Here is a 144179-nt window from a genome sequence, read left to right as displayed (position 1 = left end):
TGTGATATTGGGCACTTGAGGTGCGATTTATGATACGTTGTGAAATTGATACGCATGCAGTGGTATAAGGTTTTGGGGTTGAAATGCATGCGGTGAGATAAGGCGAACTTGATACGCGTGGCTAGTAGCGGAACTACTAGAAGTCATGCGGTGTGATAAGGTGGGCTAAAACGCGGGATGCTATTGCGGAAAAATAATTTTTAAAACTAAATGCAAGGCTCATGCAGTGATATAAGTAAAGATTCTGAATTATCCTTGTGATTTGAGACTACGAGGCAGTACCTCGGTAGTGACTCTTGTTGATATTTCTCTATTGCCGCACTTGTCTTTGGTTGTTTTGTTTCCTTAGCATATCATTCCTTTTTTCTATGTGTTGCATTATTTGATTTAGTTCCGTGTAGCTAACCTTGATATGTATTTGTTGTTTGAATTTCATTGCTATCATTACTACACTCTCATACATTTGTACAATTTTTCTTATTTAATCCAATAGGGCCTTGACTTGATTTCGTCACTACTCTACCGAGGTTAGGCTTGGCACTTACTAGGTACCGTTGTGGTGTACTCATGCTACGCTTCTGCACATCTTTTTGTGCAGATCCAGGTACCTCCTACCAGTCCAGGCATCAGTGAGTTGAGTTCGTACTCGGAGACTTCAATGTACACCTGCCAGTGTCCGCAGGCCTCAGAGTCACCCTCTATCTACTTCTATATATCCTTCTTTTATTAGATACAGTTGTATAGGGATGACTATGATACTGTTGTAGAGCTTGTGACTCGATATCACCAGGTTTTTGGGAAATTGTATATGTTGAGCAACGAAGTTTATTCTATATAGATGTTGAGTATTGAGAGATTATTTGTTATTTTAGTTGTATTCCGCATGTTTGCTAGGCTTACCTAGTCTCAGGTGCCATCACGACATCCTACGGAGGGAAATTGGGGTCGTGACATCTGGGCACGTGACCCGGGGGTTGACTTAATTGACTTTTCGAGCGAAGTTGTAAATTATTATAAATTATTAAATTATGAGTTTTTGAGTCTTTTTTTTGATTGGTTTGCACGTTGTTTGACTAGTTTCGGATCGTTTGGCATTGAGTGGAGGAGTTAGAGTGGCGTTGGAACCGGTTATCGCATTTCGAAGCGAGGTAAGTCTCTTGTCTAACCTTGTGAGGGAGAATTTACCCCGTAAGTATTATATATGATATGTGCTACATGTTGTGAGGGGTACGCACATATGAGGTGATGAGTGTCCGTGCGTATGCTAGAATTTCTTATTAGGTCCAGGTAGGCTTAGAATCACTCCATGCTTTAATTGTACTATTTGAGTTATCCTTCCCTATTTAAATTCTTTAATTTACATTATAGCCGGAGACTAGACTCGCGTAGAGTAGTAGACTTACTATTTTAGATACTTGACGAGCTACTTGATTAGCCGTGGAAATTGTACTTCCTTTATAGAGTTCTCCCGTATGGTGCATATTCATCGAAAAGTTTTCTTAAATTTCATAACTCACACGTATATTCGTGAGTGGGATCAAGGACCCGTTAAAGTTTCATATTCTAGTGGGATCGGGCTGAACGCCTCAGCAATACTCTTATGTGATCGGGTTGTTCGCCTCGGCAGTACGATTTAATACACTCTTATGGGATCGAGTCGTTTGCCTCAGTAGGATATTATAATATAATCCTACGGGATCAGGTCGTTTGCCTCGACAGGATATTGTGTCACTCTTATGGGATGTAGCTGCTCGCCTCAGTAGAATCTTGTGTAATACTTGATATAAAGTTAGTGTACCCTTGAGTTTCCTGGATTGAGATGTGACAGTTTATTTGATATTGACCATTATATATTCCATTTGAGGAAGTACCCGGTTTTTGAGGACTTCGCGTTTACTCTTCAGTTGAGGATTGCATTATGTACTTATATATGTTCCCACTATTTTACATGCCATGCCTCACACATGTTTATTTTTATTATACTTGATTTATTGGACCACTAATAACTGTCTATGTCGACCCCTCGTCACAACTTCTTTGGGGTTAGGCTAGATATTTACTGGGTACGTATTGATTTACGTACTTATGCTATACTTCTGCACTGATTGTGCAGGTACTGAGATATGCACATTTGTGGTTATCTTGGCGCATAGGCGCGACTGCTGAGGGGATGTTACGGTGAGTTGCATTCTATGTTATGTCCACAGCACCTGGAGTCTCCATCATATTTATTTGTTTTATCATGTCTATTTTATTATTATCCAGACAGATGCTATAGTAGTAGTATTGTTCTAGTAGATACTCATGCACTTATGACACTAGATTTTGGGGGTTTCTAGTGGATGTTCATAGTTGTATTTAATATTATTATTATTACTTCACTTTATGATTTAATTATACTAGAAACTTTGGTAAATAAAAGCACATATTTATATGAGTTCATGATTTAATTCTATTTATTTAATAAATATTCTGCTTTTTAAGAATTCAAATGGATAACTAAGTGGAGGTTCACGCGTTAGCTTGGCTAGCAGTATCGTTAGGCGTCATCACGACTTATTATGGATTTTGGGTCGTGACATGATCGGAACCTGCGACTCGGAAAGACAATTGCTCTGCGGCTCCTTGGTTGGTACCTAGAGCTTTATACGTGTTGCAAATATATATCTTTATATATTATGGATATAAGTTATGTTTAATTGGCGTATTTGGTTCATGTTGGCAATTCTGAAATGAAAGCATCCGATAGTTGGTCCCACTGAGCTAAAAAATATGTGGCTAACCTTGGATTGTTTGGTAAAGTGTGATGATCTAATGATTGGACATGAAGTTGCGTAGATAATAACAAAGTCAAGATAAATTAAGGGATATTCCACACATATATTGGAGTATTATTATAATTTGTATTTATTTCGGGTAGAGCAAGAGCCAAGGGTCCATGAAAAGAAAAAAGAGCCAATTAAAGATGAAGGTGTTACTCCAAGAGAGACACACAAGATAGAAATTATAAATTATACATATTATTTAAAGCTCCAGGTATACTTTGTCACCCAAATTAAAAAACACTCCAGATGGTTACATATTTGTGTACTATAGGGGGCAAAATGACGCATGGGATGGACATGGTGGTGTTTTACGTTATACAAGAAGTACATTTCTGTTCGAAAATATTTCAATTTTGATAAATTTAAAGGTATTCATGTGTAAATACATATCGTAAAATTTTGCGACTCATTAATTCATGAGTAATATCTTACATAGTTAATTGTATTAGACTCTAGCTAAATAGAGCATAAATGGGTAAAAATCAACATATTAACTCGTATGAAGCCAAGGATGATAGATTAGTGGACGAGAAGTCTACGTTGTAAGATTTCTTATGCATTTAATCCTTCAAGTTCTATGGGTTTATTATTTGTAAAATCAATAAATTTTATTAAAGGTTTCAGATTTCTCTTTTAATTTTCCGGTACTACTTTTTGTTTCTTCTTTTTGCCACCGCTAGCTCACTGCTTGACCAACAAACCTTTTGAAGTATTAAAGAATAGCAACAAATATCTTTGACAAGTTTATGTTGTTAGTTTCTAGACAGAAAATAGAAGGCTGATTGTTGCAACTTTGTTAGTTAAGGGATATTTTTTGTCTACTATAATAATAAAAGGATGTACCTCAGGTTTGGGTCATAGTTTAAGGGTATTTTTAGCCGAAAACTCTTCCCTTCCATGTCCAACTGAATAAAATAATCTTTTTACTGTGCTACTACTAGTTTTTGAGAGACTAACATCAGTAACTTGCCTCTGTTATTGTATAATCTCTTGAACTGTTAAGTAAAATTGTCCTTCGCTGAATCCATTGAAATGATTTTCTTATAAGCTGATTTGCAAATTCATCATCTTTCTTCCTTATGTTAATGCACTCATTTCCCGTACTTGGAACATGAAACTTTACAAATTATATAAAAAAAAATGAGATTAGCAATACTCATACTATTCACTTCAAAAGTATATAATCAACATAACATGTATACTTATGTCAGACGAGTATTGTTTATATGAAATGGTAGCATCTTGAATTCTTGTCAGATGTTTGCCTTTTATTTTATTCCACAATGTTACATCTAAGTTGTATTCTAATACTACAAGTTTCATTTGACATATTAGCTAACTCTTTTGTCTTCCTTAGACAAAATATTTTGGTTGTATTCCAATACTGTAACTTGATGTAGGGAGCTTCAACTTAAGAACGATTTGTCTTATTAGAAACTACACTTCAATATCGTCAACCATGATGAATTCGGTACACTAGTCCGCATGCAGTCTCATTTTTTACATTGCTTTAAGAAATCATAATATATTTAGATGTGTAGACTCACGATTCATTTGTTCAAAAATTTCGCATGTGAAAGATTTCAATTGATGAAGAGTAGCTGAAACTATTTGAAGATATTAGTTGATAGGATTAGTTATATCAGTTCAATCAATATAAGTATATTTTTAAAGTTGTGACATTAATATTTTGGATTAGTACATCCTTTGGATTGTTTAGATTCAATGAGCTATATTTTGTTTTATGAATTAATAGTAATATTTTTTCTAGCATTTGCCTACTTTCGTTGCTACCAAGAGGCCCTCTTTTACTATGAGCGACATTCAGTTGAATTTACTTGCCATTAAAATAGACTCTAAAAGGTCAAAATAAGATTTTACAGGAAGGATATAGTAGTCATTCTAATTGCCACAAAAAAATACCGTTAAAACTACTGATTTTTAGCGACAATTTAATTAAATTTATCGGCTATAAAAATGGATGCTAAAAGAGCATAGTTAGTTTGTTATGGGTTGGATTTATCGGCAAAATAATTGCCGCAAATAATTGCCGGTAAAACTAATGATCTTTAGCGACAATAAATTATACCCTTTACCAACTTTTGTGAGAATGGCTGCCAAAGGTTTTGCCGACCGCCACATTGCCGGCTAAATACCATTGGCCGATTAAGGATATAGCGGCTATTGTTATTGCTTCTAAAGGCATTTTTAGTGTCGTTGAGGCCGCTTTTTGTAGTAGTGAATATCCCTTCTCGACCGTACCATGGGCCTTCAAAAATAAAATCACCTTACTTGTGGAATGGCCAAGGGTCCCTCTCTACTCTAGTATAGGCAACCCCGGCATAGCAAAGGTCACAGTCTTGGTGTGACAATCCAAGATAGCAAGATACGGGGACAACCAATCCATACCAAGAATAATCTCAAAATTCATAATATCCAACAACAAGAGATCAACTATAATATCTAGTAACAACACAAACCTGGTACACCCGAACAATTCCTATAGGATCTCCAACCGGTATAGACAATAAAACAGGAATATCAACAGAATCAAAAGGCATACCAAGTGCGTTGCATAATATGAAGACACATAAGAATATGTAGAACTCTGATCAAACAGTACCGAAACATCTCTATAACAGACTAAGATAATACCTATAATGACTGAATTAGATGACTCTATCTCAGGTTCACCAGGAAATACATAACAATGGGGTTGAGCCCCACCAACATGTCCCCCACCTCTACGACGACCTCTCAATGACTGGCCTTCACCCCTAGCTGGCTGACCCCTACCTCTAGCTGGCTGACCTGGTGTAGAAACTAGTGCAAGAATCATAGCACGAGTATCCTGCTGTGGCATACTGCTTTGCAACCAAGGACAAAACTTCCTAATACGACCTGCATGTCCATACTCTAAGAAACTCTTCGGCTAGCAGAGTTGCTGAATTTGAAGTTGTCCTTGATGACTCGAATGACCACCATAGTAACTCTGAATCGGAGGTGCACTAATAGGACCCTAAGATAAAGGTGCATCGTATGATGTCTGCCTCAGGTGAGAAGCATAAGCACCATGTCCACCTGGAGCATTGACTGCACTGGTCGAACAACATGACCTCTACCAAAAGAATTCCTACCTTCGGACGAGGCACCACTAAAACCACAAAAATGATGGGTCCTCTTGTTATAATTTGCCTTTCTCACCTGACCACGAATCTGCTTAATATTCCTAGCAATATCAACCACCTAAGTGAAAGAAGTCTCAATCTTGGCCTTTCTGGCCATCTGAAGTCTGATACTATACGTAAGACCCTCTATGAACCTCTGCACCTTCTCCTTCTTAGTGGGGATACAGATAGCTGCATGATGAGATAAATCAACAAACCTCATTTTATATAGGGTAATTTGCATGTTACCCTACTGAAGACGCTCAAAGTGGCTACGTAGCTCATTTCTCTAAGCGAGTGGAATGAACCTCTCCAAGAACAAATATGAAACCTAGGCCCAATTAAGAGGAGGTGATCTTGCTGGTCTGACCAACTCATAAACCTGCCGCCACCACTTGGCGAAACCATGCATCTAGAAAACCGAGAAGTCAACTCCATTGGATTCAACTAGTCCTAAATTGCGTAAGATCTCATAGTAATAGTTCGAGAACTTCTAGGCATCCTCTAAAGGCATACGGCTGAAGTGAGGAGGAGACAACTTCATGAACCTATCCAGCCTCTTCAACTCATCAGCTGACATTGGGGGCCTTAACCTTAGGATGCGCGACAATAACTGGCTTAACTACCCCAACCAGTATCACTCTTTGGGTCTGATATCCCTACTCTATTTGCTCTGGGGTACCAGTGGCGGGAGTATGATCTCCTCCCCTGGCCCGAGAAGCCATGAGTACCATAGGAAACACACCTACTTGAGCCACAGTTTCCATAAATCCCAGCATGCGGACCAAGGCGTTCTAAAGTACCAGAGTAGCGATAACGCCCTCTAGGACTTGTGTTGGTCTTACTGGATCAACCTAAACTGGAATCTCATCCTTTAGATCTATATGATGCTCAACTGACGTTTCTCTAGCACGAGCATGAGTGGCTGCGGGTGCTGCTACAAGTGCCTTTTGCTGGGCTCTAGATCCTCCCCTACCCTGGCCTCTACCCATCGTAGCAGCTACGACCTAGGGCTTCAGCTCCTTATCAGTTGAAGGATGTGTTCTCACTATCTATGAGAGAATAAGAGAAAAAAGATTCAAACTTTAGGACAAAACAAAGTTTCACGATAGAGAAATAAAGAAAGTAAAGTTTTCTAAATCCTTATAGACTCTAGAAGATAAGTATAGACGTGTACGTATCGATCCTCAAGACTCTACCAAGCCTGCTCATGACTCATGAGACCTATGCAAACTAGAGCTCTAATACCAACTTGTCACGATTCAAAATCTCAACTATGAGGTGGTGATGACGCCTAACACCGCTTGCTAGGTAAGTAAATGTTTAGCAATAATATGCAAAGCAAGTTTAACAGTTAATAACATTATAATAAAGATAAAATGTCACGACCCAAAATCCCACTAGATCGTGATGGCACCTAATCCTAATGCTAGATTAGCCAAATATAGAACAAGATAACCAAAATGACAGATCATTCATAACAAAATATGATTGAATTCTATACAACCTCCTAAGGACTAGTAGTACAAGTCACGAGCGGCTACGAATAAGATTACTAACTCGGTTTCAGAAAAGATACATCATCTGTTTGAAATTTACATGAGCATAAATATAAATCCTAAACTACCGCGAACAAATGGTTGTCTGTATCTGGAGTGCTGATACGCCTTCAATGCCATGCTCCGTCCTCCACTGCTACACAACTCCAAGATCTGCACACAAGGTGCAGAAGTGTAGTATGTGTACAACCAACCCCATGTACTCAATAAGTATCTTGACTAACCTTAGTGAAGTAGTGTAACGGCCCGATCGGTCGTTTGAGCATTTACACTTCGCTCGGTTGTTTGAGGGCATGAGTAGCTCTGTATGATGTATTATGACTTATGTGAATCATCGGTGTCGGTTTTCAGGTCATTCATAATAGATTTGGAAGAATGAATTTCATGTTTGAAGCTTTAAGTTAGAAGAGTTGACCAAGTTTGACTTTTGTGTATTTAACCACGGAATAGAGTTTTAATGGTTTTGTTAGGTCCGAATGGTGATTTTGGACTCGGGCGTATGTCCAGATTGACATTTGTATATTTCTAGAAGGATTCGGTACTAATTGACGAAAGTTAGAAATTTAAATATTTGGAAGTTCATAAGTGTGACCGAGAGTTAAATTTGATGATATCAGATTCGGATTGTGGTTCCGAGAATTGAAATAGCTTCATTATGTCATTTGGGACTTGTGTACAAAATTTGAGCACATTCCGGGTTGATTTGATATGTTTCAGCACGAGTTTTGGAAGTTGAAAGATCCAAAGTTCATTATGTTTGATTTGAGGTGCGATTCATCGTTTCGATGTTGTTATACGTAATTTAAAGCCTCGAGTAGGTCCGCGTTATGTTATAGGGATCATTGGTATATTCGGACGGGGTCCCGGGTGGCTTGGGTGTGTTTCGGACGAGGTTCAGACCATTTCTCAATTTGTGTTTGGTTGCTGGTAGCTGCTGGTACTGGTGTTCCGCACCTGCGGTTAAAATTGCACAAGTGCGATGGTTGTAGAAGCAGCAAAGGGATCACAGGAGCGGGTATGGAGTTGGAGCAGGGCTCCGCAGATGCGTTTGATGGGCCGCACCTGTGGAAGCGCAGAAGTGGTGCCTTGGGCCGGAGGGGTGAGGTATGGCGCATGTGCGATGGCAGAGCCGCACCTCTGGGCGCGCAGGTGCGAAGTGAGGTTCTGTAGGAGCGATGACTTCTGGGTTTGGTTTGATCACAGAAGCGAGATATTTACCACAGAAGCGGTGGTCGCAGATGCGCCGAATTGACAGCATATGCGGAAATGCGGGGCAGAAGCTATATATCGAGGTTTTGGGTTCTTTTATCATATTTTGAGATATGAGACTAGGATTGAGGCGATTTTGGAGACAAATTTTATCACAAGGATTGGGGTAAGTGTTCTTCACTCGGTGTTGATTATATTTCATGATTTTATCTTTATTTTTGGTAATTGGATTATGAGTTTTAAAGAGAAAATTGGGGATTTTAGCCTAAAGCTTAATAGAGTGAGTTTTTGAGTTTTGAATGTCGATTTGGAATCGAATTTGCGTGAAACTAGTATGGTTGGACTCGTAATTGAACGGGTTGTCGGATTTTGTAAGTTTCATCGAGTTTTGAGGTGTGGGCCCGGGTTGGACTTTTTGGTTAATTTTGGGCTTTTGAGTAAATATTCGAACTTTATCAATTGGAATTGTTTCCTTAGGCTTTATTTGACGTATTTGAGTTGCTTTTGGCTATTTTTGATCCGTTCGGAGGTTAGTACGTACGGTATGGTATTCTGGGAGCATCGTTTGGCTTGCTCGGTATTGGATTTGGCTTGTTCGAGGTAAGTAACACTTCTAAATTTAGTGCTGAGGGTATGAAACCCTGAATTACCTATTATGTGTTTGGTGTTGAGGTGACGCACATGCTAGGTGACGTACGTGTGGGTGTGCACCGTGTGAATTGTGACTCCGTTACTTCTGTGGTACTGTGTAGTTACATGATATTATCTATAGCCATGAAATCTCTGTGTACTAGATCTATTGAGTAGTGATCCCGATTAGAAACCATGTTTAGGCTACATGCTTATTCTGTTGGGACCCACTGAGGTCATTTCTGATGTTGAGTTGTTTGCTTACATTGCAATTTCATACTCAGTTATGTTAATTCATTTCATATCATATCTCAGTCTCTGTTGCTATATATTGACACATCATATCATCATTTTTGGGCTAGTTTCATGGCATTGTGAGCCCGAGAGACTGGAGAGATTGATGACTAAGTAAGGCCGAGAGCCTGATTGTGAGTGATATTATGGGATCGGGCTGCACGCTGCAGCATGTCATATTGATTTATGCCTGGATCTGGCTTATTATGGCACTTGGGGTGAAGGATCTCCTTCGGAGTCTGTACACAACCCTAGTGAGCACAATTGATTATATTGAGGGATGGATCTTCCTTGGGCATGGATCTTGCCCGAAGAAATTATATTTGGGGATGGATCTTTCCCGGGCTGGATTGACCTTATACAGTACTGAGTGACTGGCTGTCAGTTGATATATATATATATATATATATATATATATATATATATATATATATATATATATATATATATATATATATATATATATATTTGGGATGGATCTTCCCTGGGACGAATTGGCCATATACAGTACTGAGTGACTGAGCGTGTCGAGTGATTGCGCATGATGAGCGAAAAGTGTGAGGCAATGAGATTGAGCACTCTGAGAGTGTGAGTACATGAGTTCATCACTGAGATACATTGCATTTGACATGCATACTTGAGATACATGCATAGAGATGCATTTCTTTCTGCCACTCCGGTTTGGTGTCATTTATGATTTCACCTGCATATTGACATGTAGGCATAAAGATGTATTCTCCTCATGCCATTTGATAAAGAAGCATCTTATCTATTGTTGGAAAGTTTTTGGGAAAAATCAAAGTTTTCAAACTTACTCATATATTTGGTGATTTTGGTAAAAGATTTGGGTTTTCACTGATATACTTGAAAAGCAGGCCTATTTTTCTGGAACTGTGAACAAGCTGAGTATTTTATCTCTAAGCTACTTCTTTTATTACTTCCATTATATTGTTATGAGCTGTTGTTGGCTATTGGTATTGGACCCCGACCTTTGTCCAAACTCGTCACTGCTTTCAACCTAAGGTTAGGTTTGTTACTTATTGAGTACATGGGGTCGGTTGTACTCATACTACACTTCTGCACCTTGCGTGAAAATTTGGATGCTAATGTTGCTTTGTATGGCAGGAGCTGGCATAGAATATGTACATGCGTTCCGGTCATAGCTGCCTCTTGTTCTTGGTAGCTTTAGAATTATTAATCTGTTCATATATATATTTCAAACAGATGATGTATTTATTTCATTCTAGTATTGTAAACTCTAAATCTTAGAAGCTCATGATTTGTACTACCTGTCCTTGGAAAAATTTTGTATAGAAGCGGTGTATTATCATTTCTTATCTTAATAAATCTCATTAAATTGGATAGTTGTTAATTGGCTTACCTGATGGGTTGTGTTAGGTGCCATCACGGCTAGGTGGATTTTGGGTCGTGACAAGTAGTGGCGAGGTTTTTAAATCAAAAGATACTCACTAATATAACATGTAAAGATTGATATGCAATAAAAGAAATACTAGAAGGATCAGAGAAGAGGACAAGAACAAATATACGAAGTTGTAAATGACTACTAAAAGAAATCACGGTCAGTTTTCTTATATCACAACCAAACCTTTTCTTAAAGCGATGACCATCAAACAACATAGTAAATCTACGATTCTCCATAGTGTAAGAAATATGTTCAAGATATCAAATCAAATGTCACGGCAATACCCTTCGTGTATTTATCTCATCCTCACCAAATATTTGAATGTATGTCAAATCAAATGGCACGATAACACTCTTCGTGCATTTATCTCATCCTCACCAAGTATATATGTAAAAGTACCAACCAAGTAAAAGAAATGCTAATAACAGTGACAATGAATTGGAAAATACACAAGTAGAGCATACAGACAACAATAACAGACAGGGTGGGAAGCACAGAAATAATGATAGCAATTAAGGTAGGAGAACATAAATTACACTATCTAGCAAAGTAGAAAGTTTAGATGAGAGCACAACAAACGAGGAAGGCATGCATGTAATTATAACAAATAAGAAGGTAGACATGATCGTAACAATAATTAACAAATAGGAGGCACAGATAGAATAATAGCAATAAGGAAAAAGGAAAAGTCATGACAACCACAAACGTGATAGAAGTCATAGTTGCAATAGTAAAGACACAGGATAAAGACATAAATGTATACGCAAGGAAAATATATCATAATATAATGCATGTTTCACTTTCTCTCCTGCACGGAAATACCCTTCGTGTCATTAACACATGATACTATAAAAATAATGGCATGGTATCATCCTTCATGCTTTTACTCTCGTCCTCACATGATAATGTAAATACAATAACACGACATCACCCTTCGTGCTTTTACTCTCTTCCTCACATGATAATGTAAATTAAATGGCACAATATTATCCTTCATGCATGATAATGTATATGAAATGGTACGACATCACCCTTCGTGCTTTATACTCTCTCACATAATAATATAAATGTAATGGCACGGCATCACCCTTCGTGCTTTACACTCTTCCTCACCAAGCGCATGTATAACAATGACAAGCAAGATAGGAAGCATGGATAACATCATGAAGAGTAGTTCAACAAATACACCATGTGAACATCAATCACAACTCTCGAGCCAATAACAATTTAATAAACCTCAAGAACCTCATTGTTCAAGTATCTCGACAAAACTCAAACATTCTTTTCAACACAAGTATGGAACCCAAGTACCTCAGAACTATAGTCATAGTTATACATGTGTTCATGATTAGGTATAGTGATGATCGAATTGAGCATATCAAAAGTTTCACAAAAAGGCCGTCAAATTAATTCTAGTTATGACAAGCTAAATCATGGTTTGTAGTATTGAAATTCAAATTCACAAAAAGGTTGTCAAAACCCGAATCGAAGGGTAGGTCTTGACTACCCATAACTCCAGCCCCCATGAGTTCAAATATGTGTTTAGGTTTTAAATCCGAATCTAATTCGACTCTCAAATCTCAAATTTTTATTTTTCAAAAATTAGTCAAAATCCCCAAAATCTCTCTTCAAATTTCATGATATAGATATTATAACTCATAAATAATCATGTTATATAATTAAAGTTGAATTAAAATCACTTACCCAATGATTGTGCATGAAAATCTCTCCTCAAAATCGCCTCCCACCGAGTCTAGGACTCCAAATGTGATAAAATGAGACTATGTCCCGAAATGCCCAGCTATAAACAATTTACAGATATCACGTTTGCGATAGGAGGTTTGAAAATGAGACCTCCACAAATGTGACCAGAAGATCGCAAAAGCGAACTCTGCCCAGCCCCATCAAATGTCGCAAATACGAAGATAGGTCGTATCACAAAAGCTGCAAATAAAACGCAAATGCGAAAGGGCCACAACCCAGCGAAAGTCACAAATGCGAGGCTTTTATCGCAAATACGAACTTAACCAAAGTTCTCAGACCTCACAAATGTGGATCCCTCTTCACAAATATGAGGTCCGCAAATGCGAACAAAATCTCGCATTTGCGAGACTTGAAGCACCAACTAATAACCAACAAAACTAAAACAAAACAAAATGCTCTGGAATGTATCCGAAACTCACCCGAGCCCCCAAGGCTCAACACTAAACATCCACACAAGTCTAAAAAATCATACGAACTTGCTCGTGCGATCAAAGCACCAAGATAACATTCGGAACCACAAATCGGATACCAAAACCGTCACGACCCAAAATTCACTATAGGCCACGATGGCGTCCAATGCTGTCGTTAGGCAAGCCAACACTTAATTATTCATTTTATATTTTTTTAAATCACGAATATTATTTAGATAGAGAGGTCAGTGCATTAAAATAAATCGTAGTTACGTATAGTTTGATTAAAATAATAAGTAAAAGTGTATCAATGTAGGACAATTCATAAACAAATTCTAGAACACCCCTAAAACCTGGTGTCACAAGTGCATGAGTAACTACTAGAAGGAACCATAACAATACAACATCTATCTGGAATACAAGTTAGACATGAAAATGTAAATAATTCTGATGGAGACTCTGTAGGCTGTGGATCGTAACATAGGATGCAGCTTACCGTAAAGTCCTTGCAATAACCGCGCCTTTGCACCCAAAAGACCATCAGAAATATATACATGCACAATAAGTGCAATAGTGTAGCATGAGTATGTAAATCAATGCGTACCCAGTAAGTATCTAGCCTAACCCCGAAGAAGTAGCGACGAGGGGTCGCCATCAACACTTATTAGTGGTCCAATAAATCAAATACAGTAGAAAGCAAGCAAGTATAAGGCATAGTAAATAAATAGTGTAAACAAATATATATACGTGGTACGATCCTCCGTTGGACAGTAAACACAAACTCTCAAGTATCGACTACCTCCTCAACCGGAGTATATATAAAATGGTCCCCACTAGATAGGTTGTCACAACTCAAATCAGGAAAACTCACGGATATACTAGCTTCTTGTCAAATATTACGCACGATTCTGCCGAGGCGAACGACCCGATCCCATAAGAGTGTTTCATGAAGTTGCTGAGGCGAACGACCCAATCCCATAAGAGTATTTTTTAGAAATGCCAAGCGAACGGCCCGATCCCATAAGGGTATATGATACATGATACTACCAAGGCGAACGACCCGATCCCATAAGAATATGATATTGTCGAGGCGAATGGCCCGATCCCATAAGAATATGACACTGCCGAGGCGAATGATCCAATCCCATAAGAATAAGAAGCTTTAACGGGTCCTTGACCCCACTCACGAATATACGTGTGAGTTATGAAATTTAAGGAAGCTTTTCGATAAAAATGTACAACGCGGGAGAAATTCATAAGGGAAGCACAATTATTCCACGACTAATCAAGTAGCTCATCAAATCTCTACAATAGTGAGTCTATCACTCTACGCAAGCCTAGTCTCAGGTTGTAACGCAAAATAAAGGAATTAAACTGGCAAGGATAACTCAGATAGTACAATTAAAACATGGCGTGAACCTAATTCTACCCGGACATAATAAGGAATCTTAGCATACGCACGGACATTCGTCACCTCATACGTGCGCAGCTCCCACAACATGTAGAATATAACAAAAATAATACCTACGAGGTAAATTCCCCCTCACAGGGTTAAACATGAGACTTACCTCACTCCGAAGTTTCATAACAGTCTCCAACGCCTTTCTAACACCTCAAATCGATGCTCATCGATCTAAAACTAGTCAAACAATGTGGAAACCAATAAATGTTTTCTCTAATACTCATAATTAATCAATTTATAGCAATTCCCAACTTCGCTCGAAAAGTCAACAAAGTCAACTCTCAGGCCCACGTGCTCGGATTCCGAATATTTTTGAAGATAAACTTTACCATAACAGCACGAGCTCAAATGCATAATTTATTCCTAATTCTATTTCCAAAATCGTGGCCAAAATCCAAGTTACCAATTCTAGTTTTTTCTCTAACAATCCCAAAATTTTCCATAATTGTTTATGTTAAATCCTTACGAAATTCATGAAATTAACTTGTAATGAGTGGGAATCACTTACCTCGTGATGGGTGATGAAAATGGCACTCCAAAATCGCCCCAAATCCGAGATCCAAGCTCAAAATCATGAATGAAATACTCAAACCTCGAATAAATAAAGTCTGCCCAGCATTCCTCGCACATGCGAACCAAAATGCCGCACCTGCGGCGTCGCCTTTGCGACCACACTTCCGCTTCTGTAGAAAATCACCCAAGCACAATACCTCACACCTGCGGAAATATTCTCCGCTTCTACGATATCGCATGTGCGAGCCTCTTCCGCTCTTGCACCTTCTCCCGCTGCTGCGCACAACGTTCCGCTTCTGCCCTTGCGCAGATGCGACCAAAAATTCCGCATCCGCGATTCCCTGCTCCTAGCTCCTGTGCTTCTACTACCGCTTCAGCTGCTCCGCATCTACATCCAAATTTCCGTAGGAACGGTCGCAGCAGAACTTGGCCAAAATCAGCATTTCCTCAAATCCAAATTTCAATCCGTTTTCAATTTGTTTCAAACCCGAGGCCCTTGGGAACCCATCCAAACGTACCAACACATCCCAAAACATGATACGGACCTAGTCGATGCGTCGAATCATATCAAACAACATCTAAATTATGAATCGACGATCGAAACCTTTTTTTAAACTTTCAAACTTTGCCGAATGCGTCCGAATTACACTTAAACATCCTAGAATGATGCCAAATTTTGCGTGAAAGTCACAATTCATGAAACGAACCTATTCCAAGGCTCGGAATCTCAAACGGACATCGATAACACAAAATTTCACTTCAAATCAAACTTAAGAAATTCTTAAACTTTCAAAATGCCAACCTTCCATAATAAGCGTCGAAATACTTCTAGGCGACCAAATACTCAACTCGAACCTACGGCCAAGTCCGAAATTATCATACGAACCTATTGGAACCTTCAAATCCCGATTCTGAGATCGTTTACTCAAAAGTCAAACCTCGGTCAACTCTTCCAACTTAAAGCTTCCGAATCGAGAATTTCCCATCTGAATCAACTCCGAACTTTCCGAAATTCAATTCCGACCACACGTACAAGTCATAATACATGAAGTGAAGCTACTCTAGGCCTCAAATCGTCGAACGACACGCTAGAGCTTAAAACGACCGGTCGGGTCGTTACAAAAACACATGAAAATTACAATAAAACTCAAGAATTGCTAGAAACACAACCATGCGTCCGATTCCTATCAAACCAATTCAGAATGATACCAAATTTTTTAGACAAGGTCCAAATGACAAAATGGACATATTCCAAGTCCTGAAACTAAAATCCGAACCCGATAGCCATAAAGTCATACCAAGGTCAAATTTAAGAAATTCCTAAACCTTCAAATTGCCCACTTTCGCCAATTAGAGCCAAAATCTTCTAGAAATGCCAAAATGCAAATCCGGGTATACGTCCAAGTCCAAAATCACCATCTAGACCTAACATAACCATCAAAACTCTGATCCGAGACCAAATACATAAAAGCCAAACTTAGTTAATCCTTCCAACTTAAAGCTTTTAATATGTGAATCATTCTTCCAAATCAATTCCGAATTGCTCGAAAATCGAATTCGATCATACACGCGAGTCATAATACAACATATGAAACTACTCGTGACCTCAAACTACTGAACTGACTGCAAATTCTCAAAATGACCGATCAGATCATCATCCTCGAACGTGCCAAGAGTCGTTCCAAAGCCATCAAATCACTAGATAAACTCACCATGCTCATATCCATGGGTAATCCTACATCACCCTAATCCATATAATACTGAAAACACAACCTAATTGAAAATCCGTACTTCATCCTTAGTCCATAAACCTTACAACCCACTCTCCAACACCCGGAATCCATCATAAGATCCGATCCTTGTGCATATGCACTGTGTCCACCCCAACAAGCTGCATCAAGCCGTCAATACTCTACCAAGATCAAACCACACGATGTGCCACATAACTCATGCACTCACAACAATAACTTCAGACCACAATACTTATTACCAAACTCGGTACTGGTAGTATACTTCATATCGAATGAAACCTCATTCTGGACCTTCACAATGCTGCAAATGATAAAAGAAGCATGTAGAAACTCGTAATCACCCATAAAATCAACAAGTCAAGAAGCTCTCTCATTCGACAAGGACCACTGACAAATTCTGAGCGAAAATATGGTATCATTCTTTTAAACATTCCTTATTCCAATACGATAGCGCAAATCCCAGAGCCAGAAACCTTGTTTCACCCAATACAAGTAGCCCAACCGACAAGTTGCACCAAAACCCATATGGAGCCCACACAACGCGGTCCATATACCAAGTAAGTAATAACTTAGATATGACAGATAATAGTAATAGGGTCGAATAAGAAGTCTACCAAATAAGTTAAATAGGCAGGGCAATATTGAACATCTTCCTATGGACTATTTCCCCAAAGTAAAAGCAAACACACAAAATAAGGTATCGTTTTAATTCTATGTTTTCTTTGATTTGATAAAGTCACAAGAATCAAATATTCTAGTGAAAAGATTTGCAAAAAATTATATTTAGAAGAGTACACTATATGTCGTAGAATGCCATATGGTTTATGTTTTCTGAACTATAATTTTTTTTATTTTTAAATATTTTATGATTCGTGAAAATAGAGTATAATATTTAAACATTTATGAGAGGATGTCCTGACTGAGAAAAAATCAAAAAAAAAGAAAAAAAGAAAAGAAAGAATACTAATCGAAAACTTGGTCAAAATGCATCAAAGATCCAACCTTTAAATATTATTTACGGAAAAGGGCTAGATGTGTCCCTGTACTATCGAAAATTAGTTATTAGTACCCTCCGTTATACTATCATTTACTATCTACCCCTTCCGTTATCCATTTTAATATTTCTGCCCCCACATCTACCTGACTCTTATTTTAAGACACGTAGCACGATCTTAAACAATCTAACCATCTACCCTTTTACCCCAGTCATTTGACCCCGACTCGATATCCAAACCCACCCAAAGAAAACGATTTTAACCCATAGATATGGTTCTTCTCCTTCGTTTATATGGAGGAACTGTTTCAGCCCATTTGAGGCTGCTAGATTCAAAAATAAAAATTAAAAAAAATACTTTAACTTCACTATTTGGATTTGAGATTTATAGTAGAAATTTCAAGTTTGAGTTCTAAGAGTTTTTGTATTTTAAATCAGGAGCTGAAAACTTAAACTCACATCGTGGCTCATTGTTTGGACGATTTGGTATTCGAACACTTGAATAACTTTCAAGTTCTTTGTGATGCTGGTAGTTTGAGTTTGTGCGAAATATTTTGAGATCCACCATTGATGAACAACCTTTAAACTTTAGAAGTGAGTTTGAAGTTTGAACTCGAAGAAGACGAACTGAGTATCTTAATTTCGTTGAAATTTGCTTGAATTGGTGCTTTATATTGTAATTAGTATTATTTATCAAGCTTCAATTGTTAGTACACTGTTGAAGCTTTGATTGAAGAAGAAGAAGAAAAATCTCATTGCTAAAATTTCGAGATCTTGGTTCACAAAAATTAAGAAAACAAAAATGCCATTGTTGAACCTTGAAGGTCTTGGGATTGAACTATATTGGGAAGTTATTTGGGACAACTTTGGACTAGATTTGGTCGACATTTGTAAGATGAAAATGGAACAATTGTTATCTTTGTTTACTCTTAACTAGATTAGCTTAACATTAATACGTATTAAGTAATATCTAGTCTTTTATGTTGCTTGGACCTGTGAAAAATATTAGTTTTTAAGGAGAGAGAATTTTGTGAAAAGAAAGAACTAATGCAAAGAAAGAAAAGAGATGGATTTAAGGAAAAGTTATAAATTTCTCTAATGATGAAGTTAAGGAGAGTGAAAAAGATAACATAAATGGGTCTGGAGTATGGGTATGGATACAAGGTTAAAAAGGAAAAATGGTACTGGACACTTAAAAGCTGCCACATATAAGCAGGGCACGACTTCATTAGATGTAGGGACAAAATTTTTAAAAGGGGTAATGGTAGGGGTAGATAGTGAAGGATAGTATAACAGAGGGTACTGATAACTAATTTTCGATAGTACAGGGACACATATAGCCCTTTTTCGTATTATTTACGTATGTGGAAAACATTAAGACATCTATTGTGCATTTTTGGCGAACAAAATTTAATTGATTTTAAAGTTCTGAAAAATAATATTTGAGATTATTCTTGGTTTGAATTGAACAATTGATCAAAATTACCTCTCTATCTCTCCTTGACCTTATTATCTTATGTCAGCACTCGTTGAAAATTGTCTTTAATATACTTCACATGGTTTGAATTCTTACCAATCATCTATAATTTCTTAGACATCTAAACACCTAATTCTTCATTGACTAATTTTTTTAATATGAGATCCAAGATCCCTTCTTCAATCATTTTTCTTGCAATTTTAAGTGATTAACGCCTTTTAATGCCTATCATACCTAATTAGGCATTGTTCACAAATTGTGTGTAACGACCCAGCCAGTTATTTTGAGCATTTGTATTTCATTCAACTGTTTGAAATTTTGAGTAGCTTCATATGATGTATTATGACTTGTGTGAATCGTCAATTTTGGTTTTCAGGTGATTCGGGATTGGTTCGGAAGAATGATTCTCAACTATGAAGCTTTAATTTGAAATAGTTGACCAAGTTTAATTTTTGAGTATTTGATCTCATATTGGAGTTTTGAGGGTTCCATTAGATCCGGATGGTTATTTTGGACTTGGGGGTATGCTCGAATTTGTATTTGGATATTTCTAGATTGTTTCAGCACTATTTGGTAAAAGTTGGCAATTTTAAGGTTTGGAATGTTCATAAGTTTGATCGGGAATTGACTTTGATGCTATCGGGTTTGGATTGTGGTTCCAGAAATTGAAATAGATTTGTTATGTCTTTTGGAACTTGGTGCAAAATTTGAGGTCATTCCAAGTTGATTTGATATGGTTCGACCCGAGTTTTGGAACTTGAAATTTCAAAAGTTTATTATGTTTGATTTGAGGTGCGGGTTTTGATGTTGTTATACGTGATTTGAGGCTTCGAGTAAGTCCGTGTTATGTTATAGGACTTGTTGGTATGTTTAGACGGGGTCCCGAGGGGCTCGGGTGTGTTTCAGATTGATTTCGGATAATTTTTAGGCCACTTTCAACTGCTGAATTTTGGCTACAAGGGTGTACATCGCGATCACAGAGAACTGGTCGCGATCGCGAAGAGTAAAATGGAAAAAATGGACTTGTGAATGGCGCTCACGGAGGAAGTTACGTGTTCGCAAAGAAGAAATTTTGTTGTCACTGGGCTGAATTCGAAAGCTTATGTCTTGCAATCTATAAGGATTTAGGAGATGGTCTAGCTCTTTGCTTCTAGTTTTCAGAAAGTCAAACCGTTTGTCATTTGGAGTTATGTACAAAAGATTATGGCAGATAGAGTGCATGCTGTCTGAGAAGAGTTTGGGAAGGGTTAATGGTAATTTGTTCATCGTGATCGCGGAGAAATTGCCACGATTGCAAAGGGTAAAATATGTGTTGGAAAACTTTGGAATCATAATCACGAGGTTGGTGACTGTGATCGCGAAGGGTACCTCTGGACCACGGTATAAAGTACTCTATTTCGAAGGTCTTGATCATTTTATCATATTTTGAGCTATGGAGCTCGGATTTGGCCGATTTTAGAGGTGATTTTCACCATATGGATTGGGGTAAGTATTTTCTACTTAATTTTAATTATATTTCATGAATCTAACTTTGATTTTGGCATTTGGATTATGAATTTCAAAGAAACATTGGGGGGGGGGGGGGTGTCTAAACTTTCCTAAAGTGATTATTTGAATTTTGAAAATTGATTCAGAGTCGAATTTGAGTGAATTTGGTATGGTTGGACTCGTAATTGAATGATTTATCGGAATTTGGAGTTTGGTCGGGTTCCAAGGCAAGGGCTAGAGTTTGACTTTTGGTTGACTTTGAGTAATCGATTAAAGATTCGACCTTTATTGCTTGGGTTTATTTTCTAAGGCATTATTTTATGATTTAAGTTGCTTTTGGCTAGTTTCGAGTCGTTTGGAGGTTGATATGACGGGATGGAATTTCTAGAGTGTTGTTTGGCTTGCTCAATATTTGTTTTGGCTCGTTTGAGGTAAGTATCTTAACTAAACTTGGTTGAGGCACTATTTGCCTAAATTATTTGGGATAACTACATGCTATGGGTGCACATATGTGTGGGGTTGAGCCCATGTGCGAGTATCAGGATATTTTTCCATGCTCAGGGTACTGCTTAGGCTATGATATGCCTAGAGTTGACTGTTTAGCTTTAAGATATAATGTTTCTCATATTTGTATCATTGTTGTGAACTAGTTGAGCCATGTTTGAGATTATGAAGAGGCTAATTCCCCGAATAAACTTGGTAATTACTATTTCTGTGATAAAATTGCCGATTCGAGCTATGATAGTATACTTTGCACATGCCTACACTTTAGCATGTTATTATACCAGTTTCAGAAGCATGAAATCTGATAATTATTCATCATATATATGTGTTCTTGTATACTTGCTTCTGTGTGATATGATTTGGACGGGATGCATGTGACCACGCCAGACGGATCGTGTTATTATGCTTGTGAACACACCGGGCGAATTATTTTATTATGCATGTGACCACGCCGGGCAGATTGTGTTGTTATGCCTGTGACCATGCTAGGTGGATTGTATTGTTATTCCTGTGACCATGCCAGGCGGATTGTGTTGATATGCCTGTGTCCATGCCATACAAATTGTGATATAGCCCGTGACCATGCCTGGCGAATTGTGATATAGCCCGTGACCACGCCGGGCGGATCCATCACATTGAGCCTGTGACCACGCGGGGTGAATTATGATATTGAGCATGTGTCCACGTCGGGCTGGTATAATGTTGAATTGGTCGTGCTTGCGTGTGGATACGGATCGATCCCATGAGGGTCACCCTATCATAAATCTCTCTTGATGGCGTACACGTGAATTGTGATAAACCGACGGATTTGTGGTTGATGTGCGCTCTGGGAGAGCTGGTTACTATTATTGGATCGGGTTGCATGCCCCAACATGCCTTATTGGCTTATGGTTGTTGGATCGGGTTGGGCGCTGCAATAGATTGATATTTGATTATTGTATTTCATATTTACTTGCAATTTCTTTGATCGTTTACCTGATTTATTTGCAGATCTTCTTTAAAACTGGATTGTTGACAGAGTAGAACACTTTAAAACAAAATATTGTGAGCATCAAAGTGGTTTACCTGAGATTTACTGATTTTATCATATATCCGTTCTGTACTAGTTGAAATTATGAACTGTAAATGTGTTAGTGAGTATCACTTATAGTTCTTGCTTATTTTACCTCGCCGAGGTTAGTTAGTATATTTATTGAGTACATGAGGTCGGTTTTACTCATACTATATTTCTGCACCTTGCGTGCAAATCTTGGAGTTGATGCTGTTATTTATGGCAGGAGCTGGCATTGAAGATGCATCCGCATTCCAGTTTTTGCTACCACTAGTTCTTGGTAGTTCTAGATTTGAGATTCTGTTCATGTACATTTCAAACAGATGTTGTATCGATTTTTATTTTATTTTGTAAATCAAAATCTTAGTGACTCATGACTTATACTACAGACTTTGGGAAGTAGTATAAAGATTTAGTTATTTTGCTTTTGATTCTTAATTTTATTATTAAATTGTGTTTACTATTATTTGGCTTATCTAGCGGGTTAGGTTAGGTGCCATCACGACTAGTTAAAGTTTGGGTAGTGACAAATTGGTATCAGAGGTCTAGGTTCATAGGTTCTATGAGTCATGGGTAATTGTCTAGTAGAGTCTTACGGATCGGTATGATGACATCCATACCTATCTTCGAGAGGCTACGGGGCATCTAGGAAAAACTTCTCATCTTTCTTTCCTTATCGTGCAATATTGATTCAGCTTGAAGTGTATCTATTTGAATTCCTTCCACTCACTCGTATGCTACGTGAGCGCTCGCTATTGGCTGTGCATCGACGACGTGTAATTTTATGGATGAGGCACGAGATGTATTTTTTATGTCTTGGTGATGGGCCAGTCTAGAGAACTTGAGGCCAGGTTTGACCACAGCTTGGTCATGATGGTTTCAATTGTGCGAGTATGCACTTGTTGGACTCATATGTTCGGTGGTGTCCCAAAAGTGGGATTTATGGCTCGGTGAGTGGTTGGGTAGATATATAATGTGCATGATGTGATTGCAAAATGTGTTCAGATGGTTTTGATATAGTGGGAAGATTTTGCTTGGGATGTGAAAGGACTATAAATGCTCGATTTCTGTAGATGTGTTATACAGTCTTGAGTTATGAGTGTTTTGAGGGAATCTTTCATGTTGTTCATTTCTTGTTGACGATTTCAGACTTGGGAAGATTAAGTGATTGCATAGTAGTTGTGGCCGTGAAGGATATAAAGAGATGTCAATTTGAGGCTAAGAAGGTAGGTTATCACATGCGGGGTAATCTACGGATGTGTGATCCTTATGATATGTGGAGAGTTCCTTTCTACTAGTAGGTTATATGTGTTGCGATTTGAGTTTGGATCTATTGAGAAAGTTGACTTGATTGTCACGAGGTTGAGTGCGAGCTTAGCAGATGATTTGAGGTATTTTATGGTTTATGTTGCATGAGCTTATGAAGGATTTAGTTGAATTTCAATGCGGAATTATGGCAGTAATAGAGTATGGTTATTGTGGGTTATCAGATTTTTTGTTCTATGGCTTCGAGCTATGCGGGGGAGTCTGCTATTGATGATTGGATTGCATGGTTATGTATTATATTAGTTCTAGTTTGGGCACACTTGTGGATCGATTATGACTTGAAGAGGTAAATTTCGAGGATGATTCGAGTAAGAAAATTTATGGATACATGATATATTACACTTTATGGGTAAGTGAAAATGATAAGATGAATTGGGTTTGTTATTCTTGATGGATGTAATGCGCATGGAGTAAGGATTTATTCGATTGCATTAAAGTGGAGGTTACTTCTTTGGGTGTTGGTATGCGAATGGGGCACATGTTGTTCGACTCGTTTTGGTGGTGCATTGAGATTTGAATAGGGTAGATGACTCTCGAGAAGGTTCTAATGAGTTCAAGATTCATATGTGGTATTTGAGGAATTTTCAGAGTTGTAAAAGGCTAAGATTTGAGATTGCATTGGATGGTGTTGGGACTCGCGGTATTTATATATCATTATGGGTTCTACATTTCAGTATCAGAGTGGTTAAGGAAACAACGTTTGATTCACATAAGGTCTCTCTAAAGTGGGCATTTTGGTTACGGTACTAGTGGATGCTGAAGAGGGAATACAATGGCTTATGGGCTTAGGACGACGTGGTTCCATGCTAGGATCTCTTGTGGAGAGATTTGGTTGAGGATCGTGATGTTTTGGCAAGGAGGAGTGTTAACTTGAAGCAACTCAGAAGGAACTCATAGAAAATAGGATAGATTAATAGTAGATTGGATCAGTATGGTAGTGATATGATCATTTCTTTTGGTTTTTATGATTTGGTGAGGCTTTACCGATGTTTTGTGGCAATATTCTTGAGTTTTGGCGACCTGCGTGGCTTGGTTGAGTTAGAGGAATTCATTTCTGATGGCTTGGTTATGTGGAAATGAGTTTCGTAGAGTTCTTGATAATTTCTACCACGATTTGAGATGGATATGTTCTACCAGCATGAGAAGTATATTGTGTATTGTGATTTTTTCCTGGATGGGATCAAGTGGAAGGTTTCTGACTGATCGAGTATGCATTCTACTTATGACTCATGGTTGACAATGTGTTCTTGTGTTTTCATATGATGGCATGATAGATGCGATGCGTCGTGTGAGATTGAGATTTGCATGTACAACGTCGTGGTTCAGTTTTGAAGGAAAGGTCACAAATTAGACAGCATGGACGGTTCCAAATGTTTAGATGAATGCTAGTACTACTTGGTATTACCTGAGAAGGATGCGCATTTTAGAAGGCGTATTGTGTTTTGACTTACGGATGCTTCATTGGTATTGCGGTACTCGCCTGGTTGATTGACTGCTAGTGTTTAGATTTTGCTTTGTGGCCTGAAAGAATTATGAAAGTATTCTCGTGGAATGATTGTGTATGAATGATATGTCAGTCACTTGAGTGGTCGAGTTGGGATCAGATATGGTGATTATAGTATTCTAGGGATTTGGAGATGGGGAGTTCTCAGAGGCAGATTGTTCTTTGGTTGCGGACTGTGAAGGTATAGCCAAAGTTAGACAGCTAATAGTATGTGTTATGTATAGATATTGTGAACTTTGGGGGGTTATTTATCTAATTATGGGTGACTGTAGTTGATTTGGGGGGCCCATTGGTAGGGCCAAGGAGGATATGTATTCTACACCAGGTCGGATTTATTGACTCAACATTGTTATTTTTGAGGGGTGTATCAGTCAGTTGAGCATGTTCGCGTTCCGATATGTTCTATGTGTTACTCTTCTATGCTACAAAGAGTTGTGATCTATTGGTTATTTGCACACTATATGTGTTTTCTATTTGGGCCTTGCAGCGAAATTCGAGTGAGATTATTATTAGGTTGTTGAATGGGTTATTGCGCCTTGGTTATAGTCTTTTCGGGTTGTGGTATAATGTGTTATCCGCTTCTCCATGGTTATGGTCATGCATTTCGTTTACTTGATGTCAAATTCCATGTGTTTGTTGATTTTGAGCATTGTGGCTTGAGGTATTTCGTATGGACTTGTCACGACCCAAAATTTTCCACCGACGGGACCGTGATGGCGCATAACATTTCACTTGCCAGGCAAGCCAACGTTAGAGAATCATTAAACCATTTCCTTATTTCGATTAAGTAAATATCAATAATTAACTCAAATAAAATATAATAAGAGCGGAATATCATAAAAAGGTATTAATTAATACCACCCGGATCTGGAATCACAATTCACGAGTATTCTATAATTTACTACAAGTAATAGTCTGAAAGAAATACAGTTGTTTGAATGAAAGAAAACAGTAGGACATAAAAAGATAGACGGAGACTTCAAGGTCTGTGAACGCCGACAGATCTACCTTGAGTCTCCGGACAGCGGACCAATAGCAAATCTCAATCAACCTGAGCCAGTATCAAAATTTGCACAGAAAGTGCAGAGTGCAGCATCAGTACAACCGACCCCATGTACTGGTAAGTGTCGAGCCTAACCTCGACGAAGTAGTGACGAGGCTAAGGCAAGGCACCTACAATCAACATGTACAATTTAACATTGTATACGCAAATAACAGGAATGAAGAACTAAACAGGAAATATCGGGAGGGGAGACATACTGAGGGGAATACAAGATAAAGAACTACAACAGAATGATCACCGGAGCAGTCAATATACCATGAATCAACAGGAATAGTGAATACAGTAAAGAAAAATACACGGCATCACCCTTCGTGCTTTTACTCTCAATCTCACCATAAAATTAATAGAAATGACACGGCATCACCCTTCATGCTTTTACTCTCATATCATGGCACGTCATCACCCTTCGTGCATTAACACTCACAATATGGCACGACATCACTCTTCGTGCATTAACACTCACAATATGGCACGGCATCACCCTTCGTGCATTAATACTCACAATATGGCACGGCATCACACTTCGTGCATTAACGCTCACAATATGGCACAACATCACCCTTCGTGCATTAATACTCACAATATGGCACGGCATCACCCTTCTTGCATTAACACTCTCCCTTACCATAATGCAATGCATAAATAGCAACATGGAGATAGAATAGCAAGTACAAACCTTACTTTAACATTTGGTTCCATAATATCAATCTCAACTTTGAAGTAAAAACTCAATTATCACCAGAAAATTCCGTAAACATGATAAGAACGATAATTTAAACAACACTAGTATAACACGTAGCAATTTTGCATAGGAATGAGACAATATAAGAAAAATAGAGAAACATGAAAAAATAGGTAAATTTGGCGGCGCATAAGTACTCGTCACCTCACATATATGCCGCTCACATGGATTTCACTTAGCAAGTAATCTAAGATTCCTAATTCCCTCAAGTCAGGGTTAGATACAACACTTACCTCGCTCCGAAGGCCACTTAATTCTCAATCACATCTTTTCCTTTGGAATTCACCTCCAAACCACTCGTATCTATTCAAAAATGACTCAATAATATCAAATATTGCTAAAGGAATCAATTATATTGCATAAATTAAATTTTCCAATTTTTTCTCCAAAAAGTCGAAAAATCGACCCCGGACCCGCTTGGTCAAAACTCGAGGTTCGGACCAAAATCTTTTTACCCATTTACCCCCGAGCCCGAATATGTAATTAGTTTTGGAATCTGACCTCAAATTGAGGTCTAAATCCCACAAATTCCCAAAATTCCTATTTTCTACCCTAACCCCTAATTCTACCATGGAAACTCTAGATTTTAGGTTGAAAATTCAAGAAATGTAATGGGTAATTGAAAGAAAATGGTTTAGAATCACTTACCAATAATTTGGGGAAGGAATGACTCTTGAAAAATCGCCCCTCACCATTTGGTTTTTGAGAAAAATGAGTTTTTTGGCAAAAATCCCATTTTGGATTCTGTTAAGTGCTGGGCGACAGTGTTCATCGCGTTCGCGAGAGCACTGTCGCGTTCGCGAAGTGTATGGGCTGCCAAGCCTTCACGTTCACGAGGTAGTGCTCGCGTTCGCGTAGGCTTCCCTTCCCTGGTCTTCGCGTTCGCGAGACATTGCTCGCGTTCGCGATGAAGAAAAGGCTGTTTCCCCCTCCCCAGTGCCTAACACTACGCATTCGCGATGGGCTTGTCGCGTTCGCGAAGGGTAACGCCCCCATCACTTCGTGTTTGCGACCAAGCCTTTGCGTTCGCGAAGAAAAAATCCTCAGCTGCCCAGTTTACTCTTCGAGTTCGCGAGAGTACCTTCGCGAACGCGAAGAAGGACATGCCAGAACACAGACTCTGCAGAAAAATCAGATTTTCAAAGTCCAAAACACCCCGTGGCCTATCCGAAACTCACCCGAGCACTCGGGGCTCCAAACCAAACATGCACACAAGTCTAAAAATATCATACGAACTTGCTCGCGCGATCAAATCGCCAAAATAACACCTAGAACTCTAAATTTAGCACCAAATCAAATGAAATTCTCAAGAACACTTTAAAACTTCTAATTTCTCAACTGGACGTCCGAATCACGTCAAATCAACTCCATCTCTCACCACATTTCACAGACATGTCTTAAATATCATAATGAACCTGTACCGGGCTCCGAAACTAAAATACGGACACAATACTAATAATGCCAAATATCAATCAATTCTTAAAAACAAATAATTTCCAAACTTTTAAATTTCATCAAAAATTCATAACTCAAGCTAGGGACCTCCAAATTCGATTCCGGACATACGCCCAGGTCCCATAATTCGATACGGACCTACCGGGACCTTCAAAGTACGGATCCGGGCCCGTTTATCAAAAATGTTGACCGAAGTCAACTAAAATCACTTTTAAGGTAAAAATTCTTATTTTTATTAGTTTTCAACATAAAAGCTTTCCGGAAACCTACCCGGACTACGCACGCAAATTGAGGAGGGTAAAAATGAGATTTTTAAGGCTTAAGAGTGCAGATTCGAGTTCTAAAACATAAGATGACCTTTTGGGTCATCATAGGACTGATGTTTGGATGGGTCACGCATTGTAGCGGGGTTATGTTGGGATATGATCCTTTGCGATAGATTCATGTGTATTAATTCTACTATGTGTGATGGGTTCATAGCACTGAGTTTGTGGTGGTACTTGTTGAGTGTCACGACCCGAAATTTCTCACCAACGGGACCGTGATGGCGCCTAACATTTCACTTGCTAGGCAAGCCAACGTTAGAGAATCATTAAACCTATTTCCTTATTCTCATTCAGTAATTAACAATAATCAACTAAGATGAAATATAATAAGTACGGAATATCATAAAACTGTATTAATTACTACCACCTGGATCTGGAGTCATAATTCACGAGCATTCTAGAATTTACTACAAGTAATAGTCTAAAAGAAATACAACTGTCTGAATGAAAGAAACAGTAGTACAAAAAAGATAGACGGGAATTTCAAGGTCTGTGAACGCCGACAGATCTACCTTGAGTCTCCGGATAGCAGACCAATAGCAAAATCTCGATCAACCCAAGCCGGTATCAAAATCTACACAGAAAGTGCAGAGTGCAGTATCAGTACAACCGACCCCATGTACTGGTAAGTTTGAGGCTAACCTCGACGAAGTAGTGACGAGGCTAAGGCAAGGCACCTACAAATAAACCTGTACAATTTAACAGTGTATATACAAATAACAGAAGTGAAGAACTAAGCAGAAAATGTCGAGAGGGGAATACAAGATAAAGAACTACAACAGAATGATCACCGGAGCAGTCAATATACCATGAATCAACAAGAATAGTGAATACAGTAAGGAAAAATGCACGACATCACCCTTTGTGCTTTTACTCTCAATCTCACCATAAAATTAATAGAAACGGCACATCATCACCCTTCGTGTATTAACACTCATATCATGGCACGGCATCACCCTTCGTGCATTAACACTCACAATATGGCACGACATCACCCTTCGTGCATTAACACTCATATCATGGCACGACATCACCCTTCATGCATTAACACTCACAATATGGCACGGCATGACCCTTCGTGTATTAACACTCTCTCTTACCATAATGCAATGCATAAATAACAACAGGGAGATAGAATAACAAGTACAAACCTTACTTCAACATTTGGTTCCATAATATCAATCTCAACTTTGAAATAAAAACTCAATTATGACCAGAAGATCCGAAAATATGATAAGAACGATAAATTGAACAACACTAGTATAACACATAGCAATTAGGCATAGGAATGAGACAATATAAGAAAACCAAAGAAACATGGAATACAGATAAATTGGCGGCGCATAAGTACTCGTTTCCTAACATATACGCCGCTCACATGAATTTCACTTAGCAAATAATCTAAGTTTCCTAATTCCTTCAAGTTAAGATTAGACACAACACTTACCTTGCTCCGAAGGCCACTTATTCTCAATACAGCTTTTCCTTTGGAATTCCCCTCAAACAACTCGTATCTATTAAAAAATGACTCAATAATATCAAATATTGCTAAAAAAATTAATATATTGCATAAATTAAATTTTTCAAATTTTCCTCCAAAAATTCAAACAATCAACCCCGGGCCCGCTTGGTCAAAACCCGATGTTCGGACTAAAATCCATTTATCCATTCACCCCCGAGCCCGAATATATAATTAGTTTTGGAATCCGACCTCAAATTGAGGTCTAAATCTCAAAATTCCCAAAATCCCTAGTTTCTACTATAACTCCTAATTCTACCATGAAAACTCTAGATTTTTGGTTGAATTCTTGTAAAATGAAGTAAAAGATTGAAAGAATGAGTTAAGGAACACTTACCTATGATTTGGAGAAGAAAATGTCTTTGAAAAATCGCCCTAGGCCTCATATCCTTTTGAAACGAGAAGAAAAAATGGCTGGAGTCCGAATTAAATAAACTCACTGCCCAGCGACCTTCGCACCTGCGGTGCTTTGGTCGCACCTGCGCATCCGCACGTGCGCTTCTGCGGAAAAGGACTGGGCCAACTGGGGCCACACCTGCGGATAGGGTTCCGCTTTTGTGGTCCCGCTCCTGCGGAGAGAAGTCCGCATCTGAGGAAAAATGAAGTCCAGGCCTGGGTCGCACCTGCGGGGCTATCGCTCGCACCTGCGACCAAAGGCTTGCAGGTGCAGGCACACTAGATTTGGTGCACCAGCAACCTTGTTGAGGTTTGAACTCAGCTCGCGCATCGCCCGAATGGCACCCGAGCGCTCGGGGCTCCAAACCAAACATGCACGCAAGTCTAAAAATATCATACGGACTTGCTTGTGCGATTAAATCGCCAAAATAACACCTAGAACTACGAATTTAGCACCAATTCAAATGAAATTCTTAAGAACACTTTAAAATTTCTATTTTCTCAACTGGACGTCCGAATCACGTCAAATCAACTCCGTTTCTCACCAAATTTCACAGACAAGTCTTAAATATTATAATGAACATGTACCGGGCTCCGGAACCAGAATACGGACCCGACACTAACAATGCCAAACACCAATCAATTCTTAAAAATAATTAAATTTTTAGACTTTTAATTTTTATCAAAAGTTCATAACTTGAGCTAGGGACCTCCGAATTCGATTCCGGGCATGCGTCCAGGTCCCATAATTCGACACAGACCCACCGAAACCGTCAAAATACCGATCCGGGCCCGTTTACCAAAAATATTAATCGAAGTCAACTAAAATCATCTTTTAAGGTAAAAATTCTTGTTTTCATTAGTTTTCAACATAAAAGCTTTCCGAAAATATGCTCGGACTGTGCACGTAAATCGATGAGGGTAAAAATGAGATTTTTAAGATTTAAGAATACAGATTCGAGTTCTAAAATATAAGATGACCTTTTGGGTCATCACATTGAACTTGCAAGGCGGTTCTCTCATGTGAGTCATTTTCCATGTTTGGGTGCATTTGACTTGTTGCTTATTGGTGCACGGATTGCATGGTATGTCGCTCTAGGTGTTATTGGTATGGCATATCGGTCGAGCACCTTGTACGTAGTGAGATGAGGTTATTGAACCTGGAATGAGCACTATCAGGATTGAGTAAGGTATGTTTGTAGATATGATGATGTCATTAGTCATCGTAGAATTTGGGATAAGGTTCTTGTTTGGCGAGAGAGCTCCGCGACTTGTTGATTCGATGGATGGTTATGAGTCGCTGTGTGTTTCTTCATCATAGGCAGTGTGTGAAGACTTTGAACGAGGTTTTATTTGATATAAGATTCATTACTAGTACCGGGTTTGTTTTCGAGCAACTACGGTGATCGAGAATTATTGCTACGAGTATGCGAGTTATGTGGTATATCATTTGATTACATCTTGGGTTATGTTTATGGCTTGATACAGCTTGTTCAGAATTATATAGTGTGTAGATGTGAGATTCCGGTCTTGTAAGGAATTTCAAATATTGAAAATTAGGTTACAAGGTTTTTGGGCTAAGGTTGAAGGAAGAATCTTTGGTTATGTTGAGTTGACATGCTTATATGGATTAGGGTGACGTGAGATCACCCTCGAGTATGTGCATGGTAAGGCTATACAGTGATTTGACGGCTTCAGAACGACTCTTGATACGTTCGAGGACGAACGTGTGTTTAAGTGGGGGAGAATGTAATGACCTAGCCAGTCTTTTCTTACTCTAACTCCTTTGCATTTAAACCATGTGAAACATATTAAAGACAATTTTTAACAAGTTAGACATGAGATATAACTTCAAATGCTACTTTTTTATTGTGAGGCACCAAGATCCCTTCTACCATAATTTTTCTTGAAATGCTAAGTGATTAGAGCCTTTTAATGCCCAGCATACCTAATTAAGTGTTGTTCGCAAATTGTATCCTTTCTTATTTTAACTCCTTTACGTAAAAATAATTTTCAAAAAATGTTGATAGGAGATAATACTTCAGTTGTGAGGTCCCAAGATCCACTCTCCCATATTTTTTCTTGAAAAGCTAAGTGATTGGCGCCTTTTAATGCCCACCACATCTAATTAGGTGCCGTGTTTTAAAAGGCGTGGGTGTAAGACGGAGTATTTTACATATGTCTGAGCGGGGCGTAAGCCCCATAAGTATTTAATTTTTAATATTTTATAAAATAATATAATGACAGTTAATATTTATAAACAGGTAAAGTTGCATAAAAATTGAAGAAAACTATATATATGTGTGCTCCATCCCCATAAAAAACTAATCAAAACAATCTATTATACGTTATTTACAAGCACAAGTAATTTGAGTCTAAAAGATAAAGTTTTCTATATGCAGGAACAAAAAGGATGATTAACCTGCAATTTGAACTTTGAATTTGCTGCTATGAAGAAAAATGTAGTTCTCTTTGTATTTGTAAAAAATATTAAATATTCGTTGCGTTTGGGAGATATTAGCAGACTAGCGGACAAAATAAAAAATTGAAAAAATCATAAATTAGGGCTTAAATCAATAAAAAAGGTCTTTACTTTTAAATTTAATACTTTTGAGTTCCTTTTTAAACCTTTGAGTAATTACCAAACTAACTTTTGAGAATTTGGGTATTATATGAAGTACTAATTCAACAAATTTTATTTTAATTAAAAAAAGTCTATGGGGCTTACTCCTTACTAAAAAAACGCGCCCGAACGCCCGGGCGTACGCCCCAAATTACGGGGTGTACACCTCTTGAGACTTTCGCCCCACACCATCGCCCCAGAGCGTTTTTGGTATGCCTCGCCCTGGGGCTCGCCCCAGAAATGCCTTTTAAAATAGAGATTAGGTGTTGTTCGTAAATCGTGTCCTTTCTTATTCTAATTCTAACTCCTCCACATTAAAACCATAAATTTTCAATAAGTATTAATATGAGATAATACTTATGTTACTACTGTTTTAATATGAGGTTCCAAGATCCCTTCTCCCATAAATTTTACAGTGGCGACTCTAAAGGCCCAGGCTGAGACCGTTGCCTTAGGCCCCAAAAATTTGAAAGCCCCAAATTTATTTTAAATTATTATTATTATTATTATTATTATTATTATTATTATTATTATTATTATTATTATTACTACTACTACTCTATATTATATAATTTATATAAATAATTACTATAAAGAAAAATATTATAGTATATTTTTTGTTATTTGATTGAGGTTATTTTATACCAATAAGTTTATAAATTATGATAATTTTCTTCACCGATTAATTAGTTTATTTGTTTCACTCTTCAATTTTAATTTTATCCTGTTTATATAAGAATTAAGTTATATATATCGACAATATAATGAATTTCTTTTATAATATTTTCTGAAACTGTATGAATACAAAGTATTCATGGACTGATTTTCTTTTAGTGTAATTCAACATACTATATTAGGTTATTTACAATTTATTTTAGATATGGACCAATACGTGTTACATAATAGAATGAACTATAATTATCGCATAAATTAATCAGAAGGAGTAAATATTTTTGACACCGTTAATGTTCAAAACTTAAGCTATTACGTTATGCACGTTTATTTCTTTTTTTTGTTTGTGATGATAGCTAAATCAAAATTTGTGGACCTCAACATCCGATAGCCCACCACTTTATTTTTTGTGCTCTTTTTCCTATTTTGTTGTATAGAAAGCAAATTTTATTGTTAGTGTAAATATTTTATAAAATAAATTTAAGAGCCTCTCAATATGGTTTCGCCATAGGCCATGGGATCTGTTGAGCAACACATGTGTCCTTTCTTATTCTAACTCCTTTACATTTAAACCTTGTAAAAGCATATTAAAGACAATTTTCAGCAAGTATTGGCATGAGATAATACTTCAGCTGCTACTTTTTCTAATGTGAGGTTCCAAGATCCTTTCTCCCATAATTTGTTTTTTGAAATGCAAAGTGATTAGCACTTTTTAATGCCCGGCACACCTAATTAGGTGGTGTTCACAAATTGTGTCCTTTTTTATTCTAACTCCTTTAAATTTAAGACATTAACCTATATTAAAATTTGATTGTCTTCCTTTTGTAATATTTATTACCATAAACTACTAAATCATAAGCTAAATAAGCTTTTAAAACAAATCTATGATAGTCAAAGTGATTAGCACTTTTTAATGCCCGGCACACCTAATTAGGTGTTGTTCACAAATTGTGTCCTTTTTTATTCTAACTCCTTTAAATTTAAGACATTTGTTATAAATTCAATGTATGTGGATGTCACTTTCAATGTATGTAGATGTTCTCTTCGTAACTGTCTTTGGCAAATTCAATATCAAACGAATGAGTTCATTAATACATGTAACTTGAGAATGAGATTTGTAACCTATAAATAGGATGTTATTCTCCTATGGAATATATATAAGAATCATATTTGAAATAAGAAAAAGTTCCCTCCTCCTCTCTACATCTTTTATCTATTCTTGTCTTCTTCTCTTTTGGTGCTTTAGTTTATAATTATAATATTTATTTTATAACACGTTATCAGCATGAAGTTCTAACCAACTGAGGTTATCTGCTTCATCTGAATTTTATCTTCTTTCTAAAAGAGGTAGTCAATTTCTTTTCCGATTCAGGTATACATTCCTATGTTTATAACGTTTCTATTAGGATCTTCTTTAACCTGCAATTTAATTACCATATGCATAATTTATTTTGAATATGATTATAATAATTGCATTGGTATGAAAACAATAAGTTTCGGTTAAATTATTATTTCATTATATAAACTACGAAGAAGTTTAATCCTACACATAAATAAATAAGTATTAAAATTGAATTACAATAATTAGACTAATTAAGCCCACATCCAAATATTCTAACAGAATATGCATTTAGAAGGAATTCTTGCAAAATTTTCAAAAGGTTTAAATGTGTCTTCAATAAATTTATCACCTAAGTGTACAAACTAATTAATGACTTTAAAATTAACGACTGAACTATTAGATGAATCGTATTGAATGTTGAAACTTGTCAGAATTGATATCATCTAGTTTTATGCCTACTTAGCTTATTGAAACGTATTCTAAGTAGAACAAAATTATACTAGTACATATTAATTCAACTTATTTATTCTATAAAAATATACTTACATGTCTAAAGTTTTTGTGGGTAATATTAAATATTAATTTATCATCGCACTGCACATAATTGTTTGTTTGATAATTTTACATATAGAATATTAATACACGATTATATACTGCACTGAATTGATAATAATTCTTGTCATTCTAATTCACTTATTTCTATGATAGTTTTCACTATGTCGAATTTGTTAAAGCTTGAATTTATGGCACTTGACATCTCTGGGAATAATTATTTGCCATGGGTACTTGATGCTGAAATTCACCTTGACGCTAAAGGTCTTGGTGACACTATTAAAGAAGGAAATGAAGCATCAAATCAGGATAAGGCGAAAGCCATGATTTTCCTTCGCCATCATCTCGATGAAGGGTTAAAAAGTGAATATTTAACCTTGAAAGATCTATTTCAATTATGGACTAGTTTGAAGGAACGATATGACCACCTAAAGGCCACGATATTGCCAAGAGCTCGTCGTGAGTGGATGCACTTATGGCTACAAGATTATAAGACCATAAGTGAATATAATTCTGCTGTATAAAGAATAATTTCCCAACTAAAATTATGCGGGGAACCTATGAATGATGATGACATGCTAGAAAAGACTCTTTCCACTTTTCATGCCTCAAATATGGTGTTACAACAGCAATACCGTGAAAATGGCTTTAAAAAATATTCTAAGTTAATTTCATGCCTTTTGGTGGCTGAACAACATAATGCCCTTTTAATGAAAAATCATGATGCCCGCCCCACTGGATCAACTCCATTTCCAGAAACGAATCTAGAAACGATTGATCCAAAGTCTGAAAAAAGATAAAATAATTATCGTGGCCGTATAAATATACATGGGCGTGGCAAAAGGCGAATATAATCGCCATGGTGGTGGTCGTTATAAACAAAAGAACAATAAGGGTTCTCAGAATAATCCTTCAAAAGGCAAAGGTAATGTTTGCCACCGATGTGGTATGAAAAATCATTGGGCACGAATTTGTCGTACACCCGAATATTTTGTCAAACTTTATCAATCATCTATAAAAGGAAAACAAAATAAAGTCGAGACTCACTTGACTTTTCAAAATGATGTTGAGGCGGGCCCTATGAATAATCATAATAAAGTTGAAGTAAACCTTGCCTATAAAGATGATATTTTTGAAGGCCGTGCAGATATTACTCATTTAGAAGTTGGAGACTTTTTTGAGCATCCTAACTGAAGACTTATTATTGGAATTTTTTTAAGAATAAATGTATTTCTTTTTATGAAGTTCATATTTTGAATAAAACTTTTTATGTTGTCAGTATTTAATTTCATAAATGTAGTTTCTTTTGTTCTTAAATTTTTCAATATTACTTATGATGTATTTTATTTTCTTCTTGAAGAATATGAAAACTTCCTAGTCTTCAGTTGTCCGTATGAATAATAAAGAAGAAATATGTCTTCTGGATAGTGCTACGATGCACACCATATTAAAAGATAAGAGATATTTCGCTTATTTAATTATGAAAGAAGCCAATATCATAATAATATCTGGTAGTACAAAATTAATTGAGGGCTCTGGAAGAGCGACTGTATTACTACTAGGAGGAACTATATTGGCTGTTAATGATGCATTATATTGTAGTAGGTCTCAAAGAAACTTGTTGAGTTTCAAAGATATTCGCCAAAATAGCTATCATATTGAGACCACCAATGAAGGAAAGGTTGAATACCTTTATATTACTACAATAAAATCGGAAAAGAAGTATGTGCTTGAAAAGCTTCCCGCATTTTTCTCCGGATTATACCACACTAATATTAGTGTAGTTGAATCACATGCCATAGTAAACAAGGAGTTTACCAATGATTTTATTATTTGGCATGACCGGTTGGGCCATCCCGGTTATAATATGATGCGCAAAGTAATTGAGAATTCACATGGTTATTCATTGAAGAACCAGAAGATTCTTCAAACTAAAGAATTCTCTTGTGCTGCATATTCTCAAGAAAAATTGATTATTAGACCATCGGTAATTAAAGTTGGAGTTGAATCTCCTGCATTTTTGGAACGTATACAAGGTGATATATGTGGGCCCATACACCCTCCATGTGGACCATTCAAATATTATATAATTTTGATAGATGCATCTACAAGATGGTCACATGTGTTCTTGTTATCAACTCGTAATTTGGCCTTTGCGAGGTTACTAGCTCAATTAATAAGATTATGAGCACAGTTTCCAGATTATGCAATTAAAACACTTCGTCTTGATAATGCTGGTGAATTTACGTCCCAGGCCTTTAATGATTATTGCATATCAACTGGGATAACAATTGAGCATCCAGTTGCTCATGTTCATACTCAAAATGGTCTAGCGGAATCATTGAACAAACACCTCCAATTAATTGCTAGACCAATGCTTATGAGAACAAAACTTTCCATTTTGGCATGGGGCCATGCTATTTTGCATGCAGCAACTCTTATGCGGATCAGACCCATAAGTTATCATAAAGTCTCCCCAATACAATTGGCTTTTGGTCAGGAGCCAAATATTTTCCATCTTAGAATATTTGAATGTGCAGTATATGTTCCAATTGCTCCACCACAACGCACAATGATGGGACCCCAAAGAAGATTAGGGATATATGTTGGGTATGAATCTCCTTCTATTAGAAAATATTTGGAACCTATAACTAGAGATTTATTTACGGCAAAATTTGCTGATTGTCATTTTGATGAATCAATATACCCAATATTAGGGAGAGAAAATAAGCAGCTGCAAAAGGAGATAGATTGGAATGCATTATTAGAGTAAATGATCTAGGAGATCATAATATGGAGGTAATTGCTCAAAAAGAGCCCTTTGACATAACAAATGATAAAACCTCAGAGGACGTCCAGGTATTTGAAAATAATAAGAATGAAGAGATCTCAATAAGTTATGTTTCTACGGCAAAAAGGTGGAACCGAAATAATATTGCTGTCGATAATATTTTTGCTTATAATGTTGTTGTTGAAATAATGCAACAAGATGAGGATCTTGAATCAAGATCTGTCGATGAATGTAGACAGAGAAATAATTGGCAAAAATGGAAAGACGCTATCCAGGCAGAATTAGCGTCACTTGAAAAATGTGAAGTATTCAGACGTATAGTCCGAACACCTGAAGGAATAAAGCCAGTGGGATATAAATGGGTTTTTATGCGAAAACGAAATGATAAAAATAAAGTCGTTAGATATAAAGCACGACTTGTGGCACAAGGATTTTCGCAAAGACCTGGCATTGATTATATGGAGACATATTCTCCTGCGGTGGATGCAATCACTTTCAGGTATCTTATAAATTTGGCAGTCCATGAAAAACTCGATATGCATCTAATGGATGTTATCACAGCCTATTTGTATGGCACATTAGACAATGAAATTTATATGAAAATCCCTGAAGGGCTCAAAGTTCCTGAAAATAATAAAAGTTTTTGGGAAACTTGTTCAATAAAGCTTCAAACATCCTTATATGGATTGAAACAATCAGGGCGAATGTGGTATAATCGCCTGAGTGAGTATTTGCTGAAAGAAGGGTATAAGAATGATCCAATTTGTCCTTGTGTATTTATAAGAAGGTCTGGATCTGAATTTGTTATAATCGCTGTGTATGTTGATGATGTAAATATCATTGGAACTCCTGGGGAACTTCCAAAAGCAGTAGACTGTTTGAAGAAAGAGTTTGAAATGAAAGATCTTGGAAAGACAAAATTTTGTCTTGGTCTACAAATTGAGCATATGAAAGATGGAATTTTTGTCAATCAATCAACTTATACCGAAAAGATCCTAAAGCATTTTTATATGGATAAAGCATATCAATTGAGTACCCCGATGGTTGTGAGATCACTTGATATAAATAAAGATCCATTTCGACCTCATGAAAATGATGGAGAGCTTCTTGGTGATGAAACTCCATATCTTAGTGCAATTGGGGCACTAATGTATCTTGCAAATAATACTCGACCAGATATAACTTTTGCAGTAAGTTTATTAGCAAGATTTAGTTCCTTTCCAACAACAAGACACTGGAATGGTGTTAAGCATATTTTTAGATACCTCTAAGGGACTATTAATATGAGATTATTTTATTCTTATGAATCAGATTCACAGTTGATTGGTTATGCGGATGCATGTTATTTGTCTGACCCACATAAAGCCCGATCTCAAACAGGCTATCTATTTACTTGTGTGGGTAAAACTATTTCATGGCGTTCAACAAAACAAACTTTAGCTGCTACATCTTCCAATCATGTAGAGATAATAACTATTCATGAAGCTAGTTGAGAATGTGTATGGTTGAGATCAGTGACTTAACATATTCAACAATTGTGTGGTCTTTCTTTAAAAACGAAGATTCCAACGATATTGTATGAAGACAATTCTGCTTGCATAGCTCAACTTAAAGGAGGATATATCAAAGGAGATAGAACAAAGTACATTTCACCAAAGTTCTTTTTCACACACGATCTTTAGCAAAATGGTGAGATAGATGTTCAACAAATCTGTTCAAGTGATAATCTAGTAGATTTATTCACTAAGGCATTGCCAACATTAATATTTGAGAAGCTGAGACATAAGATTGGAATGCGTCGTCTCCGAGATATCAAATAAAGCTTTCATTAGGGGGAGTATAATACGCGCTGTACTCTTTTTCCCTTAACTAAGGTTTTGTCTCAATTGGGTTTTCTTGGTAAGGTTTTTAATGAGGCAGCACTCAATGCATATTACAAGATATGTGTACTCTTTTTTCTTCACTAGGATTTTCCCCACTGGGTTTTCCTAGTAAGGTTTTAACGAGGCACATTATCCATGGACATCCAAGGGGGAAAGTTATAAATCCAATGTATGTGGATGTCACTTTCAATGTATGTAGATGTTCTCTTCGTAACTGTCTTTGAAAAATTCAATACCAAACAAATGAGTTCATTAATACATGTAACTTGAGAAGAGATTTGTAACCTATAAATAGGATGTTATTCTCCTATGGAATATACATAAGAAGCATACTTGAAATAAGGAAAAGTTCCCTCCTCCTCTCTACATCTCTTATCTATTCTTGTCCTCTTCTCTTTTGGTGCTTTAGTTTATAATTATAATATTTATTTTTAACAACATTAACCTATATTAAAATTTCATTCTCTTCCCTTTTTAAATTTTATTACCATAACCTACTAAATCATAAGCTAAATAAGCTTTTAAAACAAATCTATGATAGTCTTCCTTTCGTAATTTCTAATACTATAACTATAACTCCCATGTACTTGCTAAAAATTTATAAAAACATAAAAGAACTATTAATTTCTAATACTATAACTATAACTCCCATGTACTTGCTAAAAATTTATAAAAATATAAAAGAACAATACACGCCCAGTGGGGCTCGAACCCACAATCGCTTGATTAGAAGTCAAGCTATCACGGGACCGTTTTTCTGAAAGGTTCGGTGAGGATAGCGAAGTTAGCTTGACTGCTACTTAGCTTCAGTCTTAAACAATGAACAATACAATCGTGATGAAGCGATAACAATCACATGAAACAAGCAAGAAAGCTATGAAAGAAAGAGACCAAGATCTGGGAGGCAAGTGCCCTTTTCTGTTGTATTATCAAATATCTGCTGATTACAAAGAATGAGCCTAATGACTATTTATAGAAATCAAAATGTCTATACAAAGGGGGTGGTTGACAGGGTTGGCAAGGCTGTCCAGCAGCCTGGTGCATTCCAGCATGGCAAAGCTGGAAAGGCAGCCTAGAGGGATCCTACTGTCAACCATGGCCCAGAATGTCAAAGATGCTCTCTCACTTTTGGCTGTTTGTCCCTTGGTCTGCTGACTTTCTGCAAAAAGTGCCTTTTGATGGCATCTCATGATTTCTATGAGGCCCCAAGTGTTTTTCCACTGATGGCTGTCCGAGATTTGAGCTCGGGTAAGCCTCGTCGTCGCTGGAATTGCGGAAATTTAATAGGTGTGATAGCGGGGCGGTGCACTCTCCCCCACTTGAAATGGAGATGACCCCGACACCGCACAACTGAAGATAATTGTGGACTTGTTCTCTGAACTACCACAAATCTTTGAATTTCTCCCATGATGCCTCCTCTGGCGAAGTTCCTTTCCAGTGAACAAGGAATTGTGCGCTCGAATTGCCCCATCCTTTCCTACGGACCAACTGATGATCTATCCACTTGCTTGTCTGTTGTTGGTGGAGTTATAAAAACCTGACTTCGACTGGACTATGCCCGATCCTTGTCTTCCATGTCTTCGAAATATGGTTTCAGTTGGCTAGCATGGAAGACAGGGTAGATTTTCAGATGACGCAGCATATCTAGTCGGTAAGAGATTATACCCACCTTAGCAATGATCTCGAACGGGCCTTCATATCAGCGAATCAGGCTATGACTGATGCCTCACAGTGATTTGAACTGCCGTGGAATTAATTTCACCATGACCTTGTCTCCAATCCTATAGTTGACTGGACGACGTTTCTGATTCGCAAATTTCTTCATTTTGTGGGCGGCTTTGTTAAGATACGACCTTGCTAGGTGGGCTTGTTCCTCCCAAGTTTTGGCCATGTGATAAGCACCCGAATTCTTCAATCCGACATTAGCGGGAAATGATTGAGGAGTGTTGGGCTGTTGCCCAGTTGCAAGCTTAAAGGGACTCTTCCCGGTCGCTTCGCTGCGTTGCAAATTGTAAGAGAATTGGGCTATATCAAGTAGCTTAGCCTAGTCTCTTTGATTGGCACTGACATAATGCCTTAGATAGCACTCGAGGAGGGCATTAATCCTTTTCGTATGTCCATCGGTTTGGGGATGGAAACTTGTTGAGAAGTGCAGTTTAGTTCCCAACAAGCTGAATAGTTCCTTCCAGAATGCGCCGGTAAATCGAGGGTCTCGATCGCTAATGATGTGCTTCGGCACACCCCAATGTTTTACGACGTCCCTCAAGAATATATGTGCTACCTCTTTAGCTTTGCAACCGGTTGTGGTGGCCGAAAAGGTTGCATACTTGGTGAATCTGTCGACAACCACCATGATGGTGCTGAATCCTTCTGAATTTGGTAACACGTAATGAAGTCCATGGTGATGCTATCCCATGGATTCTCCACAACAGGGAGCAGCTCAAGTAAACCCCCAGGGAGTTTGGATTCCACCTTGTCTTGCTGATAAACTAGACAAGTGCGCATATATACCTCAATGTCGTCTCGCATCGGAGGCCAGTAATAAGAAGACTCACTCAGGGCCAATGTGCGTTTTTTCCCTGGATGACCTGCCCAGGCAGTGTCATGACTCTCTTTCAGCAGAGTACGCCTGAGATTTGCCCATTTGGGCATATATAGTCTTTTGCCAGTGGTGTATAGGAGACCATCTTCCTCCCAAAATCTTTGCGTCTTGCCTTGACTAGGTAAGGCAAGAAGTTGCTTTGCCACGGGGTCATGTTGCATGCCCTCATTGATGGTCTTGATGATGCCACTGCTTGATGAGCTAACAATGGTTGCCAGTACTGTTTTGCGACTTAAAGCATCGGCTACCACGTTAGCTTTCCCTGGTTTGTATTCCAGGGTGTAGTCAAATTCGGCTAGGAAATCTTGCCAACGGGCTTGCTTGACGGACAACTTCTTCTGGGTCTGGAAGTAGCTTGTTGCGACGTTGTCAGTCTTGACAACAAAATGAGCCCCCAACAAGTAGTGACGCCATGTCCTTAGGCAGTAGACTATGACCATCATTTCTTTCTCTTGGAGAGTGTAACGCCTTTTGGCGTCGTTCAGCTTTCGACTCTCGAATGCTATAGGATGGACCTCTTGCATCAGTACGCCTCCTATATCAAAGTCAGACGCATCGTTCTGAACTTCAAAAACTTTAGAGAAATCAGGCAGGGCCAATACGGGTTCCTTGCTGATTGCTGCCTTGAGTTTCTCAAATGCCTCCTGGCATATGTCGCTCCATTCCCACTCCTTGTCCTTCTTCAGCAAGTCGGTGAGTGGGGATGCAATAGCCGAGTAACCGAAGATGAATCTCCAATAATAGTTGGCTAAGCCTAGGAAGGACCGAAGTTCCGGTATCTTCATTAGAGCTTCCCAGTTCTGGATAGCTTCCACCTTGTCCCTATCCATCCGGATTTCCCCATGGCTGATTGTATGCCCGAGGAATTGTACTATGGGTTGTGCGAAGCTGTATTTTTCATGTTTTATGCACAGATCATTCTCCTTTAGTGCCTTGAATACCTTGTGAAGGTGTTCCGCTTGGTCTTCCATATTGTTGCTGTAAACCACAATATCATCTAAATAGATGACAACAAACTGATCCAAGAAAGGATGGAACAATTTGTTCATCAAGGTGTAGAATGCTGCAGGAGCATTAGTCAACCCAAATGGAATTACCAACCATTCAAAAGCCCCATAGCATGTAACACAATTTGTTTTGGGCTCATCTCCGCCGGCAATCCGCACTTGATAGTAGCCTTTCCTCAGGTCCATCTTGGTGAATACCTTTGCCTGCCCCAAGAGGTGAAATAAATCAGCAATTAGAGGGATGGGGTACTTGTTCTTCACAGTGACCTTGTTAAGCACCCGATAATCAATACACAAGCGCATGGTACCCTCCTCCTTCTTCTAAAATAAGATAGGAGCTCCGTAAGGTGCCTTGGATGGTCGTATGTGTCCAGCCTCTAGAAACTCCTTGAGTTGCTTCCTCAATTCCTCTAATTCCGGGGGCGCCATGCGATAAGGCGATATGGCAGGTGGCTTTGCCCCTGGAACAAGCTCGATCTGATGATCAACTTCCCTTCGTGGTGGCAATTGTTTGGGAAGTTCTTCCGGCATCACGTCCTTATTATCTTCAAGGATTGCTCAATGTAGGGAGGCAATGCTACTACCTCAAAGGAATTCTCAACGATTCCCGTCAAGGTTGCAAGAAATGTTGGTTCCCCTTTCTTGAAACCTTTCACAAGTTGCATCGCAGATAGATGCATTCAATTTTGTGGCACCCGAACAAGGGGCACAATGCACGAGCCTTCGGTATCGCTTATATGAAGCTGGTTGAGACGCGGATAGATAAGCGCGTTGATCTCATACCAGAAATCCAACCCCAATATGATATCAAAGACGTCCATGGGGGCAACAGTGATGTCCGTCAATCCCTGCCAGCCTCCTAAAGCAATGTGCACGTTAGGAGCAAATCCATGAACAGTAGTTGGAAGGGCATTGACGGTCTTCAACAGCGTGTCGCTGGATACAAAGACAAGTCCAAGTCCCTAGCTCGTTCCTCTGTCACAAAATTATGTGTCGCACCTGTGTCCACCATGATGCGCACATCTTTGCCGTTTAACTTGGCATCGACAAATAATGATTCACGGGGCCTCACACGAGGCGGTTGGGCAGCAATAGCAGCAAGGGTCATGTGGTTGAATAAGGCCATATGATTGAACAAGCCCACTACTTTGTTCTTCCCTTGTCCCGCACCATCAACTGGTGCTCCACTTTTCTCGGGTTGCTTGCCGGTTGGCGCAACTGTTTGTCCTTGCTGCTGGTGGGCTGCGACTATTGCTCCTAGTTTGCTCAGTGTAGGGAAATATTGAGAAGCATGAGAAGGGTCTCCACAAAGGTAGCAAACATCCCGTTGAGCGCCTCCTTTCCTCTTCTCATCATAATTCTTGCGGAAGTGAGAAGAGTGGTTGCGGTTTCCTCTGTTCTTGATGTTCCGGTTGGGAACAAATTTGCCTTTACCTTGGTGGGTGTCCGTCTTTGGAGCAGCAGAAGCTTGGCTTCGGTTGTTATTTCCCTTAGACGCTCCGGTCAGGAAATCTGACAATAATTCAGCTATTACAATAGCCTGATCGACGGTGTCAATCTGTCGCCTTTGCAACTCTTGTTTGGCCCAATTCTGCAAGCCATCCAAGAAACTGAACAATAGATCCTCACTTTTCAAGTTGGGGATTTGAAGGGTGAGTTTGGTGAATTCCTTCACGTACTCACGGGTGGAGGATGTTTGCCTGAGGAGTGCACTGGAGCATGTTGTCGGCGAGCCTCGTGCACTACATTTTGAGGGTAAAACTGCCGTTTTAGCTCCTCTTTGAACTGCTTCCACGTGTCAATGGAGCATGTTCCTTTCTCCATATCTGCCTTCTTCCTACGCCACCACAGTATGGCGGTCTCGGTCAAATACATGGCTGTCGTTCGGATCTTGGCAGCATCGTTGGCTATGCTCATATGTTTAAAATAAGCATCTAATTGCCACAAGAAGTTTTCTACGTCTTGAGCGCTTCTTTCACCCAGAAAATCTTTGGGTTTAGGAGCTTCAATACGTGTTTCTCGGACAGTGACGGGACCATGCCTGCTGGCTCCTGCGGTCTCCTCTAGACGCAGTTTTAATGTCTTAACTTCTGCCTGTAGGGCAGACAAAGCCTTAGTGAACTTGAGTTCAAGGTTGGTTAGCCCTTCGTCTTGCTCCTCAATGTTCCCTTTGACTTCGCCAAGTCCATCAAGGGCAACTGACTCAAGGGAACATATATTGTTTTCGGCGGTAGCAATACGATGGTTAAAAGCCATCAGACACTTTTCTACCATATTAACCCTCTCATTGAGAGTTCAGGTTTCGGAAGTTTCGGGTTTCTCGTAGGGTAGCAACTCGCTATTAGGCGGTGGAGATGCGTTTCTGGCCCTACTTTTGTCGCGCTTTTGACCCATGCCTCTTTGTAATTCCGGGTTCTCTTCAACGTCAGTTTTTTCTATGTTGCGATGTGAGTTCTTATCCATGTGAGAACCTAGGCTCTGATACTAATTGTCACATGACCGTTTTTCTGAAAGGTTCCGTGAGGCAATGAAGTTAGCTTGACTGCTACTTAGATTCAGTCCTAAACAATAAATATCACAATCGTGCTGAAGCTATGGAAATCGCACGAAACAAGCAAGAAAGCTATGAAAGAAAGAAACCAAGATTTGGGAGGCAATTGCCCTTTTCTGTTGTATTATTAAATATCTGCTGATTACAAAGAATGAGCCTAATGACTATTTATAGAAATCAAAATGGCTATACAAAGGGGGTGGTTGGCAGGGCTGGCAAGGCTGTCCAGCAGCCTGTGCATTCCAGCATTGGCAAGCTGCCTAGTGAATTCCAGCATGGCAAAGCTGGAAAGGCAGCCTAGAGGGATCCTGCTGTCAACCATGGCCCAGAATGTCAAAGATGCTCTCCCACTTTCGGCTGCTTGTCTCTTGGTATGCTGACTTTCTGCCAAAGGTGCCTTTTGATGGCATCTCATGATTTCTGTGAGGCCCCTTGTGTTTTTCCACTGATGGCTGTCCGAGATTTGAGCTCGGGTAAGCCTCACCGTTGCTGGAATTGCAGAAATTTAATAGGTGTGACGGCGGGGCGGTGCACAAGCGCCTTATCCATTAGGCCATGGGCGCGCTTTTATTTGGGCAACTGTTATGCACTCTTTATGTATGCCTTCTTTCATAGAATACCATATACAGAAAGAAAATAAGTACTTCCTCTTTATTTATGTGACACTATTATTAAGATTTTAATGAATCATATTTTTTATTTATATTTTAAATATAAATTATTGTAACTTTTCATATCTCACTAGTGAAATTATGCTAGGTTTATAATATTTTTTATGTAATTTTCAAATATATAAATTGTATATAAAAAAACTTAATTTTTTTTGTTCAAATGAAAATGAGATAGTTCCGCCAAAAGATTCACATACAGCAATTGACTCCTCCGTGACCGTGGTAAATCAGACTCCCACCTCCCAATACATTCTAACCAATTAATTCCTCTTCACTTCTCCCATACTTCCCTGTGGTCCGACTTTCCCATTGGGCCTATCCGTGCCGGACTCAGGGTTCCGTTTTCCCGCCGGAAATCACCAACCGGAGAATTCTGTAACTTAGCAATTCAGCATCATCAGATTGAATATATAGATCGTTTGAAGTAATTAACGCTTGGGGACATAGTAATTGAGATGCTATAAAGATAATTGTGAAGTTCCTGGTGGTGGTAGGACAGTCGGACTAATAAATAGAGATGAATGTGAGTCAGGGGCGGAGCTAGCCTTCCGCTTACGGGTTCGGTCAAACCCAGTAGCTTTTGTGCAGACTGTGTATTTTTCTTAAAACATTCATGGAATATGTATAAATTATTATTATAGAACTGAGTAACTTAAAAGAACTAGAATCCCGAATCTATAAGCTTCAAATCCTGGCTCCGCCTCTGATGTGAATCACGCGTCGGTGCATCTGGTTTGCGTCGAAGCGCCGCCACCGCAGCCGCCGCTACGAATGGAGGCGCAGGCTTACAACGTGCCGAGAGTGAGGATGAAAGATGTACAAGGCATGCCTGGCACGATCGATGTCCTTTTATTGTGTTTCTCGCAGTGCGTCATGGCCACCACTAACGATTTTCCTTCCGTCACTGCTTTTCGGTAATTCCTCACTAGACAAAAAAAAAAGAAAACAAAACTTTCCAATTTTATTCAGACTTGAATGTATATAACTAGACGTTTAACAGATTTTGACAATACTGGCTACTATTTGGACCATTTCTCTATATCTTTCTTATATTTGTTTTGTTCAAAGCACGTTGTGGCCTAGTCGTGTGGGAGGGGCTATGAGGTCTCACGTTCAAAGCGGAGGCAAAAAACTCTAAGCTATTTGTTTATCCAAAAAACGGATATAGTTGAATTTGTACGTAGTTCTAAGGGTATGTGGTATAACTTGACACAAATCGTAAGAGTAAATAGAAATATCAAATATTGATTGTAAAGAATGAAGGATAAGCAAAGTTGGAAAGAAAATGATTTATGGATTAAGCAAGATGAATCAATCTATAAAGCTAAAAAAAGGATAACTCTTCAATATAGGAGTATATGATATCTCAGTTATAATGTATGCCAAACTTGATTGATTTACAGAAATATAGTCATCCCTTTTATAGTGGGGGATCCTACTTTAGATATAATTAAAATTACATAGTGGGAAATCCATGATAAATTAGCTTTTCCCTAATTCCCACCGAGATTCTCTCCCTTAGTGCTGCTGCAACGGCTCTTGTCTATGAGCTCGATCTTGATCGGACTCAGCATCGGTCGATATTGGTCGGTTTCCAGTTTTAGAGCTCGATGCGGGTTTGAGATCGATGCCGACTCGGGGTCCGGTAATGACTTAGGCTCGGTATCGGTTAGCCTCTGGCCCTTAAGCTCGATTCCATCACATCTCATCATAGTTCGATTCGGACCCGAGCTCGATAATGACTTTGAGCTCCGTATTTGACCTGTCCATGAAATTTGAAGCTCGTTTGTGCCTTCTTCGGATCCCATCTCGATATTATGAAAACTTTCTTTGGTCCATTATGTTCCCATCTCGATCAGTCGTACGAAGGCCGAAATTAGTTTCGACCGTATACAGATAGACCCCTCGTTTCTCAGGAAGGATGTGGCGAGAAATGATATGATTTCCTAACGGCTCAATTAGATATGCACTAACGTTTGCATCGAGCCCGATAATGACGTACATGATAGCTGTCCCATCAGTTTAGTTTACCAAGGCATTTAATGCATGTCAGACGATGGTCGACCATTGTTGATATTGAACCGACGTTGCTCAATCTATAAATAGCCCCTTTCTTTACCATTTATCACTTTTGCATCTCCAAACTCCAAATTTTATAAAGTTCTTTCTTGCATCTTCTGAGTTTATCTGTAAATCTGTGATTTTTCATTGCAAAATCTTTCTTCAAAAACACCAAATCTTTGTTACCACCTTCTATTTTCGATCTTTAAATCCAAAATGGCGAAAACATCAAAAACTATTCCTCAAAAAGAAAAAGCTTCTTCTTCATAGTCTACCGCCGATAAAACACCGGTGGAGCCACGGCCTGAGGAGTGTGTTCCTGGGGCGTGTGTCCTTACCTCTGATTTTAAGGTCGACAAAAGCTTGTCGGTTCCCAGCCATTGTGAGCCAGTATCGAGGTATATGTGTTCGATAACCGAGGGGCACCTCGAATAACTAAGAAAAGATTGCAATTGGGAGAACAAAGAAGTGTTAATCCCGTCTCCTGAAGAAGATATCACCACTCACGTGAAAGGGTTTTTAAGTGTGTATACTTACCCTTTCATGTTAGGTCCTCTCGACTCTATTATTATTGATTTATGCCGTCAATACCAAATAACCCTAGGCCAGATCCATCATTTTTCTTGGCGGGTCATTTTTTTGATCCGTTTCTTCGTGAACAAAATCGAGGGGCTGCCTTTCACCCTCGACCATCTCACTCGATTGTACTGCCCTCGCCTCTTTCAAGGCGAGTTAATAAAACTTCAGCACCGGGCTACCAAGGTTCTGTTCTCGAGCATAGACGAGGACAAGGATCGAGGCTGGATGGGCAGGTTCATTCGAGTGAGGACTTCGGACCTGATTCCGACTGAAAAGATGCCATTTCCCGAGGAGTGGAACATGAAGCGTAAGTGTAATTCTGCTGTTATTTCCTACTGTTTTGCCCCTTCATTTCTCCCTCACTGATATCCCCCTTTTGTGATGCAGCAGTTCCTTGGATTCCCGGTGCAGTTCCTGACCTCAAGAACTGGGTACGAGGTCTAGCTTCGACCTCTACATATGCCGAGCGCTCGTGGAGTGATTTGTCAAAGGGCCGATGGGAGGCGAAAAAGTATGGTAAGCCTCTACCTCGTATCTTTGGTAGTTCGAACGAGATGCTATCCTTATACTTAAATCAATTTTATTTTATGTAGGCCTGGGAAAAGATACAGTTTTGAGGCCCCTGTCCATCGAGGAAGAGGCTTTGGCTTCTATTCCAAAACCGGTGAAGGATAATAAGAGAAAAAGGGCCTCTGCTTCCGAAGATCCAAAACCGAAGACGAGGATGGCCCGTAAGCCGAGGAAGAATATCATCCCTTTGACCGAAGAATCAGTTCGGCATCTAAGGGATGGAGACGAGGAGGAAGAAGAAGTTGACGGGTCCGTACTGATGGCCCGAGTGAGAAAAACTATTGATGCTTCAAAAGCAGCTGGATCGATGGTGGTTTGTGTGTCTCCACCTCGAACTGAGGTGGTATTGGAGAAAGATTCGGGTAGAGTCCCCGAGTTGTTAGAGATTGAGGATACTTCCCACCGAAGTCGACAAATGGTGGTTATATCTGAAGGAGCCGGTCTTGAAGCTCTTCGAACTGAGGAGAACGCCCCAAGCAAGTCGCTTGGGGGCAATAGTAATCGGAGACTCGCCCACGCTCCTTGATTTTTCCGAAGGGGAGATTTGGGAAGCCCAAGCTTTGGGGGCCCTCGAGATAAACCGATCTCATGAAGGGGAGGACCCCTTCTGTGATTTATTTTCTGGTGTTGAGGATGTTGCTGGCCCTAGTGATGTGTCAGGCCTTTTCTGTGAAGTCCAACAAGCTCTGAATCGGGTAAGCTTTAACTCCCTTCGTTGATATTACTTTTATGTTTGCTATTCTTCTATAACTTCTTTTCTTCCTTCTTACGTAGGCTGCAATGGTTCATCAAGAAATATGTTCTCAGTCTCGAGCTGAGCTGCGTCAGTATGAGGCCGACCTCCGACGGGTCACGGAGGAGAGGAATTCCCTTAGACTCCTCTTCGGGCAAAGGGAAGAAGAAATCAAAGACCTCCGAGCTGAGTTGGCCAAGGCTCATCAAGATCAGACCGACATGACCGAGCAGGTAATAATAATCTTAAAAACCCATGGGCTCGATCCTGGAACAGTTGCTAATATTTCGATCTCACAACTGCAGTAGAAGATTGAGGTGATTGGGAAGCTTCGTGAGGAGGTAGATATGATAAGGGCAGAGACCTTAGAATGGAAAGATGGCATGGACCTTCTTGCCGCAGAAAAATAAACTGCTCGAGCCCAATTATCATCGGTCGAAAACCAACTTCAAAGCATGAAGGAGAAGCTTGGTTCAAGCAAGAAAAATAAAGGAGCTCAAGGCTCGGTTGGCCTCCAAACTTTCCAAAGCCAAATCTGAAGCCGAAAAAGCAAAGGCCAATGCGGATGCATTAGTGGCCGTCTATCGGGCGGATGCTGAAGCTGCTCAGGTACAAGCAAGAGAGGCGGTCGAGACCACTAACACTCGAGCACATTGGGTTGCTGAACTTGCTAAATGCCGATCTCGGAGGGAAACCCTCACGGAGATCCATGCTTGAGGTTTCGATCTCGCCGAAGAAATAAAAAGGGCTAAAGAGCTCGAAGCCGATGCTGAAGCCTTGGCTTCCGATGATGATGATGATGATGGGAGTAAGAGTGGGTCCGAGAGCGAGGAGGAGCCTGATGGAGAAGAGACCGCCCCCAGAAATAGCCAAGAAACTTAGCCCTTAGTTTCTATTTTGGTTTTTTGTGTAGGGTCCTATTCGGACATTGTAAACATTCTTGTATATATATAAAGATTTTTCTTTTCCCGACTTGCCTCTGTTTTATTCTCTGCCTTGTGAAGATTTTGTTTCATTCATGCCTTATGAAGGTTTTCATAAGGCTTTAGGCAATTTGATCGAATTTGGACCTTGTAGCCTTTACAACCGAGTGAGTGGTTGCTCAAACTCGAAATAAGGTAGCCCATAGTCTTAGTAGTCGAGTGGGTGATTGCTCGAACTTTAAGTAATATAGCCCATAGGCTTAGAGGTTGAGTGAGTGATTTGAACTCGAAGTAATGTAGCCCGTAGGCTTAATGGTCGAGTGAGTGATTGCTCGAACTCGAAATAAGGTAGCCCGTAGGCTTAATAGTCGAGTGAGTAATTCGAACTCGAAGTAAGGTAGCCCGTAGGCTTAATGGTCGAGTGAGTGATTGTTCAAACTCGAAATAAGAGTAGCCCGTAGGCTTAGTAGTCAAGTGAGTGCTTGCTCGAACTCGAAGTGATATAGCCCATAGGCTTATTAGTCGAGTGAGTGATTCGAACTCGAAGTAATATAACTTGTAGGTTTAATGGTCGAGTGAGTGCTTGCTCAAACTCAAAATAATAGTAGCCCGTAGGCTTAGCAGTCGAGTGAATGCTTGCTCGAACTCAAAGTGATGTAGCCCGTAGGCTTATTAGTCGAGTGAGTGATTGGAACTCGAAGTAATGTAGCCCGTAGGCTTAATGGTCGAGTGAGTGTTTGCTCGAACTCGAAATAAGAGTAGCCCGTAGGCTTAGTAGTCGAGTGAGTGCTTGCTCGAACTCGAAGTGATGTAGCCCGTAGGCTTATTAGTCGAGTGAGTGATTCGAACTCAAAGTAATGTAGACCATAGGCTTAATGGTCTAGTGAGTGATTTCTCGAACTTAAAATAAGAGTAGCCCGTAGGCTTAGTAGTCGAGTGAGTGCTTGATCAAACTCGAAGTAATGTAGACTATAGGCTTAATGGTCGAGTGAGTGTTTGCTCGAACTCGAAATAAGAGTAGCCCGTAGGCTTAGTAGTCGAGTGAGTGATTGGAACTCGAAGTAATGTAGTCTGTAGGCTTAATGGTGGAGTGAGTGATTGTTCGAACTCGAAATAATAGTAGCCCTTAGGCTTAGCAGTCGAGTGAGTGCTTGCTCGAACTTGAAGTAATGTAGCCCGTAGGCTTATTAGTTGAGTGAGTGATTCGAACTCGAAGTAATGTAGTCCGTAGGCTTAATAGTCGAGTGAGTGTTTGCTCGAACTCGAAATAAGAGTAGCCCGTAGACTTAGTACTCGAGTGAGTGCTTGCTCGAACTCGAAGTGATGTAGCCCGTAGGCTTATTAGTCGAGTGAGTGATTCGAACTCGAAGTAATGTAGCCCATAGGCTTAATGGTCGAGTGAGTGATTGCTCGAACTCAAAATAAGAGTAGCCCGTAGGCTTAGTAGTCGAGTGAGTGCTTGCTTGAACTCGAAGTGATGTAGCTCGTAGGTTTATTAGTCGAGTGAGTGATTCGAACTCGAAGTAATATAGACCGTAGGCTTAATGGTCGAGTGAGTGCTTGCTCGAACTCGAAATAATAGTAGCCCGTAGGTTTAGTAGTCGAGTGAGTACTTGCTCTAACTCGAAGTGATGTAGCCCGTAGGCTTATTAGTCGAGTGAGTGATTCGAACTTGAAGTAATGTAGCCCGTAGGCTTAATGGTCAAGTGAGTGTTTGCTCGAACTCGAAATAAGAGTAACCCATAGGCTTAGTAGTCGAGTGAGTGCTTTCTCGAACTCGAAGTAATGTAGCCCGTAGGCTTAATGGCCGAGTGAGTGTTTGCTCGAACTCGAAATAAGAGTAGCCCATAGGCTTAGTAGTTGAGTGAGTGATTCGAACTCGAAGTAATGTAGCCCATAGGCTTAATGGTCGAGTGAGTGATTGCTCTTACTCGAAATAAGAGTAGCCCGTAGGCTTAGTAGTCAAGTAAGTGCTTGATCGAACTCGAAGTGATGTAGCCTAGGCTTAGTAGTCGAGTGAGTGCTTGCTCTAACTTGAAGTGAGAGTATCTTGTAGGCTTAGTAGTCGAGTGAGTGATTCGAACTCGAAGTAATGTAGCCCGTAGGCTTAATGGTCGAGTGAGCGGTTGCTCGAACTCGAAATAGGGTAGCCCTTGGGCTTCGTAGATAGTCCCCGAGTGAGAATGGTTGCTTGAGCTCGAGTTGGTGTAGCCCTTGGGCTTTATAGTCGAGTGAGTGCTGCTCGAACTTGTTGATTTTTTGGTTGGCAGTCCCCGATTTATGGGGTAATGGTCGGCCCTTAAGCTTGTTTGCATAATAGATCTCGAAATAGAGGAATTTTTCTTAGATATAAGATATCGGTAAAGAAGAAATTTTTCTTTGTAAGTCATTATACATGTGTTCATGTTTTGTGTCAGGCTCGGGCCAACTACATGGGCATGGCTCGTTTGACCATTTAGCCCTTACAATGTTTCCTGCCGAGACCCTGTTTCCATGAAATAACGATGTAACTTCCTTTGCACCGTACTTGTTAATCATCGTTGATATGTTCAATGACAATGATATGCCCCCAGTATTCGAGGTTGATTGTAAGGAGGCCTCAGATACTGTTGAATTGTTCCAATTAGCACGATCAATGGTTGCCTAATTAAATAACCTTGCCGAAAAACCCATTTGGCATAAAACCGGTCTAAGGAAAAAAGAGTGCAACGCGTGCTTTCAGACCTAAGGCTTCGTGTTGAATAATCCATCTTTGTTCCTGATCTAATTCATTAATCCTCGTCTTTGGTCGAACGCCTGCAAGGGTTAGTTTCAAAATATAATTGAATTGGTGGGGGGGGAGGGTCGTACCTTAGCAGTAGTATCGTTTTAACCGTTTATCACACCGAGCTTGTAGGATTTCCACTATACGGACGGTATCAGTCTCTGATCGACCTCTATTCTCGTTTGGTAGCCCTTTTAATAATGGACCTAGAGCCCAACTGGTTGTCTTCGACTCTTATTTTGGACTGATATCGATTGTGAACATCGGCCCAAGTAATAGCTGGGTACTCGATCAGGTTATGCTTCAGCCGCCGTGAAGTCATCGAGCTTCGTTCATTTAGACCTTGGGTGAAAGCTTGAACAACCAAATCATCTGTGACTGGTGGTAGATCTATTCGTTCCATTTAGAAACGAGATACGAATTCTCTTAGCATCTCGTTATCCTTTTATCTTACCTTGAATAGGTCCGACTTCCTGGTCTCGACTTTTATGGCCCAGACGTGTGCTTTTACGAAAGAATCTGCAAGCATAGCAAAAGAATCAATAGAGTTAGATGGTAAATTATAATACAATATCATTGCTCCTTTTGTCAGGGTTTCACCAAATCTTTTCAATAATACAGACTCGATCTCATCGTCCTCTAGATCGTTCCCTTTGATGGCACATGTGTAAGAGGTGACATGTTCATTGGGATAAGTCGTTCCATTATATTTAGGAATCTCAGGCATGCGAAACTTCTTTGGGATCGGTTTAGGAGCCACGCTCGGAGGGAAAGGCTTTTGCACGAATTTTTTGGAATCCAACCATTTTAACACTAGTGGTGCCCCTGGGATCTGATCGATCCTGGAGTTATATGTTTCCACTTTTTTATCGTTTTCTTCGATCCGTTTTGTGAGTTCCTCGAGTATCTTAGCAATTTCGGAATTAGTCTCCGACTCTTGCTCATTTGATCTTACTATAGATGGTTTCGTTCTGTGGGTGACTTCTCGGGGTGGACTGGGCTCCGACCTGCTTGGTACCTGGGTTTGACTCTGCAACTGAGCTATTGCTACCTGTTGAGCTTGCAACATTTTAAAAATCATACGCAAGCTGATTTTGTTTTCCTCAACGTTATGGGTTTCTCGAGCTGCGGATCGAGTACCACCATGAAAGCTATTTTCAAGTTCAGAACGTTGGTTTGTCTCAATGGCCATATGCGAATTAACGTCTAATGGTACTTCGACTCGAGCTCCAACGACGTCGATAAGTGGCCCTTCGGCCCTGGGTGTCGAGTTGTTGTTCTCATTTTGAAGGCCAGCTTCATTGTCGATAGGCAAGGCCATTTAATTGAGAACTCGTCGTTACTAATCCAAAATCAAAGATACTTCCGAAAACAAGCGTAAAATGATGTGTTTTTGCAAATTCGTATCAAATAACCACTATTATCCTTAGCCCCACGGTGAGCGCCAAACTGTTTACCCGAAAAACGGATAGAGTTGAATTTATACGTAGTTCTAAGGGTATGTGGTATAACTTGACACAAATCGTAAGAGTAAATAGAAATATCAAATATTGATTATAAAGAATGAAAGATAAACAAAGTTGGAAAGAAGATGATTTATGGATTAAGCAAGATAAATCAATCTATGAAGCTAAAAAAAGGATAACTCTTCAATATAGGAGTGTATGATATCTCAGTTATAATGTATGCCAAACTTGATTGATTTACAGAATTATAGTCATCCCTTTTATAGTGGGGGATCCTACTTTAGATATAATTAAAAATACATAGTGGGGAACCCATGATAAATCAGCTTTTCCCTAATTTCCGCCGAGATTCTCTCCCTTAGTGCGGCTGCAATGACTCTTGTCTATGAGCTCGATCTTGATCAGACTCGGCATCGATTGGTATTGGTCGGTTTCCAGTTTTAGAGCTCGATGCCGACTCGGGGTCCGGTAATGACTTGGATTCAGTATCGGTTGGCCTCTGGCCCTTAAGCTCTATTCCATCACATCTCATCATAGTTCGATTCGGACCCGAGCTCGATAATGACTTTGAGCTCGGTATTTGACCTGTCCCTGAAATTTGAAGCTCGTTTGTGCTTTCTTCGGATCCCATCTCGATATTATGAAGACTTTCTTCGGTCCATTATGTTCCCATCTCGATTAGTCGTACGAAGGCCAAAATCAGTTTTGACCGTATACACTATTTCTTTCCATCTATTCTTGTCTTGGTGGCGAAATTACTCTATACCTCTGCTAGTGGGAGGTAGAATGTACCCCGTGGAGTAATCGAGGTACATGCAAGGTGTCCTGAAAACCAGGATTTGAAGTGAGATAAGTTGTTTAGGTGAATAGACTTAATATATATTTAACGTGAAATGGTGAAAACTGAATTTGAAAATGTTTGAACTATAAGATGATCACATAATTTGTACTTATTTATATATATATATATATATATATATAGCTTCTAGCAGTGGCGCAGCCAAAAAATTTCACAAGCGATTCAGAAAAATCATTGGATTTCATAGTTGGTATTTAAATTTGGGACATTTAGACTTATGACCTAAAGCAACCTTTGAACTGCTTTTACCACTACACTAGAATTTTTGTTTATTTTAAGGGGATTCAACATCTTACAATTAACCAAAAATATTCATTTTTATTTGTACAGTACAAGTTTTCAAAGAAGGGGATTCAGCCCCCTTCCATCTACTTTGTTCTACCACTACTTATAGGAGTATTTGTTTTTATATTAATGACTATTCTGCATTTATAGAACATTTGTGCGTGAGCTACTTTATTTTATGTATATAAGAGGTCATAGAACTTTGCAAGTTAGATGCCACCTTTTCTTCTGCGCCCCGAGAGAGCGGTTTGTGCTAGGTCATTAGAGGGAGCATTTGTATCCTTCGTTTGGATGACAAAACTTTGATTCTATAAAACATACAAGTGATCTCCGTTAGTGACCTAGTCCCGGGGCGGCTCTAAGGCTTTGGGCTGTGAGGCCATTGTCTTAGGCCCCAAAATTTGAAGGCCCCAAATTTATTTTAGATTATTATTATTATTATTATTATTATTATTATTATTATTATTATATACTATATAATTTATATAAATAATTAGTACAAAGAAAAGTGTTACAATATATTTTTTTATTACTCGATTGAGGTTATTTTATAGCAATAAATTTATAAATTATGATAATTATCTCCCTTCATTAATTAGTATATTTGCTTCACTCTTCAATTTTAATTTTATCCTTTTTATACAGGAATTAAGTTATATATATCGATAACATAATGAATTTCTTTTACAATGTTCTCTGAAACTGCATGAACGCAAAAGTATTCATACACCATTTGTTTTAGTGTAATTCGACATATTATATTAGGTTATTTATAATTTATTTTAAATATTCACCAATAAGTGCTACTTAATAGAATGAACTACAATTATCGTTTTTATTGATAAGAAGGATAAATATTTTTGATACCGCCAATGCTCAAAACTTAAGCTATTACGTTATTTATGTTTATTTCTTTTTCTTGTTTGCGATGATAGCCAAATCAAAATTTTCACTCCGATAGTGCACCACTTTATTTTTTGTGCTTTTCTTCCTCTTTTTTTATTATTTGAAATTTATTTTTTTCTCTTAAATGATTAATTTGTTATTAAAAAGTAAATTTTGTTGTTAGGGTAAATATTTTATAAAATAAATTTAAGGGCCTCTCAATATGGTTTCGCCTTAGACCACGAGATCCGTTGAGCCTGACATGTCCATCTAAGTCTCGCTTCCCGCATCTTGTCCACAATAATAGTCACACCCACCTTGTCCCGGATAACTTTATTCCTAATCCTATCTAACCTGGTGTGCCCGCATATCCATCTCAATATTCTCATCTCTGCTACCTGACATGAGAGCTCTTGACCGGACAACACTTAGTCCCACACAACATAGAAGATCTGACCACCACTCTATAGAACATACTTTTAAGTATTGGTGGCACCTTCTTGTCACACAAAACACTGAAAACAAGTCTCCAATTCATCCATCCTGCCCCGATACTGTGACATCTTCGTCAATCTCCCCATCTCTCTGTATAATAGACTCAAGGTACTTAAAACTTCCTCTCCTAGGGATAACTTGTGATCCAGCCTCACCTCCCCTTCCACTCCCTGAGTTGCACCAGTGAACTTACACTCCAAGTATTATGTCTTGGTCCTGCTCAACTTAAAACTTTTAGACTCCGGGGTCTACCTCCACACCTCTAACCTCACCTCGCATCTCGCCAATCAATACAATGTCATCTGCAAATAACATGCATCGCGACACTTCCCCTTGGATGTAGCGCGTCAGTACATTTATCACTAGGGCAAACAAAAAAAGGTTGAGTACCAACCCATAGTGCAATCCTATCATGATCGGGAAATGGTCTGAATCCTTTCATCCGGGTCTCCGCTCCATCATACATGTCCTTCGTCGCCCTAATGAAAGTAAGGGATATCTGATTGTGGAAATAAAACCATATCTTCTGGAAACACCCAATTTACTTATCTAGTATGCAGCAAACCATGTTTAACCAGAACTGCATCTGCTACTTGCTTGCCCTATATGATTCTGCTGCCGCCGGGTAATTCTGATGATATTACAGTCACCAGTAATGACCCCTGGGTATGACCACAAACCCCTTACTGCAGAGAGCTTGCGCCATAATTTTTTCTTGCTTCTCTCCAATTCGATCCATAAACACAAATAAAAACCCAACGACTCAATGCAGTTGTTTTAAATTATTTATGGTAGAGGAGGTAAGGGAAGAACTTAGACAATTGCCATAATTTGACCCACACTGCAACAATCTGACCTTTTTGCAAACAACATAATCCTCTCATCTGTTTGGCCGGATTTCTGGAGTCAATCCATCTTCCCACTCTTCTTTGTTGTTTCCTGGAAGGAGCAAATATCTGCTTTCCTTTTGTGGATTAGCATACTAGGCTTTCTTTTGCTGTTTCCCCTTAAGACCTATCCTTTCCTGTGTCACCACCATTTCCACAATTCACCTGGAACTCAAGTTTTTTTTTTTTTCAATTTGCTTGTATTTTGAGCTTAGTGGACTTCTCGAAAGAGCTTCTTTCTTTTGTGCTCTCTTCTCAAAGAGAGTTTAGGTTTCTTCAAATCCCCCGAGCTAAGTTTCCGTCAACCATAACTTGAAAAATTTGATTAATTATGTTGTTATTGAAGCCTAAGTAGCATTTATAAGGACATCAGAATCACATCTGAGACGCACATTGAGACAGGAATGCTTTAAGGTTTGGGAGATGCAATATTGTATCTTTGTGTATGTAAACAAGTGATATGTATGGCTTTCATCTACCAAAAAGAACAACATGAAGAACAATAAAAAGAAAGAACAACATCAAGAACAATCAAACAAAAGACAGACTAGATTTCATAGATTGCCATCAAGAAAGAAGCCATAAGCCATGTTTCTTACTGGGGTTCCCTCTTTGTGGTTAAAATCAAATGCCAACGTGCTTGAAACATAAAGTTCGAAGGGCATGATTTGCTTTCATACCTTCTCAGAGATATGGAAAAGGAGTTCAAATACATGCTGGCATTAACAATCGTGTATTTGGGAGCCCTGTGACTTCCTCTCCAACAACTTTGACAAAATATGTTTTGGTTGGTCCTGTCTTATTTCAAATTATGTAGTTTATGCTTTTAGCATTCCTGTTCTCTCTTAATAAGCATAAGTGAAATATCGTGCCCACTGGTCTTGGGTGGAGTGATGTAAGGGTCCCAAATGAGTAACATGAGTGTTTGACTTCTTTAAGAAAAATGTAGGACTCTGTTTAGGACACTTGTCTGACCAGTATAAGTTTCAGTCTCACGTATGAATCAATTTTGCACCATAAATTTTGGCTTGAAGCTTCTGATAGGAAGCATGATTAATCTTGGTGATCTCATTTGCTAACATTCCTTTAATAGCTACTATTCCCTTGGGAAACTTTCTTCCTCATCTTGTCATTTATGCACTCTTGAACTTCATAGACCTCTCAAGATCTATGAGGTTACACATGAATGTCATGAAATCATTTAACCAAGGGTCCATTGCTATGGCCATTTTGCTTTGTACCGAAGTTGAAAAGCTTGATTGTCTACTAAAAGATGTTGTAAACTATGATGCTTGGTTCCTTCAAAAATACCACCGTGCTCATGTTGGATCCTCCAAAAGTGTACTAATATTTGGAGGATCTAACATGGATGCGGCGGCAATTTTGGAGGACCCGGACAACATTGGTTGTAAATGGTGCATTAGAGTTTCTTATAGTCTTATACAAGTGCATCTTCCACTCCTATCTCCATTTTGCATTTTTTGTGTTTCCCTCTCTGCTCCATCACCAATATTTTCCCCTCTAAATGTGCATTCAAAGCTTCACTCTTATGCTCGCATTTTTGTAACTTTGACATATGCTCCCTGTCGTAAAATTTCCTCTCCGATGAAAACTGTGGCATGGAAACACTTTATCAAGTAGGCATATTATACCTTGCTGTTATCTCCTAGTTTGTTGAGCATTGGTTTCTTGCAGGTCACCTCTACTCTCACATTTGCTGCAGCCTCTGCTGCTGCTGGCATAACTGTATTTATTGGCAATGACATTGGTGTCTGCTCTCGGAATCACTGCACAGAGTTTGAGACGTCTACTGCTATGGCTTTTCTTAGCTGGTTCACTGCTTTGCCATCATTTCTCTTAAATTTCTGGTTACTGGCATCACGATGAAAAGGAATACTTGAGAAACTTAAATTTCTTATGAACTCTTTTAGTTTCCGCTTTTATTCCAAATGTTTGTCAGCATGGGCAATGTCCAAAGCATACAATTCTGTAAATAGGCATTCTGTAAAGGTGTTAAATTTGGTAGAGAAGATTGTGATCGTGCAATATGAACTCCATCTTTGTGCAAGCATCTTGTTAGATTCGTCGGGTGAAGAGAATATTAGCCTGTCATTCAGGAACTTCTTTAACCTGAAATCCAAGGCAAAATAACTTTGAGATGTTCTCTCACTCAAATTTTGTACCACCTTAATATTTGGATTATGGAAATCTCGATTTAACAATTCCCTCGAGCTGCTTCTTACTTGAGGTAACTCCCAATTTCACTATTTTCCTATGTGTTTAAGTTAATTGTGTAAAGATTTTTTACATTGCATAAATTTTAACATGTGATAGTAAGTTATTTATCATTTTTATAAATTATCTATTAATGTTTATCATAGAAATTTATATGTAATTACCATAAAAGTAACATGAGTGTGTAAATAGTTTTATATTATTAGTGCATATAACTTAACTTAGTTTTCTAATGGCTAATTGTTTCCATTGCACATTGTAGCATTAGTCATAAAAAAGAGTCACTTTAATTTAGTTCAAACAAAAGAAAACAAATCCAAAAGAACGTTTGTTGCTCGGCCAATTCAAGACTTGACGAAATATCTTGGTTCCTGTATTCTACGTTCAATTATGTTACCATTGGATTCACTAGCTTCTACACCAAAGGCAGGAAATAAAACAAACTTAACTACTACACTTGTATTTCTATGTAAGCACTTAATGTTGTTGAAATGTGAACAATATAAACTTGTTTCCCTTTGTTTACATTTGTCTACATTAGTTCATGAACAAGAATATTAAGTTAGTACATGTATTAGAGTATGAACACATTGATGTACATTGAAAGATACAATGTCTAGAGATGGCATCCATGTACCTTGAAAGATGTGAGGTGTAGACTTAGTTATTATATTTACATGTAGTGTAGGCTAGATACATGAAAGATTTCCCCTATAAATAGCCATGTATTCCTAGCCATTAGGAGTAAGTCAAGTTGAATAGAAATCATCATTTCCTTCACTTTCTTCTTTGTGAGTTTTGAGTGTTCATTTGTGTTGTCTTGCTCTCCCAAATTTTCTAACTTTGTGGTATCAGAGCTAATGTATTTGAGAGATAACCAAACTTGGAGAGAAAATGATAAATAGTAATGGAACTCCATTTCAAGTTCTTATGCTCACAAAAGAGAACTATATAAATTGGTGTATCCAGATGAAGGCTTTGCTTGGTGCCTATGATGTTTAGGAACCAGTGAAAGTCGGAGGTGATGGATCGAAAGATGATGCTGCCTTTAAAAAGAAAGATCAAAAGGCGCTCACTCTTATCCATCAAAATTTGGATGACAAGATGTTTGAGAAGGTTGCAAATGCAACCACTTCAAAGCAAGCATGAGAGATTCTTCAAACTTCCTTTAAAGATTTGGATAAAATAAAAAGATTTCGTTTCCAAACCTTACGAGGAGAGTTTGAATCATTGCATATGAAGAAATTCAAATCCGTTTCGGATTATATTTCAATAGTTTTGGCTATTGTCAATCAAATAAAGAGATATGGTGAAGACTTGAGTGATGATAGGGTCGTTACAAAAATACTACAATCACTTGATTCAAAATTTAATTATATTATTGTAGCTATTGAATAGTTAAAAGATTTGGATACCATGACCATTGAAGAACTCACGGGTTCTTTGCAAGCACACGAAGAAAAGTTGAAGAAGCCGAAAGAAGAATCGGTTGAACAAGTGTTGCAAACAAAACTTTCTTTTAAGGAGAACCATGAAAGGCAAGGTCGTGGACGTGGACAAGGTTGTGGTAGAAAAGGAAGAGACGGTAGCCAACTACCAAATAAAGAAAATAGGAGTCAAGACTCTAATCAAGGAAGAAGTCATGAAAGAGGAAGAGGATGGGGGAAAAATCAAGGAAAGTATGATAAGTCTAATATTAAATGTTATACTTGTCATAAATTTGGTCATTTTTTCCTGGGAATGTAAAAATAATATGGAGGAAAAAAATAATTTTCTGAAGAGCAAAAATGAAGATGGAGATGACATTTTAGTTCTCGCTTGCAAAAGAGAAGAAAGTGTAAAGAGAAATCAATGGTACCTTGACTCCGGTGCAAGTAGCCATATTTGTGGAAAGAAGAATTTATTTGTGGAGCTTGAAGAATTGAATGGTGGCAACATCACTTTTGGTGACTCTCCGCGAGTTAAAATCAAAGAAAAAGGTATAATTTTTAATTCGTTTGAAAGATGGTAGTCACCAATTGATTTCTAATACTTTGTATGTACCAGAGATGAAAAGTAATATTTTAAGTTTGAGACCGCTTTTGGAGAAAAATTATGATATTCATTTGAAAGATAAAAAGTTGTTCATGAGAGATGAAAATAGGAGATTGTTAGCCAAAGGTCCGATGGCTAATAATAAAATTTTTGTTTTAAACCTTCAAAGTGACGTTCCAAGTGTTTGCTTTCATGTGCCAAAGATTCATCTTGGCTTTGGCATATGAGATTTGGTCATGTGAATTTTGATAGTCTAAGGTTGATTAAGAAAGAAAGTATGGTGAATGGATTGCCAACTATTGATCATCCGAGTCAACTTTGAGAAGGATGTCTATTTGGAAAGCAAGCAAGAAAAAGCATTCCTAAAGAGCCGTTGACTAGAGACCAATGCCCATTAGAATTGATTCACATGGATGCGTGCTGACCAATCAAGCCATCTTCACTTGGTAAAAGTAATTATTTTTTACTTTTCATTAATGATTTTTCTAGAAAAACTTGAGTGTATTTTTTGAAGGTGAAATTAAAGGTGTTTGATACTTTCAAAAAATTCAAGAGCATGATGGAGAAACAAAGTGGCTATCAAGTTAAGTCATTGCGGTCCGATAATGGTGGAGAATCCACTTCAAATGAATTCAAGTTTTTTTTTGTGAAAATAGTGAAATTCATCACTTTTTGATTGTTTTAAGATCACCACAACAAAATGGCGTCGTGGAAAGAAAGAACCGGACTATTCTCAACATGAAACAGAGTATGTTGAAGATCAAAAATATTTTAAAGGAGTTTTGGGCTGAAGCAGTTGCTTATGCAGTGTATTTATCAAATCGGTGTACACCAAGAGTATTCGTGATAAAATACCTTAAGAGACTTGGAATGGTTTCAAGCCAAAAATTGCTCATTTGCGAGTTTTTGGGAGCATTGCATATGCACATGTGGCGGATGAGAAGAGGTCCAAACTTGATGATAAAAGTGAAAGGTATATTTTTATTGGCTATGATCAAAGTTCTAAAGGTAATAAATTATATAATCCAAGAAATGGCAAGGTCACCATAAGCAGAGATGTTGGCTTTGATGAAGATAATGCTCGGGAATGGAAAACTAAAGAGCAAGATTACTCTTTTAGTCCTTTCTTTGATGAAGATGATGATGAAGAAGTTGCGGAGCAACCTATCACACCACCTTCAACACCTCTAGTACAAATTCAAGAAGAAGATGAGTCAAGTTCAAGTTCTTCAGGTGAAGTGCCTCAGAAAATTAAAAGTCTTCATGAGTTGCATGAAAATGCAGAAGGAGTAAGAAAGATTTATATGATTTGACTCACTTTTCTTTGTTGGTGGATAGTAAGCCTTTAAGATGCTTCCCAAAAGGCCAAATGGAGAGATTCCATGGATGAAGAAATCAAGGCAATAAAGAAGAATGATACTTGGGAATTAGCCATACTTTCAAAAGGCAAAAGCACCATTGGTATCAAATGGGAATATAAGTTGAAGAAAAATTTCAAGGGTAAGGTGGAAAGGTACAAATCAAGATTGGTTGCCAAGAGATACAAGCAAAAGGCCGGTATTGACTATGATGAGGTATTTACACTGGTTGCTCATTTGAAAATAATTCATTTTATTATTTCTTTAGCAGCTCAAAATAAATGAAAAATTCATCAAATGAATGTGAAGTCGGCTTTCTTGAATAGTGTTCTGGAGGAGGAGGTTTACATTGATCAACCTTTGGGCTACAAGGTTGAAGGACATGAAAATAAAGTTATGGAGCTTGAGCACATGAAGTCACAAGACCAGATTGCGGATATTTTCACCAAGCCGTTGAAGATTGAACTCTTTCAAAAGTTGAGGATGGCTCTTGGAGTGATTAAACAAGTTTAAGGGGGGATATTCAAATGTGAACAATATAAACTTTTTTTTATTCGTTTATATTTGTTTATATTAGTTCATGAACTAGAATATTAAGTTAGGACATGTATTAGAGTATGAACACATTGATGTGTATTAGAAGATACAATATCTAGAGGTGTCATCCATGTACCTTGAAAGAGGTGAGGTGTGGATTTAATTATTATGTATACATGTAGTGTAGGCTAGATACATGAAAGATTTCTCCTATAAATAGCCATGTATTCCTAGCCATTAGGAGTGCGTCAAATTGAATAGAAATCATCCTTTCCTCCACTTTCTTCTTTATGAGTTTTTAAGTGTTCTTATGTGTTGTTTTACTCTCCTAAATTTTCTAACAAATGTTATCAGAAAACACTAACTAATCCTAGTTGAGGATGGAATATTTCAATTAATTTGAGACGGCAAGAAGCTGAATCTACGAGAGACAATGTTAAACATCTTTAACTGGATAACCCTGAAATAAGCATCAGACGAAATCAAATTTTTTGCGGCGACTAAAGTTGTTATAGAAACAGCAAAATATCCATAATAACAACAAAAATCAATTTGCGGTTATTGGCAGCGGTCCTAAAGTTCGTAGTAATCAGCCTAAAACGTTGCCACCAAAGTGCCCAAAGAGGTCGCCACAAAGACCAACCATTCATAGCAATTGAAGTAGCCACAACAGTTTCATATACTACTCTTTGTGATCGCTAATTATCACATATGGCTTATGAGTGGTGTTAATAAGCATAATTCTATCTCGCATTTTCCCCTCAAGGATCGTTTAATTTGTGAATAAATTATATGGAAATTATAATACGTGGATCAAGTAATGATGGGATTGTTTAGGGATATACTTTTTAATTTTAATAGTTGTTTGGTTCAATAGACTAAAAATGTGATATATGAAGTATAACATACAATATGTTTTTTTGTTTTATATTCTTCGTTTTAGTTTTACGTGAACCTTTTTATTTTTCAAGATTCAAATTATGTAAATTTTGATCAATATTTTAAAATATTTTCTTTTCGTCATATTGACATGACAAGAATTGCAACTTATAATACTTTTCGTATAGTTTTTTGAATATCTTAATTTTAACTTCAAAATATTGATTTATTCTAATCCAATTTAGCTTTAAATGCTAGTTAAATTGACTCTCAAAAAGCAAAAAAAATTCACATAAATTAGAATGGAAGGAGTACTACATAAAGTGGGACAAACTTTTATTTTTAAGTTTAGCCTTATCCTAAAAGCTTTGGGAGAAGAGCGTTTAAGAGAGATAAATGTGTCATTCTATTATTTTTATACTGAAACTAGTAGTCACAGGATTGTTATCCCACATAGAGTATGATAAATAATACAACAATTATGGTATAAACCAATCTCTGAATTGCTTATACCAAAATAAAGATTTAATTAACGCGAAATAAAATAATCTCTGTAACGACTCGTCCGGTCTTTTTGAGCATTTGCACTTCGCTCGATGGTTGGAGGGCGTGAGTAGCTCCATATGATATATTATAACTTGCGTGTGTCATCAGTTTTAGCGGGTGATTCAAAATTTGATTTGGAAGAACGATTCTCAACTAGAAAACTTTAAGTTGGAAGAGTTGACCAAGTTTGACTTTGGAGTATTTGACCTCGGATCGGAGTTTTGATGATTATGTTAGGTACGTATAGTGATTTTGGACTTGTACGTATGCCCGGATTTGGATATTTTTAGAAGGTTTCGGCACTATTTGGCGAAATTGGCAATTTGAAGGTTACCAATGTTCATAGGTTTGATCGGGAATTGACTTTGATGATATCGGATTCGGATTACGATTACAGGAATTGGGATAGCTTCGTTATGTTATTTGGGACTTGTGTGCAAAATTTGAGGTCATTCCGAGTTGATTTGATAAGGCTCGACACGAGTTTTGGAAGTTGAAAGATTCAAAGTTCATTAAGTTTGATTTGAGGCGCGATTTGTGGTTTTGATGTTGTTATGCGTGATTTGAGATATAGAGTAGGCCTGTGTTATGTTATGGGACTTGTTGGAATATCCGGATGGGGTCCCGAGGGGTTCAGACGTGATTCCGATTGATTTCGGACCATTTTTCTTCATATTTGCATTCCTGGTTTCTGCTGATGTCCGGTGCACCAAATGTTCATTGCGATCATGAAGTTGAGGTGCGATCGTGTATGGGAATATCTGGAGCTGAGTATTTCATCTTCGCGTTCGCAAATATTCGTCCGCGTTTGCATAGGTTGTTGGAGATTGAGCATCGCGTTCACGCAAGTGTGTACGCATTCGCGTAGTGTAGAGCTATGTTGGGTAGGTCTTCATGATTTCTTCATCGCATTCGCGAGCCTGGGGCCACGTTCGCGTAGAGACTTTTCGAGGATGAGTATTTGCGCTCCGTGATCGCAAAGCGTGTTTCGCGATTGTGTATAGTATTTCAGGGGCAGTGCGTTTTTCTTCTTCGCGATCGCGATTCATTAATTTGTCTAGTGATTATAAGTACTCTATTTCAGGGATTTCGATCATTTTAACATATTTTGAGCTATGAAGCTTGGATTGAGACGCTTTTTGAGGTGGTTTTCACCATATGGATTGTGATAAGTGTTCTCTACTCGATTTTGATTATATTTCATGAATCTATCTTCGTTTTTGGCATTTGATTGATGATTTCAAGAGAGAAAATGAGAGTTTTTGTCTAACTTTTATAAAGTGAATTTTGAGTTTTGAACATCGATTCAGAGTTGGATTTGAGTGAAAATAGTCTGGTTGGACTCGTATTTGAATGAATTGTCGAATATTTTGAGTTTTGTCTCTTAGATGCGGGCCCCGGTTTGACCTCTTGGTTGACCTTGGGGATTTTGAATAAAGATTCAACCTTAATTGATTAGGTTTGTTTTCTTTGGCATTATTTGATGTTCTTAGGTTGCTTTTGGCTAATTTTGAGACGTTCGGAGGTTGGTATGCGCAGGATGGCGTTTCTAGAGTATTGTTTGGCTTGCTCAGTATTGGATTCGGCTGGTTCGAGGTAAGTAACATTTCTAAACTTGGTGCTAAGAGTATAAACCCTTGAATATACGTGTTATGTGTTTGGTGTTGAGGTGACACACATGCTAGGTAACATGTATGTGGGCGTGCACTGTGTGAATTATGACTCGGTTGATTCTGTGGTACAATGTAGTTACCTAACCTTGTTTCTATCCATGAAATTTGAGTAATTGAGCTGTGATCCAGGCTAGAAACCACGTTTAGGCCATATGCTTATTCTGTTGGGACCCACTGAGGTCATTTCTGTTATTGAATTATTTGCTTAAATTACACTTATGTACTCAGTCACATTCATCATTTGTATATCATATCTCAGTCTCTGTTATTATTTGTTGTCACATCATGTTATCATTGTTCGGACATATTGGCATGAGATTTGTGAGGCCGAGAGACTGGATAGGATGATGACTGAGTGAGGCCGAGGGCCTGATTGTGAGTGATATTTATGGGATCGGGCTGCACGCCACAACATGCTTTATTGATTTATGCCATGATTGGCTTATATTAGCGCCATCCCACGCGTACCAGCAACATCCAAACTGTGCACCTCCGGAGTCTGACATACCAGCAGTGAGCGTAAGTACCTACTGAATGTGAGTGCCGAGTGATTGAGAGGACTGAGTGATTGAGCATACTGGGTGAGGTTGAATGCTCCAAGAGGATGGGCACATGAGTTTGTCATTGTGGTGCATTGCACTTGACATGAATACTTGGCACGTATGCATAGAAATGCATTTCCTCATGCTGTACGATATTGTGACATTCATGACATCACATGCACATTGACATGTAGGCATAGAGATATATTTTCCTCATGCCATCTGATAATGAAACATCCTATCTGTTGTTGAAAGTTTTTTTGGGAAAAGATCACAGTTTTCTTATATACTCACATTTTTGTGATTTCGGTGAAAGATTTAGATTTTTACTGTTATACTTGAAAAATATGCCTATTTTCCGGTCATAGCTGCCTCTTGTTCTTGGTAGATTTAGAATTATAAATCTGTTCATGTATATTTCAAACAAATGATGTATTTATTTCATACCAGCTTTGTAAAGTCTAAATTTTAGAAGCTTATGATTTTTACTACCAGTCCTTGGGAATTTTGTATAAAAGATCAATTGTATTATCATTACTTCTCTTAGTAAATTTCATTTGAACTGGATTTTGTTAAATTGTCTTACTTAGCGAGTTGGGTTAGGTACCACCACGACTAGTTGGATTTTGGGTCATGACAAGTTGGTATCAGAGCTCCAGGTTCATAGGTTCTACGAGTCATGAGAAAGTGTCTAGTAGAGTCTTGCGGATCGGTATGATGACGTCCATACCTATATTCGAGAGGCTACGTGCCATTTAAGATAAATTTCCCATATTTATTTCCTTATCGTGCAATATTGATTCGGCTTGAAGCGTATCTCTTTGAATTCATTCCACTCACTCGTATGCGCATGTGAGCGCTAGGTATCAGATGTACATCGACGACTTGTGGGTTTCATGGATGAGGTGCGAGACGTGTTTTCTGTGTTTTGATGATGGGCCAGTCTGAAGGACTTGAGGCCTAGTTTGGACCGCAGCTTAGGCTCGGTAGTTCAGTTGTGTGAGCATTTTTTAACTTCTATGTCCAATGGTGTCCCTATGGGTGGAATTTATGGCTCGATGAGTGGTTGGATGGCTATGTGATGAGTATGACGTGATTGCGGTATGCGTTTAGATGGTTTGGATGTGACAAGAAGAGTTTTCTTGAGATGTGTAAAAGACTATTGGATGTTCGATTTCTGTGGATGTGTCATATAGTCTTTAGTTATGAAGGTTTTGAGAGATTCTTTCGTGTTATTTCATTTGTAGGACGGAGTAGATTTTCATGTCTTGTTGATGAGTTCAGACTCAGGAAGATTAAGTGATTGCATAGTAGTGTGGTTGTGAAAAGGTATAGAGAGATGTCAGTTTAAGGCTAAACAGGTGGGTTATCACCTGCAGGGTAATCTACGAATGTGTGATCCTTATGGTGTTGTGTGGATGCTTTCTTTTCTACCAGTGGGTTATATGTGTTGCGATTTGAGTTTGGATTGGCTGAGAAAGTTGACCTAACGGTCACGAGGATGAACGCAAGCTTAGCAGATGATTTGAGGTATTATATGGTTTGTGTTACATCAGCTTATGAAGGATTTAATTGAATTTCAGTGCGGGATTATGGGAGTAATAGAGCATGGTATTTGTGAGTTATCGAATGTTTTGATCTATGGCTTTGTGCCAAGTGGGGGAGTTTGATATCGACAATTTGATTGCATGGTTACGTGTTGTATTGGATTCGGTCTGAGGCATACTTGTGGATCAGTTATGACTTGTAGAGGCTGGTTTTGAGGGTGACTTAAGAAAGAAAATTTCTGGATGCATGGTTTATTACACTTTATGAGTTTTTCGGCATAAAAAATTAATGGGTATATGAGAATCATGGAATGATTTGAATTGTTATTCGTGAAGGATGTGCAATGCGCATGGAGTAGGAATTTACTCGGATGCTTAGAGGTGTGGATCACTTATTTAGGTGTTATTATGCTAATGGGGCATAGGTCATTCAGCCGTTCAGGCAGTGCAATTGAGATCTGAGCATAGTGGAAGACTCTCGAGAAGGTTCTAATGGATTCAAGATTTATAAGTGGCAATTGAGAATTTTTTGAATTTGTATATGGCTAGAATCTGAGATTTATATTGGATGGTGTCGAGTCTCGCGACATTTTTATATCGTTATGGATTCTACATTTCAGTATCAGGAAGGTAAAGAAAATAATTTTAGATTCGCATAAGGTCTTTTCAGAGTGGGTGTCTCGATTGTGGTATTTTTGGGGTGCTAAGAGGGAATACAATGACTTATGGGCTGATAGCAACCTAGGAATATCAACTCCATTCAAGGATAAGTATGAAGCTTTGAAATCTCAAAGAGGGCTTTAACAAGATGTCAAGCTAAAGAGTTGCAAAACAAGGCCATTAGAAGTGAAAATAAAGAAGTTGTTAATTGGGAGGAATAACTCAAGGATAAATGATATGAATTGTCTAGATATTATAATTGTTTTATGGCCCAAATTTATGTCCAAGAAGAGGAGTATTGGATCCCAAGAGACATCCTTTGAAGAAGGTCCTAGTCAGTCCATATTTGGACCAATTTGGCATCTAAAATGTGTCCAAACTTGCAGCCCATGAAGTCCTACAAAAGTCACATTTTTATAACATAAAAAGGACCTACTTGATATCCAAGGAGGGTACAATAGGCGTGCTAGATGTTGAGTGCAAGTTGGTGCCAAGTTGCTTGCAAATTTCCTTCAAGATTTCCAAGATTTCCAAGATTCTATCCAACATTGGTTTGAGACTTTCAAGATCCTATCCTAGATTGGTTTTAAGTTATTTACATATATTTTGGGACTATATTGATTTGTTTCCTATGTAGTTAAGGTTATGTTTTTGTCACGACCCAAACCACAGGGCCGCGACGGGCACCCAGTGCCTTACACAACCGAGTACCAACGTAACATATCTTTCTTATCATACCGTCATGGGTAAGTGGGCCAGAAGGGCTGTCATGAGATAACGGGAATACAACATATGGGAATACTAGACATAGGATGACCCAACATGATATAGAAACTTATACATGTGACATACGGGCCTATAACGACGACATGATCATTTGTATACTCAAAACCTAGGCCGATAAGGCCATAAAAGTATCCATATACATGACATTTGTCTACAAACCTCTAAGAGTACATAAATGTCATAAAGGTCAGGACAGGGCCCCGCCATACCAACCAATACATATTCAAATCATACTGACCAATTAGGCAACTCCAGAGCAAGTGGAGTGCACCAACACCTTCCGCTGAGCTGTTAGCCTACTAGGAGAACTCTCAACCTGTCTATTGGGACCCGCGGGCATGAAACGTAGCGTCCCCAGGCACAAGGGACGTAAGTACAAATAAAGTACCGAGTATGTAAGGCATGAAAGTAGTATATAAAAGACATGAAAGAAACATGGAGTAAAGAACTCAACATGTAGTTCTGAATAGCTCTGCGAATCATGAAACATTTATAATGTCATGCATGTGCATATAAATGTTATACCATGCATAGGTATATGCGTACATAACATCATCAAGCCTCCGAGGGCATCCCATCATATCATCTCAGCCACTGTTGGCGAAATCATCAACGTATACTAGCGGATCAGGCGGTGGTGCGTATATAACGCCTTAACCTTTCCCCATATTCCATATACATATAATATACACGTATATAATACCATATGGTCATGGGTCAATGTACATGTATAAATGAATGCAATACATAATAAAGTAAGTCAGTAAGATTTCTCGAAATGTCATAAGATCAATATGCCTTCGGATATACTTTAGCAACTTACATATTTTTCTGATACCCATGAACAAAAGATATAATAATAGGACACATGGTGAATCAAGAACATAGGCACCCCTAGTACTTCTATGAATAGAGTCATTGATGAAAGTTTCACGTTTGCACGTTTCATTTGTATCATATGGATCATGCCAAAAGAAAAGAATGGATAGTCTTAATATACCTCATATCGTCAATGCAACTCAACAACAAGGTTATGACAACTAGCGCGCCAACCCTATAACAAAGAAATACGTGTACAACTTAGATGGCGATGGTATATCACGTATCTCAATTGATAACTCGATTATAAAATAAAACGGGCAGCATTTCCCCCGATTTCACTGCTCCCTCAAGCCTACTATAGGAGAGATACAAACACAATACAATCAGCAACTCAAAAACAACCCAACTACAATTTGGGACCTTCAATACAACAAAACTCCCAAATATACCATAACACACCCAATCAATAAGTTATCAATTAGCCTGAAATGCAACGACGAGCGACTATCCTACTACCCTACCACATGTGGCATTTCTCCATTCCCTTCATCCTTACAAAATCCATAAATTAGAAGCACAATAGGCCAACACGAGTGGACTACAAAACAATATACTAAAAGTGAAATAAATCGAACTCACGGGTTCCGATCACCGTCCCGTGAGTTCTAAATATTAGGAAATGAATTTATCAACCTTCGTTGATATTTAAAAGAATAAATACAGAAATTAGGCATTTTCTTAACTATTAAGTGCATTCCTAAACTAAAACTACAAAGAAAAAGAGAGGTGATATAGCGATACTTACGTCGTAGGGATCGTTTTAATGTTATCGCTTCTCGATTTCGTCCCCGGGATGTTAATATCCTTTGAAACCCTAGAAGAGAGCTTATGGATATGTTTATGGATTGTCTAAGGTCGTGTTATATGGCAAAAGGAAGATAAACACGACCTAAGACCTATATATATCAAGTTTGGAAAAGTCAAAGAGGTGCTAGATTGGCACCCTCTCATTGGCCCATTTTCCGACGCTTATATCTTTTTATCTGGATATCGTCTGAATGAACAGTTAAGAGCGTTGGAAACTATATTCCAAGACCTTAAATTTGGTATATAATATGTCTCAAAAGAGACTCATATATCACACGAAAGTTATTTCTCAAAAAGCTCCGTTACAAGGAAAGTCCTTAGTCGGTTTTTCCGCAAATTAAATCCGACTTTTCCCAAACTATATATTTTATATCCAAACATCATATAAGTAATATTATGACTTTAAACCTATTTAAATCATGATTAATAAGTATCATATTCATTATACATCACCTTGAGCCGCACAGGGTGTGACAATCTCCTCCCTTAGAAACATTCATCCTCGAATGTTAAACACCCAGAGATCTATAAAAGTTTTGGCAGAATCTCCTCTATAACGATACTACTACTAACCTTTCAGAAAGAAAACCCAACAACATAAAGCCACATAGGGCCACAATCATCAATAACACCAATGGCTTCACACGACCAATGACAATATACGTCCCTAAATGCTGTGATGTCTCAGTCCGATCCTCCTCCAGAAGCGGAAACAAGTGAGGATACCTAGACTTCATGTATTCTTCAGCTTCCCAAGTCATCTCCTCCACATTCTTGTTCCTCCAAAGTACTTTAACTGAAGCTACGTCCTTAATTCTCAATCTCCGAACTTGTCTATCTAGTATAGCAATGAGAGCTTCCTCATATGATAGCTGCTCAACTATCCAGAGTACCTGAACCATTTATCTCTCATAATCTGCTATCGGCTCCACTGACGTACACCCTCAATCCTGCGAGCTATCTCCACAACTAGCTCATAAGAAGTACCATCTCAACCTCTCGAGCCATAGTGGCCTGAATACCAATATGTAAACTAGCTACAAACCTCTGCACTCTCTCCGCCTCAGTAGGGAGTATCATAAGCGAAAGCAGTTATCATGTTTTATAGTTATCAGTTTACCTCATTTACCAGTTATACAGTCTTTCAGTTAACAGGTTTATGGTTATTTAGTATGCTAATTATCAGTTATTCAGTTACTAGATCTACAATTTTTAGTGTATCCAAATTTTGGCGACTTCTGAGTACATAGTGATGCCTATGGGTGACAAAAGAAAATGTAAGTAATAGTGATTATAGCGAAAGCTTCGCATGTTTTAGGTCCATATTAAAACTCAAGACTCGTCGAATGGTGTAGGAAGTGATTTATCAGACTATGGTATATTCTGAAGGACAAGTTTGTGTATGGTAGTGTATCCGTATGTATTTTACCTCAACAATTTTATTTTAATTCTCGAAAATGGAGCCACAAGTTGGATGATGGTAGTTCAGATGTCAGATCCCATGGTCTAACAGGTTAAGAATTTATTTGCAACGGGCATGAATTGATCACCATCGTTTTGGATAAAACGGAGCCTAAGGGCAAAATAAATAGGAGTCAAAAACGTTTGATATATACAAAGTTGTGTTTTTCGTAAGACTCATGCTTATGACTAAGAAGATATGATGTACGAAATGATAATCAAGAGCAACCACTATTGAATTTCTGGGAATGATTTTAAGTTGTTTAGATTTATTCATATTAGAACTAGAAAGTACCACGTTAATAAGTTACTATAAGCATCAACTATTATTATGAGATAAAGGATATGGCAGTCCCCCTTAGGTTATGTGACTAAGTTTTTACTGCGGAAGTTTATAGTCTGATATGATTTTGAAGTATATAGAAAGTTTGGAGTTAGATATTCCAATTTCGTTTAATATAGATGAAATTTCCCTAAGTGTGATCCATGTACATAGTACTAAAGAGAGATAGCGTGACACCGTCGAATAGGGTCGGATGATGAGGGAAGTTAGGAATAACCCTATGCTTCACTTTAGTTATTCAAAGCAGAACAAGAAAACATGATGCTAGAAGGTGGTGTAAAAGGATAGTAAGTAAGTTTTGAGTAGATACAACAAATTAGCAATTTCAGCAGAGTTAGTAAAGGTACAATTTGATTTACTTAGTTAGGTTAACACTAGTGAGTGGGTAACAGTTTGAAACACCGAACGCGTGTTAGAACCCGGAGAGTTTAAGTTAAACCCAAAGTACAGTGACAGTGGGAAAAAATCAGCTAGCAGTAAGAGAGCAAACTACAGAAGAATAGCCTTTAAGAATTATCGAAAAAGGGTCTCCCAGGGTTGACAATGTTAGCAGAGTTAAATCATTACGATAGTGTATGATAGTTGTGAATACATTAGCTTTCCGTTTATGTAAGTAATTTAGTATTTCCTATTAAGAAAGATTGCTTAGAAGTATGTTGGAAAATGAGTCATTATTGACGTAAAGTGCAAAGAATTACAGAAGATAAGGAATGTTGTTCACAACAAAAGAGAATAGTCTGCAAGTACAAGACCTTAACTTTTGGTCTAAGGGGGAGTTGTGAAAATCATCAGTAAGTCCAGTTGGATATTTGAAACCCAAAAAGTTAGCATGGATACGAAAAATGATATAATTACCACCAGGAATGTGCCTAACGTGTGTAAAAAACACGAAGTTAGTAAAATGTTCATGAGACTCTAATCTTCGGTGTACTGGTCAAAAACTTAGCTCGCATTAATACTATAAGTGTTTTCAGGAATTTTATTAAAAATATAATCAAGTATGGGAATTATAGCTATGATTGAGGCAGACAAGAGAACTCTGGTGAAAGACGTTCGCTGTTTAGCCAAGGTAGGAGTTCGACTTTCGGACACCAAAGATAGTGGAGTTATTGTCCAGAACAGGACTTGTTCCTCCTTAGTAGCAGAAGTGAAGGAGAAACAGTTTGATGATCCCTACTTGTTGTAGCTGAAAGAGTGGATTCACAAGCATAAGACAATGACTTTTGAACAAAGGGGGAGATGCTAGTACTTTGAGGTACCAAGATGGATTGTGTGTCCAGACATAGATGGACTTAGAGAAGGAAGATCATGTTAGAAGCCCAAAATTCCAGGTGTTATATCTACCCAGGTTTCCCATCGATGTATCATGATCTCAAGGAGATTTATTGGTGGAACGACATGAAAAAGAATGTCGTAGAATTTGTGGCCAAGTATCTGAATTGTCAGCAAGTGAAAGTCGAGTAGCAGAAAATCAAGTGTTTATCCCAGAATACATATATTCTTTAGTGGAGATGGTAAATATGGAGTTTATAATAGGATTATCTTGCTCATTTTGAAAGCATGATTTGATTTGGTGAGTGTAGATTGACTTACCAAGTTAGTGAACTTCTTGTCGGTAAAGACTACCGATTCAGCAAAAGATTATGCTAAGTTGTACGTTCAAGAGATCGTCCAATTGCACGGGACTCCATTGTCCATCATTCCAGATTGTGGTGCTCAGTTTTACAACAAACTTTTAGAAGTCCTTTCAAAAAGGACTAGGCACAAGAGTAAACCTCAGCACAATTTTTCATCTTCAGATAGATGGCCAGGAAGAGCGCACTATTTAGAAACTTGAGGATATGTCCTTGATTTTAAAGGTGTTTGGGATGATCACATACCTCTCATTGAGTTTGCTAATAATAACAACTACCATTGTAGTATCAAAATGGCACCGCACGAAGCTCTGTATGGGCGAAGGTGTAGATCGCCAATTGATATGTTTGAAGTTGGCGAGGCAGAGTTGTTGGGACCAGATTTGGTCTATCACGCTATGGAGGAAGTCAAGTTGCATCAAGAGCATTTGAATACTGCTTAAAGTCGCCAAAAGTCCTATTCAGATGTGCAACGTAGAGACCTAGAGTTTCAAGTTGATGATTGGGTGTTTCAAAAAGTTTTGCCTATAAAAGGTGTTATAAGATTTGAGAAGAAAGGAAAGCTCAATCCCAGATACATCGGGTCATATAGGATCCTATGAAGGATAGGGCAAGTAGCTTATGAGTTAGAGTTTCCGCCAGAATTGGTGGTTGTACACCCAGTATTTCACGTGTCATGTTATAACATTCACGTTTCCAGTATTTAGATCTCATGTCACGACATTTACGTTCCGGTATTTACATCAGATGTTATAACATTCATGTCAGTTCAGAACTCAGATACTTATGTCAATCCAGTACTCAGATATTCATGCCAGCTTAGTACTCAGATGTCAAAGTTAGTTTAGTGCTCAGATATTCATATCAGTTCAGTACTCAAATATTCATGTCAGTTCAATATTCGTATATCCACGTTAGTTCATAATTCACGTATCCATGACATACTAGTATTCACGCATATGTTTTATGTTATATGTCTTATGATACCTTATGAGGCTTGTGCTATTCTTTGTTAGCTGGCAGGTGTTTTGGAGAAATGTTGAGGGTAACTAACCTTCTCATTCAAACCTTATATTATAATCTCCATTTCAGGATTTAGTCAGTTTAGTAGCCATCCAGTTTAGTACCTATTCAATTCAGTATCTCAGCAGTCTAGTTATCATCTATTCATTCAGCTTACTATGCATGTGTTCATGATAGTTCAGTGTTCACATGTTTCCATCAGTCTCGTTTAAGGTCTAGAGTTAGTCGTAGTTACAATAAGGACAATCATTCGAGAACGAATGATACCAAGGGGGAGATAATGTAACACTCCGTAAATCTGAATTAGTTGTGGATGCGTTAAATGAGCATTAATGTGACCTTTTAACATGTGAAGTCCTGTCGGGATGAGTATTGGCGGAAACCGTTGTTTTGGAATCAAGACCGATAGTGAGGTGCATAAAATTCAATGAAATCAACTAAGTTTATGGGAGGTCCATCGTATAGCCTTAGACAGTGCAAGGCCATGAAAACTCATGACCATAGACAGTGCAAGGCACTATCCAGGGCATTAACCTCAGTGCCCCTGACAGTGCAAGGCACTGTCCAGGGCATTAACCTTAGTTCCCTTGACAGTGCAAGGCACTGTAGTTTTGGCACCTCTGATGGTGACTTGCACAGTTATTTTGGCTCCCCTGATGATTCCCCGCGCCAACGATGTTTATCCGTGCTACTTTTATTTCCTCCTCACTATTTGGGACACGTACACTTATTTAAACCCTACCTCGTTCCCTACAACCCCAAACACGTAAGTTAGCTCAAGAAAGGGAAGCTCTCAAAAACTCAACTTCCCCAAGGTCCCTCCATCATTCAAGGTAAGTTCTAAAGATGATTCTAAGTTAATTTTAATTCTCCAACACCTTATTAACATGGGTAAATCCTTTTAGATATTCGATTGAGAAACCATTATTGAGAAAAGAAACCCTAGAACTCGAATTCAAGAGGATTGAACGTAAAAAAAGGTAATGCTTCTACTCCCAAATCATTTATAGCTATGAATTGATGAGTTTTGGGAGAAGAGTAAATGGTTTTGATAAAGATAACCATATGAACTATGCTACGGTTTTGGGTTGTTGACTTATGATTGCTGTAAGCATTTAGGTGACGAGAAATGGTGTTAGTTACATCTATTTGTGATTTTAGAATCACCTAGAAGTAATAGAACGAGAACTTTGTGAAGAAAAGACCAATTACTGAGGGCTATGAGGATTTACGCCAATAAGGTGTTTGATAAAATGCCTAAGTGACTAAAAAACGAGAAGTAGTGCTCATATTGGTTTCTCTTGATATATATTGACATAGATTATCGTTGAAAGAGGCAACGAACGTTGTGATACACTTAAAAGGACCAAAGTCAAGGTATGTGAGGCTAACTCTCTTTGTTTGGAACTGTTAATGATTCTCCCTACACTACGTTTCTTTTACAATGTTACTAATTGCCTCAGAAATGTATAGTTAAACCTAGTTCCTTGAATAGTTTCAGAACTTCTATTCTCTAGCTTCGTAACTCGTTCATGACTTTCATTTTGAACGTTGTAAGCTGAGTGCGTAATCAATATAGACTTGGGTTTGATGCCCATGAGTCTCAGTCTAGATTACTCAGCATGTCATAAACAATTAAAGTTACAATGTTCATAATCAGTTCAATAATACATGTCTCATTCTAGTCCTATTTAGTATTCTAGTATCATGTAATTTAATATGATTAAGTATTTCAGCATCACATATTGTAGTATGATTCTCAGTTCCTGAATTTAAATCCTTGAATGTTGAACACTTGTATTTGGGCCTGAGGCCGTAGTTTATGCTTTATGCATGTTTGGGTCTGAGGCTGTTATTTATTCTTTATGCATGTTTTGGCCTGAGGCCGTAGTTTATGCTTTATGCATTTTTGGACCTGAGGCCGTAGTTATGTATACATATACTTGGGCCTGAGGCCGTAGCTTGTGCACATATATATTGGGTCCGAGGCCATAGTTTATTCATATAAACATATGGTTCATCATTTAGAAGAGTGAGTATTCACATACTTACTTCCTTTGTTGAGTTATTAGTTATCAACTCAGTTTCATTTTTAGCAGTTATCATTTCAGTTATCAGTTATCAATTCTCAATTACCAGCTCAGTTTTAGTTTCAGTATTTGTAGTTCTTTCTTTTAGTTGCTTTACATACCAGTGCAATTCAAATGTACCGACGCCCCTTTTTCCCGGGGCTTGCATCTCACGATGCATGTAATGATTTACAAGTTGACGATTAAGAGAGCTAAGATTCTCGTACCAGCTATTGGATGAGCCCCAGTTATTTCGGGGAATTATCAGTATTTACAGACAATTAATGTTTTCAGTACTTTATTAGAGGATTCATAGACTAGAGTAACAGTTAGACAGAGTCACAGGCTTTTCATATTAAGCAATGTTGCTAACTATATGTTTCAGACTTATATTAGTGTTTCTACACTTGATTTATATCATTCAGACTTTCAGTATCTCAGCATGTGTTAGTTTATCTTCCGCATTTAATATGTTACGATATAACATGCTGATTTAGTTAGCCAGTTGGTTCGCTCGGTCACATGTAGTCAGGAACCGGGTACCGTGTTATGTCCCGGCCCAGGTTCGGGGCGTAACATGAAAAATGGAGAAAATAACTTGATTATGATATGGTTTCTTTTGTTATGCATGTATATATGTTTTATCAAGTGAATTGGTGAAAGAAACATATGAAACTTGAGATTGGAAGTGAAGATTAGCTGCCATTGAGGGCTGTTGTAAGCTAAATGTAACTTGGATTTTGACTTGAAGCTACTGTAGGAGCTATGTATGTTGTGTTCTTGCATGTGCTTAAGTTTATCTTGATGTTGATTAAGTTAAATTGATGGACTATACATGAACTAGTGAATAAAGTTGTTAATTGAGGACAATTGGAGTTGTGGATTATTTTCTTTGTTATAAATATATGGTATAAGGCTGGAATCATTAAGGAATGACTTCATTATCATTTTGATGATACTGTTAACTTAAAGTAAGAAGTCTATTAGCGGTGATATGGGGTATATGGGTTCCAATCGGAGCTTGCCGCTCGTCGTGAAGTAGTTGTGACTTGTTGTTATATGGTGTCATGTTATTGATATTTATATGTTTCTAGATTTCTCTGGTTGTTATTGTTGGTATATAGTAATGGAGGAGGCCCTTGTTACAGGTGAGATGCTATCGAATTTACGTCAATGAGCTAATAGCTTAAATTACGAACTTAGCCTTACTCGGCACTGATTTTGAATCTCCTTATGCTATGGTAGATTGAGTTGAGTTGTTTGAAGAGTTTATTAGAATGTATTAAGGACTCAATGGGGTTAAGCTATGTTAAGGCTATTCCTTATTTCCTTTTGTCATGATCCATATGATATAACGAAACGAGAAAACACGCAACTTTCACAAATGACTCTATTCTTAGAAGTACTAGGGGTGCCTATGTTCTTGATTCCCAATGTGTCCTGTTAATATATTGTTTGTTCATGGATTTTAGAAAATACGTAAGTTGATAAAGTTTATTTTATGATATTAACAGAAAGCATATTGATCTTATGACATTCAAAGAGATCTTATTGACTTACTTTATTATGCACTGCATTCATTTATACATGTATAATGACCCATGACCAGATGACATTATATACACGTATATTATATGTATATTATAGGTATATGCACCACCTGATCAGCTGGTATAGTTGATGATTTAGGCTACAGAGGCCGAGATGATATGATGGGATGCCCTCAGAGTCTTGATGATGTTATGTACGCATATACCTATGCATAATATGTTTCATGATTCACAGAGCTATTCAGATTTACAGGTTGAGTCCTTTACTCCAAGTTTCTTTCATGTCTTTTATATATTTCTTTTTATGCCTTACATACTCGGTACTTTATTTGTACTGACGTTCCTTTTGCTTGGGGACACTGCGTTTCATGCCCGTAGATCCCGATAGACAGGTTGACAGTCCTCCTAGTAGGCTATCAGCTCAGCGGAAGGTGTTGGTGCACTCCACTTGCTCTGTAGTTGCCTATTTGGCCAGAATGATTTGGACATATATTGATTGGTATAGCGGGGCCCTATCCTGACCTTTATGACGTTTATGTACTCTTAGAGTCTTATAGACAGATGTCATGTATATGGATACTTGTATGGCCTTACCGGCCTATGTTTTGAGTGTACAAATGATCATGTCGGCCTTATAGGCCCGTATGTCACATGTATAAGTTTCTATATCATGTTGGGCCATCCTATGTCTAGTTTTCCCTTATGTTTTATTCTAGTTATCTCATGACAACCTTTTTGGCCCATTTACCCATGATGGTGTGATAAGAAAGATACGTTACGTTGGTACCCGGTTGAGTAAGGCACCGGGTGCCCATTTCGGCTCTCCGATTTGGGTCATGATAGCTTGGCTATCACCGGATCATCCTATATTAGACTATCACGGCAAGATGATGACCTTAGCCATGCTTGTGTTGCCTTGATTAGAGTGAAGAGGGAATCCTGGTCATTCTACCAGCAAAGTTATTTCTTATGTAAAGGCTCTACGTATGTCTGAGAAGGGATTTTTATCTTATTTGGCCTATATTCGTGATTCTAGTGCGGAGGTTTCTTCTATGGATTCGGTACCACTTGTGCGTGAGTTTCCAAAGGTTTTTCCTGCAGATCTGCTGGGATGCCACCTGACAAAGATATTGACTTCTGTATTGTCTTGGCTTCGGGCACTCAGCCCATTTCTATTCCACCATACTGTATGGCCATGCCTGAGTTGAAGGAACTGAAGGAGCAGTTGCAAGATTTGCTTGATAAGGGATTCATTAGACCTAGTGTCTCCGCCTTAGGCTGCCCTAGTGTTGTTTGTGAAGAAGAAGGATCGTTCGATGAGGATGTGTATAGATTATTGGCAGTTGAACAAAGTCAATATCAAGAACAAGTACTCGTTGCCGAGGATTGATGACTTATTTGATCAGCTTCAAGGCGCCAAAGTATTTTCGAAGATCGATTTAATGTGTGGCTACAATTAGTTGAATATTAGGACATCGGATGTCCCTAAGATAGCTTTTCGGACTCGGTATGGTCATTATGAGTTCATAGTGATGTCATTTGGGTTGACAAATGCCCCAGCAACATTTATAGATTTGATGAATTGGGTATTTAAGCCCTATTTGGATTCTTTGGTGATCGTATTCATTGATGATATCTTGATCTACTCCTGAAGTCGAGAGGAGCATGAGCAGCATCTTTAGATTGAACTTCAGACTCTGAGAGATAGTCGGTTATATGCCAAGTTTTCGAAGTGTGAGATTTGGTTGGACTCGGTTGCCTTTTTAGGGCATGTTGTTTCGGCCGAGGGAATTAAAGTGGATCCTAAGAAGATTGAGGTGGTTCATAACTGGCCTAAAACTACTTCAGCTACAGAGATTCAGAGTTTCCTGGGTTTGGCGGGTTATTATCGCTGCTTCGTGGATGGGTTTTCATCCATAGCAGGCCCATTGACTAGATTGACCCAAAAGGGTGCTCCATTCAAATGGTTCGATAAGTGTGAGTTGAGATTTCAGAAGCTCAAGACTGCTTTGACTACGACACCAGTGTTGGTGTTACCCATAGGTTCAGGATCTTACACGGTGTATTATGATGCATCGTGTATTGTGCTCGGTGCAATATTGATGTAGGATGGCAGGGTGATCGCTTACGCATCTCGGCAGTTGAAGGTTCATGAGAAGAATTACCATGTTCATGACCTAGAGTTGGCATCCATTGTTCATGCACTGAAGCTTTGGAGGCATTACCTCTACGATGTGTTGTGTGAGGTGTTAACGGATCATCGGAGTCTACAATATTTGTTCAACCAAAAGGATCTCAACTTGAGGCAGAAGAGGTAGTTGGGGCTGTTGAAAGACTATGATATCACCATTTTGTATCATCTCGGGAAAACCAATGTGGTAGCCGATGCCTTTAGTAGAAAGACAAGAGTATTGGTAGCCTTGTGGATATTCTGGTTGGTGAGAGACCGCTAGCATCAGATGTTCAGGCCTTGGCCAATCAGTTTATGTGGTTAGATGTTTCGAATCCCAGTCGTGTTCTAGCTTGCACGGTCTCTTGGTCTTCTTTGTATGAGCGCATCAGAGAGTGTAAATATGACGACCCCTATTTGCTTCTCCTTAAGGACATGGTGTGGTGCGGTGGTGCCAAGCAAGTTTCTATCGGAGATGATGGGTTTTCGCGAATGTAGAGTCGGATTTTTGTGGCCAATATGGACGGGCTTCGTGAGTTGATTCTTGAGGAGGCACACATATTGCGGTATTCCATTCATCCAAGTGCCGCCAAGATGTATCAGGATTTGCGGCAGCATTATTACTGGAGAGGAATGAAGAAGAATTTAGTTTCATATGTGGATCGGTGTTGGAATTGTCAGCAAGTAAAGTACGAGCATCAGAGGCCTAGCGGTTTGCTTCAGAAGCTTGAGATTCCTGAGTGAAAATGGGAGCGTATTACCATGGATTTGGTTGTTGGGCTCCCACGGACTTCGAAGAAATTCGATGCAGTATGGGTCATTGTGGACAGGTTGATCAAGTCAGCACATTTCGTTCCAGTATCAGTTACCTATTCTTGAGAGCGGAAATCTATATCTGCGAGATCGTTCATCTTCACGGTGTGCCAGTGTCCATCATTTTTGATTGGGGAACGCAGTTCACATCGCACTTCTGGAGGGCCATACAACATGAGTTTGGCACAAGGGTTGAGTTGAGTACAACATTCCACCCCCAGATGGACTGCCAGTCCGAGCGCACCATACAAATATTGGAGAATATGCGTCGCGCCTGCATTATGGATTTTTGGGGTTCTTGGGATCAGTTCTAATACTTGCGGAGTTTACCTACAACAACAGCTACCGATCGAGTATTCAGATGGCTCCCTATGAGGCATTATACGGAAGGTGGTGTCATTTGCCAGTTGGTTGGTTTGAGCGGGAGAGGCTTGGTTGTAGGGTACCGATTTGGTTCAGGATGACTTGCAAAAGGTCAAGATGATTTAGGATCGACTTCGCACATCTCAGTCTAGGCAAAAGACATAAGAGTTATGTTGATCGTAGAGTTCGTGATGTTGCATTCATGGATGGAGAGAGGCTTTTGCTTTGGGTTTCACCCATGAAGGGTGTTATGTGGTTCAGAAAGAAGGGCAAGTTGAGCCCTAGGTATATCGTACCCTTTGAGATTCTTGAGAGGGTTGGTGAGGTGGCCTACAAGCTTTCACTTCCACCTAGCTTATCAACAGTTTACCCTGTGTTCCATGTCTCTATGCTCTAGAAGTATCACGGTGATCCATCCCATGTGTTGGATTTTAGCTCCGTCTAATTGGAGAAGGATTTGACTTATGAGGAGGAATCGGTGACTATTCTAGCTCTGCAGCCACGTGGGAGTCCTAGTCCAATATGCGGAGTAGATATCCACACATTTTCACCATTCCAAGTACTTTTTCTATGTCCGTTCGAGGACGAACGTCTGTTTTAGAGGTAGAGAATGTGATGAGCCGATAGGTCATTTTGAGTTTTAGCCTTTATTTATGTGTTCTGAGGCCTTGAATAGCTCCGTTTAGCATTCCTCGATTTGCGTACATAGTCTGTGTCTTTTTTCGAAATTGTTTTATGTGAAATTGAAGAAAATGTGAATTTAAGCCTTGAAAATGATTTTAGTTGACTATGGTCAATATTTTGTGTAAACAGACCCGGATAAGTAATTTGACGATCCATATGGGTCCGTATCATAATTTAGGACTTGGGCGTATGTCGGAATTGAATTGGGAAGCCCCTAACTTGATTTAACGTGATTTGTTTAAAACTAGTAATTTGAAGGTTTAAAGAATTTCTAAGTTTAATCGTAGGTTGGCTTTGTTGCTATCGGGTTCAGATTTTGGTTTCGGAACTTGGTATAGATTCATTTCACTATTTATGACTTGTCTGCAAAATATGGTGCAAAACGGAATTGATTTGACGTGATTTCAACGTCCGGTTGTAAATTTGAGAGTACGTCCTTATGTTTCTTTGTAAATTTTATACATTTTGATGTCTGATTTGTAGTTTTAGGTATTATTTTGGTGTTTTGATAGCGCGAACAAGTTCGTATGATATTGTTACACTAGTTTGCATGTTTGGTTTGGAGCCCGAGAGGTTCGGGTGAGTTTCAGACGTGTTTTGGATTAATTCGGTTAAGGTTAGAATAGCTGGTGCACTTATGGTGTTGGTGCTCTGGTGCAGATCTCACATTTGCAAGGTCTGGCATGCAATTGCGAGCCTAGATTTTGCGAAGAAATGTTTGCATTTTCGAGCATGGTCTGAATTGGGTGGCTTCGCATTTTCAAAGATTATGTTCGCATTTGCGAACAGTCAGTGATCGCAATTGCGATCTCAAAGTCGCATTTGTGACTCAGTAGTCCTTGAGCTATCTTCGCATTTACGAAGAAATGGCCCGCATTTGCGAAGGTTGGGAGTTCGCATTTGCGAACCAAATGTCGCATTTGCGACTTCTGTGGCCCTGAGATAGGTTTCGCATTGCGGCCCTTGTCTCGCATTTGAGAACAAGACATCGCAATTGCGGCATCCGCAACTGGGTAAACGAGGGGAAAAACGGGACTTAGCTCATTTCTCATAATTTCTCAACCCTAAACACCCTAGAGGCAATTTTTCAAGAGACTTTTCTTACCAAATTCATTGGTAAGTGACTTTAAACCATTTTCTTTCAATTATCCATTACATTTCATGAGATATCAACATCAAATATAGGATTTCCATGGTAGAAATTAGGGATTTGGGTAGAATTTTTGTTTAATTGAGATTTAAACTTCGAATTGGGGTCGAATTTTGAAATAAATCACATAACCGGGTGAATGGGTGAATGAGTGATTTTTGGTCCGAATCTCGGGTTTTAACCAAGTGGGCCCCGAGTTGACGTTTATTCAAAAATATTAAAGATTGAATCTTTTTCACTCGTGGATAGTTTCTAAAGCTTATTTTGAATTATTTGAACTATATTTGGTTAGATTTAATTGGTTTGGAGGTTAATTCTAGAGGCAAAGCCCATGTTAAACTTTGATTTGATTGCGAAGCGAGGTAAGTATTGTGGTTAACCTTAACTTGAGGGATTATGACTTGTTGGTCTATATGCTACGCGTTTTATGTACGAGAAGAACGTATATGTGAGGTTACAAGTACTTATACATTGTTATTGGGTTAAAGCATGCGGGTAAAACTTGTTTCCTTGTATTTTACTGTTTTGCTAATTATGATATTCATGCTTAGGTTAGGTTATTACTTCTTTGATTATTCGTTTTGTAATTATTGCTTATTTCATAGTTTTCTTTAAGTTGAAGTTGAGTATCATGGCACCATCTTTAACGTTAAATTTATTTCCGCACTATTTATTACTCGAATTCATATCATTATTATTACATGGTGAGGAAGAGAGTAAAAGCACGAAGGGTGATGCCGTGCTATTTTATTTACATTATCATGATTACATGGTGCAGATCATAGTAAAAGCACAAAGGGTGATGCCGTGACATTATATTCATATTATTGCATGGTGAGCACGAGAGTAAAAGCACGAATGGTGATGCCGTGTCATTTTTATATCATTGGTTTGACTGATTTTACTAGTAGTGATTATTTACTTGGTTATTTCGTGATTTCATACCTGTCGTAGTTGTTATATTTTTCCCTTTTTGCATGTCCCCTCCCAGTTTGTACGTTATCATTCTCTGTTATTATTGTTGCTTTATAAACACTTGTACATGTTTATTTACGTAGGTGTCCTGTCATAGTCTCGTCACTATCTGGTCGAAGTTAGGCTCGACACTTACGGAGTACATTGGGTCGGTTGCTCATACTATACTTTTGCACTTCCTGTGCAGATACTGGTATTGGTCCTAGCGGTGCGTGAGGTGTGTTAACTCGGATCATTGCATACGGTTACTCGAGGTAGATCTGCTGGCGTCCGCAGACCTTGAAGTCCCCTTCCTCTTCCCACTTTTACTGTTCATTCCTTTCGAAACAATTGTATTTATTTCAAACTTTGCCTGTAGACTTCTAGTTACTCGTGTACTCGTGACTCCAAATTTCTAGGAGTACATATTATCACGTGATTTATATCAATATTGTGTTAGACTGAGTTTCTATTTCTCGTTGTATATCACCCTTGTGTTTTTAACTGTTAAAATTTGGTTATTTAATTATATCATTACCGATTGTTCGTACGATTCTTGATGATAAAACTTTGTTGGTAATTCACAAACTCTGGCTCACATTTTCGTGACACGGGATTTTTATATTTTTGTATCCAAAGACTCCTGGATGTTGAGGTTGCATAGGCGTCTATCTTTAGTAGTTGTCCTAACTCATTACCAATTGTTCGTACGATTCTTGATGATAAAACTTTGCTGGTAATTCACAAACTCTGGCTCACCTTTTCTGACCAGTAGGAACTGATTTCTGCAAAGCATGATCCACAGCATAGAACATTTGTTGTAGTGAAATTTACAGGATAGTAATTTGCTTCTAGCTTTGGGTATCAACCATCGGCTGGGAAATTAAAAAAAATTGGAATCGCCTTTGCTAGGGTAAATTTTATCCCCCGTGTGAAATTTTCCGATGCATATTCAAATTTAGTCAGATTCTAATACTAATATTGGAACACCATGTGTAAAATCAAAATGAAATTTGCCTCTAGCTAGATCAACCAAGAATAGTGTTTCTGTATTCCTTGGTCCCATGATAAGCACAGCCCACCTAGTGGAAAAAAGTATTTACGATCAAAGAGCTTTGCCAAGTTTTGTAGGTAAGCGGCTTGTTCTTTGCTGTGACAACATGGTTTTTTTCTCGCAAAAGGTTTTCGTGTTGATTAAGGTAGTAAGTTTATTTTCAAAGAGCTTACGTTCTGTGCGTAGATGATATATGTAATTTTACAGTATAAGGCTAAGTTGACTTATACAGTTATACCAAATGGTTTTTCTTCGTAGCAGGTATGATATAGTAACCTGAAAAATAAAAGCAATAACCTACTATATTCAATTAGACTATATTGATTGAGTATTTTTTAAAAAAAATTTGTCAATATATATAGTTTAAATCTAGTTTGAAAATGGAAAAAACGGCTAGAGTTCGTTAGAATATTGCTTCGTCCTATTAACCGGTGTTTAGCTTCTAACCATGTTACGAAAAGTTGTGTAAACATAGATTTCTGCCAGGATTTCTCCTCCTCTCTTCTCCCTTTTTCCTCATTCTTCTTCTTCCAATAAATTATGACCACGCAACTAAATTGAAAAAAAGAAAGAGAGATATGTGTTATTAAAAATTGAAGACACATTTCTTATTTGTAGTTGAAGTTCGATTAAGCTTATAATATCCCATTGAGCCAAGTAAAACGCTGGGATAACTTTTGGAAGCTGAGATTCTTAGGAAACCAGTAAAGTTTCAAATAGGCCGAGCAACTATGTGAAGTCTAGCAGAAGTTGTGTCGTCCAAGGTTATTTTACCATATCATCTTATTATATACTATATCTCTGTGAGCACCTAATTTTTTACAGTGCTTGAATATTTTCCGCTCCCATCTTTCGAGGCGTGTCCCCACTCCACTATCATATGTCCCTCATGCTTGTTCCCCTCACACTTTGCTCCCTACTTTACTCTCCATTGTCCCACATGCTTTGTCCCCCATGCTTGTCCCCCACACACAACCCCCCACATATCCCCATTTTCTTTCTTCACGTGAAGGGGGAAAAAGATGACAAGATATACCATCTTCTTCCCTCTATTAATTCCAGCAAGAGAGACATCTACGAAGAGGAAACGAAAAAGCTCTAAGAGTAGGAGAAAAACCAGCTACCTTCCACTTCTTCTTCTTCCTCAGCACATATTCATCTTCTCCCTAAACATTACCTCCATTAAACCACCCTCAACACCCTCCAAAGAGCCCATATTTCAGCCATGAAAGTCAGTCCATAAAGCTCCTTTAATCAATTGAAAATCAGTTGCAACATGTGCAAAAACGCAGGAGCAGTTCGGCTGTAAAACCAGTTCAAATTCCAGCCCGAAATCACCCCCAAAACAGATGCGAAAATGACCCCAAAACAGCCCATTTTCACACAAAAAACCGCAACAAAAGCGCAGCAGCAATAGTAGCGAGAAACCACCAAAATTGCTGCCCGTTTTGACCCTCGAAATCAGCACTAAACAGTTCTGAAACCTCCATTGGAATCACCTTGAACCACCGTTTAAAACCCGAAAGGTGTTGACCTCGTCCGTTCATTGTTGGCTGAGTTCGAAGAGGTTGGGTTCAAAGTTTGTTGTGAGGTCGAGGTCTGCGCCTTGTCCGACGAAGTTTCTAGTTCGTCAAGGTCCTGTTTGGAGTTATTATTTACTTTTGGACTCCCCTGCTGTAAACCTCTCAAAGTCAGATTCTTCTTAAGGTTCATCTCTTAATTGCATCACTATTTTTAATATATACACCATGAATGATCTTTATATATTTTAAGTTTTGAGCATCCTATTTTAGTTGGCTTTGAATCGTTCCTTGAAGAATATTAGCATGTTGGCTTCGTTTTAGTGTGATTAATTATCCATTTGATATAATTACCTAATTGATGGCTAGCGTGATAATTGAAATTCAAGTGAGTAAGAAGTGAAATGCGTAGTACTTTAAAATTTTGGCATCTTCAAATTTTAAGTCTTAAGTATCTACTTATTTGTTCTTAAATAGGTAAATGTTGGCGGCTTCAATTATTTTGTTGCTTGCATATCTTATACTTTATTGAGATGTGAAGAGATAAGATCACATTATTACAAAAAAAAAGTAATTTAGAAAATAGAGGTTATTTTAATAAGAAATAAGTCATTGTGCAAATTGAAGTGGGTCATTAGCTAAGATATATAAGTTATGCCATAGGGAGTTTGGGCTTAGTCGTTGGGTCGTAAAGAATTAGAATAAGTTGGCATAGTTTCTTTTACATCGATTAATACTCGAATACTCATAAATACGTTAGTTTGCTCTAGGCGCGATCTTAATCAAACCATCGTGATTATGTATACGTTCGCGTGACATAGTTACGATTTTCAAAAATAAAGGCAAGGTATGCGTCTGTGCAACTTTGACGAAACAATCTCAATATAATAAAATGCTATTAATTGTGTACACATACGCGTGACATGATTTTGGCACAATAAACGAAACGCATTCACACACGTGATTTGTTTCAAGATAATTTTCATAAATCTAATCAAGAAATAAAAGTGTACATAGAAAAAATATGGAAACCAATAAATCAGAGTTTATCCAAAATTAATTCAAGCCAAGTTGTAGTCAATAAAGCGACCGTGCTAGAACCATGGGACTCGAGGAATGCCTTACACTTTCTTCCCGATCAACAAAATTCCTTACCCGGACTTTATTTTGCAGACCAATAATAAAAGAGTCAAATCTTCCTCTGACTAGGGATTCAAACAAAAGGTGACTTGGAATACCCAAAAAATTAATTCCAAGTGGCGACTCTGTAAATAAAATAATCTCTATTCAAGTTTGTCACTTTAATTGGAGAAACTCTTTAACCCACCATCCACAATCCATAACACAAACATATATCCTTTTGGGGGGTAGTAAAAGGGGTGTGACAGCTCTGGCGACTCTGCTGGGGATTCTCAAGAATTCGAGCTTGTACATTGACTTTATTTGGCTTTATTAATTTTTGTATATATTGTGATTTATTTGGGCCTAATGTGTTACTTGTCGAGTTTTTACCGTTTGATATTGTTGAACTGTACATATAAATTGTATCTTCTCTCGCATCCCTCTGAGTCTTCTGATAATTAGTTATGTTGTGTTTGCCTACCAGCATCACAAAATTTTTGTCTTGAGATAAAGCAGTTAGCCTACCAGCTTCTGGTGAAGGATTTAGTCACACGTGTTTAGGCGGGAGAGCTGTTAGCTAGCCAGTGATGTTCTACTACTGGTGACGCTTGACGCTCCTCGGCTCGGGTTGTCCGCCCGGGTAAGTCAGGTCTAGATATCATCTCCTTTAGGATTTGCAAACTTAGAAGAACAAGCCACAAGCAATGAATATCCCTAGTAGGCTACGCTTTATTTGCATCATGTGCATTTGACTTAGCAGCGCTCGACTCATGGGCCGAGTTCTGTTTTAGGACAGGTACCTTGTTGAGACCATTATGTCATGTTATGTGCTACTTGTTGCATTATTTGGGAGGCTTGCATGTCGACCGACTTTAACATAAATCAGTTGAACGAACAGAGAAAAAATGATGTGGTCTAGTGCATATGGTTTTTAAAGATTAATTTTTATTAAAAAAAATAGTCGATTTTCACAGAACTACGCGGGTCTGATTCTCACCGGATATGAGATACGTAGGCAAACCTCATCGGTTCCGACCCCCAATTTTCAAAAATCCCAAAAAATATTTTATTTCTTTTGAAATTTAAAAAAAAATCAAAATTCAAAAATAAACTTTTTTCTTCTTTAGAAGTTTTTCTTTCACCAATTACAAAAAAAAAAAAACCGAAAACAAAAATTAAAAATATTTTCTTTGCTAGGAGATTTTATCGGATTAATTGTATATGAAAAAACAAAAAAAAGAGTTAGTTTATCTATTTTATTTCTCATCCACCGAACTACGCGGGTCTGATTCTCACCGGATGTGAGATACGTAGGCAAACCTCATCGGTTTCGGCCTCAATTTTTAAAAAATCCAAAAAGATATTTTTCTTTAATTACTTCTTTAGAAATTTTTCTTTCACCAATTCCAAAAAAAAAAATAATCGAAAAAAAAAAATTAAAAAATATTTTCTTTGCTAGGAAATTTTGTCAGATTAATTGTATATAAAAAAGCGTTAGTTTATCTATTTTATTTCTGATCCACTGAACTAGACGTGTCTGATTCTCACTGGAAAAAAAATATATATTTTCTTTCGTTTTAGAAGTTTTTCATTTGAAAAAAAATAAAAATAAAAATCCAAAAATATGTTTTTTCTTTCTTTAGAAGTCTTTCTCCCAAAAAATCCAAAAAAACAAAAATAATCAAAATTCAAAAAAAAAATATTTTCTTTCCCCTTTAAGAATTCTTCTTTTCAAACATTCCAAAAGAAAAAAAAGAGTTAGCTTAAGTATTTTGTTCCCGGTATTCCTGAACTACGTAATGATCTGATTCATGCGGCGTCATGATACGTAAGCAATCCCCATCGGATTCGATCATAGCCATAAACAAATTGAGTAAAAAAAATTGAAAAAAAATTGAGTGAAAAAGAAAGAAAGAGTGACAAAAAATAACAGAGAAAAACAAAGAGCGAAAAATAACAAAAAGAGAAAAAAAATCAAGATATGAAAAAAAAAATCAAAAAAAAAAGGAAAAAAAGAAGAAGAGAGAGAGCCTCCCGAGATGGATTACCCCTGTTGGTGAATCATACTCAATCTTGTTCCAAAAGCTAGTCAGGCTAGGTCTACTGTGGCCAGTAGCCCCGAACCGGCCAAACCCTGAGTCCCATTCGCACCAGGCTAATGCTAGATGTGAATACCACTCTGGAGCAGTCAGACATGATACAGAAGACTATTAGACTCTTAAGAGAGCAGTGGAAGACCTCATCAATGTCAAGGGAATAGTGCTTAGGGATGAAGAGGCCCCTAATATGATGAACAATTATCTGCCTACTCACACCAATGGGCCAGTAATCGGAATGATCTGTGAAGATGAGGAATTTGATCTGGCACTGAAGGCCATTGCAGCCATTGTCGAGACAGAAGAGAAACCTAAAAACGGGCGCCAAACCTGAAAAGTTCTCTGTCATATGGGAGTCTCGGTAGCCGGTCTTGCTATATTTTCTGTGTCCGAATTATTTCAGGATCTAATCCGAATATTTTACTTCACTGCTTTGCTTTCTGATGTAAACCCTTCTATCTTAAAAATATTTTTTTAAAAAAAAAAATCAAATGAAATTAATATTTCATTGTCGGGGAATGTTTCTTTTCTTAATCTTTTCACTTTTCTTATTCTCTTTTTAGTTCTGTTAATGTAGATTTTAATGACATGACATGCTTGCGGACTTCATGCCCAGATCCTAAAACGTTGTCAGACCCCGAAATAATAGATCAAGAAACAAAATATTTTGAAGACAAGGCTTGTAAGAAAATAAATAGAAAATTGGAACGAAGTTGAGATTCCCTCTCTTCGGATCATTGTTAAAGCCGGGATTGAGGATAAAGATTGGGTCAAGAACCGATTGAAATAATTGACACTGATGGATGAAAAATAATTGGCCGCAATTTGCCACGGGCAGTTGTGCCGTGTCTACAACAAGAAAGTGCGGCCCAATAAATTTACAATAGGACAACTCATTCTGAGACGTATCCTCCCAACTCATGAAGAAGCTAAAGGAAAATTGGCTCCAAATTGGAAAGGTACATACATTGTAATGAGAGTACTGCAAAAGAGAGCGTTGTACCTGGTTAGCAACGAAGAAAGTGTCCCTGAAACAACCGTCAACGCAGATGCAGTCAAAAGGTACTATGTTTGACCCTCTATATAGCATTACTGTTCTCTGATTGGGATGATGAAGGCTTTCATTCTCGCTATCCAAACACCATCAACCCTTTGCTAACCCTTTTGAGCCGGTTACCTTTCTTTGATTACCCTCTTTGGAACCTGAAGATGTTATTTAAAAAAAGAAAAAAAAAAGAAGAAAAACAAATTAAAAAAATGAAAAACAAATGAAAAAAAAAAATCAAACCAGTTCATGTCGATCGAACTACGTTCGACTTGATTCCGAAAGGATACGTAGGCAGCCTCTCTCTGGGGTTCAGTCACACCAAAATAAAAATCTACATTCCCCCAAAAGTTAAAACTGGGGCAAGTGTTATAATGGTTCGGCGATGGTTTCGCCTGAAAGGTTACAAAGTTGTAATTCAATCCAAATCCTTTTTACACAAATCCTTTTCAAGTCCCTCCGATCAATCAACGAGAATATTCAAGAATTAGAGGATACAATCACTTGGATATGATGCCACCAAAATGAGAGAAATAAAATGAGAGAGTCTTATTGGTGAAAACCCTCACGGGCACCATAGGGCGATGGCGAGCAAAGAAAATGAAAATGAGAGAGTCTTGTTAGTGAAAACCCGCAAAGGGCACTATAAGGCGATGGTGAGAAGAGAATTGAGAGAGTTTAGCTAGTGAAAACCCGCAAAGGGCACTACTGATCGAAAAGAGGATCTTCACAGCCATTGGTATTGATAATCCTGGGCAAGGTTTCTAGGTTTCGAGGCAAAAATTGTGATGAATTTCTAGGAGTCGGACGGTTTACACAGATCAGACATCAAGTCCAAAAGGCATGTCATGTTCATTGAAGTCCGCATATACTCCAGATAAGTCATTCTTTCCTTCCCGAAAGGGATACCTCTTGTCTAAATTCATTGTCCATTCCATTGTTTGTTTTTCTTCGAATCCATTTTGGTCTAACTCTATTCCAAAACTAAGGCAAAGAAGGGATAGCAAGACTGATTTACACGGCTTTTGTTTGATACAAGCTAATATGCAAAAAAAGGCACCCAGACTCGGCAGCGACATCAAGTCGACCCCGACTGGCTATGGCGGCTGATGCTTAGAAATCAAAAACTCTTGTAAAGAGGAAATCAAATTGAAAGTGCCTACAAGGCAAAATGAAGTTGAATAGGTTAAGTCCCAAGTGGCTAACCATTTTGGCAAAGTTTGAAAAGCTAAAGGTTCCCCAATTCTCAGAAATTGAAAGTTTCGGAGGAAAGAAGTCGAAAGTGAAATTCCACAAAGGCAAAACAAAGTTGAAAAGGTTAAGTCCCACACAACCAACCATCGGATAAAAGTTTGAAAAGTCAAAGGCTCTCTGGGGCCAGACATGCTAGTGGTATTCAGGAAACATCTAGTGGCAGGTTGCTCATCATCAAAAGAAGATGGGAACAAAGCCAAGCTTCCAAAGACATCAGGGCCACAAACTGGCCACTATTTTCAAAACTCACAATTTTTCTTTGTTTGCAGCATGAACAAAATAGTGAAGAATAGTGATTTCTAAAGGACGAATGTCACCAAAGGTAAGTTTCCTCAAAATCTCCACTTTCCTTTATTTTTAGCATGCATAACTATTGTTCATACCTCTCATTTTCGTAGCTTAACCCAGGTAGAACCTTTTCGCCTAGGGGGATTCAGCTCATAGTTCGGGTAGAAGTACTCTTCGCCCAGGTTGTTTTACATAGCTTAACCCAGGCAGAACCATTTTGCCTAAGGGGATCCAGCTCATATTTGCGGGTAGAAGTACTTTTCGCTCAAGTTTAATCATTGCTTACCCCAGGTAGAACCTTTTCGCCAAGGGGGATCCAACTCATAGTTCGGGTAGAAGTACTCTTCGCCCAGGTTGTTTTACGTAGCTTAACCCAGGCAGAACCATTTCGCCTAGGGGGATCCAGCTCATATTTGCGGGTAGAAGTACTTTTCGCTCAGGTTTAATCATAGCTTAACCCGGGTAGAACCTTTTCGCCAAGGGGGATCCAGCTCATAGTTCAGGTAGAAGTACTCTTCGCCCAGGTTATTTTATGTAGCTTAACCTAGGCAGAACCATTTCGCCTAGGGGGATCCATCTCATATTTGCGGGTAGAAGTACTTTTCGCTCAGGTTTTTAATCATAGCTTAACCCAGGTAGAACATTTTTGCCTAGGGGGATCCAGCTCATAGTTTCCGGGTAGAAGTACTATTCGCCCAGGATTGTTTTTCGTAGCTTAACTCAGGTAGAACATTTTCGCCAAAGGGGATCCAGCTCACGGGTAGAAGTACTCTTCGCCCAGGATTGGTTTTTGTAGCTTAACCCAGGTAGAACCTTTTCACCTAGGGGGATCCAGCTCATAGTTCGGGTAGAAGTACTCTTCGCCCAGGTTATTTTTCGTAGCTTAACCTAGGTAAAATATTTTCGCCTAGGGGGATCCAGCTCATATTTTCGGGTAGAAGTAGTATTCGCCCAAGCTTATTTTTCGTAGCTTAACCCAGGTAGAATCTTTTCGCCTAGGGGGATCCATCTCATAGTTCCGAGTAGAAGTACTCTTCTCTCAGGATCTTTTACATAGCTTAATCCAGGTAGAACCTTTTCGCCTAGGGGGATCCAACTCATAGTTCCGGGTAGAAGTACTCTTCGCCCAGGCTTGTTTTACGTAGCTTAACCCAGGTACAACATTTTTGCCTAGAGGGATCCAACTCATAGTTCCAGGTAGAAGTACTCTTCGCCCAAGTTGTTTTACATAGCTTAACCCAGGTAGAACCTTTTTGCCTAGGGGGATCCAGCTCACAGTTTCGGGTAGAAGTACTCTTCACCCAGATTGTTTTTCGTTGCTTAACCACCCAGGTAGAACTTTTTCGCCTAGGGGGATCCAGCACATAGTTCCGGGTAGTAGTACTCTTCGCTCAAGTTGTTTTTTATGGCTTAACCCAGGTAGAACCTTTTCACCTAGGGAGATCCATCTCATAGTTCCGGGTAGAAGTACTCTTCGCCCAGGTTGTTTTTCGTAGCTTAACCCAGGTAGAACCTTTTTGTCTAGGAGGATCCAGCTCACAGTTCCGGGTAGAAGTACTCTTCGCCCAGGTTGTTTTTCGTAGCTTAACCCAGGTAGAGTCATTTCACCTAGGGGGATCCAGCTCATAGTTCCGGGTAGAAGTACTCTTCGCCCAGGTTGTTTTTCGTAGCTTAACCCAGGTAGAACCTTTTTACCTAGGGGGATCCAGCTCACAGTTCCGGGTAGAAGTACTCTTTGCCCAGGTTGTTTTTCTTAGCTTAACCCAGGTAGAACCTTGTCACCTAGGGGGATACAACTCACAGTTCCAGGTAGAAGTACTCTTCGTCCAGGTTGTTTTTCGTAGCTTAACCCAGGTAGAGCCTTTTCGCCTAGAGGGATCCAACTCATAGTTCCAGGTAGAAGTACTCTTCGCCCAGGTTTACTTAATTTGGTTTAATTTGGGTAGAAGTACTCTTTGTCCAGTCTTGTTTTTCATAGTTTAACCCAGGTAGAACTTTTTCGCCAAGGGGATTCAACATTTTTTCCCCAGTAATATAGGGCGCCAACCCCTGGTTACATTATCCTTTTCAGTAATACAGGGCGCCAACCCCTGGTTACATTATCCTTTTCAGTAATACAGGGCGCCAACCCCTGGTTACATTATCCTTTTCAGTAATATAGGGCGCCAACCCCTGGTTATATTATCCTTTTCGGTAATACAGGGCACCAACCCCTGGTTACATTATCTTTTTCAATAATACAGGGCGCCAACCCCTGGTTACATTTCCTTTTCAGTAATACAGGGCACCAACTCCTGATTACCTTTCCTTTTCAGTAATATAGGGCGCCAACCCCTGGTTACATTATCCTTTTCGGTAATACAGGGCGCCAACCCCTGGTTACATTATCCTTTTCGGTAATACAGGGCGCCAACCCCTGGTTACATTATCCTTTTCAGTAATACAGGGCACCAACCCCTGATTACCTTTCCTTTTCAGTAATACAGGGCGCCAACCCCTGGTTATATTTCTTTTTCAGTAATACAGGGCGCCATCCCCTGATTACATTTTCTTACCAGTATAGGGTACACCGATCCCTAATCTCCTTACCAGTATAGGGTACACCAATCCCTTGTTGTGTTCTCCAACATAGGGTACACCACTCCCTAGTTGATTTGATTTTAAATGCAGGATACACCACTCCCTGGTATCATTGCCAATATAGGGTATCCCATTTTCTGACCACAGTTTTCCAACATAAGGTACACAAATCCTTAGTTAAGACATTCTTTTGGGACAATAAAAAAACAAAATCATCATGACCTTTTCAGGGTACACCATTACTTTTTTTATTTTCTTTCAATAAAAAAGTAATTTAGAATTTTGTTACAATAACTCACGAAATTTTCCTAGTGAAAACTGGGGCAGAAAATTTCGTTCGTTTATTTGTTGTAATGTCTGAGCAGGTTTTACCTCGAGGCACAAGGTTCGAGATGAACAAAAGAAGAAGTTTGAATCCACAATAAAGAAAAGAAAAAAAAAAGTGAATCCAAATACAGAAGCAGATAGAAATGATATGGACTGCTCAAAACATGACTGGAGTTACGAGCTTCACATTTCCCGTTTTGCTCAGAAAAAGCCGTAGAAGAATGAACTAGCACCTACAGCTAGCAAGCATCAAGGTTCAGATCAGAATCTGCATGAACAACCAGTCAAGACTCAAGATCAAGGTTCAGAAGACTTATAAATAAGAATCTTGTAACTTATAACTGATAGGCTTGTTTAGTTCCTTTAGATTTTGATGTAATAACAGGGCCACGGACCGGAGCCTCGACGGAACCTAGCCCGACTTTCGAACTCATCACTCCATCATTTTTCTTGAACTACACGCGACCTGATTCCCTTATAACCCGGTATATGTAGTTTGTCCAAAACCAAGACACGGTTGCACCTTTTTCTTTTATTTTCTTCTGTTTTGAGTAACGATATGGTCAAAATTTAGTCACACGGCTCACTTTATCTTTGCCTGAAAACTTTTAATATTTCCAAGCAAAGAGGGGCATGCTGTGAGCACCTAATTTTTTACCGTGCTTGAATATTTTCCGCTCCCATCTTTCGAGGCGTGTCCCCACTCCACTATCATATGTCCCTCATGCTTGTTCCCCTCACACTTTGCTCCCTACTTTACTCTCTATTGTCCCACATGCTTTGTCCCCCCATGCTTGTCCCCCACACACAACCCCCCACATATCCCCATTTTCTTTCTTCACGTGAAGGGGGAAAAAGATGACAAGATATACCATCTTCTTCCCTCTATTAATTCCAGCAAGAGAGACATCTGCGAAGAGGAAACGAAAAAGCTCTAAGAGTAGGAGAAAAACCAGCTACCTTCCACTTCTTCTTCTTCCTCAGCACATATTCATCTTCTCCCTAAACATTACCTCTATTAAACCACCCTCAACACCCTCCAAAGAGCCCATATTTCAGCCATGAAAGTCAGTCCATAAAGCTCCTTTAATCAATTGAAAATCAGTTGCAATATGTGCAAAAACGCAGGAGCAGTTCGGCTGTAAAATCAGTTCAAATTCCAGCCCGAAATCACCCCCAAAACAGATGCGAAAATGACCCCAAAACAGCCTATTTTCACACAAAAAACCGCAACAAAAGCGCAGCAACAATAGTAGCGAGAAACCACCAAAATTGCTGCCCGTTTTGACCCTTGAAATCAGCACTAAATAGTTCTGAAACCTCCATTGGAATCACCGTTTAAAACCCGGAAGGTGTTGACCTCGTCCGTTCATTGTTGGCTGAGTTCGAAGAGGTTGGGTTCAAAGTTTGTTGTGAGGTCGAGGTCTACGCCTTGTCCGACGAAGTTTCTAGTTCGTCAAGGTCCTGTTTGGAGTTATTATTTACTTTTGGACTCCCCTGCTGTAAACCTCTCAAAGTCAAATTCTTCTTAAGGTTCATCTATTAATTGCATCACTATTTTTAATATATACATCATGAATGATCTTTATATATTTTAAGTTTTGAGCATCCTATTTTAGTTGGCTTTGAATCGTTCCTTGAAGAATATTAGCATGTTGGCTTCGTTTTAGTGTGATTAATTATCCATTTGATATAATTAACTAATTGATGGCTAGCGTGATAATTGAAATTCAAGTGACTAAGAAGTGAAATGCGTAGTACTTTAAAATTTTGGCATCTTCAAATTTTAGGTCTTAAGTATCTGCTTATTTGTTCTTAAATAGGTAAATGTTGGCAGCTTCAATTATTTTGTTGCTTGCATATCTTATACTTTATTGAGATGTGAAGAGATAAGATCACATTATTACAAAAAAAAGTAATTTGGAAAATAGAGGTTATTTTAATAAGAAATAAGCCACTGTGCAAATTGAAGTGGGTCATTAGCCAAGGTATATAAGTTGTGCCATGGGGAGTTTGGGCTTAGTCGTTGGGTCGTCAAAAATTAGAATAAGTTGGCATAGTTTCTTTTACATCGATTATACTCGAATACTCATAAATACGTTAGTTTGCTCTAGGCGCAATCTTAATCAAACCATCGTGATTATGTATACGTTCGCGTGACATAGTTACGATTTTCAAAAATAAAGGCAAGGTATGCGTCTGTGCAACTTTGACGAAACAATCTTAATATAATAAAATACTATTAATTGTGTACACATACGCGTGACATGATTTTGGCACAATAAATAAAACGCATTCACACACATGATTTGTTTCAAGATAATTTTCATAAATCTAATCAAGAAATAAAAGTGTACATAGAAAAAATATGAAAATCAATAAATCAGAGTTTATCCAAAATTAACTCAAGCCAAGTTGTAGTCAATAAAGCGACCGTGCTAGAACCACAGGACTCGGGGAATGCCTTACACCTTCTCCCCGGTCAACAGAATTCCTTACCCGGACTTTGTTTTGCAGACCAATAATAAAAGAGTCAAATCTTCCTCTGACTAGGGATTCAAACAAAAGGTGACTTGGAACACCCAAAAAATCAATTCCAAGTGGCGACTCTGTAAATAAAATAATCTCTATTCAAGTTTGTCACTTTAATTGGAGAAACTCTTTAACCCACCATCCACAATCCATAACACAAACATATATCCTTTTGGGGGGTAGTAAAAGGGGTGTGACAATCTCTATTGGGAACAGTGACCCAAATTTTTGTACAAGCGGATTTAATCAATAAACACTGTAGTTAATTGTACAAGTGCAGCGGTAAACACAATTTGTGTACAACTCTTTTTTGTTCATCAGATCACTTCAAAATGAAGTCATTTATATTTTGTTAAAAGAAAGGTAGGGAGAAATTTTAAAAAAATAACAAAGAAAATTTCGTCCATTATTTTTTAAAAAACATTTATCTATATATGTCACACCCATTTTCTACCCCAAAAGATATATATTATGGATTGATGTAAGTTGAAGAGTTTTTTCCCAATTAAAATGACATTTTTAAAGTAGAGATTATTTTATTATTCAGAGTCGCCACTTGAAATTTGATTTTTGGGTGTTCCAAGTCACATTTTATTTGAATCCCTATTCAAAGGAAAATTTGACTCTTTTGTTATTGGTATGCGAAAATAAAATCCGGGTAAGGAATTCTGTTGATCGAGGAGAAGGTGTAAAATATTCCCCGAGTCCCGTGGTTCTAGCACGATCGCTTTGTTGACTACAACTTGGCTTGAGTTAATTTTGGATAAACTGTGATTTATTGGTCTCCATATTTTATCTATCCGTTTTTAATTATTAAAATATAGAATTATCTTTGAAACGGATCAAATGTGTAAATCCGTTTTATTTAGTGCATTAAAATCATGTCACGCGTACGTGTACACAATTAATCACGCTTTATTGATTATTAAGATTGTTTTTTGCCAAAGTCGTGCGAACGCATACCTTGATTTATTTTGGGAATTATAATTATGTCACGCGAACGTGTACATAATCACGATAGTAAATTAAATGCGCGCCTAAAGTATTTCTACAATATTCACATAATTGTTTCCCTAAACTAGTTTGAGATTGCATGAGGGATAATATTCAATTTTGGTTAAATAACTAAAATAACATTAACTCATAAAACAATAAACTAAAAAAAAAAAGAACCAAAGTAACAAAATATCAATTAAGGAATAAAATGCTAAAAAGAAATATTAAAACAAAATTCCTTTAAAACGTTAACCTATTTACATCCTAGTTCCAATGTGGACTTCTTAAATGATTTTAAATTAACAACATAGATGAGAAGTTCGTAATCCAAATGATTGATTTTAACAAAAATTGGCCTCAAATTACTAGTGCTTAATATTTATGAAAGACAACCCTCTAATGTGTTAATACAATAAACTAAGTTGTGCCCTTCCCTTTTTTATAAAAGAAAGATAAGAAAAGCTGACACAAAAATTAATGCAAACAAAATATAAGCAAATTTAAGTGAGGGGAAGCATATACGGAGAAAACATTTTCAAGCAAGAAAAAAGTGGACCCAGGTGCTAATTGATAAACAGAGATAAGGAAAGAACCTTAATATTAAACTTTCAAAAAAATGCAGATATGCGAGACATGACTTCAAGCATACACAACCACATGAGTTCTAATCAATTTCCATGAATTCACAAAGAGCATACAGAGATCTAACTCATTTGATTCTGATTCAACAAACACAAAGCACTAATAATATAGATCCGGTAATTACATCACAAACTCACTACCATACAATATCTTTTCATATAAGATTCAGCACATTAGAAAGAAAACAAAATATATGAGGCGATAGATAAGTTACCTCGAAAATAGCACGGAAGAAGAAATTAAGACCAATTAAAGGTTTAAAAAAACAAAGATGAGCTCAGCTAGTTGCTATAGCAGAAAATAGTTCAAATATAGATGGAATCCAGCTTGAAGAACCCAGAAAACGACAGAGTAAGTCCTTTTGAATCAACTGAAGATAGCTATTGCTTTCTTTGGTTTTCAGAATTTTTTCACCTTTTTTTTTGTTGTTTTCTAGATCTAAATATTGAGTTTGAACTGCAGAAGTTTTGAGTTTTCAGATTCCTCTTTTTCGTATGAGAATGTGTGTGAGAAGAAGGAATCAGTGAGAGATCCGAGGGTTTTTTTTTAAGATGGGGCGGCGGCCAGGCCTCTAAAAGGGGGGAGGTCCGTCACTTTTAGGGAATTGGGGGGGGGGAGATGGGGGGTTGTGAGGGGAAAAAAAGAAAAAAAAGTTGAGTGGGGACACGCGTGATAAGATGAGGGCGGGAAAGATAGAGTAAGAAGTGAGGTATTTGTGAGATGAGTGGGAAAATTTTTAAGTATAATAAAAAATTAGGTACTCACAATATAAATTAACAAATTTTATTTCAAAAAATTTAGCAATTTTAATCAAAAGTATTTAACCTACTTAAAAATCATACTATAACTCTAAAAAATTTAACATACAAAGCTGTTACAAACAAAAGACACAATTAAAAAGAGTTACAAACTAAACTAATCTATACAAATTATTAAAGAAAAAGATATCTACACCAAACTAAAATTTTGAGTATAACACAAATTAACAATTTTAATATAAACTAAACTAAATTAAAAGATTATAAGTAATTTAAATAAAGCACTAGAACAAAATTTCACCTCGTAAAAAGGTCTAAATTTGTTTTGAAGTAAAATGGAGGAGTGTAATGAGAATAGTTTTTATTGGATTTAAATAAAGAAAAAAAATAATAAAGAGAAGTAAGAAAACAAAGAATCAAAGACAATAGGAAACATTAAGCCCTAACAATAGGTAAAATATACGTTTAGCATAATGATTCGAAGGGGCAACCCTAGCCTTAATTACTTTGAACCCACTTACCGATGCTCTACAACTTCTATTACTATTCAAATATTATAATATTTATCGGTTTTATAATTTTCTAATGAAATTCCAAGATAAAAATAATTAATTTTTTCAAGAAAGCGGGTTTAACTAAACCTACTTCCTACAAGGTGGGTCCGCCCATGAGCGGAAAGCTCCGAAGGAAAAGTTGAACGATCAAATTGCCCACAAGAAGTTAAATGACCTTTTTGCCCTTCAATCAAAATGAGTCCTATACCTATTTTGTATAAAGATATAAACTTACATTCAATGTAATAAGTTCTACTATTAGATAAGAACATAAGCATGCTCTTTAAAATAAATAATCCTATTAAATTAGTGCAAATAACTGTGAGAATACTAACAATCATAATGATCATGCAACATTGTGCCATTCTGCCAGGGATTCTAAAGCAAATAGAAAACCCATATACAAAAATTACGGTAAAGTGCTCGAAGAGTAGGCAACATTCTTTTTTAGGAACTTACAAGTTTTTTTTTACTTTTATTTTATGAATCAAACACACATTTTGATAATATTTATGTGCTTTTTCAAAATTTTATTCATCATTAACACGGTATACACGCGTAACGCGCGCGTCCAAAAACTAATTATAGAGTATACAAACACTAAAACTCAAAATTGTAGGGACTTCACGTTGGAACAGAGAACTCAGTAGCAGAACACGGGAAAGCTTCAACTTCGACATTGAATTTTTCTTCTCTTTGTTTTTTTAAATTCTATAATATTTTAGTTCTAGGGTTATGGGTTCTCCAAAAATATGGATATTCAGATGAAAATCTTCTGCTTTACATAGAAAGATACAGAATAAGCAGCTTAGAACCAAATTCAAAACTTATCTCAGTATGACAGGAAGCTGTGGACAGCTGCCTTTTGCTTTTGAACCTCTAAAACTGGACTTACGCGAGCTTCAAAGCTTCAGCTCCAGATTTGATTGAATTTGTTGCCAGTGAAAATTTTCAGCACATATTTCGAGCTTTATGAATTATAGCTTTCCCGTAAAAGTCATTGGCATAGATGCTTTAGAAAAGTCCAATACAACAGGAAGGTCATAACTGAATTTTGTATTTATATTTTAAGCTCCATATATTGGGTATTGAATCAATGACTATTTATAAATTCATTGGAACCAGGTAAAAATGAAATCAAAGTTTTGTTTTTTTCTTACTCTTTATTTTTACCTTTGATCTATTGTTGCTTCATAAACTCTTTTATACTCTTTACTTTATGCCTTGCCTTTATTTTATATGATACTAGTGTTAGAACCCGCGCGATGCGCGGATAATTTGACAGAATATTAATCTTATAAAATTATGATCTAATATATCATATTATTTTAATAAATATTAGTTAATATTTTATTATTTAATGTAGTGTACAAACATACAATAAAATCTACAAAATCAAAGGATACACGTCGTATAATAATCAAATAAATTATTTATTCCTTGTTTATTCTTTATTAAATTAGTATTTTATCTATGTGTATATGTATGACTTTTCTCATAATAATTCTAATTATAAGTTTTATATTTTTATATTATATATATATATATATATACACACACATATTTGTTCCTTGGTTATCTAATTGTATAATCCATTACTTAATATTATTAAATTGACATATAAATTTTTAATAAATTACCAATTAAGTATAATAACAACTCCCAAATTTTAATTGAAAGTTTTTTATTTCTTTACTTTTATTTTTATTTTAAAATAATTTTAAAACTCTAACTTAAAACTACCCCCAATTTGAATTGGCAAGTTTTTAATTTCTTTTTAATTGTGTTTTATTTTAAAATAAATTTAAAACTCCAATTTTGTTGGAACATTATTCTATAAATCTACGCTTGTTGTCTTATGGTTATGCCACTTGACATCGTAGAATTTTATATATATATATATATATATATATTAGTATTTTTTTATTTTCGTTTTTTATAGATAATTATAAAATATCTATATTCATTAATTCAAGTAGTGTAACCAATTAAGTCAAAATATAAAATTCAAAAAAAATAATTAGTTAGAAAGGTATTTTATTTTGTCTTAACATTGCCACTTGGCTTTTTGTGGTTATGCCATTTGTCTTAATATAGCGTTTTTGTTTCTCATATTCTATATAGATAGATCTACACTTGTTGTCTTATGATTATGCCACTTGACATCGTAGAATTATTTACTTCTCTTTATTTATATATATATATATATATATATATATATATATATATATATATGAATTGGTATTTTTTTATTTTAGTTTTTTATAGATAATTATAAGATATCTATATTCATTAATTCAAGTAGTGTAAGCAAAAGCACTATATAGATGCTTTCTAAAAGTCCAATACAACAGGAAGGTCACAACTGAATTTTGTATTTATATTTTAAGCTCCATATACTGGGTATTGAATCAATGACTATTTATAAATTCATTGGAACCAGGTAAAAATGAAATCAAAGTTTTGTTTTTTTCTTACTCTTTATTTTTACCTTTGACCTATTGTTGCTTCATAAACTCTTTTATACTCTTTACCTTATGCCTTGCCTTTATTTTAGATGATACTAGTGTTAGAACCCGTGCGATGCGCGGATAATTTGACAGAATATTAATCTTATAAAATTATGATCTAATATATCATATTATTTTAATAAATATTAGTTAATATTTTATTATTTAATGTAGTGTACAAACATACAATAAAATCTACAAAATCAAAGATACACGTCGTATAATAATCAAATAAATTATTTATTCCTTGTTTATTCTTTATTAAATTAGTATTTTAGTTATGTGTATATGTATGACTTTTTTCATAATAATTCTAATTATAAGTTTTTTATTTTTATTTTATATATATATATATATATATATATATATATATATATATATATATATATACACACACACACATACATACAGTATTACATATATATATATACACACACACATATTTGTTCCTTGGTTATCTAATTGTATTATTCATTACTTAATATTATTAAATTGATATATAATTTTTTAATAAATTACCAATTAAGTATAATAACTACCAATTTTGTTGGAACTTTATTCTATAAATCTACACTTGTTGTCTTATGGTTATGCCACTTGACATCCTAATATATATATATATATATATATATATATATATATATATATATATATATTTATAAATTGATATTTTTTTATTTTCGTTTTTTATAGATAATTATAAAATATCTATATTCATTAATTCAAGTAGTGTAATCAATTAAGTCAAAATATAAAATTCAAAAAAAATAATTAGTTAGAAAGGTATTTTATTTTGTCTTAACATTGCCATTTGGCTTTTTGTGGTTATGCCATTTGTCTTAATATAGTGTTTTTGCTTCTCATATTCTATATAGATAGATCTACACTTGTTGTCTTATGGTTATGCCACTTGACATCGTAGAATAATTTATTTCTCTTTATATATATATATATATATATATATATATATATATATATATATATATATATGAATTGGTATTTTTTTATTTTCGTTTTTTATAGATAATTATAAGATATCTATATTCATTAATTCAAGTAGTGTAACCAATTAAGTCAAAATTTAGAATTCAAAAAAAATAATTAGTTAGAAAGATATTTTATTTTGTCTTAACATTGTCACTTGGCTTTTTATGGTTATGCCACTTGTCTTAATATAGTGCTTTTGCTTCTCTTATTCTATATAGATAGATATTTCATATAGCCTCTGCAATTCTTTTGCACGTGCAGTAATTACCAGTGCAAGCTTATACAATAATATGATTCTTTTCTATTTCAAATTTGCCAGCTTTGGGAATTTCAGCTTTTGATCATCAGCATTGAGAATGTTATTCTTTGTCTCCTTACTAAGCCATACAAGAAGAAGAAGAAGTAAAGGCGTAGGGCATATCCTCGTTAACGAGAGGTTTCACTTCGCCGTAATTGTAGTTGTTTGAATGAAGGAGAGGCAAATACGGGGAAACATACCAGCCTTCTATTATGTAAAAAGGCTTGGGATGGGTCGGGTTAGGGGTTATTGGTATTCAATACGCTTAACGGGTTGGGGCTTAAAGAGGTATAGAAGTCCTCCATGTGTCCCCTCCGTTAAATGAGAGGTAAATATGATTAATAGTTAGACGGTAGAGATATATTTGATCAAATAGTATGACAAAGGATAACGGTAAACAATTGTAGAGGAGTATTTTTTGCCCTTTTCTATTTATTCAATCCAGGGCTTAATTGTTTTACTTGATCGCCAATTAAATATTACCTACAATTCTTGAATTCAACTCAAAAATTGGAATTCTTGATTGCAAGAAACATATCCACAATTATTGAATTCAACTCAAAAATTGGAATTCTTGATTGCAAGAAACATATCCACAATTATGATAGACATACTAAATTTCCTTATCGAATCATTGTACATGGCTCATTCTTGTAATTCTAATTCCATAAATATATAGCCGTTAGATTAACTTGAGTAAGAATCAATATTATTTATATGAATAAAGTAAACCACGTTGATTAATAACTCATATAAATTAATTAATCAAATTAGCTAAAAAATCAACAGGATTTGTTAGCTGACCCTCTCTATATATATCAAGGTCTAAAGAAAATAAGGAAGCAATACAATAATGATAGAAAGGGACTACGGAGTCTGCGGACGCTGGCAAATATACCTCAAAGTCTCCGTGAACAGGTAACTCACTGATGTCGGGGCTGGTAAGGAGTACCTAAATCTGCACAAAAAGATGTGCAGAAGCATAGTATGAGTACACCACAGCGGTACCCAGTAAGTGTCAAGCCTAACCTCGGTACAGTAATGACGAGGTCAGGTCAGGCCCTACTAAAAAATAATAATTGCATGGTAAAATATTTAACAATATAATAAAATAAAATGACAATGGAAATGAATCAAGTAGCATGTCATCATTTAATTACACAAAATAATGGCAAATAATATCTCGTGGAATCAAAACAGAATTTCTTTCAACTTTATAAAAATCACAACAAATAATCAAAGGCAACTGTGGCCATAAATCAATATCAACAAGGGCACTCACGAGGTACCGCCTCGTAGTCTCAAATAATAAATAAATTCACAATATCTTATTTCCTTATCTCACCGCGGGAGCCTTCACTATTTATTTTAAAGAAAAATATTTTTTCCGAAATAGCATCCCGCGTTTTAGCCATTCTTATCATACCGCATGACTTCTAGTAGTTTCCCCTACTAGCCACGCGTATCAAGTCACCCTTATCTCACCGCATGCGTTTCAATACCCAGACCTTATACCACCGCATGCGTATCAATATCACAATTTGCACCTCAAGTGCTCAATTAATTTAACTTGCCAAAATACTTCAACAACAATATTTTTCCACAATAAAGAGCTCACGGCTCATGCCAACATAAATTATCTATAATACTTTTTCACAATAAAGAGATCACAGCTACATCCCAATAAGTACGAAAATCTTACAAAAATATTCAGAAATAAATAATTCAGCAAAATAATATTTCAAAATCTTTAATACGTTGCTTCAATACCAAATTTAAAAATGTCAAATACTTCATATTAAAAATATTTAATTTTAAAAAAATCAACTTCAAATAATGCACAGAATAAAAGAAACCAAGTTTCAACTAAACAGGTAAAACAATTAGCAGAAAAAGGTCAAGCAACTTTAAAACATTAAATCAATGATGAAGAATATATCAGAATAAAATAGTTTAATTAATGCGCAACAGTGATCTACACAATTTAAAAACATAATATTTCACATTTAGCCCATGTACACACTCGTTACCTCGTATACACGACTTTCAACATATTATAATTTATCACTTCAATACCAATCCCACGAAAAAGTTTTCCACACAAGGTTAGACAAGTTACTTACCTCGAATTGCTCCAATTTAACCAAGTAGTATACTTTTTTCTCTATTTTTCGACTCTGATCGACTCGTATCTAGTCATAATTAAATCGATACAGTCAAATAAAATTATAGAAATTAATTTCATAAGAAAATATTATATTTTTCAATAAAATCTGAAATTGGTTAAAAATCACCTGTGGGGCCCACGTCTCGGAATCCGGCGAAACTTTTAAAATTCAATAACCCATTCAATTACAAGTCCAACCATACCAGTTTCACTCAAATCCGACTCCGAATCGACACAGAAATCTCAAAAATTCATTTTTATAAGATTTCTAAAATTTTCCCAAATTTCCATCTCAATACACTAATTAAATGGTGAAAACAATGATATATTCGTGCATATTGACCAAATCCGAGTTAGAATCACTTACCCCAATGTCTTTCCTTGAAAATCTATCAAAAATCGCCTCTGCTCAAGCTTTAGTTTGTTAAAAATGGCGAATGGGACGAATGCCCTCTTTTATAAATCTGTCCAGGCAGCCTTCGGATCTGGGCCTCGATCGTGGCTTCGACCATAGCCCTCGAGCCTAGGCCTCGATCGTGGCTTTGATCACAGGCTCGAGCCTGGGCCTTCAGTCATTGCATCGATCATGGCATCGAGCCTGGTCCTTCGATCATGGCCTCAATCCTGGCATCAAGCCTGGGTCTTTGATCATGGCCTCGATTATGGCATCGAGCCTGGGCCTTCGATCATGGCCTCGATCCTGAGCCTTCGATCAGTGGCCTTCGATCACTGACCTTCGAGCTTTCCTTTGATCATGGCCCTTGAGCCTTGCCTTCGATCATGGATCTCGAACTTGCCTTCGATTATGGCTCTCGAGCCTTGCCTTAGATCCCCAACTCTATTTCTGGGCTTGATTTCTGGGCTCGACTTCTGGCCTTCGATTTGTTTTGGGCTCGACTTCTGGGATCGATTGCTCAGCAGAAGAAAATTTGCAGCAGCTTTTGCAGCAGCTGTTTAAGTCCTATTTTTTATCCGTTAACCATCCGAAACTCATCCGAGGCCCTCGGGACCTCAACCAAATACACCAACAAGTCCTAAAACATCATACAAACTTATTTGAAACCTCAAATCACATAAAACAACGCTAAAATCATGAATCATGCTCCAATTCAAGCTTAATGAAACTTAGAATTTTCAACTTCTACATTCAATGTCGAAACCTATCAAATCAAGTCCGATTGACCTCAAATTTTGCACACAAGTCATAAATGACCATAACGGAGCTATATCAACTTTTGGAACTGGATTCCGACCCCGATATCAAAAAGTCAACTTCCCAATCAAACTTCTAAACTCTAAATTCCTATTTTATCCATTTCAAGCCTAATTCCACTACGGACTTCCAAATAAAATTTTGATCATGCTCCTAAGTCCAAAATCTCCATACGGAGCTGTTGGAATCATCAAAATTCTATTCCGGGGTCATTTGCACATAATTCGACATCCAGTCACTATTTGAACTTAAACTTTTATTTTATCATCAAAATTCCATATCTCGGGCTAGGGACCTCAGAATTTGATTTTGGGCATACGCCCAAGTCCCAAATTACGATACAGACCTACCGAAACTGTCAAAACACTGATCCGAGTCTGTTTGTTCAAAATATTGACCAAAGTCAACTCAATTGAGGTTTAAAGCTCTAATTCACATTTTAATCCATTTTTTACATAAAAACTTTCCGAAAATTTTTACGGACTGTGCACGCAAGTCGAGTAATGATAAATAGTACTTTTCGAGGTCTTAGAATACAGAATTAATTATTAACTTTAAAGATGACATTTTGGGTCATCACATGCTCCACCTCTAAAACAAACGTTCGTCCTCGAACGGAGTTAGAAAAAGTACATGAGCTGGTGAATAAGTGTGGATAACAGCTGCGCATATCATGCTCGGTCTCCCAAGTCGCCTCCTCGACCGGATGACCCCTCCATTGAACCTTCACGGAAGCAATATTATTTGACCTCAACTTTCGAACCTACCTATCTAAAATAGCCACTGGTTCCTCAACATAAGATAGATCCTTGTCCAACTGAACCGAACTGAAGTCTAACACATGAGACAGATCGCCGTGATATTTTTGAAGCATAAAAACATGGAATACTGGATGAACTGCAGAGAGAATAGGTGGTAGTGCAAGTCTGTAAGCCACCTCTTCAACTCTTTTAGGAATCTCAAAAGGTCCAATATACCTAGGGCTCAACTTGCCCTTCTTCCCGAATCTCATCACACCCTTCATAGGCAAAACCCGGAGCAAGACCCGCTCGCCAACCATGAATGCAACATCACGAACCTTCCGATCCGCATAACGCTTCTATCTAGATTAGGCTGTACGAAGTCGATCCTGAATCAATTTTACCTTTTCCAAGGCATCCTGAACCAAGTCTGTACCCAATAGCCTAGCCTCGCCCGGTTCGAACCAACCCACTGGAGACCGGCACCGCCTACCATACAAGGCCTCATACGAAGCCATATGAATGCTTGACTGGTAACTGTTGTTGTAAGCATACTCGGTAAGTGGTAAGAACTGATCCCAAGCACCCCCAAAATCTATCACACAGGTACGGGGCATATCCTCCAGTATCTGAATAGTGCGTTCGGACTGCCCGTCTGTCTGAGGGTGAAATGTTGTAGTCAACTCTACCCGAGTACCCAACTCTCGCTGTACAACCCTCCAAAACCGTGAGGTAAACTGTGTATCCCTGTCAGAGATGATAGATACCGGTACGCCGTGAAGTCTGACAATCTCGCGAATATAGATTTGAGCCAACTGCTCGGATGAGTAGGTAGTCATCACAGGAACAAAATGAGCTGACTTGGTCAACCTATCCACAATCACCCAAACTACATCGAACTTCCTCTGAGTTCGTGGGAGCCCAACAACGAAATCCATAGTGATCCGCTCCCATTTCCATTCTGGAATCTCTAACTTCTGAAGCAAATCCACCCGGTCGCTGATGCTCATATTTCACCTGTTGACAATTTAGACACCGAGCTACATACTCCACTATATCTTTCTTCATCCACCTCCACCAATAGTGTTGTCTCAAGTCCTGATACATCTTTGCAGCACCCGGATGAATGGAGTACCGCGAACTGTGAGCCTCCTGGAGAATCAACTCATGCAATTCATCTACATTAGGTACACATAGCCTGCCCTGCATCCGTAATACATCGTTATCTCCAATAGTGACTTCCTTGGCATCACCGTGCTGAACTGTATCCGTAAGGACAAGCAGATGGGGGTCATCATACTGACATTCCCTGATACGATCATTAAGAGAAGACTGAGAAACCACACAAGCCAAAACTCAACTCGGGCTCGGAAATATCCAGTCTAGCAAACTGGTAGGCCAAGGCCTGAACATCCAAGGCTAAAGGCCTCTCTGCTATCGGTAAATATGCTAAGCTGCCCAAACTCTCCACCTTACGACTCAAGGCATCGGCCAGTACATTGGCCTTCCCAGGATGATAGAGAATGGTAATATCATAATCCTTAAGCAACTCCAACCATCTACTCTGTCGCAAATTAAGATCCTTCTGTTTAAACAGATGTTGTAGAATCCGGTGATCGGTGTAGACCTCACAATGAACACTGTACAAATAATGCCGCCAAATCTTCAAGGCATGGACAATAGCTGCTAACTCGAGGTCGTGGAACAGATAATTCTTCTCATATACCTTTAACTGTCTGAACGCGTAGGCAATCACCCTGCCGTCTTTCATCAACACTATGCCGAGACCAATACGCGACGCGTCACAATACACAATATAAGACCCTGAACCTATAGGTAATACCAATACTAGGGCCGTAGTCAAAGCTGTCTTGAGCTTCTGAAAGCTCTCCTCACATTCTTCTATCCACCTGAACGGAGCACCCTTCTGGGTCAGCCTGGTCATACGTGCTGCAATAGACGAGAATACCTCTACAAAGCGACGGTAATACCCCGCCAAACGAAGAAAACTCCGGATCTCTGTAGCTGAGGATGGTCTGGACCAACTCTGGACTGCTTCAATCTTCTTCGGATCTACCTTGATTCCCTCACACGAAACTATATGACCCAAAAATCCCACTGAATCAAGCCAAAATTCACACTTTGTAAATTTTGCATATAACTTTCTTTTCTCTCAAAGTCTGAAGCACAGTCCTCAGGTGTTGTTCATGATCTTCCCGACTCCGGGAATACACCAGAATGTCGTCAATAAATACAATGACGAAAGAATCAAGATAGGGCTGAAATACATTATTCATTAAGTGCATAAATGATGCTGGGGCAATTGTTAGCCCAAATGACATTACAAGGAACTCATAATGACCATATCGAGTCCTAAAAGCAGTCTTCGGGATATCTGGCTCCCAAATCTTCAACTGATGATAGCTTGAATGCAAGTCGATCTTAGAAAACACTCTGGCACCTTAAAGCTGATCAAATAGGTTATTAATACGTGGAAAAGGATACATACTCTTCACTGTAACCTTGTTCAGCTGGCGGTAATCAATACATATCCACATAGAACCATCCTTCTTCTTCACAAATAAGACAGGATCACCCCAAGGTGATATACTGGGACGAATGAAGCCTTTATCAAGTAATTCCTGTAACTGTTCTTTTAATTCTTTCAACTCTGCTGGGGCCATGCGATATGGTGGAATAGAAATGGGCTGAGTACCGGGTAATAAATCAATGCCAAAGTCAATATCTCTATCAGGTGGCATACCCGGAAGATTTGCTGGAAATACATCAGGAAAATCTCTTACTACAGGAACAGACTCCACGGTAGGAGTATCAACACTAACATTTCTCACATAGGCCAGATACGTATCACACCCCTTCTCAACCATTCATTGAGCTTTAAGAAATGAAACAACCCTACTAGGAACATGATCCGAGGTACCTCTCCACTCTAGCTACGGTAGACATGGCATAGCCAACATCACCGTCTTGGCGTAACAATCAAGAATAGTGTGATATGGTGACAACCAGTCCATGCCCAAAATAATATCGAAATTCACCATACTAAGCAATAATAAATCAGCTCTGGTCTCAAAATCACTGATAACAATTAAACACGACCGATACACACGGTCCACAATAATAGATTCACCTACGGGTGTAGATACATAAAAAAAAGAACTCAAGGAATCATGTGACACGCCCAAATACGGGGCAAAATAAGATGACACATAAGAATAAGTGGAGCCTGGATCAAATAAGACTGATGCATCTCTATAACAGACCAGAATAACACCTGTGATAATAGAATCGGAAGCAACGACCTCTGTCCTAGCAGGAATGGCATAATATCTGGCCTGGCCTCCTCCTCTAGGGCGACCTCTACCTCTACCTGTCCGATCTCCACCTCTAGCTGGCTGTGCAGGTGGAGTGGCAAGTGGTGCAGTAGTCATGGCCTGAGAAGCCTGAGGGCCCTATGGAATAGGTGGGGCCTGAGAAATCCGTGGAGGTGCACCCCTCCTAAGTTTGGGATAATCCCTCATGATTTGACGAGTGCCACCACACTCAAAACAAGCCTTCGGAGGACGTGGCTGCTGGGACTGGCTCGGGCCTGATCGACTAGACTGCCCGCTGAAAGCAACCCGTACAGGAGGTACAGTAGGCACTGGCGGTGCATAATATGGAACCTGAGGTCTGGGAGTAGCCGAAATACCACTGGAAGCTAGAAGTGCTGAATGAATAGGACGGCTCATATAACCTCTACCATGACGGGATGCAACTGGGGCACGAGTATTATTATATGTGCCAAAATCTCAGGGTCTCTTAGCTTCCCTCTCTTCCCTCTCCCGGATTTGCATACCTTCCAATCTCCTAGAAATTGACATCACCTGTTGGTATGTAATGTCCATCTCTAGATATCGGGCCATACTGTATCTGCTATTAGGGTGGAAACCCTCAATAAATCTACGAACCCGCTCTCGAACAGTAGCAACCAAGGCTGGTGCATGCCTCGCCAAATCACTAAATCAGACCGCATACTCTTACACGGTCATAGAATCCTGGCGCAGCTGCTCAAACTCTGCGCGCCATGCATCTATAAGACTCTGAGAAACATACTCCCTTAAGAACATATCTGAAAATTGAGTCCAAGTGAGTGAAGATGCCTCAGCGGGACTATCCAACTCATATGCCCGCCACCACTGGTAGGCTGCTCATCTACACTGGAATGCCGTGAAAGAAACCCCACTAGAATCCACAATACCCATAGTACGAAGGATACAATGACATTCCTCCAAAAAACCCTGAGAATCCTCTGAAGCTAAGCCGCTAAAAGTGGGAGGGTGGTACTTCTTGTACCTCTCGAGCCTGAGCTGCTCCCCCTCTGAAACTGCTGTCCTAATCTCAGGCCGAACTAGGACAACTAGCTGCACTGGTATAACCTCTGGGGTATGGTCAACTTGGGCCCATGATTCTGGAGTACGGGCAGCGGGAGTCTGTGCTCCTCCCCCGGCCTGAGATGTGGCAGGAGCAAGTGGAATCAACCCTGCCTGAGCTAGAGTGCCAAACATGATAAAAAATTGGGCAAGAGTCTCCTGAAGTGCAGGAGTAGTAACATGCGTCTCAGGTGCCTGCTCTCCAACTGGAGCTACTGGTGGCTCTGGTGCAGCAGTTCATGCAGGTGCTCTGGCTGCACCACGTGGTCTTCCTTGGCCTCTAGCTCGGCTTCTGCCCCGACCCCGGCCTCTTGCGCCTCCAACAGAGGGCACGTGTGTCTGATCTTCGGATCCAGTTGTACGTGTCCTCACCATCTGTGAGAGAATAGAAAGATAATGTTTTAGAACTTTGAAGTCAACAGTGCACACATTAAGGAATCAAAGAAGTGAATATTTTCCTAACAGTTCCATAGCCTCCCGAAGATAAGTACAGACATCTCCATACCGATACGCATGACTCTACTAAACTTGCTTGTGACTCATAACACCTATGAACCTAGAGCTCTGATACCAATTTCTCACGACCCCAAATTCCCTCCGTAGGATGTCGTGATGGCACCTAGTCTCTAAGACTAGGTAAGCCTATCAATGCGGAATAAAAATTTAAATCTGAAATAAATAAACTACAATTCAAACAATTTCAACTCCAAAACCAGGTAGAAATAAGTCACAAGCTTCTAAGAATTTGTCCTCAATGTCTCTATATATATCAAGGTCAAAAGAAAATAAGGAAGCAACACAATAATGATAGAAGGGGACTCCGGAGTCTGCGGACGCTGGCAGATATACCTCGAAGTCTCCGTGCACAGGTAACTCACTGATGTCGAGGCTGGTAAGGAGTACCTGGATATGCACAAAAGGATTAGCAGAAGCGTAGTATGAGTACACTACGGCAGTACCCAGTAAATGCCAATCCTAACATCAGTAGAGTAGTGACGAGGTCAGGTCAGACCCTACTGTAAAATAATAATTGCATGGTAAAATGCTTAAAAATATAATAAAATAAAATGACAATAGAAATGAATCAAGTAGCATATCACCATTTAATTACACAAAATAATGGCAAATAATATCTCGTGGAATCAAAAGAGAATTTCTTTCAACTTTATGAAAATCACAACAAATAATCAAAGGCAACTATGGCCATAAATCAATATCAACAAGGGCACTCACGAGGTACCGCCTCGTAGTCCCAAATAATAAATAAATTTACAATATCTTATTTTCTTATCTCACCGCGGGAGCCTTCATAATTTATTTTAAAGAAAAATATTTTTTCCGAAATAGCATCCCGCGTTTTAGCCATTCTTATCACACCGCATGACTTCTAGTAGTTCCCCCTACTAGCCACGCGTATCAAGCCACCCTTATCTCACCGCATGCGTTTCAATACCCAGACCTTATACCACCGCATGCGTATCAACCTCACAATATATCACAATTTACACCTCAAGTGCTCAATTAATTTAACTTACCAAAATACTTCAACAATAATAGTTTTCCACAATAAAGAGCTCACGGCTCATGCCAAAATAAATCATCAATAATATTTTTCCACAATAAAGAGCTCACAGCTCCATCACAATGAGTAAGAAAATCTTACAAAAGTATTCAGGAATAAATAATTCAGCAAAATAATATTTCAAAATCTTTAATACGTTGCTTCAATACCAAATTTAAAAATGTCAAATATTTCATATTAATAATATTTAATTTAAAAAAATCAACTTTAAATAATGCACAGAATAAAAGAAACCAAGTTTCAACTAAACAGATAAAACAATTAGCAGGAAAAGGTCAAGCAACTTTAAAACATTAAATCAATGATGAAGAATATATCAGAATAAAATAGTTTAATTAATGTGCAACAGTGATCTATACAATTTAAAAACATAATCTTTCATATTTAGCCCGTGTATACACTCGTCACCTCGTGTACATGACTTTTAACACATTATAATTTATCACTTCAGTACCAATCCTAGGGAAAAATTTTCCGACACAAGGTTAGACAAGTCACTTGCCTCGACATGCTCCAACTTAACCAAGTAGTATGCCTTTTCTCAATTTTTCGACTCCGATCGACTCATATCTAGTCATAATTAATTCGATACAGTCAAATAAAATTATATGAATCAATTTTATAAGAAAATATTATATTTTTCAATAAAATCCGAAATTAGTTAAAAAATCGCCCGTGGGGCCCACATCTCGAAATTCGAAGAAACTTATAAAATCCGACAACCCATTCAATTATGAGTCCAACCATACCAGTTTCACTCAAATCCAACTCTGAATCGACACAGAAATCTCAAAAATTTATTTTTATGAGATTTCTAAAATTTTCCCAAATTTCCATCTCAATACACTAATTAAATGGTGAAAATAATGATATATTCGTGTATATTGACCAAATCCGAGTTAGAATCACTTACCCCAATGTCTTTCCTTGAAAATCTATCAAATATCGCCTCTGCTCAAGCTCCAGTTTGTTAAAAATGGCGAATGAGACAAATGCCCTCTCTTATAAATCTGCCCAGGGAGCCTTGGAAACTAGTCCTCGATCGTGGCTTCAATCATAGCCCTCGAGCCTAGGCCTCGATCGTGGCTTCGATCACAGGCTCGAGCATGGGCCTTCGGTCATGGCATCGAGCCTGGTCCTTCGATCATGGCCTCGATCCTGGCATCAAGCCTGGGCCTTCGATCATGGCATCAAGCCTGAGCCTTTGATCATGGCCTCGATCATGACATCGAGCCTGAGCCTTCGATCATGGCCTCGATCATGACATCGATCCTGAGTCTTCGATCAGTGGCCTTCGAGCTTGCCTTCGATCATGGCCCTTGAGCCTTGCCTTCGATCATGGCTCTCGAGCCTGCCTTCGATTATGGATCTCGAGCCTTGCCTTCGATCCTCAGCTCGATTTCTGGGCTCCACTTCCAGCCTTCGATATTTTTTGGGCTCGACTTCTGGGCTCGATTGCTCAGCAGAAGAAATTTGCAGCAGCTTTTGCAGCAGCTATTTAAGTCCCATTTTTGATCCGTTAACCATCTGAAACTCACTCGAGGCCCTCGGGACCTCAACCAAATACACCAACAAGTCTTAAAATATTATACGAACTTATTTGAAACCTCAAATCACATCAAACAACGCTAAAATCACGAACCATGTTCCAATTCAAGCTTAATGAAACTTAGAATTTCCAACTTCTACATTCGATGTAGAAACCTATCAAATCAAGTCCGATTGACCTCAAATTTTGCACATAAGTCATAAATGACATAACGGAGCTATAAAAAATTTTGGAACTGGATTCCGACCCCGATATCAAAAAGTCAACTCCTCGGTCAAACTTCCAAACTTTAAATTTCTATTTTAGCCATTTCAAGCCTAATTCACTACGGACTTCCAAATAAAATTTCGATCATGATCCTAAGTCAAAAATCACCATACGGAGCTGTTGGAATCATCAAAATTCTATTCCGGGGTCGTTTGCACATAATTCGACATCTGGTCACTATTTGAACTTAAACTTTTAATTTTTCATCAAAATTCCATATCTCAGGCTAGGGACCTCGGAATTTGATTTCGGGCATACGCCCAAGTCCCAAATCACGATACGGACCTACCGAAACTGTCAAAATGCTGATCTGAGTCCGTTTGCTCAAAATATTAACCAAAGTCAACTCAGTTGAGTTTTAAAGCTCTAATTCACATTTTAATCCATTTTTCACATAAAAACTTTCCGAAAATTTTTTACGGACTGCGCACGCAAGTCGAGTAATGATAAATTGTGCTACTATATGTTCTTATGTTAGGAGGAAAAGTATATTTTTGTGGTAAGTAATGCTATAACATTTAGTTTACATTGAAAGGGCCTCATGGGCATTTAAACCTGTAAGGAAAATATGTTGTTAGTGCTTAAGGGTATTTGCGAGTGGAGCTTAACTCCAGGTTGGGTTGCCCTCCCCGGCACAAGCATTGTCCTGGGCCTCGAGTCCCTTGGGAACTTTGAAGTGTTAGGGGATTCAAAGGGAGTATTGACCTTGAGTAGAACTTATTTCTTAGCCCTTAATTCATTGACACATTTAGTTCTTTGGGGGTTTAATGTTTAATGACAACTAAAGGTTTTCAATGTAAATTATTTGCCAAGTAGAACCACCACATTAATATAATTTCCCACAATATTCAAATTATTTTCTTGTTCCAATTGTTTGTCTATATATATATTTCATGCATGTTTTGAATATGTTGAGTAAGTGGGATATACATCTAATGACCTTCTTTCTTTTTGGGCATGTATACATTTGGGCCTGCTGAGTTCCTAAGGAACTCAGGCCCAAACCAGCTTTGTTGTATTTTCTAAAGGATCCAGTCAGCTATAGCCACGCCTTTCAATTGCTGGGCCTACCTTATTGAGGCCCAACCATCAGAGTCAAGTCTTCTCTCCCTTATTGCTTTCATTACTATTCATTATTTCCATAGCCTAGTTTACTGCTGCATTATTTTCGCTTACTGCCTTTGTCGTTTTATCATATTTCATTTTTATGTATTTAACACTCATATATTAGATTATATGCTTTAACTTCATGTTTTAATACCAACTAAAACATAGGAAAACCTTAACTAATGTAGGACTTAAAGAGAATTAATTAGTAATTAATCTTCGCTCCACTAATCATAACTTATTCGTCTTGTACACTCACCTCTCTTAAAGATTTTTGAAGCCTAGACTCTAACAAAAAACAATAGCCCGTTTTCAAAGGAAATCAGAAAAAGAATCGTCGGTCTTTGCTAATATGGAATGCAAATTTTTTTTTGATAAAAAATGATAAGTTACTACCACCCAAATGAGTTTTCAAAGATTGCTTTTCTTCAGAACTTTTAAACCAAGGTACATTTAAAGTCACTTTCTTACAAACATCTTTTAGAATTATACAAACATCTATTCTTTAAATTAGTTACTTTCACAAATTAATAATTACAAGCCTTAAAATATGGACTACTTTCAGAACCCTTTAATCTCCTATAACTCTTCTATAAACTCATATCCCTCCGAAGTCTTACATATACACTCCCTTTAATATATAGTAAGCCATTCCTTGGTAGTAACTAATAATAGTATAAATAACTAGTTCCTAAAAACGAGTCTAGGTCCTATGGAGCTACCTCAGGTAGATTTTAAGGGATGCCTAACACCTTCCCCTTAGAAGAACAAGAACCCTTACCCATAATCTCACCGGTTTGCAGACCTATAAGGAATATGACTTAGTAACTAAATAGGTACTCTAGTATACCTTTAAATATTAGGTGGCGACTCTATTTCATCAGCAACAGAGAAACCGCAAGTTGAATCCTATCTTGACTAGTGCACAATAGGGTGCAACAGGTGCGATTTGTCATTTTGATGTTGTTATGGGTAATTTGAGGCCTCGAGTAGGTCCGTATTATGTTTTGTAACTTGTTTGTAAGTTCGGACGGGGTCACGAGAGGCTCGGGTGAGTTTCAGATATATTTTGAATCATTTTGTCTCATATTCCATTACTGAAGAAGGGCTGGTTCTGGTGTGTCCGCATCTGCAAAGGGCTGGTTGCAGATGAGAGACCGCAGATGCGGAAACTTTGGTCACAAAAGCAAAGGTGGCTTCTTGTCGAGAAATCACAGGTGCGGGGATCTAGACCACATCTACGAAGGCACAGAAGCAGAGAGTTGGGGCGCAGAAGCGAGAATTTTTGCAAGCACAGATTGAGGCTCGCATCTGTGATGTCGTAGAAGCAAAAATATTTATGCAGGTGAGAGGGGTTGGATTTCAGTGATTTTTCCACAAAAGCGGAGTTTTGTCGCAAAAATGACATTGCAGAAGCGACCTTTTGTTTGCAGATGCGAAAAGGTCTGGACAGAACAATATAAATTCGAGGGTTTGTGCATTTTATCATATTGTGAGCTGGGGGCTTCGGATTTGGGCAACTTTGGAGGCGATTTTCACCACATGGATTGGGGTAAGTATTTTTGACTCGGTTTTGATTTTATTTCACGATTCCATCTTCAATTTTCGATATTTAATTGGTGATTTCGAAAGAGAAATTAGGGGTTTTGTCTAAACTTTCCTAAAGTGAGTTTTTGAGTTTTGAACATCGATTTGGAGTTGGATTTGAGTAAAATTAGTGTGGTTGGACTCGTAATTGAATGGATTGTCAGAATTTGTGAGTTTTGTCGGGTTCTAAGGTGCGATCCAAGGTTTTACGTTTTGGTTGACTTTGAGTAATTGATTAAAGATTCAGTTTTTATCGTTTGGGTTTGTCTGCTATGGCATTATTTGATGTTTTTGAGTTTCTTTTGTCTAGTTTCGAGCCGTTCGAAGATTGATACATGCGGGATGGCATTTCTAAAGTGTTGTTTGGCTTGCTCGGTATTTGTTTTGGCTTGTTGAGGTAAGTATCTTATCTAAACTTGGTTGAAGCACTAGTTACCTGAGTTATTTGTAATATCTATGTGCTATGGGTAGTGGTTGGGTATGTGCGAGCACCGGGGTATATATCCATGCCCGGGGTAGTGGTTGGGCTAAGATATGCCTTGAATTGACTGTTAAGCTTAAAGCTGTGATGTTTCTCATATTTGGAGCCCTGTTGTGAATTATTTGACCCATGTTTGTTGTTATATAGAGGCTAATTTCCCGAATGAATTTGATATTTGCTATTTTCGTGAGGAAATTACCTATTTGAGCTAGGATAGCACACTTTGCACATGCATACATTTTAGCATGTCACTTATACCTGTCCAGGAGCATGAAATCTGATATTCGTTGATCATATAAATGTATTATTGTATATTTGCTTCTATATGATACGATTTGGACTGGATGCATGTGACCATGCTGGGCGGATTGTGTTGTTATGCATGCGAGCATGCCTGGCAGATTGTATTATTATGCATGTGACCACGCTAGGAGGATTGTGTTGTTATGCATGTGACCATACCGGGAGGATTATGACATTGTGTATGTGACCATGCTGGCGGATTATGATTATTAGCACGCGAGTTATCCGTGTGGATCTAGATATTGATATTATAGCACGTGAGTTGTCCGTACAACACATAAGTTTTCCATGCGGTTTATATTATTAGCACGTGAGTTATCCATGTAGCATGTGGATACGGATCCATTCCCTTAGGGTCACCCTCTCATGTTTCTCTCTTAATGATGTACATGCGTATTGTGAGAAATTGACAGGTTTTTGGTTTATGTGAGCTCTGGGAGAACGGGTTATTGTTATCTGGATCAGGTTGCGCGTCGTAATGCACTGATATTTGGTTATTGCATTTCATCTTTATTTGCAATTTCCTTGACCTCCTACTTGAAATACTTGCATACCTTCTTTATATACTAGATTGTTGACTGAGTAGAACACTTTAAAACAAAGTATTATGAGCACCAAGGTGGTGTTTACCTGTGATATCCTGATTTAATCATATATCTGTTTTATATCTGTTGATTTTATTTACTATATAGGGGTAACGAGTATCATTTATAATTCTTACTTCTAATACCTCGCCGAGGTTAGTTACGATACTTATTGAGTACATGGGGTCGGTTGTACTCATACTACAGTTTTGCACCTTGCATGCAAATCTTGGAGCTGATATTGTTGTGCGTGATGGGAGCTGGCCTTGAAGATGTGCCTGCTTCCGGACATAGATACCACTTGTTCTTGGTAGTTATAGATTAGGTTTCTGTTTATGTATATTTCAAACAGACATTGGATTATTTCCCTATCCGTTTTGTAAATCTAAGTCTTAGTGGCTCATGACTTGTACTACCAGTCCTTGGGGAGTTGGGTAAAGATTTAGTTAATTCATTTTTTGTCTCTTATTATTCTTATTTGAGTTATGTTGACCGTACTTGGCCTACCTAGCGGGTTGGGTTAGGTTCCATCACGACTAGATGGATTTCAGGTCGTGACAAGTTAGTAGCAGAGCTCTAGGTTCATAGGTTCTACGAGTCATGAGCAAATGTCTAGTAGAGTCTTGTGGATCGTTATGATGACGTCTATACCTATCTTTGAAAGGCTACTGGGCATCTAGGATAAACTTCCCATCTTTCTTTCTTTATTGTGCGACATTGATTCAACTTGAAGTGTATCTCTTTGAATTCCTCTCCACTCACTCGTATATTTTATGGGCACTCGGTATTAGTTGTGCATAAATGGTTTGTGATTCCATAGATGAGGTGCGAGATGCATTTTCTATGTTCTGATAATGGGCCACTCTAGAGGACTTGAGGTCGGGTTTTGACTTCAACTTGGGCTCAGAGGTTTCAGTTGTGTGAGCATGTACTTTTAGAATTATATGTTTGGTAGTGTCCCTAGGAGTGGGATTTATGGCTCGTTGAGTGGTTGGATATCTAAGTGAGAAATATTATGTGACTGCGGGATGTGTCCTGGTGGCTTGGATGTGACGAGAAGAGTTTGCTTGGGATGTGGACAGGACTATTGAGTGCTTGATTTCTAACTTGATGTGTTGTACAGTCTCGAGGCATGAGCGTGTTGAGGATCTTTCATGTTGTTCATTTATGAGATGAAGTAGATTCTTATGTTTTGTTGACTAGCTTACACTTGGGAAGATTTAGTTAATGAATAGTAGTTGTGACTATGGTAGTGCGTAAAGAGATGCTAGTTTGAGGCTAAGTGGGTGGGTTATCTCCTGCGGGATGTTCTGAGGTTGTGTGATCCCTATGATGTTTATGTGGAGAGTTTTCCCTTAGCGGTGGAGTACATGTGTTACAGTTTGAGTTTGGATCGCTTGAGGAAGTTGGCTTGACTATCACAAGAAGGAATGTGAGCTCAGCTGTTGATTTGAAGTATTACTATGATTAGTGCTACGTGGGTTCATGAAGGATTTTGTTGAATTACAGTGCAGGATTATGGTATTAATGGGATAATGGTATTGTGGGTTATAAAATATTAGTTCATAGGGATTGAACCAAGTGGGGGAGTTTACTATCGATGATTGGATTGCATGGTTGCATGTTACATTAGTTTTGTAATGAGGTATGTTTGCGGATCGGTTATGACTCGAGGAGTTTGATTTTGAGGATGACTCGGGTGCGGAAATTTCTAGGTGCATGATGTATTATACTCTGCGGATATATGAAAATCTTGGAATATTTTGGGTTTGTTATTCGTGGTAGAGGTAGTGCGCATGGAGTAGTGATTCACTCGGTGGCTTAGAGATGTGGATTACTTCTTTAGGTGTTTGGGTTCTAATGGAGCATAGGTCGGTCGGCTCGTTTTGGCAGTGCATTTGAGATTTGAATAGGGTGGATGAATCCTGAGAAGGTTCCACTGGGTTCAAGATTCATATGTTTCATTTGAGGAATTTTCGAATTAGTAAATGGAAAAGATCTAAGATTTGCATTGGAGGGTGTCGGTACTCGCACTATTTCTATATTATTATGGATCCTATGTTCCAATGTCTGAGAGGTTAAGGAAAACAACTTCAGATTCATATAAGGTCTGTTTAGAGTGGGTATGTTGGTTGCGGTACTTTCTGGGTGCTTAAGAGGGAATACAACGGCCTATGGGCTTTAAGGCGATGTGGTTTCATGCTAGGGTCTCTTATGGTGAGCGTTGAGTTAATGTTTGTAGTGTATTGGCAAGGAGAAGTGTAACATAAAGGTAATTTGGAAAGAACTCGGAGAAATAAGAGCAACTTGGTAGTAAGTTAGATCAATTTGTTAATGGTATGATCAGTCCCATTGGTTCTTATGACGCGGTGAGGCTTTACCAGTGTTTTGTGACAATACTCTTGAGTTTGATGACATGCGTGATTTGGTTTAGTGGGAGACTCAATTCTGACGGCTTGGTTTTGTGCAAATGGGTTTCGTAGAGTTCTCGATGATTTCTATCATGTCTTGAGATGGATATTTTCTACAAGCATAGGGAGTTTGTTGTGCATTGTGATTTTCTCTTGGATGGGATCAAGTGGAGGGGTTTTGGCTGAGAGAGTGTGTATTCTGCTTGTGACTTAAAGTTGATAATGGGATTCTCGTATTTTCATATGATGGCATGATAGATGTGGTGCGACGTGTGGAATTGAGAATTTTATGTACAAGGCTGCAATTTAGTTTTGAAGGGGAGGTCATGAGTTCCAACCAGTATGGACAGTTTCTGATGTTTAAAAGAATGCTAGCACTATCTGGTATCACCTGAGAAGAGTGCCCATTTCAGAAGGCGCCTTGTGTTTTGACTTACAGATGCTTTATTGGTATTGCGGTACTCGCCTGGTTGATCGACTGCTGATGTTCATATTTTGCTATGTGGAACAGAAGAATAATAGGAGTATTTCTCATGAGATGATTGTGTATGAGGGAGGTGTTAGTCACTCGAGTGATAGAGTTAGGATCGTATAGGGTGTTTTTGTATTCTTGTGGTTTGGAGACCGGTAGTCTCAAAGGTGGACTATTTATTGGTTGCGGATGGTAAAGGTATGCTAAGAGTTTAACTACTGGCAGTATGCATTATGGTTAAGTTACTGTGGACATTTGGAGGGTCATTTATCTATCTGTGGATGACCAAAATTGATTTGGGGCCCCATTGGTAAGCCTAATAAAAGTGTGTACTCTACACTAGGTCGGATTAGTTGACTCAGCACTGCTATTATTGAGGGATGTGTCATCTAGCTAGAGTTGAGATTGTTCGTGTTCTAATATGTTCTCTATGTCACTCTTCTATGCTACGATGGGTTGTGGTCTGCTGGTTATTTGCCTTTCTATTTAGGCCTTATGGCGAAATTAGAGATGGTTTTTGAGTGACTGAATGGTCGATTGCGCCTTGGTTATGGCCTTTCCTTTTTGTGGTATATTGTGCTACTCAATTCACCATGGTTATGGTCACACACTTCATGTATTTGTTGTTGATTCGCGTATGGTTGTTGATTTTGAGCATTATGGCATGAGGTATTTCATGTGGACCGGTGTTTGGATGGGGTCGCGCATCGTAGCGGAGTTATGTTATGACATGATCCTTTGGGTAGATTTTGTGCGTCTTGGTTCTCCTTTGTGTGATGGGTTTATAGCATTGCGCTCGTGGTTGTACTTGTTGAGCTGACAAGGCGGTTTCTCATTTGAGTCATTTTTCCATTTCTGGGTACATTTGAGTTTTTGCTTATTGATGCACGGATTGCACGGTTTGTGGCTTTAGGTTGTATTGGTGTAGCATGTCAGTAGAGCAGCTTATATTTGATGAGATGAGGTCATTGGACCTAGAATAGGTGCTATCAGATTTGATTACTGTATGTTTGGAAGGATAATGTCGCTAATCAACTTAGAATTTGGCTATAGTTCTTGTCGGGCGAGAGAGATCCATGGTTGTCGATCTGACGAGTGGTTATGAGTTTCTGCATTCTTCTTTCATCATTGGTAGTGTACGAAGGTTTAGAATAAGGTTTTATTTGATATGAGATTTGGGTTATCGGTACCGAAAATGGACAACTATTGTGATTGGAAGTTACTGCTATGGGTATACGGGTTATGCGGTATATTATGTGACTACGTTTTGGGTTATGGTTATGGCTTGATACATCTTATTCAGACTTATACAGTGTGTAGATGCGAGAATTGGGACTTGTAATGGATTGCATATGTTGGAAATTAGGTTACAAGGTTTATGGGATAAGGTTGAAGGAAGAATTTTTAGTTATGTTATGTTGACGGGCTTATATGGATTGGGGTGACATGGGATCACCTCCGGGTATGTGCATGGTGAGTTTATACAGTGATTTGATGGCTTTGGAACGATTCTTTGCACGTTCGAGGACGAACACATGTTTTAGTGGGGGAGAATATAACGACCCGACCGGTTATTTTGAGCATTTGCATTACATTCAGCTGTTTGAAGTCTTGGGTAGCTTCATAGGATGTATTATGACTTGTGTGAATCATCAGTTTTGGTTTTTAGGTGATTCAGGATTGATTTAGAAGAATCATACTCATTTTAGAAGCTTTTATATTAGAAGAGTTGATCAAGTTTGACTTTTGTATATTTGACCCTGGATCGGAGTTTTGATAATTTAGTTAGATCCGTATGGTGATGTTGGACTTGAGCGTATGTCCAAATTTGCATTTGGGTGTCTCTAAAGGTTTCGGCACTAGTTGGCGAAAGTTGGCAATTTGAAGTTTTGAAAATTTCATAAGTTTGATCGGGAGCTGACTTTGACGATATCGAGTTTGGATTGTTGATCCAAGAGCTGAAATAGTTTTTTAATGTCATTTGGAACGTGTGTGCAAAATTTGAGGTCATTCCGAGTTGATTTGATCTGGTTCAGCACGAGTTTTGGAAGTTAGAAGTTCAAAAGTTCTTCAATTTGATTTGAGGTGCAATTTATCATTTCGATGTTGTTATGTGTAATTTGAGGCCTCGAGTAGGTTTGTGTTATGTTTTGGAACTTGATGGTATGTTCGGACGGGGTTCCGAGAGGCTCGGGTGAGTTTCAGACATGTTTTAGATCATTTTGTCTCACGTCGTATTGCTGAAGAAGGATTGGTTCTAGTTTGTCCGCATCTACGGAGGGCTGGTCGCAGATGCGATCCTGCAGATGCAGAAACTTTGGTAAGCGAGGGTGGTTTGTTGTCGAGAAATCGTAGGTGCGGGGATCTGGGATGCATGTTGCACCCCGCAATATTATGTCGATGTTACACCCCACAGTATTACGTTGATGTTACACCCCGCAATATTACATCGATGTTACACCCCGTAGTAAAATGAGGATTGGTTATAATGTTAATATAACATACGCTAGCATGTAAATATGCATAATACACATCATTAGCATAATATAGGTCCTATAGTTAGTAGAGAAATATTGAGGTGCTTATGTGTATATATGTATTCCTTGTAAAATATTTATTGCCAAGTAAAGACAAACATTGCCTCTTCCACCGTACAAGGAACTTTAGCTATTACAAATTGATATATATCAAGTCTTAAAAGGGAAGGAAGTCATTTTAGGAGCTGCTATAAGTATACAATTCCTATAAGCACCATCTCAATCAATTAGAAACTCTTCACAATTGCACCATACCGACAGCTCTCTTTAAGGAAACTATTTTGCAATTTTCCTCTTGGTTTGGAGGTTTTGTTTGTAAAGGTGTTGGGAAGGCTTATCTCCAGTTCATCCTATCCTTTTTCTTCAAAATAATTAAGGTAAGAATTCAACAATCCTTCTAGATAAGTTCATCTTCAACTTGGAGAAATCCACTTTAAATTCTTAGTGATGTAGAAATAAAGGTTCTTGTAGTGTATTTGAGGAGGATTTGGTTGTGTTGAAGGGAGGCTTGAAATATAGTTATAAATATGTATATGCGTTGTTATCCTTCATGTTCAAGGTGATATCATACTGTTCTCCATGTATTTGAGGTCATTTGGATCATAGTTTGGTTATTGATGAAGTATTGTAGTTGTTGAATGGTTTTGAGTGGTTTCTTAAGGTATCCTATGGCTGAAAATTATGAAGTATAGTTGTTTGTGATGGTGGTTGTATTATGAGTAGCGAAGAAGAGCTAGTAGTGTTGAATTTCCATTGTAGGATGATATGAAGCTTAGGCACCCTAAGTGTTCAATAAAATGTCATAGTGAATGCAATTTTTGGTTTATTGATTTGATTGTAATACAAACCATTTATACAATGTAGATTATCATTCGTAGAGCGTACTGGAACTCGTGAGCTATTGCTATCCAAGCAACAAAGGTATGTTAAGGCTATCCCTTCTTTTCTTTTGGCATGGTCCATATGATACAAACGAAACGAGCAAATACACAACTTTCATAAATGCCTCTATTAATAGAAGTACTAGGGGTGCCTATGTTCTTGATTCCCCATGTGTCCAATTATTATATTGTCTGTTCATGGGTCTCAAAAAAATACGTAAGTTGATAAAGTTTATCCGTAGTTATATTGATCTTATGACATTCTGAGAGATCTTATTGACATACTTCATTATGCATTGCATTCATTTATACATGTTCATTGACCCATGACCAGATGGCATTATATATGCGTATACTATATGTATATGGGGTATGGGGAAAGGTTACGGCATTATATACGCAGCACCACCTGATCAGTTGGTATACGTTGATGATTTCGCCCACAGAGGCCGAGATGATATGATGGGATGCCCTCAGAGGCTTGATGATGTTATGTACGCATATATCTATGCATGATATGACATTTATACACACATGCATGACATTGTAAATGTTTCAGGATTCACAGAGCTATTTAGACTTACAGGTAGAGTCCTTTACTCCATGTTTCTTTTATGTCTTTTATGTACTGATTTTCATGCTTACATACTCGGTACATTATTCGTACTGATTCCCCTATTGCCTGGGGCCTATGTTTCATGCCCGCAGGTGCAGGTAGAGAGGCTGACGGTCCCCCTTCTTAGGATCCTTGCTGAGCGAGAGTTGGTATGCTCCATTTGATCTGAAGCTGCTATTGGGTTTTGGTACGATATTTTTGTATACATATATGGGTATGACGGGGACCAGTCCCGTCCTTTATACAGTTGTACACTCTATTAGAGGTCCGTAGACAGTCATGTATAGTTGGATAGTATCCTTGTCGGCTCGCCCTACCCTATTCCGTATATATATGTATATATGTCTTTTGGGCGTGTTTTCTCGCATATGTTGTTCACATGATTCAGTAGTTTATTGCCAAACGTTATGCATGACCTATAATTATATCTTAGATATATTCTTAGGGTTGTTCGACAAGTAGGACTCGGGCACTCGTCATGGCCCATCAGTTTGGGTCGTGACAAAAGTGGTATCAGAGCAGTTTTGTCCTAGGGTTGTCTACAGATCGTGTCTAGTAGAGTCTTGTTTATGAGTGTGTTGTGCACCACATTTATAAACAGGAGGCTACAGGACATATAGGATGTTATCCTCCCTTCTTATCTTAGATCGTGCGATATAGGGATTCATTTTCCTAATGATATGTTATGTTTACAGTGATGCCTAAGAAGGCTACAACCGCACAGAAGGGATTCAAGTCCGTGGCTGATGAGACTACTAGTCGAGCGCCACGAGTTACCACGAGTTCCGAGGAGCACTATCTGCAGCTCCCCCCTGTACACCTAGCTCCTCAGCCAAATACACCGGGTCATAAAATGTGAGATGATATTCAGCTATTGACCCGATTAGTAGCCGCACAGGCTCGACACTAGGAGGTAGGTATTGGTCATACATACAGGGCCATCAGTGCGAGGGTTCGTGATTTCATTAATTTGGACCCTCCGTGTCACGACCCCAATTTCTCTCCATAGGATGTTGATGGCACCTAGTCTCTAAGACTAGGTAAGCCTAACATTCATACAGAAATAATTGAAATAATGATTAAAGTCTCAAAAACTCAACAATTAATATTAAGGAAACTCCACAACTCAACATAAACAACTCCCCAAAATCGGGTGGATACAAGTCACAAGCTCTATGATATAGTAATGAACATACTTATACATACATACATACATATATATATATATATATATATATATATATATATATATATATATATATATATATATATATATATATATATATATATATATAAAAGAAAAAAAATAAACTAGATAGAGGGTGACTCTGAGGCCTGCGGACACCGGCAGATATACCTTGAAGTCTCCGAAACTTGGCTCTCCTCAGTGGTGCCTGGACTGGTAAGAGGTACCTGGATCTGCACAAAAACATGTGCAGAAGCGTAGCATGAGTACACCACAACAGTACCCAGTAAGTGCCAAGTCTAACCTTGGTAGAGTAGTGACGAGGTCAGGTCAAGGCCCTACTGGAATAAATAAGAAACCGGACAGGTATAAAGCAGTGAAATAATGATATCAATAGGAATGAGACAATAAAGAAATACACAGAAATTAGCTACATTGAACTAAGGCAAATAATGCATCACAGAAGAAAAACATGGAGTGTTATGCCAAGGAAACAAAGCAACCAAAAATGCAAGTGAAGTAATGGAAAAGTATCAACAAGAGTCACTACCGAAGTACCTACTCGTAGTCTCAAATCACAAAACAATTCACAATCTTTCCTTATATCACTGCGGGAGCCTTGCATTTAGTTTTGAAAATCATTTTTCCTGAAATAACTTCATGCATTTTAGCCCACCTTATCACACCGCGTGGCTTCTAGTAGTTCCCCTACTAGCAACGCGTATCAAGCCCGCCTTATCTCACTGCATGCGTTTCAACCCCAAAACCTTATACCACCACATGCATATCAATATCACAACGTATCACAAATCGCATCTCAAGTGCCCAATATCACAACTTGCCAAAGAAATCAACAATAACGATGTTTTCACAATAACTAGCCCATGGCTCAACCACAATATGCACAAGAGTATCAACAATAACAATAGAAGATGAATAACTCAACAAGAATAGTATTTCACAACTTTACCATTTCGCCTCAATGTGAATCACGACCTTCATAACTCAATTCCAAATTTTCAACAACGAGATATCCAAAGAATAACCACTTCAAGTAAAGAACCCAACAGTTAAATAATGAATACGGAATAGTGGAAACAAATACTTCAACTAAACATGTAAAGAAAATTTAACAGGTAAGGAATAAGACAAGTAGAGCATGTGAAGATAGACTAATGTTGATGAATATAATATGTTAAGGTAACTTAATTAAGGCATGAAAGGAATTTGTATAGCTAAAATCGGTCAATTTCAACATTTAGCCCACGTACACACTCGTCATCTTGCGTACACGGGTTTCACACATCACAATTATCACAAAACAATACCAATCCTAATGGGTAATTCCCCCACACAATGTTAGGCAAGACACTTACCTCAAAACACACTAACTCAATCCACTAGTAGGCCTTTTCATCCATTATCCAACTCCGAATGGCTTGAATCTAGCCAATACAACTTCATACCATAAATATAAATTATAGGAAACTATTTCAAACAATAAAATTACGATCTTTGCAAATAAATAAAAAGTCAACATAAAAAGTCAAGCCGGGCCTGCATCTCGGAACCCAACCAAAATTACAAAATCCGAACACCCATTCGATAATGAGTCCAACCATACAAGAATTTTTCAAATCCAACCTCAAATCGCTTTTCAAAACCCCATATTTTAGTCTAGGAAGTTTTCACAATTTTTTTTCCCAAATTTCCAACTCAAATCACTAATTAGATTTTGAAAATAATAATTTAGTCTTGAAAAACTCTCTAAAAATTGCCACAAACCGAGCTCTCTAGGTCCAAAAATAGATTATGAAACTCAAACCCTCGAAGACCCCTTTTCTGCCCAACGATCCTCGCTTCTACGGGCCTGGGGTCGCACCTACGGAAAATACATCGCAGCTGTGGTTCCAACTTAACCTTAGAGGTTCCGCTTTGGGGGACAATAGCTCGCACCTGCGATCCCTCTTCTGCGGAGAAACGATCGCATCTGCGGTCATACCCAAGGCTGCCCCCCAAATTCCGCTTCTGCGAAGGCTGTGTCTGCTCCTGCGGAGGCGTACCCGCGCCCAGGTGTTCGAACCTGTGAGCCCAGACTTGGCTGCCTTATTTCGCTCATGCGCTTCACCACTCGCATTTATGTGTCCGCACCTGCGGCAAAATCCCTCTGCAGGTGCAATGACACCAGAAGGCTGGAAACTTCAGTAATGAGACTAAGTCCAATTTTGTTCCGGATTCAATCCGCATCACATCCGGGTCCCCGGGACCCCATCCGAATATACCAACAAGTTTCAAAACACATAACAGACCTACTCGAGGCCAAAAATCACATCAAACAACATCGATTCTATGAATCGCAACCCAATTCAATCCTATTGAAACTATGAACTTCAGAATTCCAAAACTAATGTCGATTCATACCAAAACAACTCTAATTGACTTCAAACGTTGCACAAGTTATAAATGACATGACGGACTTATTCCAACTTCCACAATCAGAATCCGACCCCGATATCACTAAAGTCAACTCCCGATCAAACTTTCCAATCTTCCAAATCTTAAATTTTCTAACTTTCGCCAATTCACACCGAAGTGACCTATGGACCTCCAAATTCACATCCGAACACGCTCCTAAGTTCACAATCACCATATGGAGCTATTGGGACCGTCAAAACTCCATTCCGGAGTCGTCTACATAAAATTAAACTACGATCAACTCTTTTAATTTAAAGCTCCAACTTAGGGACTATATCTCCCATTCCACTCCGAAACTCGCCGGAAACCAAAACCAAACACCCCCGGCATGTCACATAATCAAAAATTAACATAGAGGTGGCAATAAATAGGGGATCAGGGCTAAAATACTTAAAATGACCGGCTGATTCGTTACATCCTCCCCATCTTAAAACAAATGTTCATCCTTGAATGAGTATAGAGACATACCTGAAGTGGTGAAAAGATGAGGATAATAGCTACGCATATCATGATTGGTCTCCCAAGTCGCCTCCTTGACTAGTTGACCCCTCCATTGAACCTTCACTGAATCAATGTTCTTCGAACTCAACTTTCGGACCTGCCTGTCCAAAATGGCCACTGACTCCTCAACATAAGACAAATCCTTGTCCAACTGGACTGAGCTGAGATCCAACACATGAGGCGGATCATTGTGATACTTCTGGAGCATAGAAACATGGAATACTGGATGAACTACAACTATACTAGGTGGAAGTGCAAGCTTGTAGGCCACCTCTCCAATCATCTCAAGAATCTTAAAAGGTCTGATGTACCTAGGGCTCAACTTGCCCTTCTTCCCGAACCTCATAACACCCTTGATGGGAGAAACCGGGAGCAAGACCTGCTCCCCAGCCATGAATGCAACGTCGTGAACCTTCCGATCTGTATAACTCTTTTGTCTAGATTGGGATATGCGAAGTTGATCTAGAATCAATTTAACCTTTTCCAAAACATCCTGAACCAAGTCTGTATCCAATAACCTAGCCCTACCCAGCTCAAACCAACCCACCGGATTCCGACACTGCCTCCCATAGAAGGCCTCATACATAGCCATTTGAATTCAGCTAGTAGCTGTTATTGTACACAAACTCCGCAAGCAGCAAGAACTGATCCCAAGAACCCCCAAACTCCATCACATATGCAAGAAGGATATCCTCCAATATCTAAATAGTGCGCTCGGACTATCCGTCCGTCTGAGGGTGTAATGTTGTACTCAAATTAACCCGTGTGCCCAACTCATGTTGTACGGCCTTCCAGAACTGCGATGTAAACTGTGTACCCCGGTCAGAGATGATGGATACTGGTATGCCATGAAGTCTGAAAATCTCGCGAATATAAACCCGAGCCAGCTGCTCTGAAGAATAAGTAGTCACCACTGGAATGAAATGAGCTGACTTGGTCAAACTATCCACAATCAAACTGTAAAACCCCGAAAAATTTTGAACTACTTAAGCGCTATTAAGAAAGTCGATGTGCGCTAATTATATTATTTTGTGTGAAGACGAGGACAATTAATAGGGTGGATATCAATTTGATATGATAATAAGTGTACGAGGCATATTATAAGTGATGTGGGGTCTAAGAAGAGCCCTAAGTCCAAGTCAAGTTGGAAATTTCATGATAGGCTAAAAGATCCAAATGAGTACGCACAAGACCAAATTTTGGACGATCATATATACATGTATATAAGGATTTATGTGATTGATGACCTATAAAATTAAATATCTTTGAGTCTAGTTTCTAACACTTCAAACCGTTCGTCATTTGGATATTTCTACAAGAGGTTATGGTCAAATTACCAATGATAGATCACCTAGTTAATTTGGTGGACAGCGAAGCGAAGTCGCTTCGCCAGATCAGACGCGGATCCTGTCTTCCCTTGCATGAAGTGGGCAGCGAAGATAGGCACACTTCGCTAGAGTAGACTCACCCCAGCTCCAGCTCTTTGTAATCCAATTCGGGGTTCATTTCCCCCCATTTTCAGTTGGACGAAATTTGGAGCTCTTCTCCACTCTCTCAAGACCACCAACTCCTCTCATCTTCAAGGTAAGCAATCCCCATTATCTTGGTGTGAAATTCCATCATTTATACACTTGTATTGATGAGATCTACACACAAAATATATAGATCTTCAAGAAATTTCTTCAAGAACTCAAAGGAGGGTTTTGCAAGATTTCTTCCAAAATGTAATCCTACACCCTTAGACTTATATGTATGGATATATTATGAGAATATGAGTATAAATTAAGTATAGGAACTCATGGTATGGTGATTGGAAGCCATAAGTTCCCAATTTAAACACATAACCATTGTAGAGATTGAAATGTTATTATTTGATGGAAATTTGTTGGTTGGGTGTGGATGGATGGTCATGTATGTGATGTTGGAAGTTATGAATTATTTAAGAATGATGGTGGGAAAAATTATTGGTAAATGGTAGTAGTTGGATGAGCTAATGCTAAGGTTAAGAGGTGTAGATATTCATGCCCACTAGGTGTTTGATAAAATGTCTAAATGGCCTAAATTATGGAATTTGTTACTAATATTGGTCCCCATTGGATGATGTTATTATAGATTGAAGTTGATAAAAATTCCGGAATATTTTAGAGTTTGAGGAAGTTCAATTGAGGTATGTTGGCTAAACTACTCTCTTAGAATTGATTCAATGATGTTCTCATAAGTTTCAAGTATGGTTGTCTCAAGTTCCTTATTCTACGTTCCGAATGTTCCTAACACATTATGATATCCTTTGGGAATGTGTTCAAGAATGATATGTCTATTAAAATGCTATATCTTTGAATTGTGTTTCAATTGAAGGTTATGATTCCAAATTGTGTGAGAAAACTCAATATGCTTAAGACTCTTAATTGCTCATATGTGTACCTAGAGCCTTGATTGAAAATGTCTTACTGTTGATAACCTATAAAGATGTGAAAGAAGTATGAAATGCGATGATTGATATAAGTGAAAGTTATACTTGTGGCCAATGGTGCCAATGGAATTAAAAGATGCGAAAGAAGTATGAAATGCGATGATTGATATAAGTGAAAGTTATACTTGTGGCCAATGGAGCCAATGAAATGAAATGATGTGAGAAAGGTTATGAAATGAGCCTTGATTCAACTATTCCGAATTGACTCCGAAAATAGAATTGCCTAAAAGCCTATAAACTCAAGTCATGCTCATATGTGGCTATTTTAACAGACATTATGATTTGTGAGTATTTTCAATGTGTTTTGCGTTCTTACATATTCGTGAGTGGAAATTGTGTATTGCCCTTTGTGGGGAAAATGTGTCAAGAATAAATGGTGTGTTATTTGCTGATGATTTTAACTTGCGCATCAATTGCCAATCATTTTACTCCATTTCTCGGAAACAAATCTATTGCGCTTAAATTGTTCATTTCTAATGAACTTAAAGTTGTGATTTCCGGAATATTATATGTATGTTGATATTTATGATGATGATACATGAGGGGGAAGAAATGAAAGTGTGGAATATCAAATATGGCCATCGTGCCTTGAATAAAGAATCTTGTGAATGGCCAAAAGAGCCAAGGAAATATTGTTGTTGTTATTGAATGAAACTACTAGTGGAGATTTATACAATGTGAAAGATGATGAGGTAAATACATTTGCGCCTATGTTATTTTTGTGAATTATTCCCCTTATTTGGGATGAGATTGATGTGATAAAATTATTCCTGTTAATTGAAATTGAGATTTTGGTTGATGTCTACAAATGAGACAGCCTAGTCGATCGGGTCGTGATCGGACTCCGTGCTAAAATTACGGTGGTATTGGTATTGATATTAATTGTGGTTGATTCTCTAAGGAGATAGCCTAGCCGATCGGGTCGTGATTGAACTTCGTGCTAAAATTACGGTGGTATTGGTATTGATATTAATTGTGATTGATTGTCTAAGGAGATAGGCTAGTCAATCGGGTCATGATCAAACTCCGTGCAAAAATTACGGTGGTATTGGTATTGATATTAATTGTGGTTGATTCTCTAAGGAGATAGCTGGCTGAGCGAGCAGCGGAGCAACCGGTGCCATAATCATGGCAGAGAACTCTACTGTGGTATGCTGCTCTACAACCTAGTGCCTCGAATCTCCACAGGTATAACAAGTCCTCGGCTATTGTGGCTGCTGAAACTGAAACTGACCCTGACGGCCCGAATAATCATTGTGATAGCTCTGAAGCGATGGTGCACTGATGGGAGCTGAAGGTGTACTGTAGGCTAGCTGCTCAAGATGATACCCATAAGAACCACGACTGCATGAGGCACTGTGGGATGCCTGGAGTACTAAATGAATCGGCCTGGGAGGATGGCCTCTACCTAAAGAACCTTTGCCTCCAGATGAGGCACCACTGAAAGCACCAAAATGACGAGGCCTCTTCTCAGATAGTATCTCTCTACCTTGACTACGAATCATCTCGATCCGTTTAGCAATCTCTATGGCCTTCTGGAAAGAAATATCATCCCCAATATCCTTGGCTATATGTAGCCTGATACCGAAAGTAAGTCCATCAATGAATCTCCTTACTCTTTCCCTCTCAGTAGGGAATAAGACAAGTGCATGGCGAGCTAGATCTACAAATCGGGTCTCATACTGGGTAGGAGTCATGCTACCCTGCTGAAGGCACTCGAACTGCTTGCAGTACTCCTCTCTCAGGGTGAAGGGAATGAACTTCTCAAAAAATAACTGTGAGAACTGCTCCCAAGTGAGGGGCGGTGAACCTGCTGGTCTGCCTTGCTCATAATCCTGCCACCCCCTCCTGGCAGAACCGATCATCCGGAACACTGCAAAATCAATTCCATTGGACTCAACAATACCCATGTTGCGTAACACCTCGTGGAAACGGTCCAAAAAATCATGTGGGTCCTCCGAAGATGCACCACTAAAATGAATAGGAAAGAGCTTTTTGAACTTGTCCAATCTCATCAATCCCTTAAAAGACATCATGGGCCTCTCCCCGGACTGTGTAGGAATAATAGGCTAAACTACCCCAACTGGCGAGACTGCCGGAGTCTGATACCCGTGAGCCATCTCCTCTGGTGTGTGAGTAGCGGGAGTATGTGCTCCTCCCCCAGCCTAAGAGACAATTAGTGCCACTGGAAATACACCGGTCTGTGCCACGCTCTCTATGAGGCCCACTAAGCGGACTAGAGCATCCTGAAGTACTGGGTAGCAATAAACCCCTCTGGGACCTGAGCTAGTCCAACTAGTACAGTCTGAACAGGGACCTCCTGCTCGATCTGAGGCTTCGGAATAGGTGTTGCTGCATGTGCTCTAGGTTGAGCTCGGCCTCTGCCTCTAGCCCGACCTCGGCACCGGCCTCTACCCCTAGTAATGGCGAAAACATGGGTCTCCGGATCCTGACCCACCGTGGATGTTGTGCGTGTCCTCACCATCTGCGACAGAACAAGAATGGAATGATTCAAACTTGAGTGATAGAATAAAGTCGCATCATAGAGAAAGAAAGAAGTTAAATTTTCTTAAAACTCTGTAGCCTCTAGAAGATAAGTACAGACGTCTCCATACCGATCCTTTAGACTCTACTAAGCTTGCTCATGAATTGTGAGACCTAAACAACCTAGTCCTTTAATACCAACTTGTTACGACTCGGGTTCCCAACATCGGGGCCATGATGGCGCCTAACGTTTACTTGCTAGGCAAGCCAACATTAGATAACCAATTTAATATTTTAGCAGTTTTAAACAGAGTAATAACAATTATTAATGATAAAAAAGCTGTAATTAATGAAACAAACCCATAACATAACACGGTCTATTCTAACCCCAGAAATCTAATGTCACCAATACATGAGAAACTAGAAGTCTACAAGTACGGTTTAAATAAATACAACTATTCGAAGTGAGATAAACAGTAAAGATGGAAATAGATGGGGACTTTAAGGACTGCAAATGCCAGCAGCTCTACCTCAAGTCTCTGTTGTATATTCGATCCGGGAAAAACATTACTAGACACCGCTGAGACCAACACCAGTATCTGCACAAGAAGTGCAGAAGTGTAGTATGAGTACAACCGACCCAATGTACTCCATAAGTGTCGAGCCTAATCTCGACGAGGTAGTGACGAGGCTATGACAAGACACTTATATATATATATATATATATATATATATATATATATATATATACAAGATAATAAGTAGGACAATTCTAATATTAACTGAGAGGGGACATGTATAAAGGAGAGTACAAAAAGAACGGCAAGTACAAAATCACCAAATAGCCTTTTGCAAAAAAACAATAACAAAGAAACCCAATTAAATCATCAATCTGGAAATCAAGTAAAGCAATGAAATCAACAATGGCACGACATCACCCTTCGTGCTTTTACTCTTATCTTAACCATGTAATATCATAAATGAAATGGTACGACATCACCATTCATGCTTTTACTCTCATCCTCACCATATAATAATGATATAATAAGTGAAATGCCACGGCATCACCCTTCGTGTTTTTACTATCTTCCTCACATAATATGATAAATGATAATAAGCAATCAAATGCACGGCATCACCCTTCGTGCTTTTATTCTCACAATATCTCGGTCAATGGTAATAATATGCATATAAGGCATGGAAACACCCTTCTTGTTTTTCACTCTTCCTCACCATACAACAACAATTATATGAAATAACAATGCAAGGCGGGAAGCAATTTCACTTCAATCATAGTGCCGTGATAACCAAACTCAACTTTCCAAAATCCCAACAACTTCGAAATAAATAATAAATATGGAACTGGACAATTAAATAAGTAATAATCTAACTAGGCATGGAAAGCATAGTCAATGAAACATCATAATTCAATAAAACAATTTCCACCTACATGCTTTAACCTAATGACAACTTATATATACTCGTTACCTTACATATACGCCATCCCCACACATAATTCATGTAGAACATAGAACAACAAGTCTTAATCCCTCAACTCAAGGTTAACCACAATACTTACCTTACTCCACAACCAAGTATATCAACCAATCATGGCCTTGCCTTTTGAACAAGCCTCCGAACCAACCAAATCTAACAATTTATCGATTAAACAATTCAAAATAAGCTTTAGAAACTACTCACGAGTGAAAAATATTCAATCTTTAATGACTTTGAAAAAAGTCAATAAAAGCTAACCCCCAGCCCGCTTGGTCAAAACTCGAGTACCCATTTACCCCCGAGCCTGGTTATGTGAATTGTTTTGATATTCGACCACAAGCTGAGGTCTAAATCTCAATTTTGCAAAATCCCTAAATTCTACCTAAATCCCTAATTTCTACCATGGAAATTCTAGATTAGATGTTAAAAACACATGAAAAGTATTGAGTAATTAAAAACAAATAGATTAAAGTTTCTTCCCAATGAATTTGGGAAGAAAAAACTCTTGAAATATCGCCTCTAGAGTGTTTAGGGTTGAAAAATGGTATAAAATGAGCTAAGTCTCGAGTTTTCCCTCTTTTACCCAGCTGTGGATGTCGAAAATTGCGAACTCTTGTTCGTAATTGCGAGCATAGAAAATGCGAAACAAAGGTCGCAAATACAAACCTTGTATCAGAAGCCCAAATGTCACAAATGCGACAAAATATTCGCAAAATGTGAATAACCCCCCTTCGCAAATGTGAACCTGACTCAAGTCGCCTGTTATCACAAATGTAACCACTATCTTCGCAAAAGAAATCATTGACAGTTCTCAAAAGTGAACCTATTTATCGCCATTGCGAAATCACCCATCCCAGGCCCTGCTCGCAAATGCAGACTTTTGTTCGCATAAGCGTGGATCACAATTGCGAGATCTGTATCAGACACTAGAAGCAAACACTGCACCAACAGTCCTCAAACTCATCGAAAACTCACCCGGGCCCCTCCGGATGCAAACCAAACATGCACATGCATGTAATAACATCATACAAACTAGCTCGCATGATCTAAACACCAAAATAACATCTAAAACTACAAATAAGACATCAAAACTAATAGGATTCAAAGGAAAACTCAAGAACCACTAGAATTGCAACCAAGCGTCTGAATCCTATCAAATCAACTCCGAATTGCACCAAATTTTACAGAGAAGTTTCAAATAGCAAAATGGTCACTATACCAAGTCCCAAAATCAAAATTCGAACCCGATAGACACATGGTTGACCTACGGTCAAACCTATAAAGTTTCCAAACTTTCAAATTGCTAACGTTCGGCAAAAC

General features: G+C 38.3%; 3 protein-coding genes across 3 annotated transcripts; 1 reads left to right on the top strand and 2 right to left on the bottom strand.

Moving 5' to 3' along the window:
* Positions 1-36205: 36205 nt before the first annotated feature.
* LOC104110307 (uncharacterized) lies at positions 36206-36565 on the top strand. The gene has a single exon (XM_009619770.1). It carries the CDS (start codon positions 36206-36208, stop codon positions 36563-36565), a length of 360 nt encoding a protein of 119 aa, XP_009618065.1.
* Positions 36566-74701: 38136 nt separating this feature from the next.
* Positions 74702-137000, bottom strand: LOC138906089 (uncharacterized). Its single transcript, XM_070194611.1, has 3 exons — positions 136467-137000; positions 75113-75411; positions 74702-74726 (listed from the first exon to the last, which is right to left on the bottom strand). The coding sequence occupies exons 1-3, from the start codon at positions 136998-137000 to the stop codon at positions 74702-74704; spliced, it is 858 nt and encodes a 285-aa protein (XP_070050712.1).
* A 3083-nt stretch (positions 137001-140083) lies between these two features.
* On the bottom strand, positions 140084-140911 carry LOC138906088 (uncharacterized). The gene has a single exon (XM_070194610.1). It carries the CDS (start codon positions 140909-140911, stop codon positions 140084-140086), a length of 828 nt encoding a protein of 275 aa, XP_070050711.1.
* Positions 140912-144179: the final 3268 nt, after the last annotated feature.

The sequence above is a fragment of the Nicotiana tomentosiformis genome, chromosome 2 (genome assembly GCF_000390325.3).
Source record: "Nicotiana tomentosiformis chromosome 2, ASM39032v3, whole genome shotgun sequence".
NCBI classification, from domain to species: domain Eukaryota; kingdom Viridiplantae; phylum Streptophyta; class Magnoliopsida; order Solanales; family Solanaceae; genus Nicotiana; species Nicotiana tomentosiformis.
The sequence above is the reverse complement of the archived record's forward strand: the minus strand, read 5'-3'. Positions and strand labels throughout refer to the sequence as shown.

Coding starts and splice junctions, on each gene's coding strand:
- LOC104110307 (XM_009619770.1), top strand. CDS start 36,206: ATGTCGAATTTGTTAAAGCTTGAATTTATGGCACTTGACATCTCTGGG.
- LOC138906089 (XM_070194611.1), bottom strand. CDS start 137,000: ATGGCTATGTATGAGGCCTTCTATGGGAGGCAGTGTCGGAATCCGGTG. Junction 75,412..136,466: donor AGAACATTGATTCAGTGAAG/GTTCAATGGAGG, acceptor ATAGTTGAGCAG/CTATCATATGAGGAAGCTCT. Junction 74,727..75,112: donor TTGGGTTTTCTTTCTGAAAG/GTTAGTAGTAGT, acceptor CTGTTCATTCAG/ACGATATCCAGATAAAAAGA.
- LOC138906088 (XM_070194610.1), bottom strand. CDS start 140,911: ATGTCTTTTAAGGGATTGATGAGATTGGACAAGTTCAAAAAGCTCTTT.